The sequence below is a fragment of the Muscardinus avellanarius genome (genome assembly GCF_963383645.1).
Source record: "Muscardinus avellanarius genome assembly, chromosome: 1".
Lineage (NCBI taxonomy): Eukaryota > Metazoa > Chordata > Mammalia > Rodentia > Gliridae > Muscardinus > Muscardinus avellanarius.
The window spans coordinates 122,335,568-122,474,613 of NC_137786.1; the positions used below are offsets into that span (position 1 = coordinate 122,335,568).

General features: G+C 50.1%; 9 protein-coding genes and 1 pseudogene across 17 annotated transcripts in view; 4 read left to right on the top strand and 6 right to left on the bottom strand.

The window, feature by feature from the left end:
• Positions 1-734: 734 nt before the first annotated feature.
• HYOU1 (hypoxia up-regulated 1) lies at positions 735-13,173 on the top strand (the record flags this gene model as incomplete). The annotated part of the gene is made up of 26 exons (XM_080700691.1): positions 735-785; positions 1,323-1,419; positions 1,622-1,715; positions 1,885-1,963; positions 2,087-2,241; positions 2,351-2,427; positions 2,689-2,870; positions 3,069-3,184; positions 6,505-6,697; positions 6,833-6,967; positions 7,086-7,168; positions 7,245-7,377; positions 7,507-7,694; positions 7,966-8,104; positions 8,819-8,879; positions 9,041-9,120; positions 9,515-9,700; positions 9,799-9,971; positions 10,088-10,175; positions 10,269-10,391; positions 11,159-11,292; positions 11,377-11,461; positions 11,632-11,872; positions 11,963-12,013; positions 12,936-12,986; positions 13,115-13,173. Exons 2-26 carry the CDS (start codon positions 1,329-1,331, stop codon positions 13,171-13,173), a joined length of 2,997 nt encoding a protein of 998 aa, XP_080556817.1. The 5' UTR covers positions 735-785; positions 1,323-1,328.
• Positions 13,174-20,332: 7,159 nt separating this feature from the next.
• SLC37A4 (solute carrier family 37 member 4) lies at positions 20,333-24,501 on the top strand (the record flags this gene model as incomplete). Of its 4 annotated transcripts, none has more annotated exons than XM_080718625.1 (9): positions 20,333-20,480; positions 21,220-21,452; positions 21,730-21,973; positions 22,416-22,574; positions 22,802-22,887; positions 23,389-23,502; positions 23,692-23,757; positions 24,072-24,210; positions 24,335-24,501. In XM_080718625.1, 9 exons carry the CDS (start codon positions 20,333-20,335, stop codon positions 24,499-24,501), a joined length of 1,356 nt encoding a protein of 451 aa, XP_080574751.1. The 4 variants fall into 4 exon arrangements, with proteins under 4 accessions (XP_080574751.1, XP_080574752.1, XP_080574753.1 ...); XM_080718627.1 differs by having other exon boundaries at positions 20,460-20,480; positions 21,189-21,452; XM_080718626.1 differs by lacking the exon at positions 23,692-23,757.
• A 2,473-nt stretch (positions 24,502-26,974) lies between these two features.
• Positions 26,975-33,771, bottom strand: TRAPPC4 (trafficking protein particle complex subunit 4; the record flags this gene model as incomplete). Of its 5 annotated transcripts, none has more annotated exons than XM_080719746.1 (5): positions 26,975-27,053; positions 27,982-28,108; positions 30,784-30,887; positions 33,326-33,500; positions 33,566-33,771. In XM_080719746.1, the coding sequence occupies 5 exons, from the start codon at positions 33,738-33,740 to the stop codon at positions 26,975-26,977; spliced, it is 660 nt and encodes a 219-aa protein (XP_080575872.1). The 5 variants fall into 5 exon arrangements, with proteins under 5 accessions (XP_080575872.1, XP_080575868.1, XP_080575870.1 ...); XM_080719742.1 differs by having other exon boundaries at positions 33,455-33,500; positions 33,566-33,740; XM_080719744.1 differs by having other exon boundaries at positions 30,784-30,832; positions 33,433-33,500; positions 33,566-33,740.
• Positions 33,772-34,222: 451 nt separating this feature from the next.
• On the top strand, positions 34,223-38,587 carry RPS25 (ribosomal protein S25). Its single transcript, XM_080697448.1, has 5 exons — positions 34,223-34,263; positions 34,459-34,554; positions 35,151-35,334; positions 38,365-38,460; positions 38,557-38,587. The coding sequence occupies exons 1-4, from the start codon at positions 34,261-34,263 to the stop codon at positions 38,454-38,456; spliced, it is 375 nt and encodes a 124-aa protein (XP_080553574.1). The 5' UTR covers positions 34,223-34,260; the 3' UTR covers positions 38,457-38,460; positions 38,557-38,587.
• A 117-nt stretch (positions 38,588-38,704) lies between these two features.
• Positions 38,705-49,028, bottom strand: CENATAC (centrosomal AT-AC splicing factor; the record flags this gene model as incomplete). The annotated part of the gene is made up of 11 exons (XM_080716557.1): positions 48,880-49,028; positions 48,628-48,791; positions 48,185-48,283; positions 44,447-44,513; positions 44,109-44,171; positions 43,737-43,801; positions 43,487-43,592; positions 42,223-42,253; positions 39,047-39,136; positions 38,843-38,975; positions 38,705-38,759 (listed from the first exon to the last, which is right to left on the bottom strand). The coding sequence occupies exons 1-11, from the start codon at positions 48,997-48,999 to the stop codon at positions 38,705-38,707; spliced, it is 993 nt and encodes a 330-aa protein (XP_080572683.1). The 5' UTR covers positions 49,000-49,028.
• Positions 49,029-56,462: 7,434 nt separating this feature from the next.
• On the bottom strand, positions 56,463-66,933 carry FOXR1 (forkhead box R1; the record flags this gene model as incomplete). The annotated part of the gene is made up of 6 exons (XM_080716673.1): positions 56,463-56,491; positions 56,793-57,031; positions 59,250-59,476; positions 59,670-59,896; positions 59,997-60,071; positions 66,873-66,933. The coding sequence occupies 6 exons, from the start codon at positions 66,931-66,933 to the stop codon at positions 56,463-56,465; spliced, it is 858 nt and encodes a 285-aa protein (XP_080572799.1).
• Positions 66,934-70,320: 3,387 nt separating this feature from the next.
• On the bottom strand, positions 70,321-77,050 carry LOC308277566 (large ribosomal subunit protein eL43-like; the record flags this gene model as incomplete). Its single annotated transcript, XM_080716803.1, has 2 exons — positions 70,321-70,610; positions 77,038-77,050. The coding sequence occupies 2 exons, from the start codon at positions 77,048-77,050 to the stop codon at positions 70,321-70,323; spliced, it is 303 nt and encodes a 100-aa protein (XP_080572929.1).
• A 4,635-nt stretch (positions 77,051-81,685) lies between these two features.
• UPK2 (uroplakin 2) lies at positions 81,686-86,944 on the bottom strand (the record flags this gene model as incomplete). Its single annotated transcript, XM_080710769.1, has 5 exons — positions 81,686-81,822; positions 82,140-82,210; positions 86,027-86,165; positions 86,338-86,469; positions 86,869-86,944. 5 exons carry the CDS (start codon positions 86,942-86,944, stop codon positions 81,686-81,688), a joined length of 555 nt encoding a protein of 184 aa, XP_080566895.1.
• A 10,303-nt stretch (positions 86,945-97,247) lies between these two features.
• LOC308277640 (complex III assembly factor LYRM7-like) lies at positions 97,248-97,734 on the bottom strand (annotated as a pseudogene). The gene is made up of 2 exons: positions 97,708-97,734; positions 97,248-97,526 (listed from the first exon to the last, which is right to left on the bottom strand). The product of its transcript is annotated as a complex III assembly factor LYRM7-like (transcript).
• Positions 97,735-131,157: 33,423 nt separating this feature from the next.
• Positions 131,158-139,046, top strand: part of BCL9L (BCL9 like) — a gene marked incomplete at its 3' end in the record, with an annotated part of 13,149 nt that continues 5,260 nt past the window's right edge. The window contains exons 1-4 of the mRNA XM_080691982.1: positions 131,158-131,204; positions 132,053-132,154; positions 133,350-133,735; positions 134,356-134,475. Of these exons, the coding sequence (XP_080548108.1) occupies positions 132,129-132,154; positions 133,350-133,735; positions 134,356-134,475 (532 nt within the window). The 5' untranslated portion in view covers positions 131,158-131,204; positions 132,053-132,128. The remainder of the gene's footprint in view (positions 131,205-132,052; positions 132,155-133,349; positions 133,736-134,355; positions 134,476-139,046) is intronic.

The window sequence follows — 139,046 nt, forward strand, 5'->3', positions numbered from 1 at the left end:
GGTGACTGCGCCCCATTTTCTGATTTCCAGCCAAAGCCTAGGGCAGTTCAGAATCAACACGCAGGCCGGAGGCGCCGCGGGTCACTCCCACTGCTCGCCCGGGCGCCCAGGTAACCGGAAGAGGCCTGACCGCGACGGCCCCGCGCCGAGCCGCCCGGAGCGGGTCACTCCTGGGTCTCCACAGTGGCGCAGCCCGCGCCGGCGGGGACGGGGTGGGGGGGCGGGGGAGGCGGCGCCACGCGCCGGCCCATGACGTGGTCCAATCGGAGCCGGCAGTTTCGCCCCAACCGGTGGACTGGCCCCTCGACCGCTTCGGGGCACTGCCGGAGACCGCGGCGGGGGCGGGTCCAGGACGTGGCCCAATAGGAGCGCGCGTCGGGGCGTTTAGGGCGGGGCGAGGAGGCGGTGTGGCCAATGAGCGCGCGCCGCGTCCGGGGCGGCCGGTGCGCGAGACGCGGTGGAGAGGTGGGTGGCCGCTGTAACAGTTTGCTAACCCGGGGAGTTGTGAAGGGCGCGGGCTGGGGGCGCACAGCAGCCGCGTGGTACGTCTGCGCCGCGTCTGTCCCGAACCGGGCGCAGCAGCCGCGGTCGGAGGTACCGGGGTGGGAACGGAGGGAGGCCGGGCCGCCGCGCCCGGGGCGCAGCGTGCTGCACGGGGGCGGGTCGAGAGCGCGGGCTAGGGCCTCGCGGAAGCCGGTGCGTTGGGCCCAGAGGCCGGGCCGGCCCCACGCGCTCGAGGTGGGCCAGGGTCCGTTTTCGGGAGTGGGAGCCGCCGCCTCCGTCAGGTGAGGCTCAGGTGAATCCCTGTGCGTGCTATCCGCCCGGCAGGTGACCCTACGCTGCCGGGCACAGCGACTGCGTGGGCAGCGGGGCCGGGGTGGCCTGGGGAAGGGACGGGACACCCAGCGGGGATGCCGACGAGGAGACAGGCCTTTCTTCTCCCCAGTGTCATCACCTCTCAGTTCCTGGCCAGGCCTAGTGTGGCAGGGAAGCGCCGGGTGTGAGGAGCTGGTTGAACCTGGCCCAAAGATCCCCAGCCCCACCCGGTGTCTGACAGCCAGAGTGCTGTGTGACTGCCTGCCTGCCTGCCTGTGCCGTGGCCGGAAAGCTCTGCTCTTCCCAGTTCAGGGATGTGGTGGAGCCGAGGACCACACTGTTGCCTGAGCTTTTTCTGTGGATACTTCTAGGGATGGTTAGAGTGGTTAAACCTCATCGGGATAAGGGGAGGGGATGCTGTAGGTATGAATCGCGCAGCTTCTCTGTTTTGGGAGAGTTTTGTTTTAGGGCACCCAGTTGCAAGTGTTTTTACCTTCTCCCCCTAGGGTATAATGGCAGCTACAGACAGGAGGCAGAGGCCAAGGAGGCTACCATGTTGGGCTTTGATGACCATCCTCTTGGCAGACCTGTGGGCGCTGAGCGGTATGTGACACAGGGTTCAAAGAATAAATGAGTATGTTGGGGGGCAGGATGAGACTTTGGGCCAGAAGTCTTTCTAGTTGTTGGATCCAGGGCTTTTTGTCTTTTGCTATTTTCTTCATAGAAAGCGGTGTGCTTTAAAGGGCCCTCAGCAACGTGGGGAAAACTCGGCTGATTGACACGCTATTTTCCCTCTTCCCTTCAGATACGCTGGCAGTGATGTCTGTGGACCTGGGCAGTGAATCCATGAAGGTGGCCATCGTCAAACCTGGAGTGCCCATGGAGATTGTCTTGAACAAGTGAGGGTGGAACTGGTGTCCCTGGCGGGCAGCATGGGCCCCAGGCTCCAAGCAGTGTGTGTTCTCCACAGTGCCCACACAGACTCTGGCGTCTGAGGGAGCAACTGTGGAATAGCAAGGCCCCTGGGCTCACACCCTGCTGCAGGCAGCTGGTTTCTCTTTTCCTCAGGGAATCTAGGAGGAAAACCCCAGTAACTGTGACCCTGAAGGAAAACGAAAGGCTCTTTGGAGACAGTGCAGCAGGCATGGTGAGTCCACAAACCCCCTTCCCAGGGGAGTGGACCCAAGTGTCCCCTTAAGGATGTCTATGGTGTGAGCAGCAGCTGTGCTGGGCCTCGGCACCTAACACTCAGTTCCTTTCCATCTCCCAGGCCATCAAGAATCCAAAGGCCACCCTTCGTTACTTCCAGCACCTCCTAGGGAAGCAGTCAGATAACCCCCATGTGGCCCTCTATCAGGCCCGTTTCCCAGAGCACGAGCTCAGCTTTGATCCACAGAGGCAAACTGTGCACTTCCAGATTAGCCCGTGAGTATTCTGTTGGGGAAGGAGCCTGCCAGATTTCAGTGCTATGTGTTCATTATTGTCCCGCCTTTATGCTTGGCTCTTTGCCTCCATCTATACCTTTTCCCCACAGGCAGCTGAAGTTCTCTCCTGAGGAGGTGCTGGGCATGCTTCTCAATTACTCCCGTTCCCTGGCTGAAGATTTTGCAGGTGAGTGCTAAGGTGGGGGCAGCAGCAGCCAAGATTCTTAAATGGGAAATGGGGGAGGTTTTGCTCCCCAGGAATACTGTGCAATGGCTGAAGGAACATTTGGTTGTCATACCTGGGAACATGTTACTGGCCTCTAGTGTGTAGAGGCCAGAGACGTTGCTAAATTCCCTGAGTGCATGGGATGGCATCTGACAGCAGAGCATTATGAAGCATACATCTAGGGTGTGGAGTAGGTGGGACCTGTTCTGTTGTCCTCTGTAGAGCAGCCCGTCAAGGATGCAGTCATCACTGTTCCGGCCTTCTTCAATCAGGCTGAGCGCCGAGCTGTGCTGCAGGCGGCTCGGATGGCTGGCCTCAAAGTGCTGCAGCTCATCAACGACAACACCGCTGCTGCCCTCAGCTACGGTGTCTTCCGCCGGAAGGATATCAACACTACTGCACAGGTGAGACAGGAGAGCTCTGCATCAGACATGCAGAGTGGCCAACTCTGAGAATGGAGGGTGCCCAGCTTGTTTTGCATCTAGCTGGCACAGCTGTTCAGCTTTATGCTGAGAGTTGGGCAGCCTCAGAAGTAGGCAACTGGGCAGGTAGGCCCTTGGCATTTGATAGGGTTGCTAACAGTTCTCTTGATGTCTCCACAGAATGTCATGTTCTATGACATGGGCTCAGGCAGTACCGTGTGCACCATCGTGACCTACCAAACTGTGAAAACCAAGGAGGCTGGGATGCAACCGCAGCTACAGATCAGGGGGGTGGGGTAAGTGAGTGCTAGGAGAAGGACTTCTTAGTAAGGCCCGCAGGAAGGGGGCTTCTTCCTAGAAGGGCAGCCACAATTTTCCTGCTCTATGTAGGAATACTTTCTTGGATAAAAGAGCAGTCATTGTAGGTGACCACTCCCAAAAAGTAAGGAAGCTGGAGAGAGTGGAAGGGCAATTTAGGGATGCTCAAAGGGAGCTTCCTGATCTTATTTGGAGGGAGTCCCTAAAGCTGAAGACTTTGTGTAGAGCATAGTCACTCATGTTTGATTTCTTGCCATGACTAGTTTACTGCACCTATCACTGTCTGCCTGCCTTCCATCCATCCACAATATTGAGATTTGAACCCAGGGACACTTTATCAAACCATTTATTATTTTTTATTTTTTAGTGGTACTGGGGCTGGAACCAAGGGCATTTCCACCTCCGAGTGATACCGTCAGTCCTGTTTTTTATTCTTTATTTTGAAACAGGGTCTCACTGAGTTGCAAAGGGCCTCACTAAGTAGTAGCTGAGGCTGTCCGCGAACCATGAACCTCTTATCTCAGTCTCCCAAATGCTGTGATTACAAGCATACACCACCACGCCCGGCTTACCAAACCATTTAATTTTTTTGAGATAGAGTCTCAGTGAGTTGAACTTGTCCTTCTGCCCAAAGTAGTCATTGTGTTTCTTTTTTATATTTTTATTTTTATTTTTTGTGGTACTGGGGTTGGAACCCAGGGGCATTCTGCCTTCGAGCTACAGTACCCCTGCACTTTTTTTTTTTTTTTCTTTTTGCGGGTCTGAGGATGGAACTCAGGGGCATTCGACCTCCGAGCTACACTCCCAGCCCTATTTTTTACTCTTTGTTTTGAAACCAGGTCTCACTGAGTTGCAGAGGGCCTCACTAAGTAGCTGAGGCTGTCTGCGAACTGTGATCATCTGGCCTCAGCCTCCTGAATGCTGGGATTACAAACATGTGCCACCACGCCCAACTCCTATTTTTTATTCCTTATTTTGAAACAGGGCCTCACTAAGTAGCTGAGGCTGTATGTGAACCACGATCCTCCAGTCTCAGCCTCCCTAATGCTGGGATTACAAGTGTGCGCCACCATGCCCGGCTTCAGAGGGTTTTCTTTATGTTTTGTTTTGTTTTGTGATACCAAGGATTGAACCAAGGAGCATTCTACCTATGAGCTGTACTGCCACTTAGTTGTTTTTTTTTTTTTGTCTTGAAATAGGATTTCACTAGGTTGCAGAATCTTCCTACATTGCTGAGGCTGTCCTCAAACAGAGTGTTCTCTTTTTGTGTATGTGTGTGTGGGACTGGGGATTAAACCAGGAGCATGCTACATCCCCAGCCCTTTTTATTATTTGGAAACAGGGTCTCACTAAGTTGCTGATAGCCTCACTAAATTACTGAGGCTAGCTTTGAACCTGTGATCCTCCTTTCTCAGCCTCCTAAGTAGTGGGATTACAAGCATGTGCCACCATGCCTGGCTTGTGGATTCTCATTAAGACACCAATTTAAGCTGGGTGCAGTGGCACACACCTGTAATCCCAACTACTGTAGATGCTCATCGTTCAAGCAGGATGACTGAGAGTTTGGGACTAGTTCAGGAAACCTAGTAGGACTCTCTCTCAAAGAGGGCTGGGAAGCTAGGCACACCTGTAATTTCAGTATTTGGGGGGATGACATGGGCAGGTTGCAGGTTTAAGGCCAGCCTCAGCAACTTAGCAAGACCTTATTTCAAAATGAAAAGGGCTGGGGCTGGGCATGGTGGTGCACACTTGTAATCTCAGTACTTGGGAGGCTGAAACAGGATTGCACAGGTTTAAAGCCAGCCTCAGCTACTTAGTGAGACTCTCAGCAGCTTAGTGAGACTCTATTTCGAAATAAAATATAAAATAGATCTGGGAATGAAAATATAAAATAGGTCTGGGAGTGTAGCCCGGAGGTAGAAAGCCCCTGGGTTCCATCCCCAGTACTACACACACACACACACACACACACACACACACACACACACACACACCAAAAAAAAGAAGAAGAAGAAGAAAAGGAAAGAAAGAAAAAGAAAAGGGCTGGGGATGTAGCTCAGAAGTTCAATCCCTGGTACCCAAAAAAAAAAAAAAAAAAGTGGGTTATAGCTTACTTGTCATGTGCTTGTTGACCATGCATGAGGCCTTCCCTGGGTTTGATCGCCTACTAAATAAATGAATAAAAACAAAACATCACCAGGCATGGTGGCATACGCTTATAATATCAGTGCTTTGGAGGCTGAGACAGGAGGATTGCACAGGTTGAGAGCCAGCCTCAGCTACTTAGTGAGGTTCTCAGCAACTTAGTGAGACCCTGTTTCCAAATAAAGTATATAATAGGTCTGGCAGTATAGCCTGGAGGTAGAAAAGCCCCTGGGTTCCACCCTCAGTACCACAAACAACAACAACAACAAACACCAATTTGATTGCAACCCATTTCGTTAAATTTTTCCTCAGTAGCCGGGCCCCATTTCATTAAATTTTTCCTCAGTAGCCGGGTGTGGTGGTACACGCTTGTTATCCCAGCATTTGGGAGACTGAGACAGGAGGATCTTGGTTCAAGGATAGCCTTAGCTACTTAGGCCCCTTGCAACTCAGACCCTGTTTCAAAATAAAGAATAAAAAATAGGGCTGAGCGTATAGCTCGGAGGTAAAGCGCCCGTGGGTTCCATTCTCAGTACCACAAAAAAAAAAAATCTTCCCTGTGTCTGTCTTAGCTTTGCCTCCAACAAACTGCTGTCTCGCTGAGCCCTCTTGTCCTTTGAGCCTCAGCATTTCACCCTTCTTTGGAGCTTGTCCACTTCCACTTCTAGGCTTTCACTCTGTCTACAGTGTTCTTTTCTCTCCTCATCTCTAGTTAACTCCTTGTCCTTCGGGTTTCGATTTAAGCATGTCTTCAGGGAAGCTTGCCCAGACATCCCAGACAGCACATACCTCTCTGGGTGTATTCTGCCAGTCATGCCTGCTGCTCTTTGCCAGCACCTGGGATAGTGACCATTTCCCATTTAAAGGTTACTCAACTGCCAAGTTAGCAATACCTTGACAGTAGGGACCCTGACTTTCCCCACTTCTCCTGCCACATGTTTCCCCAGAGATCTGGCATAGGCTGTGTCCAGTAAATACTATTGAATGAATGGATGCGCTGCCACTATGAGGTATCAGGTCTTGTGAAGAGTTGAGGGTGGGTCATGTGTCTGAACATGGGGCCCTGGCAGTGAGCAGGGCAGGTGTCCCTGGGGAGGGAAGCCAGAGGAGAGGTCTGTATTCCTCACCTTCCCCTGCTTCTTTTCTTACACAGGTTTGACCGTACCTTGGGGGGCCTAGAGATGGAGCTCCGCCTGCGAGAACACTTGGCTGGGCTCTTTAATGAGCAGCGTAAGGGCCAGAAAGTCAAGGATGTGCGGGAGAATCCACGTGCTATGGCTAAGCTGCTACGGGAGGCCAACCGGCTCAAAACGGTCCTGAGTGCCAATGCTGACCACATGGCCCAGGTGCCCACATGGGGTTGGTGGTGGAGAGCAAAGAGTGCTATCATTCTCCCAAAGCCTGGCCCCTGGTTCTGTCCTGCCTACATTGAGAAGAGCAGGGCCAGGGAAGAACCCCCTGACACTACTTATCTCCCCCAGATTGAGGGCCTGATGGACGATATTGACTTCAAGGCGAAAGTGACTCGTGTGGAATTTGAGGAGCTGTGTGCAGACCTGTTTGAGCGGGTGCCAGGGCCTGTCCAGCAGGCCCTGCAGAGTGCTGAAATGAGCTTGGTGAGGGCCTGGGGGAGGCGGAGTGCTAGCAGGAATGGGGCAGGATGCAGGTGGTTGTCAAGAGGCGGGTGCTGTAGAGCTTAACTGCCATCTCACCGCCCCTCCTCCCCCTCCACAGGATGAGGTCGAGCAGGTCATCCTGGTGGGTGGGGCCACTCGGGTCCCCAAGGTTCAGGAGGTGCTGTTGAAGGCCGTGGGCAAGTGAGTGTGGGGTCAAGGTCTGCCGAGGGCCGGGTGCTCCAGGGTAGGTGGTACTGGAACTTGGTACTCTTCCTAGGGAGGAGCTGGGGAAGAACATCAATGCGGATGAAGCTGCTGCCATGGGGGCTGTGTACCAGGCAGCTGCACTGAGCAAAGCCTTCAAAGTAAAGCCCTTCATCGTCCGGGACGCGGTGGTCTACCCCATCTTGGTGAGTAGCCTGTCTCCACCCTAGCCCATGCCTTGTCCTTCTGCCAAGAGAGACCCCCACACACACATCCCATTGCTACCCAGAACTTGCTCAGGTCTTTCAGCATTGTCCTCTCTGCCTGCTGAGTAGGTGGAGTTCACACGGGAGGTAGAGGATGAGCCCGGGGTTCGCAGCCTGAAGCACAATAAGCGCGTGCTCTTCTCCCGCATGGGGCCCTACCCTCAGCGCAAAGTCATCACCTTTAACCGCTACAGCCACGATTTCAACTTCCACATCAACTACGGTGACCTGGGCTTCCTGGGGCCTGAGGATATTCGGTGAGGGGCGGGGGGACAGGATGGGAGCTGGGGGAGGGGAGGGGTAGTGGCCAGACGGCCTGAGGGTTTGGAGAGGGCTGGGGGCTCGCAGGGCTGAAGTGGGGAGCAGGCTGTGGGGGTGAGGTGAGGTTGGAAGCAGCTCTCTGGAGAGCGCCTCCGTCCTTGTGAGCAAGTCCTTGCCAGGGCCCTGACATCGGGGCCAGGAGGCGTGTGCTCTGGAGTTGGAGATGGGCCAGGCAGGGCTCCTCAAACTTGTTTCTGTCTCTACCAGAGTGTTTGGCTCCCATAATCTGACCACAGTGAAGCTGAAAGGTGTGGGTGAGAGCTTCAAAAAGTACCCAGACTATGAGTCCAAGGGTATCAAGGCACACTTCAACCTGGATGAAAGCGGCGTGCTCAGTCTAGACAGGGTGAGAGCAAGAGGAGGCCCCAAATGCAGGGCAGCAGGGCAGCAGGGCAGGGGCGTGGGCACAGCACTTGTCCCACAGCAGGCTCCACAGGGTAAACAGAGGGTTTGGAATTGGATCAGTCTTGACTCGAAACAGAGCTAAGCAGGATCTGGCACAGGCCTTCTCAAGACCTCTCAATGCCTGTAGGCCCTGAAGTGCTGGGGAGGCAACCCAGGTCCTTGTGCAAGCTAGGTAAGAGCTCCACCACTCAATCCCAGCCCAGGAAACCTGGCTTTTTTTTTGTTTGTTTGTTTGTTTGTGCTACTAGAGGTGGTGGGAACCCAGGGGCTTTTCTACCTCCTGGATGCTGGGATTACAAGTGTGCGCCACCACGCCTGGCTGCCTTTGTTATTAAAGGCAGTGAGATGAGCTGCATGTGGTGATGCACACTTGTAATTCCAGTACTTGGAAAGCTGAGACAGGAGAATTGTGGGTTTGAGATGAACCTTAGCTACTTAATGAGGCCTGTTTTAAAAAAAAATCATGGAGGTAGAATGCCCCTGGGTTCAATTTCTAGCACCCCCCCCCCCAAAAAAAAAAGGGCAGAGGGCAGTGAGAGATGGGGCCAGCATAGCTGCAGGGCACGGAGCACACACAAGCAGGCACTCGTCATGGCGGGTGTTTGTGAGAAATGTGAGCTAGCATGTGGTTCCTTCGTTTTCAACCCGTTTTCAGGTGGAGTCTGTATTTGAGACACTGGTGGAAGACAGCCCAGAGGAGGAATCTACGCTTACCAGTAAGCTGAGCACTTGGGCCTGTGTATGTGCATGCTCACATGCACTCGTGTGAGAGCACATTTGCATGCAGTTTGGGGAGGTGGGCAGCAGGTGTCCTTGGTATAGGGCACAGAGTCACTGCTTGGTCTTTTCTTGATTTTTTGGACTTCCTTCCCCTTAGAACTCGGCAACACCATTTCTAGCTTGTTTGGTGGTGGCACCACACCAGACACCAAGGAAAATGGCACTGATGCTGTCCAGGTAAGCTCAAGATGCAGTCAGGAGTGCAGAGAAGACCATAGGTGTAAGTAGTGGCAGCTTGATGGGGAGCGGGTGGGCTGCCTGACTGCCTGGGGTTCAGCCGACCTGAGTTCTCCCTCAGCCATGCTGGCCTCACCATACACAGCTCTCCTCGCACTCCCAGCCTCCGAGCATTCCCTGTACCAGATTCCAAGGCCCAGCCCCTCACCCCAGGCTCTCACCAGCTGAACTGCTGCAGTGCACACAGACCCTGACCATTTCCCTACACTTGCTACCCATCTCCTTGAAAGCTGTGTGCTGTTCAGTGATGCCCTTCACAGCAGAGGTGTGGGTGTGACAGGGCCAGGTTCCTGCTGGTGACTGTCACCTGTGGGTGCTTGTGATTGTTTCCCAGGAGGAAGAGGAGAGCCCTGCTGAGGGAAGCCGGGATGAGCCTGGGGAGCAGGCAGAGCTCAAGGAGGAAGCCGAAGCCCCAGTGGAGGATACCTCTCAGCGCCCGCCCCCCGAGCCCAAGGGAGACACAATCCCTGAAGAAGAAAAGCCCTCTGAAAAAGAAACTGGGGACAAGTCTGAGGCCAAGGTGAGCACTGGCTGAGGGAGTGGGTGGAGCCTGCTCTATTTCGTGCCCCATGGAAAAGGCTGAAGCCTGTCCTGATGTCCCCCGCTCTCCCCACTCAGAAGCCCAGTGAGAAGGGAGAGGCAGGGTCTGAGGGTGGCCCTCCAGCCTCTGAGGAGGAGAAGAAACAAAAGCCTGCCCGCAAGCAGAGAATGGTGGAAGAGATTGGGGTAGAGCTCGTGGTTCTGGATCTTCCAGACCTGCCTGAGGATGAGCTGGCACGCTCAGTGCAGAAGTGAGTGAGGCGTGCGTGTGCATAAGCATGTGGGTGTGAGGTAGCAAGGTGTGGGGTGCACCGGAGCGGCTGAGTTCTAACCTTCCCCATACCCCTGTGGCCACTTTGTCACACAGACTTGAGGACCTGACCCTCCGAGACCTAGAGAAACAGGAACGGGAAAAAGCTGCAAACAGCTTGGAAGCTTTCATCTTTGAGACCCAGGTTGGTGGCCAGAACAAGGTCTTGGGTATAGGTATCTGGCTCTGAGCCTTGCCCACAGGCTTGCTGCATGCACATGTCTGTATCCCTCCCTAGGACAAGCTGTACCAGCCTGAGTACCAGGAAGTGTCCACCCAGGAGCAGCGCGAGGAGATCTCTGGGAAACTCAGCACTGCATCTGCATGGCTGGAGGATGAAGGCTTTGGGGCCACCACTGCGGTGAGGGCCTCTCAGGACCCCCATTGCAGGCGGAATGGAAGCTCTTGACTACCTCCCCTAGTGTCAGAGAGTCAGAAGAACTGGGTTTAAGGCCACAAGAAACCATGCAGGCTGTGTACAGCCTGTGTACCAGTAGTTCTAGCTACCCCAGAGGCTGTGAGGCAGGAGGATGGCTTGAGCCCAGGAATTCAGAGCCAGCCTCAGCAACAGACCTTGACCCTATCTCAGAAAAGAAAAGGCTAGACATGGTGACACATGACTGTAATCCCAGTTTTTGAAAGGCTAAAACAGGAGGATTACAAGTTCAAGCCCAGCCTCAGCAATTTAGTGAAACCCTGTTTTAAAATAGAAAGGGCTAAGGACACAGTTCAGAGGTAGATTGTCCCTGAGTTCAGTACTCAATACCACAAAAAAGGCCTGGAGATGTGGCTTTATGGGGAGTACCTGCCTAGCTTGAGTGAGGCTCTAGCATGATCATCAACAACCAAAGGCCAGGCATAGTGGCGTACACTTATAATCCCAGCATTCAGGAGGCTGAGACAGGAGGATCATGGTTCGCGGACATCCTCAGCTACTTAGGCCCTTTGTAACTCATTGAGACCCTGTTTCAAAATAAAGAATTAAAAAAAAAAATAGGGCCGGGGGTGTCGCTTGGAGGTAGAATGCTCCTGGGTTCCATCACCAGTACCTCAAAAAAAAAACATCATGCTGACTCTGGAGCTCTCTTATCACCCCCTCAATCCCTCTGCATACCCCCCATCTCTTAGATGTTGAAGGAGAAACTGACAGAGCTGAGGAAGCTGTGCCAAGGGCTGTTTTTTCGGGTGGAAGAGCGCAAGAAGTGGCCAGAACGCCTGTCTGCTCTCGACAATCTCCTCAATCATTCCAGCATGTTCCTCAAGTGAGTGGCCCCATGCCGCTCGTCTCTGTTCAGCCCCACAGGACCTCTGCCATGAGGTCTGATCTTCTCCTCTCTGATTTTCAGGGGTGCCCGGCTTCTCCCAGAGATGGACCAGATCTTTACCGAGGTGGAAATGACAACATTAGAGAAAGTCATCAATGAGACTTGGGTAATCGCTGCATGAGCACAAAACTGGGCGCTTAGCTGGCGCCGTAGGTAGCAGAGTGACTGACAGTCTGTGCGAAAAGCCTGAGGGTGGTTGGGGCTAGGAGTTCACCTGGAATAGAGTCACTTGCTCCCTCCACAGCTAGTTCTGAGCCTATCTGGTCTCATCTACAGGCCTGGAAGAATGCAACTGTGGCCGAGCAGGCCAAGCTTCCTGCCACAGAGAAACCCGTGTTACTTTCAAAAGACATTGAGGCCAAGATGATGGCCTTGGACCGTGAGGTGCAATATCTGCTCAATAAAGCCAAGTTTGCCAAGCCCCGGCCCCGGCCCAAGGACAAGAATGGCACCCGGACAGAGCCTCCTCTCAACTCCAGTGACAGTGACCAGGGGGAGAAGGTCATCCCACCAGCAGGTGAGGGCAGGCCCCTAGCTCTAGACTCTGCCCTGCAGGGGAAAGGTCTTCCCCTCCCAGGACTGCATCTTCCTCCTCGTTTCTCTCCAGGCCAGACTGAAGACGCAAAGCCCATTTCAGAACCTGAGAAAGTAGAGACTCGTGAGTTGGGGAGACTATGGCTGGGAATGGGACTTTTCCCTAGTCCAGGGGGCAGGCGAAATGGAAGGGGACAGCCTGGTTCTGGACAGCCATAAACTGGATGGCTTTTTTTTTTTTTTTTTTTTTTTGTGGTCTGGGGATGGAACTCAGGGGCATTCGACCTCCGAGCTACACCCCCTGCCCTATTTTTTATTCTTTATTTTGAAACGGTCTCACTAAGTTGCGGAGGGCCTCACTAAGTAGCTGAGGCTGTCCGCAAACCACGATCCTCCAGTCTCAGCCGCCCGAATGCTGGGATTACAAGTGTGCGCCACCATGTCGGGCTGCCTTTACTTTTCTAAAGCACTGTTTAAAATAAAAAAGAAAATACAGCTGGGCGTGGTGGCGCATGCTTGTAATCCCCGCGCTTGGGAGGCAGAGACAGGAGGATCGCGCAGGTTCGAAGCCAGCCGCGTGCGCTGGCTTAGGAGACCCTGTTTCCAAATATAAAATGTAAAAATAGGACTGGGACTGTAGCCCGGAGGTAGACGGGCTTCCAGGAAACCCCAGTACCACCAAAAAAAAAAAAAAAAAAAAAAAGAAGAAGAAGAAAATACAGAGCCAAGCATGGTGGCACACCCTGCAATACCAGTACTGGGGAGGCTAAGACAGGAGGATTGCAGGTTTGAGGGCAGTCTCAGTAAACTGTTGAGACCCTGTTTCGAAAAAGATAAGGCTGGGGTGTAGCACAGGTAGAACACCCCTGGGCTCAATCTCCAGTACCACAAAAAAGGAGAGAAAAAGGAGCAGAGGGAGAAGGGAGATAGATGCCACATATCCTAAAATACTTGCTGGCTCTTTTCAGAAACAGTTTGCAATTCTCCCCTCCCCTGTTAGCTGTTCCCTCCCTTCTGCAGAGACTGACCCTTTCCTTCCAACACAGGATCTGAAACAGCAGACACTGAGCCTTTGGAGTTAGGAGGTCCCGGAGTAGGTGAGGAAGGACCTGGTTAAGCTGGGCAGCCTGGCTGGGTTGGAGGGAGAATGCCTGCAGAGACCCAGGGCCACTGGCCTCTGCTTTAATGGCCATCCTTCCCTTGCTCTCACCCCCTGCCTCCCCAGAGTCTAAACAGGAGCGGCCAGCAGGAGAGAAGCGGCCTTTGAAGAATGATGAACTATAACCCCACCTCCAGTCTCCCCACTCACTTCCAGCCCCTTCTACCACCTCTATTTATTACACATTGGGGTGGGGAGAGGGGCTGGTTCTGCCCTCGGAGGCTCAAGCTCCTGCTCTCACCTGGGATCTGAGTGTGGAGGAGGGGCCACTTACCAGTTCCTTCTGGAGTAGGTCTGGTTAAAGCCTGAACTTGTTCTGGTCCCCAGCCTCACCCCCTGATCCCCTACCCACCTGGTCCCGCATTTGGGAAAAAATCACTATTATGTCTTAATTATTGGCCTGTGGGTAAGTGAGAAATGGCTACCGGTGGCTGGTGGGATCCTGCTCTTGGGAAGGATGTCCTGGGACACTGGTGAGCACCTAGTCTTTTCTGGGCATCCTTCCTTCTCTCTTTCCTCTTCCACCATGAAATCAATGTCCCTTTCAGGCCAGTGTCTACAGAGCCTTGGTCACCAGGTTTAGTTTCTGAGTGCCTGTCTCTGCTCTTTTCTCCCTCCAAGGATTTCTTTCCCTAAGCCCCTCCCCCTTTCCCTTGTGTCCCCTCTTTTCATTTGTTTCCTTGGCTTCATGGTTCAGGGCAGTTCTCTGCCCCTTGCCCAAACTTCATCTGGACTGTCCAGAATAAATCTGGAAGGATTTCCACTGGCACGTGCGCCCCCAAGTGGCCAGAGAAGGCAGGGAGGAAGTCAGCGCATCTCCTGCTCTCCTGGGAGTGAGATGTGTCCTGTGGGTTTCTGGGCTCAGGAAAGCCATGCAGTTGTTGACACAGATGCCAGCATCTTGCAGGCACTCAAAGTCCTTATCTTCTCAGAAGCCTGTTATCCCAGGTCCTTGTGACTGCCTGCTCCCTTTCTCCTGCTCCTCAGCCCCCTCCCGCAGGCAGAGCCTTTCCCTCCACCCCTGCCCCCTGGGCTGACCAAAATGTGCTTTCTACTGTGAGTATCCCAAGACTGGGGGCTGGTGAGACCATGGTGTGAATGTAGACTGCTGCCTCGCGCTGAGGTGGGCTTTGTGGACAAAGAAGGGTCCGTCCTTTCCCCCTGTGCTGAGGCCGAAGGAGCCTGGCCTCCAGTATTCCCTCAGTAGCAGGAGCTATAGAAAAAGGGCAAACCTGGTGGTGTCACATTTTCGTTTTTTCTCCCCCCCCCCTTTTTTTTGCCACATTGGCAGAGAGGGAACTAAGGGTTCTACTCCCTATTCTCACCTCTCCTCTTCTGTGTGTTTGAGTTTTTTCATTAGCAGTTGGGACTGGTTGGACAGGTTTGAATCAAATTGTACTTTGCTCCATTGTTAATTGATAAACTTTCAATAAAATATTCTTTTTTACAGATTTTGTGCTTTGCTTTTTAAAAATACATTTGCTGTTTTTTGTTTTTGGTACTGGAGATTGAACTCAGGGCTGCTATTGGGGGGGTTACTGGGGGTGAAACCCCGGGACTTTTCTACCTCCGAGCTATACTCCCAGACCTATTTTATACTTTATTTGGAAGTAAACACCCTACTCTACCCTATTTTACACCCTACCCTATTTTATATTCTTTATTTTGAAACAAGTTCTCACTAAGTTGCAGAGGGCCTCACTAAGTAGCTGAGGCTGTCCACGAACCAGATCCTCCGGTCTCAGCCTCCCAAGCACTGGAATTACAAGTGCGCACCACCATTACCTGCTGCTATTTTTTATTCTTTATTTTGAAACAGGGTCTCACTGAGTTGCAAAGGGCCTCACTCAGTATCTGAGTCTGTCCGTGAACTGCGATCCTCCCGCCTCAGCCTCCAGATGCTGGAATTACAAGCTTATGCTAACATGGCCGAATTATTTCTTATTTTGAAATGGGGTCTTGTTGAGTTGCTGAGGGTCTCTAAATTGTTGAGAGTGGCCTCAAATGTGCAATCCTGTCTCAACCTCCCAAGTACTGGGACTACAGGTATGTACCACTATGCTCAGCTGTTTATTTCTTGATCACAAATAATGCATGTTTAGTATAGAAAATTGGAAGGCTGGGCATGGTGTCACATACTTAATAATCCCAGCATTCGGGAGGCTGAGACCAGAGGATCACAGTTCCTGGACAGCCTCAGCTACTTGGTGAAGCTCTTAGCAACTCAGTGAGACCCTGTTTCAAAAATAAAGAGACTAAAGCCGGGCGTGGTGGCCCACACTTGTAATCCCTGCATTTGGGAGGCTGAGACCAGAGGATCATGATTCGTGGACAGCCTCAGGTACTTAGGCCCTCCGCAACTCAGTGAGACCCTGTTTCAAAATGAATAAAAAAAATAGGGCAGGGGGTGTAGCTTGGAGGTCAAATGCCCCTGGTTCCATCCCCAAACCTGCAAAAAAAAAAAAAAAAAATTGGCAGGAGGTGTAGCTCGGAAGTCAAATGCCTCTGGGTTCCATCCCCAGACCCTCAAAAAAAAAAAAAAAAAGAAAAAAGAAAAAGAAAAGAAAAGCTGAAGCTGGGCATGGTGGCCCACGCTTGTAATCCCAGTATTCAGGAGGCTGAGACTAGAGGATTACAGTTCACGGACAGCCTCAGCTACTTAGTGAGGCTCTCTATAACTTAGTGAGACCCTGTTTCAAAATAAAGAATACAAAATAGAACCAGGGGTTGAATGCCCTTCCATCCTTTGACCCACAAAAAAATAAATAAAAATAAAGCTGGGCATGGTGGCACACAACTGTAATCCCAGTATTTGGGAGGCTGAGACAGGAGGATCCCAGGTTCTTGACTAGCCTCAGCTACTTAGGCCCTCCACTGTTTTTTTTTTTTTTTTTTTTTTTTTTTTTTTTTTTTTGTGGGTCTGGGGATGGAACCCAGGGGCATTTTACCTCTGAGCTACAGCCCCTGCCCTATTTTTTATTCCTTATTTTGAAACCGGGTCTCACTGAGTTGCAGAGGGCCTCACTAAGTAGCTGAGGCTGTCCCTGAACTGCGATTCTCCAGTTTCACGCCTGATACGAATTTTTAAAGAAGAGGGGAAACGGGTTGTGGTGGTACATGCTTGTAATCAATCCCAGTACTTGGGAAGTTGAAACAGGATTTCAGGTTCGAGGCCAGTCAGCAATTTTATGGGACTTCAGAAACCTACAAGACCCTGTTTTCAAATAAAAAGATAAAATAGGGATGGGGGTGTAGAGGTAGAAAGCCTGTGGGTTCAATCCCCAGTAAAACACACAAAAACCAAGAGAAAGCCTGGCGTGGTGGCGCACACTTGTAATCCCCACTTGGGAGGCTGAGACAGGAAGATCACACAGATTCGAAGCCAGCCTCAGCTACTTAGTGAGGCTCTCAGCAACTTACTGAGACCCTGTTTCCAAATAAAATATAAAAATAGGTCTGGGAGTATAGCCTGGAGGCAGAAAGCCTCTGGGTTCCACCCCAGTACCACACACACACACACACACACACACACACACACACACACACACACAAGTATAAAAAGTAGGGCAGGGAGCGTAACTCGGAGATCAAATTCCCGTGGATTCCATCCCCAGACCCACAAAAAATTTAAAAAAAACGAAAAAAAACAAAAAACGAAAAAAGGGGCTGGGAGTGTATCTCAGAGATAGAACGACGCTGGGTTCAATCCCCAGTAAAAAGAACAAACAAGAGCCGGGCGTGGTGGCGCACGCTTGTAATCCCAGCATTGGTGGCAGAGACAGGAGGGTCTCTGTTCCTGGACGGCCTCAGCTACTGGGGCTGGGGGTACAGCTTGGAGATAGACCGCCTCTGGGTTCCCTCTCCAGTACCACAATAAATAAATGAACAAAAAGGCTGAGGTGTAGCTTGAAGGTAGAATGCACCGGGTACAATTCCCAGTACCAAAAAGCACATGCGTCCAGGTCCAGAGAACCGCCGCTGTGCACTAGCAGCCCGCCACACACTGGGCGGCCGCGGGCCCACACTGGCTGTCAAGTGTGGGGGCGGGGCGGGTCCGGCCGGCGCATGCGCAGTGCCCGCTCCTTCGGCGCACGCGCAGGGCCCGCCCCGCCCGGGCACCCGCCTTGTCCAGGTAGGGGCGGTCTGCTGGAGAGGGGTGTCCCCTGGGGCAGGGCTGAGTTCCAGGTGTCGGGCCCTACAGTTGGCAACCCCCAACTTCCGATAGAGCCCGGGCGGTTCCCGCTCGGGGGCGGTCCCGGGTCTGGTCTGGGGTCGTGCTTTTGCAGCGCCGTCCTCCTGGTCCCCGCACCTCTGCCGCTCCCGCCCGGGCCACGCGGCTCCTGGCCGCGGAGTCGGGTGTCTTGGGTGGCTTGAGGACACCAGGCTGGGCAGGTGCAGAGCGCGCCCCGCCTGCACCCCCGGCCCGCCCGCCCGCGCTTCCAGTTGCCATCTCAGCGGAGCGGAAAGCGGGGCTGGTGGTCGGGTCCCGGGAGGCGGGCGCTCCGGCACCCCGAAGCCCAGCCGCGCTCCATCCCACCCGCGGCCCCGCAAGCCCCGCCGGACAGGAGCCCCAGCTGACGTCGCAGGGTAATGGGGACCCAGAGGCAACACTGGGGGCTCCCTCCAGACCTCAGCCCTTAGGGAGGCTTTCTGTGTGACACTCTGGGTAGAAGGGGGGGGAAAGTTCCCTTTCCTGCTTACAATCATGCAACTACTGGAGTCCCTCTTTTTTTTTGGTACTGGGGATTGAACCCAGGGACATTATATCTACGAGCTACACCCCCAGCGCTATTTTTTTTAATTTATTTTTATTTTTATTTTTTTGAAACAGGGTCTCACTGAGTTGCAAAGGGCCTAAATGGCTGAGGCTGGCCATGAACCTGCAATCCTTATATCTCAGCCTCCCAAGTACTGGGATTACAACATGTGCCACCACCGGGCTCAGCAGTCCCTTCTTATCCATGGCTTTCTCTCTACATTTCAATGAGATCAGCTGCAGTGGGAAAATATATTTATTTATTTATTTATTTATGTATTTATTAATTTTTGCAGTACTGGGGATTGAACTCAGGCATTCTACCTACAAGCTATACCTAGCTTTTTTTATTATTATTTTTTTATTTTGCGGGTCTGGGGATGGAACCCAGAGGCATTTGACCTCCGAGCTACAGCCCCTGCCCTATTTTTTATTCTTTATTTTGAAACAGGGTCTCACTGAGTTGCAGAGGGGCCTAAGTAGCTTAGGCTGTCCGCGGATCATGATCTTCTGGTCTCAGCCTCCCAAATGCTGGGATTACAAGCTTGCGCCACCACGCCTGGCTCCAATTTTTTTATTCTTTATTTTGAAACAGGGTCTCACTGAGTAGCTGAGGCTGTCTGCGAATCGCAATCCTCCTGTCTCAGCCTCCCAAATGCTGGGATTACAAGCGTGCGCCACCACACACAGACATATATATTTTTTTTTCGGAATTTGGGATTGAGCCCAGGGGCATTCTACCTCTGAGCTATACCCCCAGCCCGATTTTTTTTTTTTTTTTAAGGTACTGGGATGGAACCCAGGGACGTTCTACCTCCGAGCTACACTACCCTAGCCTTATTTTTTTATTATTATTATTATTTTTTTTTAGGTATTGGGGGTGGAACCCAGAGGCTTTCTACCTCCGGGCTATACTCCCAGACCTATTTTATATTTTATTTGGAAATGGGCTCACTAAGTTGCTGAGAGCCTCACTAAGTAGCTGAGGCTGGCTTCGAACCTATGTGATCCTCCTGTCTCAGCCTCCCAAGCGTGGGGATTACAAGTGTGTGTCACCACGTCCGGGCCTAGCCCTATTTTTTTTCTTTATTTTGAAACAGGGTCTCACTGAGTTGCAAAGGCCTCACTAAGTAGCTAAGGCTGTCCAGGAACCACGATCCTCCTGTGTCAGCCTCCCAAATGCTAGCATTACAAGTGTGCACCACCATGCCTGCCTCCATTTTTTTATTCTTTATTTTGAAACAGAGTCTCACTAAATTGTGGAGGGCCTCACTAAGTAACTGAGAGTGGCTGCGAACTTGTGATTCTCCTGTCTCAACTTCCCAAGTACTGGGATTACAAGTGCAGTCGGAAAATATTAAATGGGAAATAAAAGAAGTAAACAATAAGTTTTAAGTAGCTTTGTTTTTGTGTGGTACTGGGGATTGAACCCAGGGGTGTTCTACTTCTGAGCTACACCCCCAGCCCTATTTTATTTATTTATTGGTGGTACTGAGGTTTCTGGAAACCCTTCTACCTCCGGGATATACTCCCAGACCTATTTTTAAATATTTTATTTGGAAACAGGGTCTCTTAAGCCAGGGAGGCTGTTCGAACCTGTGCTATCCTCCTGTCTCCCCTCCTGTCTCCGCCTCCCAAGCACGGGGATTACAAGCATGTGCCACCACACCGGCTATATATTTTGAAACAGTTTTTCACTAAGTTGTAGAAAGCCTCACTAAGTTGCTGAGACTATTAAATAACTATTTAAGTGGTTTATGGTATAGTGTTAGAATTACTTTATTATTGTTGTTAATCTCTTAATGTTCCTAGTTTATAAATTAAACTTTTTCATAGGAATATATGAGAAAAAGTATATATAGGGTTCAGTTTTATCCCCTGGGGTACATGGAACCTGTCTTAAGGATAAGGGGACCATTCTATCAGGAAACAGTTACGCCCAGGTGAGGCCAGCTCTAGGAGGGTTGGAGGTAGATTGTTGAGAGGGTCGATCTGATAGAGACAGTGTGTGCAGTAACTAACGTAGCACCAATTGTAATGCCTGGCAACCAGCAGCCCTCACTAAACCTTCATGAGTGAAAGAAGATGCCATGAGGGAGGGCTAGAACAGACAGCCCTGCTCATCCTGTCCCTGCTTCCCCTGGGCTCCTGCAGACAGGAGTAATTAGGTTGAGCCTTTAATCACAGATGATAGCACTGGCAGGCCGACAAGGAAAAGGAGGGAAAGTCAGGAATCCTGGGGACAAAGAATACGTAGCTGGCTCACAGGCTTGCCTCTCTCTGGGGGCCCCCCACCCCCACAGTTTGGCTCTCAGTAATCTCCTGTTTTCTTGTCTCCCTCAGGACACTGGGTTCCCTAGGAGCCGCCCCGGGCTTAATGATTGTCCAGAAGGCAGCTATAAAGGGAGCCTAGGAGGCTGGGTGGAGGAGGGAGCAGAAAACCCCAACTCAGCAGATCTGGGCACTGAGAGCAGGAGCCGTGGTCAGAGGCTCTGTATTCTGGCCAGCGGGGCCTGCTCCTTTCTACCATGGCAGCCCAAGGCTATGGCTATTATCGCACTGTGATCTTCTCTGCCATGTTTGGGGGCTACAGCCTCTACTACTTCAATCGCAAGACCTTCTCCTTTGTCATGCCTTCGCTGGTGGAAGAGATCCCTCTGGACAAGGATGATTTGGGTGAGCCCTGGAAGATCAGGGTGGCGGGCCAGGGGACATGTTGAGTATTTGCAGCAGTGCAGGGTGTACAGGCATGTAGTTGCCTGGAGGGTCTGCATAGCAGGACTGGAGCAGCATGTGCAGGATGAGACGCTGAGGTCTGAAACGGTGTGTGGGCAAAAAGGCTGAGGAGGGCTGCTTATCTGGTATGTGCACCTGTGACCCACAGATGTCCTTGGAGGCACTGTTGGTGCTACATGTTCAGGGGTTCTAAGCAAGATTTCCATACATATGTGGGTGTATGCTGAGGCTGCAGCTGACATGAGCTGGCATGAGTGGCACAATGATTTCCTGCAGCCTGGCGGACTGTCTTCCTGGGAGTTCAGTGGGGCAACAGAACTGCTAGAGGCTTTGGGTTGGCATCCAGGATGAGGTGAGAAGTTGGCAAAAGCAAATCCCATTAAGGGGAGCAGTTCCCTCATTGCCCCTGACAGCTATAGCTGGAATGCTCCAAGAGGCTGAGAAGTCACAGGTCAGCCTGGGGCTAGCAGCCATGATGGAGCAGGCAGGAGAGGTAGCAGAGGCAGCTGACCCCCTGAGAGTGAAGTGCAGCGCAGGCCCCTCCTGTTCCTCCGGGAAGGAACCTGTCACCTGCTGAGCGCCTCTACACACCTGACCCCACACCTTCCTCCATCCCTCCCGTGCCTCTGCTCTGCCCTAACCCCCCAGGTGTCCTGCTCCCTGCTCCCCTCCACTGCAGGGCTCATCACCAGCAGCCAGTCGGCAGCCTATGCCATCAGCAAGTTTGTGAGCGGGGTGCTGTCCGACCAGATGAGTGCCCGCTGGCTCTTCTCTTCTGGGCTTCTCATGGTTGGCCTGGTCAATGTGCTGTTTTCCTGGAGCGCCACAGTACCTGTCTTCGCTGCACTCTGGTTCCTTAATGGCCTGGCACAGGGACTGGGCTGGCCCCCCTGTGGGAAGATCCTGCGGAAGGTGAGTGCTTCCAGAAAGCAGGTTTGGATCGGCAGAGAACCCCCATAACCCTGCCCCCAGCAGGTTCCTTGGGACTTCCCTGTCAGCTCCTGTTGCTTGTTGAGATATTTTAGGAGCCTGGGAGTGTTGAGATCAGATAGCAGATGCAGGGATTGGCCCTGCCAAGTAGATCCACCCTCATCCCTGTAATGTGAGCTTCTGGTTCTGTCCCACCTGAGTCCCACCCTCAACCTGAGTTGTAGATCAGGCACCTACTCTGCCCTCCTCTGCCTCACAGTGGTTCGAGCCATCTCAGTTTGGCACTTGGTGGGCCATCCTGTCAACCAGCATGAACCTGGCTGGAGGGCTGGGCCCTATCCTGGCAACCATCCTCGCTCAGAGCTACAGCTGGCGCACCACACTGGCCTTATCTGGGCTGCTGTGTGTGGTTGTCTCCTTCCTCTGTCTCCTGCTCATCCACAATGAACCTGCCGATGTCGGACTCCGTAACCTGGACCCGACCCCTGCCAAGAGCAAGAAGGGTGAGTCCCACCTAAGCTGACCACTGGGGCACTTGATTTGGTAGAATTTTGTTGAGGACTGGTCTTGTGCCTCATCCTGTGTGGACCAATGGGTCCTGGGTTAGGGGTGGCAGTGGAGGTGTCTGGGGAATGACTATACTCCATCCAGAGAGGCAGAGCGAGCAGGTCTGTGGCTCTTGTATCCTGGCCCTTCCTCACAGTTGCACAGACTTCCCTGTCCTGCGTGGTGTCTTTAGTGGTTTGGGTGACTTCCTTCATGTGTAGTCCTCAGTTTCTCTTTCATTCACTGAGGCTTGGAATGGACTGGGGGAGAAAAGAGCAGGGGTTTCACTCCCGTGTGCCCATGGACTCTGCTCCAGTGGTGGGTTAATGAGTGGTGGGGGTGCCGTGGGGGCAGGTCAGCAAGAGCAGAGCCTGAGGCCTGGCCTCTTCCCACCTCCAGGCTCCCCGAAGGAGGAGAGCACGCTGCAGGAGCTGCTGCTGTCCCCTTACCTGTGGGTGCTGTCCACTGGCTACCTTGTGGTGTTCGGAGTAAAGACCTGTTGTACCGACTGGGGCCAGTTCTTCCTCATCCAGGAGAAAGGACAGTCCGCACTCGTGGGTAAAGTGCTGGGATGGGATGGACATGAGCAGTGCAGAGAATGGGAAGCCTAGGCCGGCCTGCCTTTGTCTTCCTTACTCTCCCAGAGGCTGGGCACCACTCAGGCATCTGTGGCAGGTTTACCTTCTGAGACTGTATCTCCCTGGGCTTATGCCACTAAGGGACAACCCCACTGTGTAACATACTTCCTCTCTTCCTTTCCCTCTTCCTGCAACTCCTCTGTGCAGGTAGCTCCTACATGAGTGCTCTGGAGGTCGGGGGCCTTGTAGGCAGCATTGCAGCTGGCTACCTGTCAGACCGGGCCATGGCAAAGGTGAGTGGGTGGAAGGGACAGGAGGAGGCCTTTTGAGTCTTTCCTGCATGGGCGGGCAGGCAAGAGAGAGATGGCTGTATCAGGACACTGGCCAGTTAGCATATGCCAGTTTAGGAAGCAGTATGATCCCAGGTGACTCTTTTTTCCAGGGATAGAGATGAGGCTGTTGGGGAAAGGGTCTTAATTGGTGTAAGGGACAACTAGAATTTCTCAGTTTAGCCATAGGCTTCTCCACTGCCCTGGGAAGACTGGGGTTGGAAATGGACTGGGTGCAGCTCCCTAGCACGTGCCCCATGCCTGCCCCAGGTGGAGGAAGGGATATTGTGGAATTTGGCCTCAGAACATTAACAAGCAGGTCCCAGAGCCTCCAGTGCTGCCTGTAGGCCCGGACTGTGATGGGATTGCCAAAGAGCTGTCAGCAGAAGCCCTGCTGTGTCAGAGTCCAGGGGTGGGGGTGCTCTGCCCTCCGAGGTCCCAACACTGCTGGGACTGTTTCTGCAGGCGGGGCCAGCTGTCTACGGAAACCCACGCCACGGTCTGTTGTTGTTCATGATGGTTGGTATGACAGTGTCCATGTACCTCTTTCGGGTAACGGTGACCAGCGACTCCCCCAAGGTAAATAGAGAGAGCCTGGCTCATGGCAGGGCATGAAGAGAGAGAGCAAGAGCCCCTGATCCCTGTCCTCCTCCCTGGCTCCAGCCCAGGCCACTCTTCCTCCCCCTCTGACTTCCCTTTCCAGTTGCTTCCGCCTCATTTCCCTTCCACTCTGGGTCTGGTTTTCTTCTTTTTTCTCTGTTCCTCTAGGATGGTGCTTTCTGGACTCCAGCTCTCCACCCTCTTGCTGAGCTCACAGGCTTTACGGAGCATGAGGTGCCTTACGCGTGCCTGGTTCCCTCTTGGTCTGTCTCACCTTTGCCCTAAACTCTGCCTTGCCCAGCCAATGCAGCTTGCGTCAATCTGAAACAGAGCACACCCAGCCAAGAGGGATGACTCCCGTATTGCCCTCCTCTGCCCACTGAGGCCCTTGGGTTGGCTCCGGGTGCTCTGGCTCTGTAGCTAGATGGGGTGAGGAGGGTCTCTTCTGTCCCCTTCCTCCTGTTTGTTGCTGGAAGCAGCAACTCTCTTGTCTGCTGGCAGGCAGGCAGGCTTCCTGAATTTGCATGCCTCTCCGTGCGCCCTTGCAGGTCTGGATCCTGGTGCTGGGGGCTGTGTTTGGCTTCTCCTCTTATGGCCCCATTGCCTTGTTTGGAGTCATAGCCAATGAGAGTGCTCCTCCCAACTTATGTGGTACCTCTCATGCCATTGTGGGACTCATGGCTAATGGTAAGCGCTTCCTTCCTTAGACTGCTTTGCCCCCACTATGTCTGAACACAGGCCTGCTGGAGGCAGAAGGGGCCTCCAGGCTCAGCTCTCACACATGGCTCAGGCTCTCCCCCTTCCCTCACAGTGGGCGGCTTCCTGGCTGGGCTACCCTTCAGCACCATCGCCAAGTACCACAGCTGGAGCACAGCCTTCTGGGTGGCTGAGGTGATCTGTGCAGCCAGTACAGCCACTTTCTTTCTGCTCCGGAACATCCGCACCAAGATGGGCCGAGTGCCCAAGAAGGCCGAGTGAAGAGCACCCTCACCGCCCTGCACATGACGTGTGTGAATGGGAGGGGGCTTCTCCGACTAGCACTGAGCCTTTGCCCTTCTGTATCTGCACCTTCCCCTTGTCCAGGTGGCACTGGAGGCTGTCAGTGGCTGTCAGCTTCCCATCCTGAGCCGTATTTAAAAGATTTGGACTTTTAGCTCCTATTTCCTGCCTTCAGATGAACAGGAAACTTCCACAGCAGCCAGGGTATCTTATGTACTCTTCTCCTGGGCCCTGTCCTACACCCAGCTACCCACCCCCACCAGAGGCGAGGCTGTCCCTACAGCTGCAGGGCACTAACGACCTGTGTTCTGCTCGGCCCTAAGTTCTCTTGGTAGTGGGCAATAGCTATTATCAGTACCTCAGTGCCTGGTGGAAGAGAGGAGGCTACCATTCTCACCAATACTCTGGGTACAATAGGAGGTCTGGATGGGAGGATAAGAAGACTGGTAATAAATTAAAACTAGATTTGATAATAAACCAGTCAGTGATTCATTCTTTCAAAAGAGGTAACATTAGCTGGCTGTAGTAGCCCACACATGTAATCCCAGCATTTGGGAGGCTGAGACATGAGGATCGCTGTTCAAGGCCAGTCTCAGTTACTTAATGAAGCCCTTTGCAACTCAGTGAGACCCTGTTTCAAAATAAAGAATAAACCGGGTGTGGTGGCACACACTTGTAATCCCAGTACTTGGGAGGCTGAGTCAGGAGGATCGCTCAGGTTTGAAGCTAGCCTTATCTACTTAGTAAGGCTCTCAGCAAATTAGTGAGATCCTGTTTCCAAATAAAACATAAAATAGGTCTGGGAGTACAGCCCAGAGATAGAAAGCCCCTGGGTTCCACCACTAGTACCACGCATACACACACACACACACACACACACATACACACACACACACACAAAAAAAAAAAAAAAAAAAAAAAGAATAAAAAATAGGGGTGGGGGTATCACTCAGGAGGTAGGATGCCTCTGGGTTCATCCCTAATACACACACACAAAAACAGTTGGGGAGGTAGTGTTGCAATGTATAGTGGTACATGCCTGTAATCCCAGTACTTGGGAGGCTAAGACAAGAGGATCACAGGTTCAAAACCAGTCTCAGCAACTTAGACTGTCAGCAACCTAGTGAGACCTGTTTCAAAATAAAAAGTAAAGCTGGGCGTGGTGGCGCATGCTTATCCCAGTACTTGGGAGGCTGAGACAGGAGGATCGTGCAAGTTCAAAGCCAGCCTCAGCTACTTAGGCTCTCAGCAACTTAGTGAGGCCCTGTTTCCAAATAAAATATAAAATAGTTCTGGGAGTATAGCCTGGAGGTAGAAGGCCCCTGGGTTTCATCCCCAGTACCACAAAACAAAACAAAAAAGTAGCCGGACATGGTGGCATACACTTGTAATCCCAGTATTTGGGAAGCTGAGACAGGAGGACAACAGGGTCACTGCCAGCCTCAGCTACTTAGGCCCTCCACAACTTAAAGAATAAAATTAGGGACTGGAGCTGGGCGTGGTGGCGCACGCTTGTAATCCCTGCGCTTGGGAGGCGGAGACAGGAGGATCGCGCAGGTTCGAAGCCAGCCACACTGGCGTAAGAGACCCTGTTTCAAAAATATAAAATAGGTCTGGGAGTGTAGGCCGGAGGTAAAAGGGCTTCCAGGAACCCCAGTACCACACACACACACACACACACACACACACACACACACACACACAAAAGGACTACAGCCAGGCGTAGTGGTGCACACTTATAATCCCAGTATTCGGGAGGCTGAGATTGGAGGATCGTGGTTCGTAGACAGCCTCAGCTACTTAGGCCCTCTGCAACTCAGTGAGACCGGTTTCAAAATAAAGAATAAAAAATAGGGCAGAGGGTGTAGCTCGGAGGTCAAATGCCCCTGGGTTCCATCCCCAACCCTGCAAAATAAATAAATAAATAAATAAATAAATAAATAGATAGATAGATAGGTCTGGGAGTGTAGCCCAGAGGTAGAAGAGTTACCAGGAAACCCAGTACCACCAAAAAAAAAAAAAAATAGGGGGCTGGAGGTGTAGCTTGGAGGTAGAATGCCCCTGAGTTCAACCCCCAGTACCAAAATATAAATAAATAAATAAATAAATAAATAAATAAATAAATGGCTTGGGGTATAGTTGGGAGGTAGACTGTACCCAAGTACATTCCTTAGCACCACATATACCCACACCCAACATAATAGCAAACACTGGAGAAAGGAAAGTTTATTATAGCACATATAGCCTACCTTCTCCATAAATATATCTGTACAGAGTCAGGAAGTAGGACCATGATATATACAGTAGGGAAGAGGACATGCATCAAGATGCAGGGATCAGACAGTCACCAGGCTCAGCATTTCAAGTATGCTAACAAGGCTGCTGTTGGAGTGGCGGCAGTAGAACCTCTGCTGAAGGATCTCAGAATGTTGGGGCTCACTCAAGGTTCAGCCTATGACCCAGGTCCAAAAGTCCCAGCCTTCTCAGCCACCTCCAGAGCCAGCTTCAGGTTCTGGTCAAACAGCTCACACCTAGGCCAGACCCAGGAGACACAAATAAGAAAGGGTGAGGCCCAAGGCAGTCAATAGACTCTCTACAGAAAGACCATGAAAACCAAGGGAAGTCTTTGGATTTTCAAGATAAGTAAAGGGAAATCAGTCATCTTACTTAAAAGTAACACTGTGGCCGGGCGTGGTGGCGCATGCTTGTAATCCCTGCGCTTGGGAGGCAGAGATAGGAGGATCGTGCAGGTTCGAAGCCAGCAGCACACGCTGGCTTAGGAGACCCTGTTTCCAAATTTAAAAAATGTAAAAATAGGTCTGAGAGTGTAGCCCGGAGGTAGAAGGGCTTCCAGGAACCCCAGTACCACCAAAAAAAAAAAAAAAAAAAAAGTAACACTGTGAGCTAGGCATGGTGGCTCACCCATGTAATCCCAGCATTTGGGAGGCTGAGACAGGAGGATCAGGGTTCGTGGCCAGCCTCAGCTGCTTAGTGAGCCCCTTTGCAACTCAGTGAGACCCTGTTTAAAAATAAAGAATAAGAGCCAGGCGTGATGGTGCACACTTGTAATCCCAGCATTTGGGAGGCTGAGACCTGGAGGACTGCGGTTCGCAGACAGCCTCAGCTACTTAGTGAGGCCCTCTGCAACTCAGTCAGACCTGGTTTCAAAATAAAAAAGAATAAAAATTAGGGCAGGGGGTATAGCTCGGAGGTCAAATGCCCCTGGGTTCTATCCTCAGACCTGCAAAAAAAAAAAAAAAAAAAAAAAAAAAAAAAAAAAAAAAAAAAAGAATAAAAAGCAGGGCTGGGGGTATGGCTCACAGGGAGAATGTCCCTGGGTTCCATCCCCAGTACCACATAAAAAAAAAAAAAAAAAAAAAAAAAGTAACACTGTTCCACACTGCAAATGACTGTGGAGTACACAGGCTCTGACTAGTATCTGGGGAGTGGTCCACCTACCTTATGGGCATTTCCAGGGAGTAGAATGGATTCTTGAGGGCAAAGTCTGAGTAAATTTCATATATTTTTCGGAGAAGAGAATCTATTCCAGCTTGCCTAGGATCTGCTAGCACCACAAACTTGATCCCTGAAGAAAGGCCAAGAATGGTTTCCAAAAGGCAGAGAATGCAACTGATGTCATCCTGTATTTTTCCAGCACATTCAGTCTTTGTCATAAGCCCATTTTCATTTTATCCTTATTGCTACATAAAGTAGAAAAATCAAAATTGTAAATCTAAAGCTAGGTGGGGTGGCAGAGGCTTGTAATTCCAGTACTTGGGGGGCTAAGACAGGAAGGACTGCAGGTTCGAAGACCACCTCAGCAAGTAGGAGACTCTCATTAACCTAAAGACCCTGTTTCAAAATATATAGAGAGCCAAGTGTGGTGGTGCATGCTTGTAATTCTAGCATTTGGGAGGCTGAGACAGGAGGACCACGGTTTGCAGACCACCTCAGCTACTTAGTGAGGCCCTTCGCAACTCAGTGAGACCCTGTTTCAAAATAATAATAATTAGCCGGGCATGGTGGCGCACACTTGCAATCCCAGCATTCGGGAGGCTGAGACCTGGAGGATCACGGTTTGCAGACAGCCTCAGCTACTTAGTGAGGCCCTCTGCAACTCAATGAGACCCTGTTTCAAAATAAAGAATAAAAAATAAGCCGGGCGTGGTGGCGCACGCTTGTAATCCCAGCATTCGGGAGGCTGAGACCTGGAGGATCGCGGTTCGCGGACAGCCTCAGCTACTTAGTGAGGCCCTCTGCAACTCAGTGAGACCCAGTTTCAAAATAAAGAATAAAAAAATAGGGCAGGGGGTATAGCTCGGGGGTCCAAAGCCCCTGGGTTCCATCCCCAGACCCGCAAAAAGAAAGAAAGAAAGAAAGAAAGAAAGAAAAAGAATAAAAATAGGGCAGGGGTGTAACTCGGAGGTCAAATGCCCCTGGGTTCCATCCCCAGACCTGCAAAAAAACAAACAAACAAACAAAAAACACACACAAAAAATGATAACAATAATAACAATAATAATAACAATAATAGGGTTAGGGGTGTAGCTTGGAGGAGGGGTGTAGTTTGGAGGTAGAATGTCCCTAGGTTCCATCCCCAGTACCGCCAAAAAAAAATGTGTGTGTGTGTGTGTGTGTGTGTGTGTGTGTGTGTAAATAAAATATAGGGTTGGGGATATAGGTCAGAGGTAGAATGCATTTGGGTTCAATCTCCAGTACCATAAATAAATAAAGATTTGAATCTAGCGAACAGAACAGAGAGCCGAACTGGTGGGCAGAGAGGAATGAATGGGGATTGAACCCATGGTGTTCTACCTCTGAGCCCTATTTTATTTTTTATTTTAAAAGAGGGTCTCATTAAGTTGTGGAGGACCTCACTAAGTTGCTAAGGCTGGCCGAGAACTTTCGATTCTCCTGCCTTACCTTCCCAAATACTGGAATTACAAGTGTGCACCACCAGGCCTGGCTTCAATTTTATTTATATTTTTGGTACTGGAGATGGAACCCAGGGGCATTCTACCTCCAAGCCACACCCCCAGCCTTATTTTATTTTTATTTGGAAACAGGGCCTCATTAGGTTGATGAAAGTCTCATTACTTGCTGAGGCTGTCCTTGAACCTGCGATCCTCCTGTCTCAGCCTCCCAAATACTGATATTACGAGTGCACTCAGCTTCCAATTTGTTTTATTTTATTTTATTTTATCTTATTTTATTTTTTGCGGGTCTGGGGATGGAACCCAGAGGCATTTGACCTCTGAGCTATACTCCCTGCCCAATTTTTTTCTTCTTTATTTTGAAACAGGCTCTCACTGATTTGCGAAGGGCCTCACTAAGTAGCTGAGGCTGTCCGTGAACCACGATCCTCCAGTCTCAGCCTCCCAAATGCTGGGATTGCAAGCGTGTGCCACGAAGCCCGGCTCAGCTTCCAATTTAAATGTTTATTTTGAAATAGGTTTTAAGTTGCTGAGGCTATCCTCAAACCCACCATTTTCCAGTTTCTGCCTCCCAAGTACTAGGATTACAGGCATGTGCCACGAAGCCTGCCTCTGAATTAACTTTACTGTCACCTTGTGACTGAGCAATCAGGCTTTAAGTTCTACTTTTTGGCGGGCGGGAGGGGGGGAGGCACTGGGAATTGAATCTAGAAGGACTCTACCTCTGAGCTACACCCCCAGCCTGATTTTATTTCTTACTTGGAAATAGGGTCTCAATAAGTTGTGAAGGGCCTCACTAAGTTGCTGAGGCTGGCTTCAAACCTGTGATTCTCCTGTTTCGGCCTCCCAAGTACTGGGATTACAAGTGTGCACCACCATGCACAGCTCAAGCTGAGTTCTAGATCTGCCACTTCCTTCCAATCTTGGAAGTGGTCAGCAGAAACAGTGCCACGCAGAGGACAAATTCAGGCAGTTTCAATAACCTTCATCAAGGAAGCGAGGCAATGGCACTTATGCTTGAAATGCCATCTCCATTTCCTTTCAGTTTTCATTTTTGAATACTCCTTCCAAAATGTGCACAACCTAATAAACATCAGGGTGAATTTTATCTGAACCCAGGTTAATCACGACTGAGCGTGCTAGGTGATGTGGACAAGATCAGCTGAAGGTTAAATACTGGCTTTGAATTCTCAAAACAAGTAGATATTTCTGTACAACTGTCCCAAGAAAACCAGACACCACCCCCATCCTGCTGACCAAACCAAGGCCAACCAATCCCTTTGCTGGATCTGCCCCATCTATTGCTCTGGCCTATCTGGAGACATACCTGTCAGTGTCTGGAAGCAGTGCAGTTTGAATGTGTCTGTTTCCAGCATCTCGATGCCTGAGCTTCCCTGTTCAGGAGACAGCTGGGAGCCAATGGCAAAGAGCCTGCATGCAAGAGGCAAAGCTGGGAACGTCCCTCAAGGATATAAAGAGGGAGTACTTCTCAAACTTTTCTACTGAAATCTCCTTACCTGCTTGGGACAGTCAGAAGAGGTAACATAAACTGCATGGCAGCGGTGACAATCTTTTCTGTGGTACTGGGAATTGAACCCAGGGGCATTCTACCTCTGAGCCACACCCTCAGCCCTATTTTATTTTATTTTGAAACAGGGTCTCGCTAGGTGGATGAGAGTCTCACTACTTGCTGAGGCTGTCCTCTAACCTGCAATACTCCCTCAGCCTCCTAAGTACTGAGATTACAGATGTGTGCCACCATACCCAGCCTGAATTTTCTTTTAAAGTTGTTTGATTCCTGCATATACTGCATTACTTTTATTTGCTTATTTATTGTGGTTTTGGGATTGAACCCACGGGCACTCTACCACTGAGCTATATACACCCCTTTTTACTTTTCTTTGGGGTACTGGGGGATTGAACCTAGGGGCATTCTACCTCTGAGCCAAACCCCCAGCCCTATTTTATTTTGTTTTAATTTTAAAGTAGGGCTTCAAGCCAGGTGTGGTGGCATACATATGTAATCCCAGCATCTGGGAGGCTGAAACAATAGGATCATAATTCGCAGACAGCCTCAGCTACTTAGGCCCTTTGCAACTCAGTGAGACTCTGTTTCAAAATAAAGAATAAAAAAATCAAGCTGGGGGTGTAGCTTGGAGGTAGAATGTTCCCTGGGTTAGTACCACAAAAAAAGTAAATAAATACATAAATAAATAAATAAATAAATAAATAAAGTAGGGCTTCACTAAGTTACTGAGGCTGGCTTCAAACCTCTCATCCTAGGGTGCACCATCACGCCTGACTCTTTATTTTTTTGGAAACGGTCTTGCTAAGCTGCTGAAGCTGGTTGTGAATCTGCAATCCTTCTGTCTCAGCCTCTATGTATTGGGATTATAAGTGTGCACCACCATGCTTGACAATGGCTTTTTATTTTGAAAGAGTGTCTAAGTGGTCCAGACTGGTCTTCAGTTTAGCTAGGATTATAAGTGCATGCCACCATGTCTGGCTTAAATCACATATTTTACTATAAAGCATTGATGCTGAAAACTCATTGTGTAAAATTAACAATGGGGTATATGCACATACTTGCTTAGTTCATGGTTAGGTATGGGACAGCACATTTCATGCCACAGTTGACAGCAAAAAAGGTTTTTAAAGGTTATTTAGTTCAATTGTAATTTATTTATTTATTTTTGGTGCTGGGGTTGAACCCAGGAGCATTCTACCTCTGAGCTACCTACTCAGTCCTATTTTACTTTTTGAAACAAGGTCTCACTAAGTTGCTGAGGCTGCTCAGGAACCTGCAATTCTCCTATCTCAGTTTTCCAAGTACTGGAATTAAAAGCATGTGCCACTACACAGAGCTGATAAATTGCTTTATTTTTTGTGGTGCCCCTGGAGATGGAACCCAGGGGCATTCCACCTCCAGGCTACACCTCCAGCCCTATTTTATTATTTTATTTTATTGTATTGTATTTTTTGTGGTACTGGGAATGGAACCCAGGGGCATTCTACCTTTGAGCTATACCCCCAGAACTATTTTTTATTCTTTATTTTAAAACAGGGTCTCACTGAATTGCAAGGGTCTCACTAAGTACCTGAGACTGTCCTCTTGATCCTCTTGTCTCAGCCTTCCAAATGCTGGGATTAAAAGCATGCACCACCACACCCGGATTCTATTTTATAATTTTGAAACAGTCTAAGTTCCAAATGGCCTCACTAAGTTGCTGAGGCTGGCCACAAACCTGTGATCCTCCTGTCTCAGCCTCCCAAGTATTGTGATTACAAGAGTAGGCCAACACACCCAGCTCAATTGCTTTATTTATTAAATTAGCGGTACTGGGGATGGAACCCAGGGACATTCTACCTCCGAGCTACACCCCCAGCTCTATTTTTTATTCTTTATTTTGAAAAAGGGTCTCACTGAGTTGTAAAAGGCCTCACTAAATAGCTGAGGCTGTCCTCGAACCGCGATCCAAGTACAAAAATAAATAGGGCTTAAAGTGTAGCTTAGAGATATAATACCCCATGGGTTGCATCTCCAGCACCTACCTACCTACCTACCTTCTCTCTCTCTCTCTCTCTCTCTCTCTCTCTCTCTCTCTCTCTCTCTCAACACACACACACACACACACACACACACACACACACACCAGCAGCAACTAGGACTCAGTGGAGAGACTTGGGTAAGATCACACACACTGTATGTAAAGGATCTTGTTTTTTCCCCCCTATAATGGAAGCACCGACCACTTAATAAGAAATATAAAAATATTAACACAGCCACCTGGGGTGCCCACAGGGCCACACTAGCCAGTCTAGAGCCAGGTGCAGGCCAAAAGGCACTAGGAAGGGTTGGGAGGACTTACGAGTGGAACATGGAGGCCAGCATGAGCTTCTCATTGGAGGTGAGGCGGGGTCGGCCGAATCGAATGGACACCGGATAGTTAGCAGGGTTACCCAGATACTCCAGCACCTCCTTCCCGTCGGCCGTGTACCTGCCGTTCACGTCCATGCCGTTGATGGCCAGCACGGCGTGTCCCACTGCAGAGGTGAGGCCGAGGGTCAGCGAAGCCGCCGCCGCCGCCGCCCGCCCGCGCCCGACTCACCGCGGATGCCGTCCCGCTGGCCGAAGGCCACCAGCACGCGCTCGTCGTGCAGCTTGAGCAGCAGATCCAGAGGGTAGCTGAAAGTCTTCTCGGCCTCAGCCCGCGGCGCGTAGCTGTCCAACTGGTAAATCAGGCCGCCAGCTTTGTTCACCACGTACACGCTAAAAATCGCCATAGCTGCCACCTCCCCGCCGCCCAGGCCCGGAACCGCGGTCCCGGGAGCGCCGGCCCGCCGCCACCCGGCCGCGCCTGCGCACTGGGCCGCCCGGCCTAGCCGCGCTGGGTGGACAGGCGCCGGCCGGTACACTGCTGCCGGCTTCTCAGATATGGAGGAGCACCCGGCTCCGTGACAGCGGCCGCCCAGCGACGAGGGGGGCGGTCGGCGGGCGCCTGAAAGGCCGAGGCCACGCCCCACCTCCCTCCGGCAGCGGGCGCGCGCCCCCCGGCCCCGGCCCGCCCCTGACCCGGCCCCGCCTCTCGGTCTCCGCCCCCGCCCCCAGGCCCCGCCCCGCCCCTCGGTCTCAGGCTCCGCCCCTCGGTCCCCGCCCCGCCCCCCTCGGCCACCGGCCCCGCCCCTTGCCCCGGAAGTACTCGTCGCGCCCGGAGGTTTCGGGGCCTGTCTGTGAGCGGCGCTTCCTTTTCGTCCGACATCTTGGTGGGGCTGCAGTGGGTGCAGCTGCTGTCCGAGCTTCGCGATGGTGAGCCTCGGATGCGCGGCGGGCGGGGGCCGGGGCGGGGGCCGAGGCGCGGGGCCGGCGGGCGGGAGGGCCCCGGGGCCGGCGAGCGGGCGGGCGGGCGGGTTGCGGGGCCTCGCCCATGTGCTCCGGTGCGGCGTCCGGGAGCACGGGGCCGGCCTCAGTCGGGCCTGCCTCACGCCCGCTTCCCTCCTGCAGCCGCCCAAGGACGACAAGAAGAAGAAAGACGCCGGAAAGTCGGCCAAGAAAGACAAAGACCCAGTGAACAAGTCTGGGGGCAAGGCCAAAAAGAAGGTGGGAGCCGGCCCGCCTCCTGAGGGAGCGCGCGGCGTTTTGGGATGTGGGTTTTAGAGTCGGCGGTAGAGTATGCTTCTTCGCCCATAAAGCGTTCGCTCCAGCGACTTAGCACGTGTCTTTTTGTGTGTGTGGTACTGGGGATGGAACCCGGAACGCAGGGGCATTCTACCTCCGAGCTACATCCCCAGCTCTATTTTTTATTCTTTATTTTGAAACATCAAGTTGCAGAAGGCCTCAGTAAGCTGAGGCTATCCGCGAACCAAGATTTGGGATTAGGAGGGAGCATCACCACTTCCGGCATGTTTTTTTTTTTTTATTAAGTTTCCGTGGGGGCTCTGCCCATGTTCCAACACCCCCAAAACGTCATTTATTTTTACGATCAGTAACTTGATCTTTGGGCCGGGCGTCGTGGCACATGCCTGGATTTCCAGCTGCCTAGGAGTCTGAGGGGCAATATAGCAAGACTGCCTGAAAAAACTAATGAGTCTTCAGGGTAGCAACAGGAGAGATTTCTCTGGCATGTGATGCTTAAGAGGGAAAGAGTGCTTCTGCCCAGAACACTGACTGGTTTTACTTTTTGTGTTTGTGAGCAGAAGTGGTCCAAAGGCAAAGTTCGGGACAAACTCAACAATCTGGTATTGTTTGACAAAGCTACTTACGACAAACTCTGTAAGGAAGTTCCCAACTACAAGCTTATAACTCCAGCAGTGGTCTCTGAGAGACTGAAGATTCGTGGCTCCCTGGCCAGGGCAGCTCTTCAGGAACTCCTCAGTAAAGGTGAGTTATAATGGTATGCTTTTATAGGGTGAGTTGTCTTAACTGGTAGCCATCCTATGTGCATTTTTTTTTTTTTAATTTTTGCGGGTCTGGGGATGAAACCCAGGGGCATTCAACCTGAGCTACAGCCCCTGCCCAATTTTTTATTCTTTATTTTGAAACCGGGTCTCAGTTGCAGAGGGCCTCACTAAGTAGCTGAGGCTGTCTGCGAACTGCCATCCTCTGGTCTCCCAAAAGCTCGGATTACAAGCGTGCGCCACCACGCCCAGCTCATCCTGTGTGCTTTTACTGGAAAAGCAGTTGGAGTTGAAGTAGGCATGGAGAGTTCAGTACCTGGCCATTGCCTGTGACTTCCATGTCATGAATCCATAGGAAAGGGTGAGGAATCCAAAGAACTATTTGTTTCAAGTGAATATGTAGAATTACAGAGGAAATTGTGTGTGTACCTCTACGTGACACCCACAGCCCTATTTTTTAATTTTATTTTTTTTCTGTGGGTCTGGAGATGGAACCCAGAGGCATTTGGCCTCCGAGCTACACCCCCTCCCCTATTTTTTATTCTTTATTTTGAAACTGAGTCTCACTGAGTTGCAGAGGGCCTCACTAAGTAGCTCAGGCTGTCCGCAAACCACGATTCTCCAGGTCTCAGCCTCCCAAATGCTGGGATTACAGGCGTGTGTCACCCCGCCCAGCTCCTATTTTTTTGTTTTGAAACAGGTCTCACTAAGTAGCTGAGGCTGTCCTCCAACTGCAATGCTCCTGTCTCAGCCACCCAAATGCTGAGGTTACAAACATGTGATATCATGCCCAGCTTTATTTATTTTGAAACAGACACTAAGTTGCTGAGGCTGGCCAAGAACCTGTGATCCTCTTAGCCTCCCAAGTATGGGGATTACAAGCATGTGCTACCATGCCTGGCTTATAGTACTGGGGATAGAATCCAGAGGCATTCTACCTATGAGCTACACCCTTAACCCTATTTTTTTATTCTTTTGAAACACTGAGTTGCAAAGGACCTCACTAATTATAGCTGAGGCTATCTACAAAACATGATCCTCCTGGCAACTCTTCAAGAATAAAGTTAAAGGCTGGGTATGGTGGCACATACTTGTAATCCCAGTACTTGGGGGACTAAGTAGGATCTTGGTTTTCTGCCAGCCTCCGCTACTTAAGTGAGGCCTTCCACAATTTAGTGAGACCCTGTTTCAAAATAAAGAATTGTATTCAGGCGTGGTGGCGCACACTTGTAATCCCAGCGCTTGGGAGGCTGAGACAGGATTGCACAGGTTTGAAGCCGATTTAAGATACCCTGTTTCCAAATAAAATATAAAATAGGTCTGGGGGTGTAGCCTGGAGGTAGAAGGCCCCTGGGTCCCATCCCTGGTACCACCAGAAAATTTTAAAAAATAAAGAATTTTAAAGAGTAGGACTGCCGGGCATGGTGGCGCACGCTTGTAATCCCAGCATTTGGGAGGCGGAGACCTGGAGAATCGTGGTTCGCGGACAGCCTCAGCTACTTAGTGAGGCCCTCTGCAACTCAGTGAGATCCGGTTTCAAAATAAATAATAAAAAATAGGGCAGGAGGTGTAGCTTGGAGGTCAAATGTACCTGGGTTCCATCCCCCGACCCAAAAAAAAAAAAAATAGGACTGGAGGCATAAGCTTCCCAAATGCTGGGATTATAAACATCTACCACCACACCCAGGGAGTTAAAAGAATTCTGATAAGTCTGTTATGAATGCATTAGATTTAAAAATCCAGTAGTGGGTCTTGTTATTTTGTTTTGTTTGGGTACTAGGGATGGAGCCCAGGGACATTACCTCTTAGCTACACCTCCAGCCCTATTTTTATTTCTTTTTATTTTGAAACAGGGGGGAGCAGGTCTGGAGGTGGAATCCATGGCATTCAACCTCTGAGCTACACCCCCAGCCTTATTTTCTATTCTTTATTTTGAAACAGGGTCTCACCAAGTAGCTGAGGCTGTCCGTGAACCACGATCCTCCAGTCTCAGCCTGGGATTACAAGCATGTGCCACCACACCCAGCTGCAATTCCAACATTTGGGAGGGTGAGATAGGAGGATCACAGTTCTCTGACAGCCTCAACTACTACTGAGGCCCTTTGGAACTCAGTGAGACCCTGTTTCAAAAAAATAAAGAATAGCCAGGTGTGGCAGTGCCTGTTTGTAATCCCAGCATTCCGGAGGCTGAGAGGAGGATCGCACAGGTTTGAAGCCAGCCTCAGCTACCTAGTGTGGAATTTGTGATTTCTTCCCCCTCCTTTTGAGTACAATTCTGAGGATTGAACCTAGATACTAAAGCACTATACCACTGATTTATGCCCCCACTCCAGAAATAGTGGCCTATTGCTGTTAAGAGTGTTTTTTTTTTAAATAAGGAAAAATGAAATTTTAGTAACTCGCAGTTAGTGGGTTCCTAGATTAAAAGATAAATGGTCAGCCGGGCGTGGTGGCGCACGCTTGTAATCCCAGCATTCGGGAGGCTGAGACCTGGAGGATCGCGGTTCGCGGACAGCCTCAGCTACTTAGTGAGGCCCTCTGCAACTCAGTGAGACCCGGTTTCAAAATAAAAGAATAAAAAATAGGGCAGGAGGGGGTATAGCTCGGGGGTCAAAAGTCCCTGGGTTCCATCCCCAGACCCACCAAAAAAAAGAAAGAAAAGATAAATGGTTATCAAGAACTAAAGGTGAAGCCTGGTGTGGTTGTACACACATATAATCATAGTATTTCTTATAATTGTACTTGGGAGGCTGAAAGATTGTAGGTTGGAGGACAGCCTCAGCAATTAGTGAAGTGGTGAGACTAATCTAGTGAGACCCTGTTTCAAAATAAAAATAGGTTTAGGGGTATAACTTTGAGGTAGAATGCCCCTGGCTCGATCCCCAGTACCATTAAGGGGGGAAAAAAAACATGGATATACCTGTCTGCTACCAGATCCTCCCAAATTAAGCAATTATTTTGTGAAGGGACAGAAAAACTGTCATTGGTACTATGTGAAAATTATTCTTTTTAGGACTTATCAAACTGGTCTCAAAGCACAGAGCTCAAGTAATTTACACCAGGAACACCAAGGGCGGAGATGCCCCAGCTGCTGAAGATGCATGAACAGGTAAGCAAGAACACAGGCAGGTGGAAGAGGTAAACATCTCTTTCCTTTACAAAGCTCTGTAATTCTGATCTCTCTTTTTTTTTTTTTTTTTTACAGGTCCAACCAGTTGTATATTTGGAAAAATAAAACTTTATTAAATCAAATGAATGGTGTGTCTTTTTATAAGAAAGGCAGTTAGGAAAGGACTTGATGGAACGAAGGATAGTGGATATGGGTTTGTGATCAGAAGGGTATTTGGGAACAGTCAGTGTTTTTCTTTATGTTTGTTCCTTGCTGCAGCTTCACTTCTGAATTGATGCCTGAAAGGAAAAGGGTTGGTTACAGGATGAAGGGTAATCCCGCCAGAGAAGGGTTGGGTTGGAGTCCTGGTGGTGGGTCATACCTAGACTGCCAGCGGCGTCCATTATTCCAGACTCTGCCAAAAGAGGGTAGCCAGCCTGCACTGGTGCTGGAGCAGTGATCAAAATTGGCCCCAACTCTCTCTGGGGGAAGTTTCTTCAGTTTCTGTTTTTCTTCTGTTAACAAGGAAATGGTTGTTTGTGTGAACATTTGAAGAAACAGCTGTTTCTTCAGTTACTGTACTCACTCTCTTTTAGAAATTCTTCATAGGAAGGGCCTATTTCCTTGTTTCCAGAGCTGCAGTCTTCATCTGGGATCATCCAGGGAGGTGTTGCACCTGGCAGGGGGAGTAACTTTCATTAAGTTTTTTGTTTTTTGTTTGCAGTACTGGGAATGGAACCAAGGGGCATTCTACCTCCAGGTTTTTGAAACAGGGTCTGAGTTGTAAAGGGCCTCACAAAGTAGCTATAGCTGGCCAGGAACCACAATCCTGTCTCAGCCTTCTGAATGCTGGGATTACAAGTGTGTGTGCCATGCCTGGCATTTTTTTTTTTTTTTAAATCTTCCAGCTATAATGTGCTTCCACCAGTTGAGAACTAGAGATACTCAAAAATAGAACCCATAAATTTTGGAGTTAGGGAGGTTGAACAACCTAGGCTAACAAAGCAACTATACATTTTATGTGATGTGCTTTTTCAATCTCTCTTTTTGTGAAGATTTAAAGAACTATTAAAAAGATAGAAATACAGAAAATAGTTACAGCCCCATGCCAAAATGGCATGAGGGGGGAGGGTGGCCCGGGCCAACTCACCGCTCCCCTTGATACAAGATCTTAACTAAATTGTTTCTACTTCCAGGATGTACCCCTTGCCCTTTTTATTTCCTATGTTGAAACAGGAGATCACTAAGTTGGTGAGGCTGTCCATGAACCTGTGACCTTGGCATCTCATCCTCCCAAATAGGATTACAGGCTCCCTGGTCATTTTTTAAAACTTACTTTGGGCTGGGCATGCTGGCACACACTTGTAATCCCCATGCTTGGGAGGCCAAAATAGGATCACACAGGTTCAAAGCCAGCCTCAACAATTTAGTGAAGTTCTCAGCAACTTAGACCCTATTTCCAAATAAAATGTAAAAAAATAGGTCTGGAGCTGGGTGTGGTGGCACATGCTTGTAATCCCCACGCTTGGGAGGCTGAGACAGGAGGATCGCATAAGTTCGAAGCCAGTCTCAGCAACTTAGTGAGACCCTGTTTCCAAATAAAGTATAAAATAGGTCTGGGAATATAGCCTGGAGGCAGAAAAGCCCCTGGGTTCCACCCCCAGCACCACTAAAAAAAAAGTAGGTCTGGGAGTATAGCCCAGCGTAGAAAGCCTCTGGGTTCCACCCCTAGTACCACCAAAAGGGGAAAAAACAACTTTGGTTCCACTGGCTGGGTGTGGTGGCCCATGCCTGTAATCCAGTACCTGGAAAGCTGAGACAGGTTCAACACTAGGCTCAGTACCTTAGACTCTGCAAACTAGTGAGACCCTATTTTAAAAAAAAAAAAAAAAAAAAAAACCTGGCATGGTTGGGACACTTGTAATCCCAGTACTTGGGAGGTTGAGACCATAGGATTGCAGGTTCAAAACCAGGCTCAGTGACTCAGTGAGGCGTGCATTTAGACTGTTTTCAAATAAAAATAAAATAGGGCCAGGCATGGTGATGCACACTTGTAATCGGGATGGGATGTAACTTGAAGGTAGAATGCCCCTAGGTTCAATCCCCAGCACCATACACACACACACATATAATGCACTTTGAGGTTATGGGTGTATGGCATCACATCCACCTAATTTTTTTTTTTTTTATGGTACAGGGGATTGAACCCAGGGATGTTCTAGGTCTGAGCTACTACCCCCTGCCCTAATTTTTTATTCTTTTATTTTGAAACAGGGTCTCACTGAGTTGCAAAAGGCGTAAATAGCTGAGGCTGTCCTCAAACCACGATCCTCTTGTCTCAGCCTCCCAATGCTGGGATTACAAGCTTGTGCCACCATACCTGACCTCTAACTTTATTCTTGAAATAACAGTTGCCAGGGGTTGTAGTGGCTTACACTTGTAATCCCAGTACTAGGAAGAATGCAAGTTTGCAGCCTGCCTCAGCTACTTACGCCCTTCACAACTTAGACCCTGTTTCAAAAATAACAGCTAAGAATAACAGCTGGGCCTGGTGGCGCACGCTTGTAATCGCAGCATTTGGAAGGCTGAGGCCAGAGGATTACGGTTCCTGGACAGCCTCAGCTACTTAGGCCCTCCGCAACTTAGACCGTGTTTCAAATCAAAGAGTAAAAAACTAGGGCAGGGGGTATAGCTCAGAGGCCAAATGTCCCTAGGTTCCATCCCCAGACCCACAAAAATAAATAAAGCCGTGTGTGGTGATGCCAAATAAAGAATAAGAACAGGGATGGAGATACAGCTCAGAAGTAGAATGCCCCTGCATAATACATTATATAATATATACACACACACACACACACACATATATTAGGGCTGAGGTATAGCTCAGAGGTAGAATTCTCCTGAATTTAAGTCTCTAGTACCACACACACACAAAAAAAAAAGAATTGTCTCTTACAGTATTAGAAACACTTCTACTCAGCTGGCCATAGTGGCTCAAATTTGTAATCCCAGAATTTGGAGGCTCAGACAGGAGGATCACGCTTTGTAGACAGCCTCAGCTACTTAGGCCATTTGGAACACAGTGAGACCCTGTTTCAAAATAAAGAATAAAAAGTTGGCCGGGCGTGGTGGCACATGCTTGTAATCCCCACGCTTGGGAGGCAGAGACAGGAGGATTACGCAGGTTCGAAGCCAGTCTTGTTGGTTAAGAGACCCTGTTTCCAAATAAAAAAATATAAAATAGGTCTGGGAGTGTAGCCCGGAAGTAAAAGGGCTTCCAGGAACTCCAATACCACCAAAAAAAAAAAAACAAAAAAAAAAAACAAAAAAACTTGGGCTGGGGGTATATCCCTGGGTTCAATCCCAAGTACCACAGGAAAAAAAAAAGGAAACACTTCCACTCGGCTACCTAGGGAGACCCTGTTTTTTTTTTTTTTTTTTTTTTTTTTTTTTTTTTTTGTGGTCTGGAGATAGAACCAGAACCCAGGAGCATTCGACCTCCGAGCTACACCCCCTGCCCTAGTTTTTATTCTTTATTTTGAAAACAGAGTCTCATTGAGTTGCCAAGGGCCTCACTAAGTAGCTGAGGCTGTTGTCCGCAAACCATGATCCTCTGGTCTCAGCCTCCTGAATGCTGGGATTACAAGCGTGTGCCACCACACCCAGCCGGGAGACCCTGTTTCTGAATGGGGCTGGGATGTACCTTGGAGGTAGAATGCCCAGGGCAAAACAAAAACAAAAAAGAAACTTCCAGCACCTTACCTGAGTGGATGTTACCAACTCCCAGTGTATCCTGTAGGGGAAATAGAGAAGAAAAGAAATTCTAGATAAGAAAGCCTAGAGATAGTAGAATACTCATAGCTAGAGACAAAAAGCAACTTAGTGAGACCCTGTTTCCAAATAATAAGAAATAGAGCTGGGGGTGTAACTCGGAGGTAGAATGGCCCTGGGTTCCATCCCTATTCCCCACCACCACCACCAAAAAAAGAAAGAGCTTGAGGTCAGCCGGGCAGGCGTGGTGGCTGGTGGCGCACACTTGGGAGCATTTCAGAGGCTGAGACAGGAGGATTATGGTTCTAGGACAGCCTCAGCTAGTTAGTGAGGCCCTTTGCAACTCAGTGAGACCCGGTTTCAATGGGAGGCTGAGACAGGAGGATCACACAGGTTCGAAGCCAGCCTCAGCTTCTTAGTGAGGCTCTCAGCAACTTAGTGAGACCCTGTTTGCAAATAAAGTATAAAATAGGTCTGGGAGTATAGTATAGCCCAGAGGTAGAAAAGCCCCTGGGTTCTACCCCCAGTACCACCAAAATAAATAAATAAATAAAAATCGGGCTCGGGGTGTAAGTTGAAGGTAGAATGCTCCTGGGTTCTATCCCCAGTACTGTTTAAAAAGAAAAAAAATAGAGGCCCATGGTCTTAATAGTGAATTACCTCCAAAAGCATTGTGCTGACCATCAGCCCTCCCAACACACATGCAGTTGAGGAGAATTAAGCATATTGTACACGTTTATACTTGAGGCTTTGTGATGCTGTACCATTTTTAATAGAAATGACCTGTTCCAATAAGCTTTCTACAAGAGTGGCATGAGGGCTGAGTGCTGGTGGAAGGAGGGAGGGAAGGCGATGACAAGCAGGTGCACACAACTGCAGCAGTGAGGCGAAGGCTGCAGGTAAGGCTGGGCCGCAGGGGGAGTAGGAGTTGTCCCAAGGGTCAACGGGTAGGTGGGAGGTAAAACTGATAAATTCATCAACAGTGGATGGGAAATGAAAGGAGGAGGGATAAGACTGCCTCTACAGTGATGGGAAACACAGGTGAGGTGGAGTTAGATTTCTGTAGGGTACTGGAGTATAAGTGCACTCCTGAGTGGTAAGAGTGGCTGCAGGTGTGGTCAGAGCGCCCTGGAAAGTGAGAAGAGGTCAGAGCAACACTAGGAACAGTGCAGAGTAGGTAGAAAAGCCTAAAGAGAGGGCTGTGCTGAGACCCGAGGGAACACTGGCCCTCTGCTGGCTTCTGTCTTCACTGTACCTGATGGCCAATGAATGTCAGAGGCTGTCCTGTTTGCATCCTGTCAAGTGTTGGAGTGGGTGGCAGGTCCAAGTATGAGGGCTGCCGTGAGCTGGAGGCTATTCCGCTGAAAGATAAAACAGGAGCCTGGCTGGCAGATAGGCCCTAGAGCCAGGAGATGGCAAGATTAGATCTGTCCCCATTTCCCAGCCACAAGAATGTAGATTGCGCTGAGATGAGGAACTCAACAGGAGGTTCCTGACAATCTTACCTATTTGTTCCTTTCCAGCTTCCAGGTGCTGAAGAACCCTCTTCTGGGTCTGGCTCTGCCTGAGGCTGAGTTTGATTCAGGAAAAATAAATGTGTCTAAGGTGCTTAGGCGCCTGCCTAGGCCATGCCCCCATGCTCCAGACCCCCTATCGTGGAGGTTACTGAGCAAACTACAAACTCCCTCCCAGCCCTGCCAATCTTTTCCATAGGCCAGGCCTGCCCCTTGGTGGACAGGTAAGGAATTCAAGCCATGAGGATGAGGGATGGAGTCCAGGAGTTTTATTAGAAGAGCTGACTGCTGAAATGCTGGACCTGGGAAAGCCAGGGATCAGTGGATTTGGATACTGCTCTGGATCCTCCGAGAGAAACCAACCTCTAAGACAGAGCTGACCACTTCCTTCCGGGTCTGCTCCACCTCGCGGATCTGAGCAGCCATCTGTGGGAAAGAGGCTCCAATTCAGATTCAGAACCATGAGGCAGCCGGGCGTGGTGGCGCACGCTTGTAATCCCCACGCTTGGGAGGCAGAGACAGGAGGATCGAGCAGGTTCGAAGCCAGCCGCGCGCTGGCTTAGGAGACCCTGTTTCCAAATATAAAATGTAAAAAGAGGTCTGGGAGTGTAGCCCGGAGGTAGAAGGGCTTCCAGGAACCCCAGTACCACCAAAAAAAAGAACCATGAGGCAGCCCTTCAGAGGCCTTTCCTGTAACTTACCTCTTTGATCACCTCGTCCTCTTTTTCCTCATAGGAATCTAAACCTTTGACCACAGACTTCTTAAATCTAAAAGGAAAGAAATGAAAAACAAAGGGACAAATAAGTGCAGACTCCAGCACCTACCAGGGGTTTGCCACCCTGCCTAGCTTTTTTATTTATTTTGAGATAGGGTCTCACTAAGTTGCCCAGGCTGATCTCCAACTTGCAATCCTCCTGCCTCAGCCTTCTGAGCTGAAAAAAAATTTTTTTTCCAGTACTGAGGACAGAACCCAGGGGCATTCTACTTCCAAGCCACACCCTCAGCCCTATCTTTTTTTTTTTTATTCTTTATTTTGAAAAATGGTCTCACTGAATTGCAAAGGGCCTAAGTAGCTGAGGCGGTCTGTGAACTGCGATTCTCCCGTCTCAGCCTCCAAATGCTGGGATTACAAACAAGTGTGCGCTACCATGCCTGGCTAAGAAAAAAAAAAATTGGGGGGGGGGGTCTTGGGACAGAACCCAGGGGCATTCTACTTTTTTTTTTTAATTTTTATTCTTTATTTTGAAGCAGGGTCTCACTGAGTTGCAAAGGGCCTCACTAAGTAGCCAAGGCTTTCCACAAACAGTGATCCTCTGGTCTCAGCCTCCCCAATGCTGGGATTACAAGCGTGTGCCACCATGCCTGGCTTTTTTTTTTTTTTTTTTTTTTTTTAAATATTGAGAATTTTCAAGTGGCTGAGTCTCACAACTTGCTGAAGCTGTCGTTAAACTGGTGATCCTCCTGCTTCAGCGTCCCAAGTACTGGGATTACAGGCCTATGCCACCATGCCCAGCTAGACATGAATCTTAACTCTAAATATTTCAGAATACATCTCCCAAGAACAGGAACATTCTATTGAACCACATACCATCACCACACTTAAGAAAATCAATTATTCTTTTGTATGTGTGTATGTGTGTGTGGTACTAGGGATTGATTCCAGAGTTTTTCTGCCTCTGAGCTATACACCCAACTCTATTTTATTTTTTACTTTTTTTTTGCAGGTCTGGGGATGAAACCCAGGGGCAGGGCATTCAACTTCCAAGCTACACCCCCTGCCCTGTTTTTTACTCTTTATTTTGAAATAGGGTTTCACTAAGTTACAGAGGGCCTCACTAAGTAGCTGAGGCTGTCCGCAAACCGAGATCCTCCAGTCTCAGCCTCCCAAATGCAGGGATTATAAGCATACACCACCATGCCCAGCCTTTATTTTTTACTTTGAAACAGGGTTTCACTAAATTTTGGAGGTCCTCACTCAATTGTAGAGGCTGGCCACAAACCTGCAATCCTCATGTCTCAGCCTCCCAAGTACTAGGATTATAGTCCTGTGCCACCAAACCCAGCTTCAGTTATTCTTTTTTTCCCCCCTGTTGTACAGAGAATTGGACGCTGGGGCATTCTACCTCTGAGCTACACCAACAGCCTATTTTTATTTATTTTTTATTTTGAAACAGGGTCTCACTAAGTAGCTGAGGCTGGCCGCACACCTGCAGTCCTCCAATCTCGGCCTCCCAAGAACTGAGATTACAAATGTCCCATCATGCATGAAATTTGGCTGCTGGGTCTCTGATCTTTGCCAGTCTACTTTAGTTTGTCTACTTCGCCATCTTTATTATTTCAAATCCTTTGAAGGATCCAGGCCAGATACTGCGCAGTACCCCAAATTCTAAATTCCTTAGTTTCCTTGTAATGAGATTAAGGTTAACTATTTCTGGCACGGTGACACTACACTGCCTCACATCAGGAGGCACATAAAGTGTCAAGACTTCTGCTATTACCAGTGCCACACGTGACTACTTAGCCTCTAAGCCTTAAGAACTTGTACCAATACCTCCCTATTCAAATCCCTCCCCTCCTTACTGTATTCTTTCTTTTTTTCTCGGGTCTGGGGATGGAACGCAGGTGTATTCTACCTCTGAGCTACATCCCCTGCCCTATTTTTTACTCTTTATCTTGAAACAGGGTCTCACTGAGTTGCAAAGGGCCTCACTAAGTAGCTGAGGCTGGCCGTGAACCTCGATCCTCCCAAATGCTGGGATTACAAGCGTGCGCCACCACGCCCAGCTGTATTCTTCCTTCTGTCATAGTGAAAACCTTGGTTCCCAACAACATCAACATATTTGCAATTGTTTTATCCTACAATACACAGTTTTCACGATAATACCAATAGCACTACCAAAGTGCCTTGGACGCCTTGCACTTAACTATACCAGCAATGGTTTGAACAAGAGCTTCTTCAGAGATCTGGCTGAAGGCCTGAATGACTCTCTGAGTATGTCAAAGGATAAGAAACCTATAAGAAGCTGCTATAAGGCCATCTCCCCTGCAAAGCTGACATGAGACATTTCTCAACTCCTCAACAGTGACAAGGCATGGGGTATTCTCAACTGAGTTGCAAAGGGCCTCACAAAGTAGCTGAGATTGGCTTTAAACTTGGGCAATCCTCCTGTCTCAGCCTCCCACATGCTGGGATTACTAGCATGTGCCACCACGCCCGGCTTAAAACCACTCAGCTTTGGTAAAGACTTGTTTAACACGAATAAGGCCCTAGCTAGGTATGACCCCAGCATCAAAAAATTTAAAAATCAGCTGGGTATGATGGCACACACTTGTAATCCTAGTACTTGGGATGCTGCAACAGGAGGCTTGCAGGTTCAAAGCCAGTCAAAGCAACTTAGTAAGGCTCTCAGCAAACTAGTGAGACCAAGACATAAAATCAAGCCGGGGGTGTGGCTTGAAGGTAGAATGCCTCTCTGGGTGCCATCCCTAGTGCCAAAATATTTTTTTTAATTAAAAAATCACTTAGCTGGGTGTAGTGGTGCATGTTTGTAATCCCAGTATTTAGAAGGCTGAGACAGGAGGATTGAAGGTTTGTGGATAGCCTCAGCTACTTAGTGATGCCCTCTGCAACTTAGTGAGACCCTGCTTCAAAATAAAGAATAATAAAAATTCAGGCTAGGGGTATAGGTCAGAAGTAGAATGCCCCTCTGTTCTATCCCTGGTTACAGCAAAATAAGAAAAAAAAAAAGTTACTGTAAACAAGCTTTTAAAACAAAAACACCACGCTGGCCATGGTAGTATTCCTATATTCCCAGTAGGAGAATTGCAAGCCTGAGGACTGCCTCAGCAACTAGTAAGACTCGCATTAACCTAGCAAGACTCTGTTTGAAAATAAAAATAAAAGCTGGGTGTGGTGTTGCACACTTGTAATACTAGTACTTGGGAGGCTGAAACAGGAGGATTGCAGGTTCAAGGACAGCCTCAGTAAGTAGTGAGACTCTCATCAACCTAGTATGACCCTGTTTCAAAATAAAAATAAAATAGGGTTGGGGGTGTAGCTTGGAGGTAGAATGCCCTTAGGCTCAATCCCCAGTGCCAGTAAATAAATAAATAAATAAATAAATAAATAAATAAACAAACAAACACACAATTTAGTGAGACCCTGTTTCAAAACAAAGAATAAAAATAGGGCTGGGGGTGTAGCTCAGAAGTTGAATGACCCTGGGTTCAATTCCCTAGCATCACGCATGCGTACACACACACACACACACACACACACACACACACACACTAATAATAATAATAATAAAGGGTTTGGATACAGCTCACAAGTAGAATGCTCCTGGATTTTATCCCTAGTATCCCACACACACATTTTCATATTTGACAAAGATCCAGAGAATTCACTTTATTTTTTCTTTAATAACCAATGGCTTACCGTGCATAATCTTGGGGGGAAATCAGAAACTTTTCCTTCATCTGGATCTCAGCCTTGTTCTCCCACCAGAATTTGTTGGTCGCTTTCTTGTGCTCTGGGCTGAGAAAGGAAGGGATGTGTAAATGGAAGGGATGTGTAATCTTAGCTATAGCTCACAAAATAGTACTTAGGTATCAAAGTGGTCCTTACATCCCTGACATTTGGGTTTCTTCCTTGGGCAAGGCAGAGAGGAATGATGTTACCACTCTAAAACTCTCAGCCTCCTTTCCTCGGATAAAGTTGTGAACTGATGGGCGGCGAGCACGCTGGTCTTCCCGTCTGGACCCCCCGCATCTGGACCCTGGCGGCTGGCCCTAAGACCCCAATTCCCCAGCGTGGCAATGCCTGTGAGGTGGCGCGATCCGCCCTGCCTCTTCCCCAGGTGCGTCCCAGCCCGCGGTCACCTGGCCAGGTGCTCCAGCAGCCCCCCGTGCAGCAGCGTCAGGTTCCCGTGGCTCAGGTGTTTCCGCACCTCGCGGCCGCAGCAGGGGCACCAGCAGCGCCCCTCGTGTTCCGGCACGTAGCGCTCCACCTGCGCGGCGCGCACGGCCCTGCGCGCGGCCTCCACCTGCGGGGAGAGGCCGGTTGGACCTCGCGCGGGACCCCCAAGGCCCGGGCCCTCGCGGATCTGCTCGGACCCCGGCCTCGCTCCGCACCTGGGGCAGAAGCCGCTCCAGAGCTTCCTTCAGCTGCCGCTGGTGCTTGCGGCTGTAGACGTGTCCACGGCCGCAGAAGTGAGTCTGGCGGCACAGGGGACAGCGCTGCGGCGGTGCCATGGCCCGGAACCCGAGGTCTCCACCACCGGCAGCCGTTCCTGCACCACCCCGACCCCTGACCCTTGACCCCGGGCGGGGCGGGGCGAGCCGAGGCGTCTGGGTTCCCAGCAGCCGGCAGGCGCCCCTGCAGGTCGTTCTGCGACTGCGCGGGCCGCCGCCCGCCCCGCCCTCCCGGCGCAGCCCCCCCACCCCCCCGAGTCGCTGTGCGCGTGCGCGGAAGAGGCCGCGGAGCTCAGCCACCCGACGTGACATTACAGGGCGCGCACTGTGGGTTCTGAGCTCTGCATCAGTGACCTCATGGAATTCTCGCGCTAGTGCCGTGTGCTATGTCTATATCAGCATTTTACATTTTACAAGCCGGAAAGCTAAGGCACAGGAGGAAAGAAACTATGAAAGAAAGGTTGACCAGGAGCGGAGTCAGCACCTGCACCGTGGGCGCTCACCGGTACCGGCAGATTACCCGGGAACTTGTGTTGGAGTTTGTCCTGGACCAGTGCCTAATTACAACCGCCCCACAAGGGTGTTCTGAGCGCTACTCATAGAAAGGAGAAAGGAGAAACTTCTTTGTCTTTCTTTTTTGGGGGGGGTGTGCTAGGAATGAAACCCAGAGGTATTGTACCTCCGAGCTATACCCCAGCCCTATTTTTTATTCTTTATTTTGAAACAAGGTCTCACTAAGTAGCTGAGGCTGGCTGCAAACCTGCCATCCTCCGATCTCAGCCTCACAAGTACTTGGATTACAAGTGTGTGTGACCATGTCCCGCAAAGAAAAGGGAAATTTAAACATGCCGGCTAGCAAACATGTTAAATCTGTTAAAGTGCCATAATCGTGAAATTTTATCCGTGTTTTGCAAGCCATTTCTCCTCAGAATCAGCAATCTCCCTGTCTGCCATGTTTCTCTGAACCTTAGGGCCTAGAGTGACTTGTTCCTTCACAGGGCTGAAATCCCCACCCCATAGATTCTCCCACAAACCCAGGCTTATCCCAGACCTTACTTAGAGGACCAGCAGCCTGAGCTGGCCCATTGTCCCAGACTTTCTCTTAAATTTTGTTACTGGTTCTTGTTACTGTTGAGGGAACTGTTCCGGGGACCCTGTTGGGCTCCCAGAAACTGTTCCAGTTAAGGTGAGAGAGAGATGTAACCTTGGGTTCTTTGTTCTGAACTAAGTATAGAAAACTCTAGTCCGAACTTTGCAAGCTTAAGCCAATTTATTATTACAAAGATGGAAAGACAGAATATAGATTAATACAACCCTATACCCAGGGTAGTATGGTGGGGGGTGACTGGAAAAGGAATTATCAGAGGCTTCTGGACCCAGAGCATTTTATTTTATTTTATTTTATTTTATTTTATTTTATTTTATTTTTTGGTGGTACTGGGGGGTGGAACCCAGAGGCTTCCTACCTCCGGGCTATACTCCCAGACCTATTTTATATTTTATTTGGAAACAGGGTCTCACTACGTTGCTGAGAGCCTCACTAAGTAGCTGAGGCTGGCTTCGAACCTGTGCGATCCTCCTGTCTCAGCCTCCCAAGCGCGGGGGATTACAAGCGTGTGCCACCACACCCAGCTAGACCCAGAGCATTTTATACTAATAATCTTCTGACCCAACTAGATCCACCCCCTCTGGGGCAAGTCTTTTGATGTGGGGATTCCTTCCTGTAGGTCTGCCCCAAAATGTGTTAATTGATCATCAAAGCCCAATATCTCTTGAAGGCTTATGGCATCCTCCCACTTGGAGTCTGGGATCTCTCCCAAGTCCTTGGGAAATTTTATCTTTACAATGAAAAAGGGCCCTGGGTTTATCTCTGTTGTCGTGCTAATCACCCTTGGTGCCTGGAATTCTTCAGCCCTTTCCCTGAAGCTCCTGGCTTTTTTTTTTTTTTTACTACCGAAGATATATTTTGAAAATTGAAAATATTTCCCAATACTGATACATTAATACATTTTGAAACCTCTTCCCAATACTGGTACAGTTCTGATGTACCAACTTGGCTGGACTACCAGGTCTGTGGTGCTGAACATGGTCAGCTCTACAGAAGTCAGGTCCAGTAAGTCCAGCCATTCTACCCTATAGACCATGACCCTTTGGTGGAACTCTCGCCCTCTGGAGTCCAGTTTCTGCCAATTTTTTTTCCTTCCTTTCATTCCCTTTCCTTTCTCTCCCCCCCCCTTCCTTCCTTCCTTCCTTCCTAGTTAGGTATTGAACCCAGAACCCTGCACATGTTTCCATGTGCCCTACCACTGAGCTGCACCTTCAGCTCCAGATGTGATTCATTTTCATGACTTTTGTAATGAATTTCTTGAGCTCCCATCATTTGCTTGGACGTTTCCTGGATCTTGTCCTCCAAAATTGCTCCTACTCTGAATTCAGACTCAGAAGTTTGTACCCTCAGTACCACCTTCTAACCTCCCATGTGGTCCAACTTCAGCCTGGACTTTAACTGCAGGGAAACCTGCATTCCAGAAGACAACTCCTCTTCTTCCACTCAACTACTCACACTACCTGCCTGCGGCTTGGTGCCCTACTGTGGGAGGGGGTGTTTGTTTCCTTCCTTCCTATTGAACCCATAGGTATTCTATCTCCAAGCTACATGCCAGCCCTATTTTATTTTATTTTGGTACTGGGGATTGAAACCAGGAACATTCAACCTCTGACCTACACTCCCAGCCCTATTTTATTTTTATCTTGAAACAGGGTCTCACTCGGTTAATGATAGTCTCACTATTGCTGAGGCTGGCTGTAAACGTGCAATCCTCCTTTCTTAGCCTCCCAAGTACTGGGATTATAGGTGTGTCCCAGAATGCCTCTTTTTTCTCTTTTATTATTTATTATTTATTTATTTATTTTTAATTTTGGTGGTACTGGGGTTCCTGGAAACCCTTCTACCTCTGGGCTACACTCCCAGACCTATTTTATATTTTTATTTGGAAACAGGTTCTCTTAAGCTAGCGTGGCTGGTTTGGAACCTGTGCGATCCTCCTGTCTCTGCCTCCCAAGCATGGTGATTACAAACGTGCACCGCCACGCCTGGCCTTTTTTCTCTTTTAAATTTTTGTTTATAAGCCGGGCGTGGCGGCGCACACTTGTAATCCTAGCATTTGGGAGGCTGAGACGTGAGGATTGCGGTTCACGGACAGCCTCAGCTAATTAGTGAGGCCCTTTGCAGTGCAACTCAGTGAGACCCAGTTTCATAATAAAGAATAAAAAAATATAGGGCAGGGAGTGTAGCTCAGAGGTTGAATGCCCCTGGGTTCCATCCCCAGACCTGCCAAAAAAAAAAAAATTTTTTTTTTTTTTTGTTTATGGCCGGGCGTGGTGACACACACTTGTAATCCCAGCGCTTGGGAGGCTGAGTTAGGAGGAACACACAGGTTCGAAGCCAGCCTCAGCTACTTAGGCTTTCTGCAACTTAGTGAGACCCTGTTTCCAAATAAAATATAAAATAGGTCTGGGAGTATAGCCTGGGGGTAGAAAACCCCTGGGTTCCATCCCCAGTACCACACACACACACACACAAAAAAAAAAAACTGTTTATAGAGTCAGGTATAGGTAGTACATACCTGTAATCCCGGTACTTGGGAGGCTGAGACAGGAGGATCACAGCTTCAAAGACAGCTTCAGCAAGTAGTGAGACTCTCAGCAACCCAATGAGACCGTTTCCAAATAAATAAAGTCAGGTGGGGGTATATAACTCAATGGTAGAATGCCTCCAAATTCAATTTCCAATACCACACTTACACACACACACACACACACGATGTGTTTATTAGGCGGATGTGGTGGTGCATGCTTGTAATCCCAGGACTTGGGAGGCTGAGACAGGATTGCAGATTCACAGCCAGCCTCAACAATTTGTGAGGCCTTCAGCAACTTAATGAGATCTGTCTCAAAATAAAGAATAAAATAGCCAAGCGTGGTGGCGCACACTTGTAATCCCAGCATTCAGGAGGCTGAGACAGGAGGATTGTGGTTCGTGGACAGCCTCAGCTACTTAGTGAGGACCTCTGCAACTTAGTGAGACCCCGTTTCAAATTAAAAAGAATAAAAAATGGGGCAGGGGGTATAGCCCGGAGGTCGAATGCCCCTGGGTTCCATCCCCGGACCCGCAAAAAATAAATAAATAAATAAAATAGGGCTGGGGGTATAGCTTGTAGGAGAATGCCCTGGGTTCTGGGTTCAATCCCCATTCCACACATACATTCACAAAAAAATTTATTTTTGCAGTACTGGGGATGGAACCCAGGGGCATTTTACCTCTGAGCTACACCCTCAGCCCTATTTTTAAATTCTTTTTATTTTGAAACAGGGTGTCACTGAGTTGCAAAGGACCTAAGTAGTAGCTGAGGCTGTCCTTGAACCACAATCCTCCTGTCCCAGCCTCCCAAATGCTGGGATTACAAGTGTGTGCCACCACACCCGATTCAAAATTTTATTTTGAGACAGTCTTGTTAAGTTGTCCAGGTTGGTCTGGAACTTGTGATCTTCCTACTGCAGTCTCTCAAATAGCTGGGATCACAAGTGAGCACCACTGGTCAGGTGTCTGTCTGTCTCTCTTGATTCTGGGCACTGGCAGCAAGCCATAGCTTCTAGTTAGCTCAGGGAACAGGAAAGGAAACAACTGATTTTCTGTACTGTGCTACGTTGCTAAACCAAGGCGTTCCACCGGTTAGGTATATGCAATGCATTCTCAGCTTACAATGTTTATCATCATCTCTTTTTCTTCCCATCCCAAACCTGCTTTTCCTCACCTCCCAACTTTCACACTGCCTCCTCAGAGCATCCGTAGGCACCTGCAGTACAAGGCTGGCTTAAGGCACTTGCTATTTTCCAAACTCAGAAAACTCCGCACCAACATCTTCTCCAGTGAGAAGCTTTCCCAGCTCCTCCAGCTAGAGCTAATTACTCTTTCCTCTGCGCTTCCAGGGAATATTAAATCTGCCCGTTACAGAAGTGACTATTCATAACTAACAGTGCAGCCTTATTACCTAAGAGGCCCCATGATAGGCTCCGGGGCTTTGGATCTGAACATCACGTATTCCTTTGTGTTGTCCTCCCCAGTGGCCAAGAGCGCTGAAAAGGAGCCCCTGTGGGTGGAGGTGTGCTTTGTATGATGATTGGCCCAGTGGTTATTTACCTCATCAGTTTTAGCACCCCAGGAATAGAGCAAATACTTTACCTCCCTGAAATGAATCTTACCAATAAAAATAACATATCTACACATGCAACTTCTAAAAGCTCATTAGAATGCACTACCCAAAATAGAACAGAAAAGGGAGAAAATTTTACAATAAATTTATTGCAATGGACAGTATACTTAAAAAACATGTTAGAAATCTGCACATACTTATAACAAATAGTATAAAACAAAGTTGATATTTAAATATATACTGAAGCCAGCCTCAGCTACACAGGCCCTCTGCAACTTGGTGAGATTTGTTTTATTTTATTGTACTGGGGGGGGGGAACCCAGGAGGTTTTTTTTTTTTTTTTTTTTTTTTTTTTTCGGGTCTGGAGATGGAACCCAGGGGCATTTGATCTCCGAGCTACACCTCCTGCCCTATTTTTTATTCTTTATTTTGAAACCAGGTCTCACTGAGTTGCAGAGGGCCTCACTAAGTAGCTAGGCTGTCCACGAACCATGATCCTCCAGGTCTCAGCCTCCCGAATGCTGGGATTACAAGCGTGTACCACCACGTCCAGCTAAACCCAGGAGTTTTCTACCTCCCAGACTATTTTATACTTTACTTGGAAACAGGGTCTCACTAAGTTGCTGAGAACCTCACTCAGTAGCTGAAGCTGGCTTCGAATCTGTGCAATCTCCTGTCTCAGCCAAGCGCTGGGATTACACATGTGGGCCACCACGTCCAGTGAGATGGGTTTAAACAATAAACCAGGTGTGGTGGCGCACGCTTGTAATCCCAGCATTCCAGAGGCTGAGACCAGAGGATCACAGTTTGCCGACAGCCTCCACTTAGCGAGGCCCTCTGCAACTTAGTGAGACCCTGTTTCAAAATAAAGAATAAAAAGCAGAGGGTACAGCTCAGAGGTTGAATGCCCTGGGTTCCATCTGCAGAAAAAAACAAAACAAAATCAATAAGCTGCGTGTGGTGGCGTACTTTTTTACGGGTCTGGGGATGGAACGCAGGGGCATTTGGCCTCTAAACTACACCCCCTGGCCTATTTTTTATTCTTTATTTTGAAATAGGGTCTAAGTTGCGGAAGGCCTAAGTAGCTGAGGCTGTCTGTGAACCACAATCCTCCTGTCTCAGCCTCCAGAATGCATGTGCCACCACGCCTGATGTGGCGCAGCATGTGTGTGTGTGGTCCTGGGGGTGGAACCCAGGGGCTTTTTCTACTTCCGAGCTATGCCCCCCAGCCCTATTTTTTTTGGGGGGGGTACTGGGGTTCCTGGAAACCCTTCTGCCTCCAGGCTACACTCCCAGACATCTATTTTTTATATTTTTATTTTGGAAATAATCTCTTAAACCAGCGAGGCTGGCTTCAAACCTGCACAATCCTCCTGTCTCCGCCTCCCAAGTGCGGGGATTACAAGCATGCGCCACCTCGCCTGGTTCCTCCCAGATCTATTTTATACTTTATTTGGAAACAGGGTCTCACTAAGTTGCTGAGAGCCTAAGTAGCTTGAGGCTGGCTTCGAACCTGTGCGATCCTCCTGTTTTAGCCTCCCTAGCGTGGGATTACAAGTGTGAGCCACCACAGGATAGCAGTTCCCGGCCTGCCTCAGTTACCAAGGCCCTTTGCAACTCAGTGTTTGTTTTGTGGTACTGGGGATGGAACCCAGAGGAATTCTACCTCAGAGCTACATCCCCAGCCCTATTTTTTATTCTTAAACAGGGTCTTACTGAGTTCCCGAGAAGGGCTGCACTCACAGTAGCCGAGGCACCCTGCTTCCATCCTAGAGCCAGACTCTGTGCCCCCTTGTCCCCATCCTCAGAGACCACACAGGAGCTGGGCATGGTGGCATACCCTTGTAATCCCAGTAATTGGGAGACTGAGAAAGGAGGATTGCAGGTTTGAAGTCAGCCTCAGCTACTTAGTGAGGCCCTCCACAACTTAGTGAGACCCTATTTCAAAATAAATTAAAAACTAGGGGCCAGGCATGGTGGTACACCCTTGTAATCCCAGCATTCAGGAGGCTGAGACAGAAGGATTACGGTTTACAGACAGCCTCAGCTACTTAGTGAAATCCTATGCAACACAGTGAGACCCTGTTTCAAAATAAATAAAAAATAGGGCTGGGGGTGTAGCTTGGCAGTAGAATGCCCTGAATTCAATCCCCAGGGCAAACTAATAAATTAATAAATAAGTTAATAAGATAATAAAATAGCTCGGAGGTAGAAGGCCCTTGGTTTCAATCCCTAGTACTGAAAATAAAAGACCACGAAGACACAGGCTGCTAAAGGAAACTTTATTGAGGAATGGCTGAATCTTGCTTCTTAAAGGTCAAAGAGGAAGGGCATCATGTCTGAAAAAAAAGGAGCCAGGTCAGAGTAACCTGTGCTTTGCAGCTGCTGGCCCCATGGTCAGAGTGAACTCATCATGGGCCACTAAGTCCTTGCTCAAGGCTCAAAGGCCTTCCTTTCTCTCTGGGGCTTCCCTGAACGGCTCCAGGAAAAGCCAAGACCCCCCCCCTGCCCTTTGCACGTGACCCTGTCACTGGGTCAATTTGCCCAGAACGGTTCCCTGCTTCCTATGGCTCCCCCCAGCATGACCCAGGCCGCACACCCGGGTTGTCCTTGGCGGCCACTCATGGCAGGACTTCGCACCTGGCTGGCTCATGCACTGACGGATGCTCTCCAGCCGCGTGGAAGCTAGGGTGCGGGCCTCCTCTGCAAAGCGGCGGCGGCCCTCTTCCGTCAACTTCCAGAGGCAGGAGCGAGGCCGTGGGCTGACCTCTCCCTGCATATTGACAGGTACTTTTTCAAAGCTGTCTCGGAAACAGAGATTGTGACGGACGGTATTCTTCCAGCCTTCTGGAGCCGTCCGGAAGAAAGGGAAGTGCTGTCTGTGGACAGGGAGGACAGGTGAGGGAAGGGATAGGTTCTTGGGGGAAGCCCTACGCTGGAACCTGCTTTCCCCAGGCCAGGAGCCTCCCGCTTCTCTCAAGGTGGAGAATGGTCAGCTGTCCTAGAGCCGCCCTCTGTGGATTGTGGCAAGACCTGGTGTACTACCTAGGAGAGCGGTCCTCCTGAGCCCAGCCCCAGGCCTCTACCCCAGGCTCATTTTCCTTCTGCCCCCACCCTCCAAAGAATTAGGGCTTTGTCCAAAGGAGGAACTCAGCTAAATCAGGCCCTGGTCAAGGGGACATACCATTAGAGGGTTAATATTCTGAGACATTAGGCTCTTCATACTGGAAAAAGGGTCTGAGAAAACCCCTTACACTCAGGTGTACATGACCATCAAAGCTGAATGCAGGGCTGAGTGCAGCAGAAGAGTACAGCAAGTGCTTAGCATGTGTGAGGTCCTGGATCCAATCGCAACTTGTGTGCAGGCTTGCACACACACACACACACACACACACACACACACACACACACACACACTACTACTACTAAATAAAAGCAAATCCTTCCTCAGTCAGGCACCCCTACTGGGTGTGGTAATGCATACTTGTCATCCCAGTACTTGGGAGTCAGGACAGGAGGATTTCAGGTTCGTGGCCAGCCTCAACTACTTAGTGAGGCCCTCTGCAACTTAGTAAGACCCTGTTGGAAAATAAAGAATACAAAATAGAGCTGGGGTGTAGCTCAGAGATGGCATGCTCCTGGGTTCATTCCCTGGTATGGCAAAAGTAGAAGGCACCCCTGGGGGTCCTGGGAATTGTAACAGGCACTTCAGTCCTAGAAAAAGCAAGCTGGAAACTGTTGGAGAAAACAGATTTTTATACCGACTAGCCTTTTTTGGTGTTTGTGGTAACTGGGATTGAACTGGGGCATTCTACCACTGAGCTACATCCTCAGCCCTATTTATTTTTGTGGTACAAGGGATTGAACCCAGGGGCATTCTACCTCTGAGCCATAGCCCCACCCCTATTTTATTTTTATTTTGAAGCACAGTCTTGCTAGGTTGGTGAGAGTCTCACTACTTGATGAGGCTGTCCTCAAACCTGTGATCCTCCTGTTTTAGCCTCTCAAATACTGGGATTACAGGTGTGCACCTCCATGCCTGGTGAATTAGTGTTTTAAGAGGGAACTAAAGCTGGGTGTGGTGGCACATGCTTGTAATCCCACCATTTGGGAGGCTGAGACAAAGGATTGCACAGGTTCAAAGCCAGCCTCAGCTACTTAGTAAAGAGCCCCCCCCCCCCTTTTTGTGGCTCTGGGAATGGAACCTAGGGGCATTTTACCTCCGAGCTATAGCCCCTGCCCTATTTTTTATTCTTTATTTTGAAACTGGGTCTCACTGAGTTGCAGAGGGCCTCACTAAGTAGCTGAGGCTGTCTGCGAACCGGGATACTCTGGTCTCAGCCTCCCCGAATGCTGGGATGCTGGGATTACAGGCGTGTGCCACCACACCCAGCTATTGTGAGGAGGCCCTTTGCAACTCAGTGAGACCCTGTTTCAAAAGAAAGAATAAAAAACAGGGCTGGGGGTGTTGCTTGGAGGTAGAATGTCCCTGGGTTCCATCCTCAGACCAGCAAAAAATAAAAAATTTAAAAAAAAGAGGGAACTAAAGAGCCAGGTGTGGTGGCAGATGCTTGTAATCCCAGTACTTGGGAGGCTGAGACAGAGACAGGAGGATTGCACGTTCGTGGCTAGCCTGGGCAATTTAGTGAGACCCTGTTTCAAAATAAAAAATGAAGTTGGGTGTGGTGGTGCATGCTTATAATCCCAGCAATTTGGGAGGTTGAGACAGGAGGATTGTGGTTCACGGACAGCCTCAGCTACTTAGCGAGGCCCTCTGCAACTTAGTGAGACCCTGTTTCAAAATAAAGAATAAAAAATAGGACAGGGAGGTATAGCTTGGAGGTAGAATGCCCCTGGGTTCCATCCCCAGTGCCACAAAAAAAGAAAAAAAAAAGAGGGGGAACTTAGACGTAAAAGGCTGGACTATTTAGACATCAAAGGGCGTGGGAGCGATTATGTGTCTGTACATGGGTGGCAGGTATTCAGCCTGGAAAAGAGAACTGGGAAGGCGCTCCTCCTCAGACCCAGATGGGGACACTGAGTTGGCACCCAGGGCCCTGCCCCCCTCTCCCCCTCGCAGGCCCCGGTGGCACGTACCGAGTGAAACTGTAGATCTGCTGCACGTTGAGGCCGCAGGGGGGACTGTTTCTTAGTGCCAGGGCAATTAGGTGGAAGTAATTGAGAGGGGGCCGGGACCAGAGCCTCCCCTCCGGGCTGCTGGCTTGCCGAAGCCTCCGACTCTGGAGGGGGACCCTTGTGTGAGGGGACGGGAGGGCCACAGAGGAGCTGTCATCCTGGTCCTCAGCCTCCTCCTCTTCTGGGAGCTAGGAGAGCACAGAGTAGGAACTGGTCCTCACTCCTCGGCCTCCACTCCAGGGCTCAGCAGTTTAAGGTTTCCAGCTGGGCTTCTCCCCAACCCAAGAGTGCTGCTCACACTGAACCCCTTCACCTTCTGCTGTCCCTAAGAAATCCCTGTGCCCACCGCCACTGCCCACGGCTGACTTGGAGCAATCGTACCTCCCTTCTGCCGGGGGAAGAGGTGCCCTGCTTCCCACAAGGAGGCTGCGGCTCTGCCCCTGAGGCGTCCGAGCGGTGGGCATGTTCCTCTTTCCGGGGTGGCCGGGGGGAGGGGGCTGTGTTCCTCTGATCCTCCCCCTTCTTAGGTTCTGCCATCTCCAGCTTGCCAGGAGGGTACACGACATTTGGGTTTACCCACATCCACAGATTGGGTTCAATATCCGGACCTGGGTGGAGCAAAAGGAGACCGTGTGCCACCGCCGTGGCTTCTGGCATCCTGGGCATCCAGCCCATGGCGCAGCCCCGTGCCAGGAGCTCACTACTCACCGTCCTTGTCGGGGTTGCGTTTTTTCTCTAAAGGCAGTCTCGGTGGTTCCACTATTCGAAGTCTGTATCTGGCTACTACCAAAAGAAAAAAAGAGTAAGACATCCTGGCATTTCCACTGAACCACAGGGTGCTGGGCTTTGCCATTTCCTGGGGAAAGGTTGTGGGCTCGACCTGAGGTGGTGTGACACTGCACTCTACCGGCTTTCTCTCTGCATCTTGTTGACTTTTGGTACTGTGGATTGAGTCCAGGGATGTTCTGCCTCTGGGCTACAGCTCACTAAGTTGCCTCACTAAGTGGTGGAGGCCGTCTTCGAGACTGCAATCCTTCTGTCTCAGCCTCCCAAGCACTGACATTACAAGCGTGTGCTACCACACCTTGGCTCTATTTTTTTGTGGTAGAGGATAAAACTCAGAGGCATTCTAGCTTTGAGCCTGATTTTTAAAGTTTGTTTTTTTTTTGTTGTTGTTTTTGGTTTTTTGCAGGTCTCGGATGGAACACAGAGGCATTTGACCTCTGAGCTACATCCCCTGCCCAATTTATTTTTTATTTTGAAACAGGGTCTCACTGAGTTGCAGAGGGCCTCACTAAGTAGCTGAGGCTGTCCATGAACCGCGATCCTCCGGTCTCAGCCTCCCAAATGCTGGGATTACAAGCATGTGCCACCACGCCCGGCTTAAGTTTTTATTATATTTTCAGTACTAGGGATGGAACCCAGGGGCATTCTACCTCCAAGCTATACCCCCAGCCCTATTTTTTATTCTTTATTTTGAAACAGGGGTCTCACTGAGTTACAAAGGGCCTCATTAAATTGCTGAGGCTATCTGGGAACTTGATCCTCCTGTCTCAGCCTCCTAAGTACTGGGATTACAAGCATGCACCACCATGCCTGGCTTCTATTTTTTTATTTTTTTTTTATTTTATTTTTTTGAGATACTGGGGATGAAACCTAGGGGCATTTTATCTTCAAGCTACACCTCCAGCCCTATTTTTTATTCTTTATTTTGAAATAGTCTCACTGAGTTGCAAAGGGCCTCACTAACTAGCTGAAGCTGTCCGTGAACCGTGAACCTCTTGTCTCAGCCTCCCAAATGCTGGGGTTACAAGTGCGCCACCATGCCCAGCTTATTTTTTTATTTTTTATTTTTATGCCATACTGGGGATGGAACCCAGGGGCACTGTACCTCTAAGCTACACGCCCAACCCTATTTTTTAGTGTGTTTTTGTAAAAGGTCTTACTGAGTTGAAAAGGGCCTTACTAAGTAGCTGAGGCTGGCTACAAACCATGACCCTCCTTTCTCAGCCTCCCAAATGCTGGGATTACAAGCATGTGCTACCATGCCTGGCCAATTTTTTATTCATTTTAAAAAAGGGTCTCACTGCCAGGTGAGGTGGCACATGCTTGTAATCCCTGCGCTTGGGAGGCTGAGAAAGGAGGATCGCAAAGGTTCGAAGCCAGTCTCAGCTACTTAATGAGGCTCCCAGCAACTTAGTGAGACCCTATTTCCAAATAAAATACAAAATAGGTCTGGGATTATAGACCAGAGGTAGAAATCCCCTGGGTTCCACCCCCTAGTACCACCAAAAATAAATAAAAAAGGGTCTCACCAAGTTTCAGAGGGCCTAAGTTACTGAGGCTGGCCTCAAACCCAGATCCTCCTGTCTCAGCCTCCCAAGTACTGGGATTACAAGTGTGTGTCACCATGCCCAGCTTTTTATTATTTTTTTGGTACAAGGGATTGACCCCTGAGATATATCCCCCAGCCCTACTTTATTTTTATTTTGAAATAGGGACTCACTAGGTTGAAGAAGAACCTATTTGGTGAGGCTGTCCTAGAACCTGTGATCTCCTGCCTCAGCCTTCCTAGTACTGGGATTATAAGCATATGCCACTATGCCCAGCTTTAAAAGAAATTTTTTTTTTTTTTTTTTGCAGTACTAGGGATGGAACTCAGGGTTCTACCTCCAAGATATACCCCAGCCAATTTTTTTTTTTTTTTTTTGCGGGTTCGGGGATAGAACCCAAGGTCATTTGACCTCCAAGCTACACCCCCTGCCCTATTTTTTATTCTTTATTTTGAAACTGGGTCTCATTGAGTTGCAGAGGGCCTAAGTAGCTGAGGCTGTCTGCGAACCACGATCCTCCAGTCTCAGCCTCCCAAATGCTGGGATTACAAGCGTGCACCACCACACCGGGCTCAAATTTTTTATTCTTCTATTTGAAACAGGGTCTCACTGAATCGCAAAAGACCTCACTAAGTAGCTGAGGCTGGCTACGAATATGTGATCCTCCTGTCTCAGCCTCCCAAGTACTAGGATTAAAAGCACGTGCCACCATGCCTTTTTTTTTTTTTTTTTTTTGGTGGTTCTAGGAGTGGAACGCAGGGGCTTTCTATCCCCGGGCTACACTCCCAGAACTATTTTTTATATTTTATTTGGAAACAGGGTCTCACTAAGTTGCTTGAGAGCCTCACTAAGTAGCTGAGGCTGGCTTTGAACCTGTGCGATCCTCCTGTCTCAGCCTCCCAAGTACTGGGATTACAAGTGTGTGTCACCATGCCCGGCTTTATTTATTTTTTTGAAACAAGGTCTTTCTAGGTTGCTAAAGCTAGTCTTGAACCTGGGATCTTCCTGTCAAACCCTCTGAAGTACTGAGATTACAGGCAAACCCAAAAGTTGCTATTTTATTTTATTATTTATTTATTTTTTTGGTGGTACAGGGGATGGAACCCTTCTACCTCTGGGCTACACTCTCAGACCTATTTTATATTTTGTTTAGAAACAGGGTCTCTTGCTGAGCGTGGTGGTGCACGCTTGTAATCCCTGTGCTTGGGAGGCAGAGACAGGAGGATCGCGCTGGTTTGGAGCCAGCCTTGCTGGCTTAAGAGACCCTGTTTCTAAATTAAAAAAATATATAAAATAGGTCTGGGAGTGTAGCCCAGAGGTAAAAGGGCTTCCAGGAACCCCAGTACCACCAAAAAAAAAAAAAAAGAAAAGAAAAAGAAAAGAAACAGGGTCTCTTAAGCCAGCAAGGCTGGCTTCGAACCTGCACAATCCTTCTGTCTCTGCCTCCCGAACACTGGGATTACAAGTGTGCGCTGAGACAGGAGGATCACATAGGTTCAAAGCCAGCCTCAGCTACTTTGTGAGGTTCTCAGCAACTGAGACCCTGGTTCCAAATTAAGTATAAAATAGGTCTGGGAGTATAGCCCGAAAATAGAAAACCCCTGGGTTCTATCCTCAGTACAATAAATAAATAAATAATAAATAAATAAACAAATAAATAGTCTCATTAAGTTGCAGAGGGCCTCACCAAATAGCTGAGGCTGGCCTCGAACTGGTATCCTCCTGTCTCAGCCTACCATGTACTCGGATTATAAGCATGCACCACCATACCCAGCTCAGAGTAACTTTTTTTTTTTTTTTTTGGTGGTACTGGGGGTGGAACCCAGAGGCTTTCTACCTCTGGGCTATACTCCCAGACCTTTTTTATATTTTATTTGGAAACAGGGTCTCACTAAGTTGCTGAAAGCCTCACTAAGTAGCTGAGGCTGGCTTTGAACCCGTGCGATCCTCCTGTCTCAGCCTCCCAAGCACGGGGATTACAAGCGTGCGCCACCACGCCCAGAGTAACTTTTGACTGGATTCCAAGTTAATTGCAGAAAGAGGATACCAAGTGCCCAAGAGCAGTGAACCTGTGGTCACCCAGGGTCAATGGACTGGTCTCAGAGGGGTCAAACGGCGGTGGCTCCGCAGTGTGTCTCTGTGGGGCAGACTCCTCAAAGATGATGGTCCCCAGTCCTCCCCTCTCTGCTGGTCATCTACTGGATCACTCTCATCAATGTTCACACATGCTGCTGCTTCTCCCATTCTATGAAAGCAAGAACTAACTTGTCCCCGTTTTCTTATGCCAGGTAAGTACACCCTATTTTTGCTTTTCTTTGAGGCAAAACTCCATAAGAAAACTGCCTATAATAACCATAGCCATCTATCTATCCTTCCTTCCTTCCTTCCTTCGCAGTACTGGGGATGGAACCCAGGGGCATTCTGCCTCCGAGCTACATCCCCAGCTCTATTTTATAATCTTTATTTTGAAACAGGGTTTCACTGAGTTGCAAAGGGCCTCACTAAGTAGCTGAGGCTGGCCGCGAACCGCAATCCTCCTTTCTCAGCCTCCAGAATGCTGGATTACAAGCGTGCGCCACCACGCCTGGTTATTTTTACCTTTTGAGATAGGTCTCACTATGTCATCTAGGCTGAACTCAAACACCTGGACTCAAATAATCCTCTCGCCTGAGACTCCGGACAGCTGGGACCACAGGTGTGCACCACTGTGTCTGGCATTCCTCATATCTTTACCCCTCTGCAGACAGGTCTTTAATTCCATCACTCACTAAAACCTCTTATCAAGGGCACTAAAGACTTCCACCTTGCTAACTCCAATAATCACTCTCAGTTTCTAGAACACAAGAGTCCCACAGTTTTGCTTCTCAATTTTTCTTTTAAGTACTGGGGATGGAACCTAGGGGCATTCCACCTCCAAGCTATACCCCCAGCCCTATTTTTTATTCTTTATTTTTTGAAACAGGGTCTCACTAAGGAGCTGAACCGCGATCCTCCAGTCTCAGCCTCCTGAATGCTGGGATTACAAGCATGTGCCACCACACCCAGCTCCTAAACAGTCTTGCAAGTTGCTGAGGCTGGCCTCAAGCCTGCCATCTCACTGCCTTAGCCTCCCAAACACTGATTACAGACAAGTGCTACCACGCCGGCTTATATTTTACTTTTCAAACAGGGTCTCATTAGGTTGCTGAGAGTCTTGCTATTTTGCTGAGGCTGTCTCTGAACCTTCAATCCCCCAGTCTCAGCCTCCCAAGTACTAAGATCACAGGCGTGTACCACCACACCCAGCTTTTATTTTTATGTTTTTGCGGGTCTGGGGATGGAACCCAGGGGCATTCGACCTCTGGGCTACATCCCCTGCCCTATTTTTAATTCTTTATTTTGAAACCGAGTCTCACTGAGTTGCAGAGGGCCTCACTAAGTAGCTGAGGCTGTCCATGAACTGTGACCCTCCGGTCTCACCCTCCCGAATGCTGGGATTACAAGCGTGCGCCACCACGCCCGGCTATTTTTATTTTGAAATGGTCTTGCTAAATTGCTGGGGCTGGCCTCTAAACCTGCAATCCTCCAGTCTCAGGCTCCCAAATACTGGGATTACAGGTGTGCCCCATCACAGCAGGCTCTGCAATACTCTTTGAATGAATGAACACAGAGGAATGTTCAATGACATCAGCGAGGTGATGAAGAGCTGGAGGCAATTTAGATCTAAGGAGAATTAAAATGTAGAAATATAGCCAGATAAAATACTACTCAAAACCCAGAAATAACCAACCAGACAGCCCTTAGCAATAGAAACAACTCTCAAAAGCAAAGTGAGAAGCGGGGAGTGGTGGGCCACGCCTCTAATCCCAGTACTTAGGAGGCTGAGATAAGAGGATCAGAGATTCAAGGACGGTGTCAGCAAGGAGTGAGACTCTTCAACCCAGCCAGACCCTGTCTCAGAATAAAAATAAAACATGGGGCTGGGGTGTAATTTAGAGGTAGAATGCCCCCGGGCTCAATCCCCAGTAACACACACACAGAGTGAGAGGGAAAATAGGTATTAAGTGGAATGGAGTTTGTGCGTGGAAGTGGAGATGGACCTGGGGTGAAGACTGAAGGGGGTCGAGGCGGGGATTAACAGACCTTGCCCCCAGCAGCTGGCAGAAGGTACCTCAGTGCACTACAATTAAGGTACAAAGGGGAAAAACTAACAAAGACCAGATGGCCAATCATCCTCTCCACAAGGGTTCGGGATTGACAGGTGTCAGGAAACAAAGAGGTAAGGGTGAGAGGCTGGGGCCTTGGTGGTGCATAACAGTAATCCCAGTACTTGAGAGGCTGAGATGGGAGGATCGCAGGTTCAAGGCCAGCCTCAGGAATTTAGGGATACCTCCTTTACCAAATAAAGAATGAAACAGCTGTGAGTGTAGCTCAGAGGTAGAATGCTCCTGGGTTCAATCCCTAGTATCAAGTTAATTAATCAATCAAGAATTAAAAGAGTTGAGGTGTAGCTTGGATGTAGAACGCCCTTGGGTTTAATCCCCCCACAAAAGAAAAAAAAGAGGTGGGGGTGACCTGGGTGTGGTGGTGCATACTTGTAATCTGGGTACTTGAGAGGCTGAGACAGGAGGGTCACAAGTTCAAGCCAGTCTCAGCAACTCAGTGAGGCCCTCAGTAACTTAGACCCTGTTGAAGAGAGAGAAAGGAAGGGAGGGAGAGAGGGAGGAAGGAAGGAAGGAAGGGACGGACTGGGTTATGGTGCCCGAGTTCAATCTCCAGTACCAAAACAAAGGTAGAGTGCCCCTGGGTTCATTTCCCGGTACCAAAACCAAAACAAGAGGTCAAGGTATAGCCTGGAACAAAACTAATAATCGATCCTCAGGACTCGGGAGACTGATAGATCCTAGGGAGTGGGTTGGCTGAGGCAGGAGGATCCCAAGTTCGAGGCCAGCGTAGACAACTTAGCAAGACCCGGTCTCCAAATAAAATACCACAGCTGTAACTCGGCGGCAGAGCTCCCCTGGGTTCACTCTCCAATGCCATAAAACTTTTTAAAAATTTAAATGATCTTTAAAGTAGAAAAACAAGTAAAGCCTACGGCAGTGCTGCTGGCGGGGGCGAGCGCCGGAGTTCTGTGGAGGCCTAGAACGTTCTGCGGGCGCAGGCGCGGCCGGGGTCGGGGTCGGGGCCGGGGTCTCGGGGTCGGGGCCGGGGTCGGGGTCGGGGCCGGGGTCTCGGGGTCGGGGTCGGGGTCGCGGCGGCGGGCACTCACGGTTCTGCTCGGCCTGCGACAGGTGCGACGTGGTGGAGGCCAGGTAGCACTCGTTCCCCATGTCCCAGTCCAGCAGCCCCGGGACCTGGCCATGGAGGCTGTCCCAGAAGTCGAGGTCCTGCAGCCGGAGGTCCACCTTGGGGGAGCGGCGAGGCCAGGCGAGGCCAGGCGAGGCTGCGCTGCCCGCAGGGGGCTTCCTCCCTCCGTGGGCGCCGCGGGGCGGGGCGGGCGCAGGCCCCTCCTCCAGGCGTCGGCGGTCCTGGGGTGTGTGTGTGTGTGTGTGTGTGTGTGTGTGTGTGTGTGTGTGTGTGTGTGTGTGTGTGTACACACACCCAGGGGCATTCTGATTCCGACCTACACCCCTCTCCCAGCCCAATTTTTATTTTCAAACAATTGAAGCTCCATTGCAGAGGGCCTCACTAAGTAGCAGAGGCTGGCCGCGATCCTCCCGCCTCGGCCTCCCAAGTACTGGGATTACAAGCGTGCGCCACCGCGCCCAGTTTATTTTATTTATTTATTTATTTTTATTTTTTGGTGGTACTGGGGGTGGAACCCAGGGGGTTTTCTATACTCCCAGACCACGCCCAGTTTAAAAGGTACAGGACCCCGGGATGGCGCGAAGAGCCACTTTCTAGAAATGCTGAGAGGTTTTACAGGTTATCTAAAATCGCATCTGTAAGAGTTGTCGAAAATGGGATTAGATAGAATGGTGATGTGATTGTGTGAATCGTGTTTTTGAACCTTTCGAATTTATAGAAAACCGAAAGAATGCCATAAAGTTTTACTGTATACACTCTCATCCAGATTCATCAATAATTATCATTTTATCTTTTAAGTTTTTCCTCCGTACATTTACATATACCTATGTATTTATTTATTTTCTGCAGTATTGCAGATTGATGCTAGGGCTTCGCAAATACTAGAGAAGCACTCTATTGTTGAACTATACCCCCAGGCCATATAACTATATATATTGTGTGTGGAGGGGTATTGGGGGGGTGGAAGCCAGGAAGGAGCCTTTTACCCCCGGGCTGTACCCCCAGCCCTATTTTATTTTTCCTTTTGAAAAAAGGTCTTGCTAAATTACTGAGGTTGCCCTCAATCCTGTAATCCCTCAGTTTCGGCCTTCTACTTACAGAGATTACACGTGTGCACCACCATGCCCAGCTAATTATTTATTTATTAATTTTGCCGTACCGGGGATAGAACCCAGGGTCAGCTTACTGCTGAGCTACATCCCCAGCCCTTTTTATTTTATTTTAGTTAGTCTATTTATTTTGTGATACTGGGGATTGAATACAGGTGCATTCTAGCTCCAAGCTATACCCTTAACCCTTTTTTTACTTTTTTTTTTTTTTTTTGGTGGTACTGGGGGTGGAACCCAGAGGCTTTCTACCTCTGGGCTATACTCCCAGACCCATTTATATTTTATTTGGGAACAGGGTCTCACTAAGTTGCTGAGAGCCTCACTAAGCAGCTGAGGCTGGCTTCGAACCTGTGCGATCCTCCTGTCTCAGCCTCCCAAGCGCGGGGATTACAAGCGCGCACCACCACGCCTGGCTACTTTTTGTTTTAAAACAGGATCTTGCAAGCTGGTGTAGTGGCACACTCTTGTAATCCCAGTACTTCATAGGCCGAGACAGAAGGAGCACACAGGTTCAAAGCCAGCCTCAGCTACTGAGTGAGGCTCTTAGCAACTTAGTGAGACCCTGTTTCCAAACAAAATATAAAATAGGTCTGGGAGTGTAGCCAGGATGTAGAAAGCCCCTGGGTTCAATCCCTAGTACCACACATAAACAAACAAGGTCTTACTAGGTTGCTGAGACTCTCACCAAAGCTGCTGAGGCTAGTCTTGAACCTGCAATCCTCCTGTCTCAGCTTCCCAAGTACTGGGATCACAGGCATGCACCACTGTGCCTGGCTCCTTTTTGCTTTTCATTTTGAAACAGGTTTTCACTGAATTGCCCAAGCTGGCCTAGAACTTGTGATCCTCTTGCCTTGGCCTCTCCAGTCACACCTGCCCTACAGTAGTTTATTTGTTTATTTATTTAATTAAACCTGGCGTGGTGGCGCAGGTTTGTAACCCCTGCCCTTGGGAGGCTGAGACAGGAGGATTGCACAGGTTCAAAGCCAGCCTCAGCTACTTAGTGAGGCTCTCAGCAACTTAGTGAGACCCTGTTTCCAAGTAAAATATAAAATAGGTGTGGGAGTACAGCCCGGAGGTAGAAAGCCCCTGGGTTCCACCCCCAGTACCACCAAAAAAAACTATCTGTTTATTTATTTATTTGCCGTACTGGGGATGGAACCCAGGGGCACTCTACCTCCGAGGTACACCCCCAGCCCTATTTTTTATTCTTTTTTTTTATATTTTGCAGGTCTGGGGATGGAATCCAGAGCATTCAACCTCCGAGCTACACCCTCTGCCCTATTTTTTATTCTTTATTTTGAAACAAGGTGTCACTAAATTGCAGGGAACCTCACTAAATAGCTAAGGCTGTCTACAAACTGTGATCCTCTAGTCTTAGCCTCCTGAATGTTGATTATAAGCATGCATCACCATGCCTGGTTTTATTTATTTATTTATTTATTTATTTATTTATTTATTATTGTGGTACTGGAGTTGGAACCCAGGGGCATTCTACCTCTGGGCTACACTTCCAGGCCTATTTTATATTTTATTTGGAAACAGGGTCTCACTGAGTTTCTGAGAGCATTACTAAGTGGCTGAGGGTGGCTTGGAACCTGCGCAATCCTCCTGTCTCAGCCTCTTAAGTATGGGAATTACAAGGGAGCGATACCACGCCCGGCTTACTTTATTTTATTTATTTATTACTTTTTTGTGTGGTACCAGGGATGGAACCCAGGGGCATTCTACCTCTGAGTGACACCCCCAGCCCTATTTTTATTTTTTTATTTTTTGGTACCGGCGATGGAATCTAGGAGCATTCTACCTCTGGGCACACCACCAACCTATTATATTTATTTTTTTAATTTTTTATTATTTATTTATTTATTTATTTATTTATTTATTTATTTTGCGGGTCTGAGGATGGAACCCAGGGGCATTCGACCTCTGAGCTATACCCCCTGCCCTATTTATTCTTTATTTTGAAATTGGGTCTCACCGAGTTACAGAGGGCCTCACTAAGTAACTGAGGCTGTCCGCAAACCACGATCCTCTGGTCTCAGCTTCCCGAATGCTGGGATTACAAGCGTGCACCACTACACCCGGCTTATTTTATATTTTATTTGGAAACAGGATCTCGCTAAGTTGCTGAGAGCCTCACCGAGTAGCTGAGGTTGGCTTTGAACCTGCGCGATCCTCCTCTCTCAGCCTCTCAAGTGCTGGGATTACAAGTGTATGCCACCACATCTGGCTCCTATTTTTTTTTTTAATATAAATTAACCCACTTATTATAGGCTAAGGATGTCTCAAATGGTAGAGCTTCTACTGGTCTTTCAGTTCCTTCAGCCTTCTGATGGCAGACTTGACTGTGACGGCAGAAGTTGTGTTGTAGGTCCAAGAACCACCAGCCACAGTTTTCATGCAAGAACCACAGTGCCAGATCCCTACCGCCTGTCTCTTCATCTTGGTTTTGCCCCAGAAGAAACAGGTGTACTTGGTGTGCTGGCTGATTTCAATTTTCTTCACCGTCTTCCGGAGGGAGGCACCATAGCGGGTCCCGTATTTACTGACAATGCCGACCTTCTTGGTGCGGTTAGCCAGTTTGTCGCCACCTAGGCTGGGACCCAGAGAGCCATTATTTATTTATTTATTTATTTATTTATTTATTTATTTATTTATTTATTTTAGTACTGGGGCTGGAACCCAGGGGATTTTACCTCCAAGCTACGCCCCCAGCCCCATTTTTAATTTATTTTGAAACAGAGTGTCACTGAGTTGCAAAGGGCCTAAGTAGTAGCTCAGGCTGTCTGCAAACCATGATTCTCCTGTCTCAGTTTCCCAAATGCTGGGATTACAAGAATGCACCACCACGCTCGGCTCCAGCACCTATTTTTTTATTCTTTTTGTTTGTTTGTTTGTTTGTTTGTTTGTTTGTTTTGTGGTACTGAGGATGGAACCCAGGGACATTCTACCTCTGAGCTACACCCCCAACCCTATTTTAAATTCTTTTTTTTTTTTTTTTTTTTGGTGGTACTGGGGATGGAACTCAGAGGCTTTCTACCTCCGGGCTATACTCCCACACCTGTTTTATACTTTATTTGGAAACAGGGTCTCACTAAGTTGCTGAAAGCCTCACTAAGTAGCTGAAAGCCTCACTAAGTAGCTGAGGCTGGCTTTGAACCTGTGCGATCCTTCTGTCTCAGCCTCCCAAGCGTGGAGATTACAAGTGTGTGCCACCATGCCTTCCCTGCTTAAATTCTTTATTTTGAAACAGTATCTCACTAAATTGCAGAGGGCCTCACTAAGTAGCTGAGGCTGTCCACAAACCCATGACCCTCCTCCTGTCACAGCCTCCCAAATTTTGGGATTGCAAACTGTGTGCCACCACATCTGGATTGTTCTTTTTTTTTTTTTTTTCATGTCTGGGAATGGAACTTAGGGGCATTCGACCTCTGAGCTATTTGACCCTGCCCTATTTTTTTTTTTTTTTTGGAACAGGATCTCACTGAATTGCAGAGGGTCTCACTAAGTAGCTGAGGCTGTCCCTGAACCACGGTCTTCCAGTCTCAGCCTCCCGAATGCTGGGATTACAAGGGTGCACCACTATGCCTGGCTCCGGATTATTCTTTCTTTCTTTCTTTCTTTCTTTCTTTCTTTCTTTCTTTCTTTCTTTCTTTCGGTGGTACTGGGGGTGGAACCCAGAGGCTTTCTATCTCCGGGCTATACTCCCAGACCTTTTTTAATATTTTATTTGGAAACAGAGTCTCACTAGGTTGCTGAGAGCCTCACTAAGTAGCTGAGGCTGGCTTTGAACCTGTGTGATCCTCCTGTCTCAGCCTCCCAAGCACGGGGATTACAAGCGTGTGCCACCACACCCGGCTTATTCTTTATTTTTAAAACAGGGTCTCACTGAGTTGCAAAGGGCTTCACTAAGTAGCTGAGGCTGTCTGTGAACCCAGATCCTCCTGTTTCAGCCTACCAAATGCTGGGATTACAAACGTGGGCCACCACGCCCAACAGTACTTTATTTTTTTAGTTACTTTTGTAGTATTGAGGATATAATCTAGAAGTCTTCTCTTTCTGGGCTAAATTCCCAAACCTATTTTATTTTTTACTTGAAAAGAGAGTCTCCTTAAGTTACTGAGAGGCTCACTAAATTGCTGAGGCTGGCTTCGAACTTGTGATCCTCCCGCTTCAAGTTGTGTGCCACCACTACCAGAAATTTCTTTCTTTCTTTTTTTTTCTTCCGGTACTGAAGATGGAACCCAGCAGCATTCTACCTCCAAGCTACACCCCTGACCCTATTTCTTATTCTTTATTTTGAAAGAGGGTCTCACAGAGTTGCAAAGGGCCTCACTAAGTAGCTGAGGCTGTCCTCAAACCGTGATCCTCCTGTCTTAGCCTCCCAAATGCTGGGATTACAAGCGTCTTGCTGTGTTAAGCAGTGTGGTGTTAAGTTCCTGGGCTCAAGTGACATTGACTTTTTTTATGTTGTGCTGAGGATCAAATCAGGAGCCTCATACTTGCTGGGCAAGTACTATACCACTGAATTACATCCCCAATTGCACAATGGCATTTTGTGATTGAACACAGGGACATTCTAGCTCTGAGCTACACCTCCAGCTCCAATAATTTCTTTTATAAAATGACCCTTGGAAGCTGGGCATGGTGGTGCACACTTGTAATTCCAGCATTTGGGAGGCTGAGACCAGAGTATTGAGGTTTGCGGACAGCCTCAGCTACTTGGTGAGGCCCTCTGCAACTCAGTGAGACCTGGTTCCAAAATAAAGAATAAAAAACAGGGCAGGGGGTATAGCTTGGAGATCGATTGCCCCTGGGTTCCATCCCCAGACCCACAAAAAAAAAAAAAAAAAAAAAGTGCAGGGGTTGTACTCAGAGGTCTAATGCCTCTGGGTTTCATCCCCAGACCCGCAAAATTAATAAAATAAAATAACCCTTGGTATGGGTTTGGCTGCTTTTCCCCAGGACTAGAGTGTGGGCTTTTTGGCAAGAATATCTCGAGTTAATGCTTCAAAAGACACATGTCAAGCCGGGAGTGGTGGCACACGCTTGTAATCCCAGCATTCAAGAGGCTGAGACAGGAGGATCACGTTTGCGGTTCCTGGCCACCCTCAGTACTTAGGCTCTTTGCAACTCAGTGAGACCTTGTTTCACAATAAAGAATTAAAAATAGGGCTGGAGCCGGGCGTGGTGGCGCGAGCTTGTAATCCCAGCATTCGGGAGGCTGAGACCTGGAGGATCGCTGTTCGCAGACAGCCTCAGCTACTTAGTGAGGCCTTCTGCAACTCAGTGAGACCCGGTTTCAAAATAAAGAATAAAAAGTAGGGCAGGGGGTGTAGCTCGGAGATCAAATGCCCCTGGGTTCCATCCCCAGACCCGCAAATAAATAAATAAATAAATAAATAAATAAATAAATAAATAAATAAAAAAAAATAGGGCTCTCGAGGTGTAGCTCAGAGCTAAAACCCTGAGTCCTGGGATCCATCCACAGTACCACAAAAACAAAATTAAAAAAAAAGACACATATCAGTTTTCTTAATGTCAATGCTGTTAACTTCAATCACTTGGCTTAGTGTAGCCACCAGGTTTTTGTTTTGTTTTTACTATAAAGTTATCTCCTAAGTCGGGCGTGGTGGCACACGCTTGTAATCCCAGCATTTGGGAGGCTGAGACCAGAGGATCGTGGTTTTTGGACAGAAAAATAAATAAATAAAATCCTGCTTATAAAAAAAAATTTTTTTTTGCAGTATTAGGGATGAGACCCAGGGGCATTCTACCTCCAAGCTACACCCAGTACCACAAAAATAAATAAATAAATATAAATAAAATCATGCTCATCAAAAATTAAAAAAAATATATATATACATATATATATATATATATATTTTTTTTTTTCCCCAGTACTGGGGATGGGACCCAGGGACATTCTACCTCTGAGCTATACCCTGGGCCCTATTTTTCAGTAGTGGGGATGGAATTCAGGGACATTCTTCTACCTCTGAGCCACACCCCCAGTCCTATTTTTTTAGTCCTTTTTGTGTGTGTGTGTGTGGTACTGCGGTGAAACCCAGGGGCTTTTCTACCTCCAGGCTATACTGTCAGACCTATTTTATACTTTATTTGGAAATAGGGTCTCACTAAGTTGCTGAGAGCCTCAATAAGTAGCTGAGGCTGGCTTCGAACCTGTGCGATCCTCCTGTCTCAGCCTCCCAAGCACTGGCATTACAAGCCTTTGCCACCACACCCACTGTGTTTTATTTATTTATTTATTTATTTTATTTATTTATTTTTGCAGGTTTGGTAATGGAACTCAGGGCATTCGACCACCAAGCTACACCCCCTGCCCTTTTTTTTTTTTTTCTTGTCTGGGGATGGAACCCAGAGGCATTTGACCACTGAGCTACATTCCCTGCCTTATTTTTTATTCTTTATTTTGAAACAGGGTCTCACCAAATTGCAGAGAGCCTCACTAAGGCTTGCTTCGAACCTGTGCGATCCTCCTGTCTCAGCCTCCCAGACACTGGGATTACAAGCGTGTGCCACCACACTCACTGTATTTTATTTATTTAGTTATTTAATTTATTTATTTTTGCAGGTTTGGGAATGGAACCCAGGGCATTCGACCGCTGAGCTACATTCCCTGCCCTATTTTTTATTCTTTATTTTGAAACAGGGTCTCACCAAGTTGTAGAGAGCCTCACTAAGTAGCTGAAGCTGTCCACGAACCGTTATCCTCCAGTCTCAGCCTCCTGAATGCTGGGATTACAAGTGTACGCCACCACACCCGGTTCCCTGCCCTATTTTTTATTCTTTATTTTGAAAGAGGGTCTCACTGAGTTGCAGAGGGCCTCACTAAGTAGCTGAGACTGTCCTCGAACTGGGATCCTCCATTCTCAGCCTCCGAATGCTGGGATTACAAGTGTGTGCCAAGACATCCAGCATATTTTTATTTATTTTTTATTTTTTATTTTTTTGGTGGTACTGGGGTTCCTGGAAACCCTTCTACCTCTGGGCTATACTCCCAGACCTATTTTATATTTTATTTGGAAACAGGGGCTCACTAAGTTGCTGAGAGCCTCACTAAGTAGCTGAGGCTGGCCATGAACCACGATCCTTCTGTGTCAGCTTCCCAAATGCTGGGATTACAAGTGTGCACCACCACACCTGGCTAGAAAAAAAAACAATCTAGGCCAGGTGTGGTGGTGCATGCTTGTAATCCCCACACTTGGGAGGCTGAGACAGGATGATTGTACAACTTCAAACCCAGCCTCAGCTACTGAGTGAGGCCCTCAGCAATGTAGTGAGACTCTGTTTCCAAATAAAATATAAAGTAGGTCTGGGAGTGTAGCTCAGAGGTAGAAAGCCTCTGGATCCTACCCCCAGGACCACCAATAAATAAATAAATAAATAAATAAACAAACAAAAAATAACAAAACAAAACAATCGGAACCACAAGCATGTATTTATGATTTTGCTTGAAGCAGTCTGATGGTTATACAATGATTTTCTAAGTCTATGGTTCTTTCCCATTTACTTAGTAGGCATTCTGTGGGTTTGGTAAGAGTTTGTCGGAGACCATTGTTCCAGCTCCTGCACCTAGCCTAACTGATCAAACCGAGAGCTTCATCACAGTAGCTGAGCATTAGTGAAGTGCTGGCGGCTTGGTACCCCTTTAGCCAATTAAGCTGTGACTAATTAAGCTGTCTCTATGCTTCATTTCTCAGTATAAGTGCTGTCATGTCATATTGTTGACTGGAGTTCTTAGAACCTGTTTTACTTATGGGAGCTACCAGGTTTTCCAGCTTCTCTCTTTTTTTGTGACACTAGGATTAGACACGGGGACACTCTACCTCTGAGCTACAACCACAGCCATATTTTATTTTTTATTTTGAAACGGTGTCTTACTAGCTTTCTAAGAAGCGGTCTAAATTGCTAAGGCTGGTCTTGAACCTTTAATTCTCCTCTTTCAGCCTCTCAAGGACTGGGATTACAAGCGTGCACCACCACGCCCAGCTCTTAAATTTTTTTATTGGTGCCTTGTACATCTTAAGGGAGTACCCAGCCCTATTTTTTTATTCTTTTTTGAAATAGGGTCTCACTAAATTCTGTAGGGCTTCACTAAATAGCTAAGGCTTTCTATGAACCCAGTTTGTCCTGTCTCAGCCTCCCAAATACTGGGATTACAGTGTGAGCCATCACACCAGTTTTTTCCTGCTTTTTAAAAAACAACAACAACAACAAAAAACAAGGACTTGCTGAATTGCTTAAAGGCCGGCCTATAATTTGAGACCCTGTTTTAGCCTCCAAAATGCTGGAATTACAAGTATGTGCCACCATACCCACCTACAAATCATCTTTTTTCTTTGCTAAAAAAAAAAAAAAAACCCAGTTCTTGGGAGGCTGAGACAGGAGGATCACAGATTCAAGACCAGCCTCAGCAATTTAGCAAGACTATCAACAGTGAGACCCTGTTTTAAAACAAAAATAATCCGGGCGTGGTGGCGCACGCTTGTAATCCCTGCGCTTGGGAGGCAGAGACAGGAGGATCGTACAGGTTCGAAGCCAGGGTTCGAAGCCAGCCGCGCTGGCTTAAGAGACCCTGTTTCAAATAAATATATATAAAAATAGGTCTGGGAGTGTAGCCCGGAGGTAGAAGGGTTTCCAGGAACCCCAGTACCACCACCAAAAAAAAGCTAGAGCCGGGCGTGGTGGTGCACGCTTGTAATCCCAGCATTCAGAAGGCTGAGACCGGAGGATCGCGGTTCGTGGACAGCCTCAGCTACTTAGTGAGGCCCTCCGCAACTTAGTGAGACCCATTTCAAATTAAAGAATTAAAAAAAAAAAAAAAACTAGGGCAAGGGGTGTAGCTCGGAGGTCAAATGCTCCCAGGTTCTATCCCCAGACCCGCAAAAAAAAAAAAACAAAAAAAAAAGTTAAAAAAAAAAATAAAAAGGACTGAGGGTATAGCTCAGTGGTAGAATGCCCCTGGGCACAATCTCTAGTACTACAAAACTCTACTAGTGCCAGGCATGATGATGCACATTTGTAATCCCAGTACCTGGGAGGCTGACACCGGGGGATTGCAGGTTCAAAGATTCAAGGACAACGTCAGCAATTTAGTGAGACTGTTTTTGTTGTTGTTGTTTTATTTGGTGGTACTGGGGTTCCTGGAAACCCTTCTACCTCCGTGCTACACTCCCAGACCTATTTTTATATTTTTATTTGGAAACAGGGTCTCTTAAACCAGCACAGCTGGCTTCGAACCTCTGCAATCCTCCTGTCTCCACCTCCCAAGCAAGCGTGGGTCACCACTCCTGGCTTGGTTTTTTTTTGCAGGTCTAGAGATGGAACCCAGGGGCATTCGACCTCTGAGCCACATCCCCTGCCCTATTTTTTATTCTTTATTTTGAAACTGGGTCTCACTAAGTTGCAGAGGGCCTCACTAAGTAGCTGAGGCTGTCCGCGAACCGCGATTCTCCGGTCTCAGCCTCCTGAATGCTGGGATTACAAGCCTGTGCCACTACGCCTGGCAAGACCTTGTTTCAAATAAAAAAATAAATTGGGTGTGGTAGCACATGCTTATAATCCCAGTATTTGGGAGGCTGAGACAGGAGGATCATAGGTTCAAAGATAACTTCAGTAAGTAGTGACACTCTGATCAACCTAGTGAGACCCTGTTTCAATAAAAATAAAACAATAAATATGACTGGGGTGTGGCTTTGAGATAGAATGTCTCTGAGTTCAATCCCCAGCACCACATACAAAATAATGATAATACTAAATAAAAAATAAAAATAAGATGGGTGTGGTGGCACACACCTGGATTCCCAGTACTTGTAAGGCTGAGACAGTTCAAGACCAGCCTTAGCAATTTAGTAAGACTCTGCAACCCAGTGAGATCCTGTCTCAAAACAGAAAATGAAGCTGGGCATGGTGGCTCACACTTATAATCCCAGCATTCAGGAGGCTGAGACAGAAGGATTGTGCAGGTTCAAAGCCAGCCTCAGCTACTCAGTGAGGTCTTTGCAACTCAGTGAAACCCTGTTTCAAAATAAAGAATAAAATATAGGGTTGGTGGTGTCCTGCAGAGGTAGAATGCCCCTGGGTTCCATCCCCAGTACCGCAAAAAAAAAAAAAAAAAAAAAAAAGAAAAAGAAAAAAGAAAAAAAAAAACATCTGGGGTATGTAGTTAGGAGGTGGAACGTACCAGAACCAAAACAAAATAAAAACCTTTACTAATTTTTTTTTAACCTTTACTAAATTTAGTTGGCCTAAAATTTTTTTCCTTTTAACAATTGTAGGAGCCGGGCATGGTGGCACACGCTTGTAACGCTTGTAATCCCCGCGCTTGGGAGGCTGAGACAGGAGGATCTGGGAGGCTGAGACAGGAGGATCGCGCAGGTCCGAAGCCAGCCTCAGCTGGTTTAAGAGACCCTGTTTCCAAATAAAATATAAAATAGGTCTAGGAGTGTAGCCCAGAGGTAGAAGGCCCCTGAGTTCCATTCCCAGTACCACAAAAAAAAATTTTTTTAAATAACAATCGTAGGGAAAACCTTTTCCTTCTTTCATTTTTCTTTGTTATCAAAATGAATTTAGTAGATTATTATGTTTTAGAATAGAGAGTGGATTATAGTCTATTAATTTTTTTCTTTTGGATTCAAGGACAACATCAGCAATTTAGTAGTATTTTGATAGTATTGGAGATTGAACCCAGGGATGTTCTACCTCCAAGCTATACCTTCAACTCTATTTTATTTATTTATTTATTTATTTATTTATTTATTTATTATTTATAGTACTAGGGATGGAACCCAGGGACATTCTACCTCTGATCTACACCCCTAGCCCTATTTTTATTATTTTATTTTGAAACAGGGTCGCACTGAGTTGCAAAGGGCCTCACTAAGTAGCTGAGGCTATCTGTAAACTGCAATCCTCCTGTCTCAGCCTCCCAAATGATGGTATTACAACCAATTTTATTTCTTATTTGTAAACAGGGTTTGTTAGGTTGATGAGAATCTTACTACTTGCTGAGACTGTCCTTGAACCTGCGATCCTCCTGTCTCAGCCTCCAAGCACAAGAGTTACAGGCATGTGCTAGCACACCTGGCTTTATTTATTTATTTATTTATTTATTTATTATTTTTTACGGTTCTGTGGATGGAACCCAGGGGCATTCTACTTCCGAGTTATACCCGTAGTCCTATTTATTCTTTATTTTGAAACAGGGTATCACTTAGTTTTGGAGGGCATTGCTAAGTAGCCAAGGCTGGCTGTGAACCAGGATCCTTCTGTTTCAGCCTCCCAACTACTGGGATTACAAACATGAGCCACCATCCCTGGCTTCGGCCCTATTTTTTATTCTTTATTTTGAAACAGTGTCTAACTGAGTTGCAGAGGGCCTCACTAAGTAGCTGAGGCTGTCTGAGAACCGTGATCCTCCAGTCTCAGCCTCCTGAATGCTGGGATTACAAGTGTGCACCACCACGCCTGGCTTTTCTTTCTTCCTTCCTTCCTTCCTTCTTTCCTTCCTTCCTTCCTTCCTTTCTTCCTTCCTTCCTTCCTTCCTTCTTTCAGGTGGTACTGGGATTCCTGGAAATCCTTCTACCTCCAGGCTACACTCCCAGACCTATTTTTTATATTTTTTTATTTGGAAACAGGGTCTCTTAAGCCAGTGCAGCTGGCTTCGAACCTGTGCGATCCTCCTGTTTCTGCCTCCCAAGTGCAGGGATTACAAGCATGTGCCACCACGCCCGGCTTATTCATTATTTTGAAACAGGGTCTCACTAAGTTACAGAGAGCCTCACTAAGTAGCTGAGGCTGGCCTCGAACCCAGATCCTCCTGTCTCAGCCTCCAAGTACTGGGATTAGAGATGTGCACCACCACACCCAGCTCTGGCTCTTATTTTTTTTTTTTCTTTTTGCGTCCTGGGGTTGAACCCAGGGGCATTCTATCTCTTAGCTACACCCCTAACCCTGCTTTGTATTCTTATTTTAAAACAAGGTCTCACTAAATTGCGGGGGTGGGGGGCTCACTAGGTAGCTGAGGCTGGCTGCGAACCTGTGATCCTCCCAAGTACTGGGATTATGAGCAAGTGCCACCACCGCCTGGCTACTTTTTTTTTTTTTGGTGGTACTGGAGGTGGAGCCCGGAGGCTTTCTACCTCCAGGCTATACTCCCAGACCTTTTTTATATTTTATTTGGAAACAGGGTCTCACTGAGTTGCTGAGAGCCTCACTAAGTAGCTGAGGCTGGCTTCGAACCCGTGCGATCCTCCTGTCTCAGCCTCCCAAGCACGGGGATTACAAGTGTGCACCACCACGCCCGGCCCTGGCTACTTATTTTTTATTTTGAAACTGGGTCTTGCTAAGTTGCTGAGAGACCTCAATAAATTGCTGAGGCTAGCCAGGCGTGGTGGCGCACGCTTGTAATCCCCGCGCTTAGGAGGCGGAAACAGGAGGATCGCGCAGGTTCGAAGCCAGCCGTGCTGGTTTATGAGACCCTGTTTCCAAATAAAAATATAAAAAATAGGTCTGGGATTGTAGCCCGGAGGTCGAAGGGCTCCCAGGAACCCCAGTACCACACACCACACACACACACACACACACACACACACACACACACACACAAAATTGCTGAGGCTAGTCTCAATTCTTTGATCTTCCTGCTCAGTCCCCCAAGAATGTGATTAAAGGCATTGCCATGGCAGCTCTATTTTTTATTTTTCAGTACTGAGGATCGAACCCAGGGGCATTCTGTCTGCGAGCTACACCCCCAGCCCTATTGTTTATTCTTTATTTTGGAAACAGGGTCTCACTGAGTTGCAGGTGGCCTCACCAGCTGAGGCTGGCAGTGAACCTGCAATTCTCCTGTCTCAGCCTCCAAGTACTGGGATTACAGGCATGGACCACCATGTCTGGTTCTGTTTTTTTGTTGTTTTTTTTTAATTTTGAAACAGGATCTTGTCTCACTAAGTTGCTGAGTTTCTCGCAAATTTGTTGAGGCTGGCCATGAACCTGCAATTCTCCTGTCATGGCCTCCCAAGTACTGGGGTTACACAAGTGTGTGCCAAAACGCCTGGCTGCCACCTGCACCATTCTTGCCTGTCTAATCAGGGTTCTTCTTCTGATCTCATCTTCTGGAGCCCGTTAGCCTGTTCTAGTGCCCTGTCCTCCGGTCTCAGTCTGTGTCTTCCCAGCATAGCTCGTCTCTTCCTGAGGTGTTCCTCCTTGTCCTGGCAGCCCCAGTCCAGGCTCCGCACTCAACGCCCAGCCCCCTTCCTGCCCCTGGTGGGCAGGAAATAGAACGCACAGCCCAGGTCTGGGCTTTTCTCTTGTGCGGCCCTTGCATGCTCTCATGGCACTCTCTGGGGGTTGGGTAGGGTGGGTAGGTGTGCCAGCAGCCTAGACAGAGACTCCACGCAGGGAAGCCCATCAAAGGACACGCAGCAGATGCGGGTCCATCTTTATTGGGGACATGGAGGGAGGGGCGGGTAGCTATGAGGTCAGGGTGGTGAAGTGGGGATACTGCCAGGACGGGGAGGGCAGTGACAGGCACGCTTGGTGGTGAGGCACTGAGGGAGCCTGAGGCTGGGGGCCAAGGCCCGGGAGGAGGCAGGCTGGGGACATGGATAGCATCCGGGCTTCAGGCACAGGCTAGGCCTCCTTACTTTCGGGTGCCCAGTGCCAGGGCGACGATGAACCCCACAACCAGCAAGAACATGGCGACGGACAGCAGCACTGTGATGACCACCATGCCCCCTGTTCGGGCCATTCCCAGCCCAATAGACTCCATATTCTTCCCTGTTAGAAGAGAAAAAGGGAGGCTTTGAGGGCAAGGAGAGGCCTGCAGACTCCCGAGTTCACAGCTCTGCCCCTCAGCCAGCCAGAGGGCCAGCCAGCCCACGGAGCAGCCAGCGACGGACACCTGTGGACCCTCTCCTGCAGCCGCTCCTAGGGGAGTGTCAGAAGGAGCAGCATGGGGCACACACCATGCTTGCCCAGAGGGGACAGCAGGAGGTTCTCACACCAAGGGATAAGTAGTAGGATGGGGGAGAGCAAAGGCCCTCCCACCCAGACTGCAGAGTGGGTGGCAAGCGCAAGCCAGGAGCAGTACTCACGTGGAAGTGTGGACATTGGGGTCTCTCTGCTGGACTCTGTGGAGGTCCCCTTCTGTACTTTGTAGGATATGCTTTGAGGTGGGGTTGGGGAGACAGAGGAAAGGACCCCTAGTAAGTATCTGGGGCTTAGGGGAGGGGAGCTCTGGCCTCAGCCATGCCTCCTGTCTGTGCCTTTCAGGAGAGGCCTGCCTTTCATGCCCTTTTTTACTTTTTTTTTTTTTTTTTGGTGGTACTGGGGGTGGAACCCAGAGGCTTTCTATCTCTGGGCTATACTCCCAGACCTATTTTATATTTTATTGGGGAACAGGGTCTCACTAAGTTGCTGAGAGCCTCACTAACTAAATAGCTAAAGCTGCCTTTGAACTTGTGTGATCCTCCTGTCTCAGTCTCCCAAGTGCAGGGATTATAACCTGCACTCCCCCCCCCCCCGGCTTTTACTTTCTTTTTACAAAGTTTTTTTTTGGTGGTGATGGTGGTGGTGGTGGTACTGGGGATTGAATTCAGGGGCATTCTACTACTGAACTACACTCCCAGGCCTATTTATTTATTTATTTATTTTTAATTTTTTGCAGTACTGGGGATAGCAACCAGGAGCGTTCTATCTCCTAGCTACACGCCTAACCCTTTGTGTGTGTGTGTGGGGGGGGGGTCTGGGGATGGGATGGAACCCAGGGGCATTCAACCTCCAAGCTATACCCCCTGTCCTATTTTTTTTTATTCTTTATTTTAAAACATGGTCTCACTAAGTTGCATAGGGCATCGCTAAATAGATGAGGCTGTCTGCGAAAAGCGATCATACGGTCTCAGCCTCTCGAATGCTGGGATTACAAGTATGTACCACCATGCCCAGCTTCTAACCCTATTTTCTTTTTTTTTATTGTTTATTTTGAAACAAGTTCTTACTAAGTTGCAGAGGGCCTCACTAAATAGCTGAGGCTGGCCTTGAACCTGGGATCCCCCTATCTCTGCCTCCCAAGTACTGGGATTACAGGTGTGTGCCACCCCACACAGGGCCCCAGCCTTTTATTTATTTATTTTTATCTTTTTTTTTTGGTGGTACTAGGGTTCCTGGAAGCCCTTCTACCTCCAGGCTACACTCCCAGACCTATTTTTACAGTTTTATTTGGAAACAGGGTCTCCTAAGCCAGCACATGCCGCTGGCTTCGAACCTGTGTGATCCTCCTGTCTCTGCCTCCCAAGCGCGGGGATTACAAGCGTGCGCCACCACACCCGGCCTATTTTTATCTTTTTTGTTTTTGGTACTAGGGATTGAATCTAGAGGCATTATACCTCTGAACCTTACCCCCACCCCTATTTTGTTTTTCAGTTTAAAATAGTCTCAGCCACCCAGGCATGGTGGCACACGCTTGTAATCCCAGCATTCGGGAGGCTGAAACCGGAGGATCGCAGTTCACAGACAGCCTCAGCTACTTAGTGAGACCCTCCGCAATTAAGACCCTGTTTCAAAATAAAGAATAAAAATAGGGCAGGGGATGTGGCTCGGAGGTCCAATGCTCCTGAGTTCCATCCCCAGACCCGCAAAAATAAAATAAAAATAAAATAAAAATAAAATAAAAATAAAATAAAATAAACAAAATAGTCTCAGCCGGGCGTGGTGACCCACACTTGTAATCCCAGCATTTTAGGAGGCTGAGACAGGAGGATCACAGTTCCCAGACAGCCTCAGGTACTTAGTGAGGCCCTCCACAACTTAGACCCTGTTACAAAATTAAGAATAAAAAATAGAGCAGGGAATGTAGCTCAGAGGTCGAATGCCCCTGGGTTCCATTCCCAAACCCGCAATAAATATATAAGTAAATAAATAAAAACAGAGTCTCACTAAGTTGCTGATGCTTGTCTCAAACCTGTAATCCTCCTGTCTCAGCCTCCCAAGTACTAGAATTACAGGCATGTACCACCATGCCTGGCTGCCTTTTTATTTTTCATTACTTATTTATGGTACTGGGGATTGAACCCAGGGGCATTCTACTTCTGAGCTACATCCCAGTCATTATTTATTTATTTATTTATTTATTTATTTATACTTAGTATTCAACCTAGGGGTGCTCTACTTTGGAGCTATACCCCCAGCCCTCTGTGTGTGTGTGTGTGTGTGTGTGTGTGTGTGGTTTTGTTTGTGTGTGTGTGTAGTTTTTTTTTTTGTGTGTGTGTGTGTGTGTGTGAAAGAAAGAGAGAGAGACAGAGAGAGAGAGAGAGATAAATTGAGAGAGGAAAAGATAGAGAGGGAGAGAGGGAGGGAAAAAGGTAGATAGATAGATACTGGGGATTGAACCCAGGGCCATTCTACCTCTGAGGTATACCTCAGCCCTTTTTTTGTGTGTGTGTGGTACTGGGGATGGAACCCAGGGGCTTTCTACCTCCAGGCTATACGGCTATACTCCCAGACCTATTTTACACTTTTTTTTGAAACTGGGTCTCACTAAGGCTGGCTTTGAACCTGTTGGATCCTTCTGTTTCAGCCTCCCAAGTGCTGGGAGTACAAGCATGTGCCACCACGCCCGGCTCTTTTTTTTTTTTTTTTTTTTTTTTGGTGCTGGGGATTGAACCTAGGGGTGTTCTACTTCTAAGCTATACCACCAGGCCTATTTTATTTATTTATTTATTTATTTATTTATTTATTTATTTATTTATTTATTTATTTTTGCGGGGCTGGGGATGGAACCCAGAGGCATTTGACCTCCGAGCTACACCCTTTATTCTGAAACAGGGTCTCACTAAGTAGTTGAGGCTGTCCGCGTACCGTGATCCTCCAGTCTCAGCCTCCCAAATGCTGGGATTACAAGCATGCGCCACCATGTCTGGCTCCTACTTTCTTTCTTTCTTTCTTTCTTTCTTTCTTTCTTTCTTTCTTTCTTCTTTCTTTCTTTTGTGGTACTGGGGGTGGAACCCAGAGGCTTTCTACCTCTGGGCTATACTCCCAGACTTATTTTATATTTTTTTAATTTGGTAACAGGGTCTCACTAAGTTGCTGAGAGCCTCACTAAGTAGCTGAGGCTGGCTTTGAACCTGTGCAATCCTCCTGTCTCAGCCTCTCAAGCGCAGGGATTACAAACGTGCGCCACCATGCCCATCTTATTTTTTATTTTGAAACAGAATCTCAATAAGTTACAGAGGGCCTCACTAAGTTGCTGATACTGGCCTTGAACCTGAAAACCTCCTGTCTCAGCCTCCCAAGTATTGGGATTACAGGCATGTGCCACCATGCCTGGCTCTTTTTTTTTTCAGTACTGGGGATTGAACCCAGGGGCATTCTATTTTTTATTCTTTATTTTGAAACAGGGTCTCACTAAGTTGTGGAGGACCTAAGTACCTGAAGCTGGCTTGGCTGCAAACCTGAGATTCTCCTGTCTCAGCTCCCAAGTACTGGGATTACAAGATGTACCACCATGCCTGGCTTTTTTTTTTTTTTTTTCCCAGTACTGGGAATGGAACCCAGGGGCATTCTGCCTCCAAGCTACACCCCCAGCCCTAATTTTTATTCTTTATTTTGAAACAGGGTCTTACTGAGTTACAAAGGGCCTCACTAAGTAGTGGCTGGGGCTGGCTGCAAACCTGGATCCTTCTATTTCAGCCTCCCAAATGCTGGGATTACAAGCGTGCGCCACCATGCCTGGCTTTCCACCCATGGCTTTTTAAAAATTGTTGAGACAAAGTCTTGCTGAGTTGCTGAGGGAAGGTCTCAGGCCTGTGATCTTTCTGATTCAGCCTCTCAAACACAGGGTTTACAGGCCCAAAGCACCATGCCCAGCTATTTTCATGCCCTTTAGCGGTACCCTCTCTTTCCCCCACAACACTGACCACATCCCTCCCAGTCACTCTTCTTGCACCCAATCCCACAGGTTCCCCAGGTATGGACCAGTACCTACTAGTATTTGGTTCCTGGTGCAAGGTCTGTCACCTGGTATGCGCGAAGCCGTGTGACTGTGAAGCCAGCCCCGCTTTCCACCACACTCACCAGCTCCCTGCGCCCGCGGCAGGGAGGCACCACAAAGTCAGACTTTACCACTGAGCAGAAGATGGGGAGGGAAAGGCCAGTCAAGTGTTTGCAGTTCCCTCGGAAAAGGGGCAGCTCGTTGGGTGTGGATTTCCCGGGAGAGGGGTGATGGAGGTGTGAATGGGATGCTGGGGTGCCATGGGTCTCTAGGAGCCAAGGGGATTCTGGGCTGGGGTGGCAGACCTTTGCTGTCATTGGCTCTCCGGACCATCAGTGTGGCGTTACCTCCTGTGAGGTGACAGGGAGGCAAAGCCACCAGCAGGCTCTCCGTTAGCGCCGGGGACAGTAGACCAGAGAGGCTCGAGATGTTGAAGTCTGCTGGGAGGCCAGAAGGAGCTCAGGCTGGGACTAGTCCTCTCCCAGAGTTTCCCCTTTGCAGTCTGAGTAGACTGGGCAGGCCTGTGTACATCCGACCACCAGGTGGCAGCCTTGGGCCACACAAGCTGGATACAATGTCCTGCTGCCCCTGGAGCCAGATTGGATGCCAGGAGCCAGGCAGCTCCAGCTCTCTCTCTCTCTCTAAGGCAGCCTTGGACCCTTTCCCACACTGCTCGGCATCCTGGGTCTAGAAAAGGCTCAGAGATGTGCCCTGGCTCAGTCTAATGCCTGGTCATTGCCATTACCATCCTCTTCCCCTAACCAACCTACTTTGAGAGTCTGTCTAGACCTCTGACCCCTTCCCCAACCCCCCCCCCCCCCAGAGGTGGCAAAGACCTGCAGCTCCCTGGGTCAGAGTGGCCAGTAGAATCAGCATCCAAGGCAAGGTCTGGACAGGTAGCGGTGCTGCCATGCTGGGCTGGATCTGGAGCTCAGAACAGGAGCTGGCAGGCTGGGGCTCCCTCAGCCAACTGAGGGCCTGCCCTCTGGGTGGCTGGTTTTGTCCTGGGGGTGGGAGGGACTCAAGGGAATCCAGTCCAACCTGCCCCTGGGGCCATGTAGCCTGGGGAGGGTTGGGAGCAGACAGGTTTTTCTGGATGGGCAGCTGGCCTCAGGCCAGAAGGGGGATCCTCTAGCTGGATCAGAGGGCAAGGCAAATCAGCCCTTCTGTGCAGCTATGTTCAACCTGTATGTCTTGAGCCTGGCCTGGAGGGGGCCATTCCTCCAGGAGAGTCTCCCAGGAGGGCCCAAGTTCTGAAGGTGCACTGGTGTGTGGAAAGAGGAAAGCAACCTCAAGGGCTCCAGAAAGAGGAGAGAAAGAGACTGGCAGTGAGGGTGAGGAACAGAGTTGACTGAGGCCAGGTCTGCTGCTCTGGGAGGGCGGGGTGGTGACTGGTGTAGGCCTTCAGAGTCTCTGGGGACTAGAGACAAAGGAGGCCAGGGAAGACTTCTAGAGAGACCAGAGAGGTGGACACTGGTCCAGTTCATCAGGGGTGGGGGTGGGCAGTTAGCCTTGGGCAGCAAACATTTGTTGAAGTGATTGAGAATGCAATTTTTATTTTTTCAGCACTGGGGATCAAACCCAGGGGCACCCTACCACTAAGCTACATCTCCTTTTGTGGTATTGGGGATTGAACGTAGGGGCATTCTACCTCCAAGTTATACCCCCAGCCCCATTTTTTATTCTTTATTTTGAAACAAGGTCTCACTAAATTGCAGAAGGCCTCACTAAGTAGCTGAGGCTGTTGGAGAACCTTCACTCTTCCTGTCTCAGCCTCTCAAGTACTAGGATTACAAGTGTGTACCACCATGCCCAGCTCCCAGCCCCCACCCCTTTTTTCCTTGTGTTTATTACTGTGGAGTGTTACTGTGGATTGAACCCAGGGACGTTCTGCCTCTGAGATATACCCCAAGCCCTTTTTTTTTTTTTTTTTACCCAGAGGCTCCCTACTTCTGGCTATACTCCCAGACTTATTTTCTATTTTATTTGGAAACAGGGTCTCGATAATTTGCTGAGCCTCACTAAGTAGCTGAGGCTGGCTTCGAACCTGCGTGATCCTTCTGTCTCAGCTTCCCAAGCACGGGGATTACATGCGTGCGCCACCACGTCCAGCTAGTGTTTTGTTTGTTTTGATACCGGGTCTCTCGAAGTTGCAGTCTCACTAAATTGCTGAGGCTGGCTTTGAACCTGCTATCCTCCTGTCTCAGCCTCCCAAGTACTGGGAGTCTAGGTTTACACTACCTTAGGGCTGGGGGTGCAGGTCAGGGGTAGAGAGCATGATTAGCTTGCACAGGCCACTGGGTTTGATACCACAAAACAAAGAGAAGAGCCAAATGTGGTGCATTTCTATAATCCCAGTCTTTGGGAGGCTGAGACAGGAGGATCATAGGTTCAAGAAGAGGTTCAGCAACATAGAGAGACCATGGTTCAAACCCCAGGAGCACAAAAGCAGCAGCACAGCAAAAGCAAAGGAGAAGCCGAGAGCAGAAGGAAGGGGAGATGAGGGAGAAGACAAGGCGCCCTACTCTGGGCACCGGGCAGGGGTTCCCTATGTGCCCACACACTTAACCTATAGTCATCCTGAGTGTGAACTTTTATAGATGGGGAAACTGAGGTTAGACCCATAGTCACCTGTGGGAAGTAGAACACTTTGGCGAGAAAGAGTGTAGATTTCTTCCTCTTCCTCCTCCTCCTCTTCCTCCTCCTCTCCCTCCTCCTCTTCCTCTTCCTCTTCCTCTTCTTCCTTCTTTTTTCTATTGGGGATTGAACCCACGGGCATTCTGCCTTTGAGCTATCCCTAGCCCTGTTTTTATTTGTTATTTGTTTGTTTTTATTTTGTGGTACTGGGGATTGAGTTCAGGGGCATTCTTCCTCTGAGCTATACCCCTAACCCTATTTTCCTTCCTTCCTTCCTTCCTTCCTTCCTTCCTTCCTTCCTTCCTTCCTCCCTCCCTCCCTCCCTCCCTCCCTCCCTCCCTCCCTCTTTCTTTCTTTCTTTCTTTCTTTCTTTCTTTCTTTCTTTCTTTCTTTCTTTCTTTCTGTGGTACTGGGGATTGAACCCAGGGGCATTCTACCGTGTTTCTATTTTTTATTTTGAAATAGGGTCTTGCTAAATTGCTGAGGCTAGAGCCGGGCATGGTGGTGCACGTTTGTAATTCCAGCATTTGGGAGGCTGAGACAAAAGGAGGATCTGGGTTTGCAGACAGCCTCAGCTCCTTAGTGAAGCCCTTTGCCACTCCGTGAGATCCTGTTTCAAAAATAAAAATAGGGCTGGGGGTGTAGCTCGGAGGTAGAACGCCCCTGGGTTCCATCCCCAGTACCACAAAACAAAACAAAAACTTGCAGTCTTCCTGTCTCAGCCTAGGTACTAGGATTACAAGCATGTACCCTTCCTGGCCCCCCATCTCCCTTTTTATTCATTTATTTTATTTTGAAACACGATTTCCCTAAATTGCTGAGGCTGTCCTGGAACCTGAGATCCTCCTGTCTCAGCCTCTCAGGTACTGGAATGACAGGTGTGCCCCATAATGCTCTGTGAGGTTGTAGAATTAAAGAGGCCTCTGCCCTTCAGAGAGTGTTGCTATAGGTTTCTTTGCTTTGCAAACCATCCTCCTGTCTTCTCCAGCCCAAGAGAGGGTCAGGGTCCTAGTAGGAAAGCGAGGCGTCTTGTATCCTTACCCTCAGTGTGGGAAGGCTGAGTTCAAAGCCTGGGGTGCATGTGGGGATAACAATGAAGATGAAGCTCATGGGCCAATATAAACCATATTGTTTATATGACAATAAAGATAGACTCCAGGCAGAGGGCAGGAGGATCTTAGGCCAGAGCGAACAGGTATTTCATTAAGATACAGTTTCTGGTTCGGGGGGTATAAACTGAAGCCTGAAATCCTGAATTTCTAATGAGCTTCCAGGTAACAGGACGGCGCTGATCTGAGACCCACACTTGGAGTGGCAGCGGTTGGTATCAGTCCCTACACACGTGCACATACACTGGCTCCTGCGGTGAAGGCTGGGGCAGGCCTTCTCCCTCAGCCAGCCAGGACAGGACAGGCTGCCTTTGGGTAGAGAATTGAACTCTTTTCCTCCTGTTCCTTGGCTTTTGTCCCCTTTAGCTCAGATCCTACCCCTCCTCTAGAAACTGAAAAAGACCTTTTGCATGTGAAGGACAACCAGGGAGAGGGACAACCGACTCAGACGTGGACCTCCACGACAAGGAGATCTTCCTTAGCTTTTCAAATCCCATCACCCACCAGCAGGATGTATGCAGTGGGGCTTGGGGTCGAGTTTATTGCAAGGCAGGTTGTATCCAGTCCACCCTGAAGCCTCTATCCCCATCTGAAATCATGAGGGAGAAGGAGTGGGGTGGGGAGCGCATGAAGGATTTTAAAGGAAAATGAGGGCCCTGTGCCTTTAAGCCCTCCCTTCTCCTGCCAATCCCCCCACCTTCCTCATCCCAACCCTCCCCAGGTTTCTGGAGGAGCAGAGTTGCGTCTTCTCCCTGCCCTGCCGAGCTGCTCACTGGCTGCTCTGGAGGCTATGCTTTGCGGTCTCCATGGAAACCATTAGTTGCTAAGCAACTGGAGCATCATCTGTGCTGAGCTCTCGCATCTAATTATCCCATCACAGCGGCTGAGAACGGTTTGGGGAGCTGAGAGGAGGGGGAGGCCAAGCACAGGAGCAAGAGGATAACTCTTTTAGCAGAGCAGATTCATTGACGATGCTGAAGTCATTTAAAGTCATAGCACCCTGTTCCTCTGAAGGATTTCCCAATGGCTTGGAGTAAGGGAACCAAGGCCTCATGTCTGGAGTTTTACTCCTGATCTCTCTCACACATGCGTGCGTGCACTCTCTCTCTCTCTGTCTGTCTGTCTCTCTGTCTGTGTCTGTCTGTCTGTCTCTCTCTTGCTCTCGTAGCTGTCTTCCCCTTGTTTGTTGATTCTAAACTCTCTCAAGTTTCCTCCCCTGCCTCTTTGCTTCCAAATCTCTGATTCAAGTCAACAAACATTATCAAGTGTGTTCTCGGCACTGGGCATGTAAGGGTGAGATGAGCTTCTGCCCTTAAGAAGCTCCTAATTTCTCTGTTCTGTCCAGACTAGATTGCCTCCTAGTTCTGGATGGTGGTGGTGGTGGTGGTGGTGGTGGTGGTGGTGGTGGTGGTGGTGGTGGTGGTGTGTGTGTGTGTGTGTGTGTGTGTGTTTGGTCTTGGGGATTGAACCTAGAGGCATTTTACCTCCGAGCCTCACTCCAAGTCCTACTTTATTTTTTGTTTAAAAACAGGGTCTTAGCTGGGCATGGTGGTGCACACTTGTAAACCCAGCATTTGTGAGGCTGTGACAGGAGGATCCAGTTCTCAGCCAGCCTCGGCTACTTAGTGCGAGGCCCTTGCAACTCAGTGAGACCCTGTTCCAAGATAAGGAATAAAAAAATGGGGCTGGGGGTGTAGCTCAGAGGTAGTATGCCCCTGGGTTCAATTCCAGTACCAAAAAATACAAACAAACAAACAAAAAACAGGGTCTTTCTGAGAGCCTCACTAAATTGCTGAAGCTAGCTTCCAACATGTGATCCTCCTGTCTCAGCCTCAAATTACAGGTATGGGCCACCATGCCTGACTCTTCTTTTATTCCTCTTGAATTATAGTAATTCTGCAACCAGAGAGCTGGGATCTGAATCCAGGTCTGACATTCTCTCCCACAGTGCCATTCTACCTCTCAGCTAAACCCCCTGCCTTTTTTTTTTTTATTCTTTATTTTGAAAGAAGATCTCACTAAGTAGCTGAGGTTGGCTGCAAACCTGCTATCTTCCTGTCTCAGCCTCCCAAGTTCTAGGATCACAGGCATGCAGCACCATGCCCAGCTGGGCATATGGTTTTCTGATGGGCACTTTTGTTTTCCTGATAATATGTGATGCCGTATCTCTTTGAATCTCTCCTCTCTCTCTCTCTCCCTCTCTCTGGTACTGGGGATGGAACTCAAGGGCCTTCTACTTCTAGGCCTATTTTATATTTTATTTGGAAGCAGCGTCTCACTAAGTTGCAGAGGCCATACTAAGTTGCTGAGACTAGCTGTGAACCTGTGATCTGCCTGTCTCAGCCTCCCCAATACTGGGATTACAAGCATGGGCCACCACGCCCGCCCGGTGAACCTCATTTTTTTTTTTTACCTCATTCCTTTCCTACTCCGGAGATCTATCAAGATCTGACAGGTGTAAACTGGACGGGGTGGCGCACGCCTGTAATCCCAGCATTCGGGAGGCTGAGACCCAAGGATCACGGTTCACGGACAGCTTCAGCTACTTAGTGAGGCCCTCTGCAACTCAGTGAGACCCTGTTTCAAAATAAAGAATAAAAAATAGCGCAGGAGTGTAGCTTGGAGGTCGACTGCCTCTGGGTTTCATCCCCAGACCTGCAAAAATAAATAAATAATAAATAAATAAATAATAAACAAACAAACAAACAAAGGTGCAGAAGGAATGCCAGAGACCATTGTCCAAATCCATTAGCATACACAGGGAACTCTGAGGACTTGGGTCTGGAGGTCAGATGCAATGCTCAGTATATGTGAGTCTACTGGGAAGAGGTGGTGCCTCTCCTTGAAAGCTGAGGCTAGGGAAGGCTGTAACAGTAAGAAAATCCTCATTGTTCAGGTTTGAAGAGACCTGGACACCCTATTCATTCATTCATTCATTCATTCATTCATTCATTCATTCATTCATTCATTTTGTTTCTTCCTTTTTCTTCTCTCTCTCTCTCTTCCTCCCTCCCTCTCTCTCTTTCTCTCTCTGGGGTAATGGATATTGAACCTAGGGGTATTCTACTTCCAAGGTACACTTCAGCTCTATTTATTATTGATTGATTGATTGATTGATTGCAGGTCTGGGGATAGAACCCAGGGCCATTTGACCGCTGAACTACACCTCCTGCCCTAATTTTTATTCTTTTTTTTTTTGGTGGTACTGGGGTTCCTGGAAGCCCTTCTACCTCCAGGCTACACTCCCAGACCTATTTTTATATTTTTATTTGGAAACAGGGTCTCTTAAGCCAGCAAGACTGGCTTCGAACCTGCGCGATCCTCCTGTCTCTGCCTCCCAAGCGCAAGGATTACAAACATGCGCCACCACACCCGGCTATTCTTTATTTTGAAACAGGGTTTCACTAAGTTCTGGGGGGCCTCCCTAAGTAGCTGAGGTTGTGTGGGAACCGCGATCATCCGGTCTCAGCCTTCCAAATGCTGGGATTACAAGCGTGTGCCAACACGCCCGGCTTCTATTTTATTTTTGATATTGAGACAGGGTCTTACTAAGTTGCTGAGGTCTACGCTCTGTTACTAAGGCTGGCCTTGAACTTGCAATTCTCCTGTCTCAGCCTCCCAACTACTGGGATTACAGGCATGAGTCACTGTGCCCAGCTTCCATTTTTGTTTTCTAATATAACCTATGATATAACAACATACTCCAAATCTTCCAGCTTTGTGGACTTGGCCAAGTTACCTACCTAATTCCTCTGAGCTGCAGTTTTCTCTTCTGTAAAAAGGTTATAAAATCTGTCTCATGGGCATACTCTGACTATCACTCAAGCTACTTTATTTAGGAGTACCTAGCACAGTATCTGGTTCAATAAATAATCATTCAAGCTGGGCTTGGTGGCATATACCTGTCATTTTATTTTATTTTATTTTTTGCGGGTCTGGGGATGGAACCCAGGGGCATTTGACCTCCGACCTACACCCCCTGCCCTATTTTTTATTCTTTATTTTGAAACCGGGTCTCACTGAGTTGCAGAGAGCCTCACTAAGTAGCTGAGGCTGTCCGCGAACTGCGATCCTCCAGGTCTCAGCCTCCCGAATGCTGGGATTACAAATGTACGCCACCACGCCCGGCTACCTGTCATTTTAGTACTTAGGAGACTGAGAAAAGAGGATCACAAGCTTGTGGCCAGCTTCAGCAACTTAGTGAGGACCTGTTTCAAAGTAAAGAGGCTTAGACAGGAGAGTCAAAGGTTTGAGGACAGCCTCAGCAAGTAGTGAAACTTGCATTAACCTAGCAAGACCCTGATTTCCAAATACATAAAATTGGACTGGGGTTGTAGCTTGAAGGTAGAATGCCTCAGGGTTTAATCCCCAGTACCACACCAAAAAAAAAAAAAAAAAAAAATCAGACTGGGGGTGTAGCTTGAGGCTAGAACGCCCCTGGGTTTAATCCCCAGTACCAAAATCAAACAAAGAAAACAATGAATTTAGCAGGGTGTGGGGGCGCAAGCTTAAATCTCAGTAGGCTGAGACGGGATTGTGAGTTTGAGGCCAATTTAGTAAAGCTCTCTGCAACTTAGTGGGATCTTGTTTCAAAATAAAAAATATAATAGGGCTGGGGGTATAGCTCAGGGGTAGAATGCCTCTGGGTTCCAAACTCCAGTAACACACACACACACACACACACACACACACACACACACACACGCACGCACATGCACACACACACGCACACCTACTTTAAGCAATTCATTGTATCCTCTCCTCTTTACTAACCCTATTGCAGATAAAAACTTGAGGCCCAGAGGCAGTAAATGAGTTTCCCAAGGTCCAAGAGTAAATATGGAATTAGGTGGAAATAACTCAGAACCTGTTTTCTGTTTTCCCAGCCATGTTTTGATGTAAGGGGAGATGTTGGGGGTGGTCACAGGGGGAAGCGGAGGAGAGACGGACCAGTCATTGTGCGCCAAGTGTTTCATTTGGACTTTTTGTTGCTGTGACCAAAGTACCTGAGAAAAACAACATAGGAGGAAAGGTTTGTTTGTGTTTATTTTGCGGCACTGGAGATGGAACCCAGGGGCATTCTACTTCTGAGCTGCATCCCCAGCCCTAATTTGTATGTATGTATGTATGTATGTATGTATGTATGTGTTTGTTTGTTTGTTTATTTATTTATTTATTTATTTTGGTGGTACTGAGGTTCCTGGAAGCCCTTCTACCTCCGGTCTACACTCCCAGACCTATTTTTACGTTTTTATTTGGAAACAGGATCTCCTAAGCCAGCAGGCTGGCTTCGAACCTGCGTGATCCTCCTGTCTCCGCCACCCAAGCGCGGGGATTACAAGCGTGCGCCACCACGCCCGGCCTAATTTGTATTCTTTATTTTGAAACAGGGTCTAAGTTGTGGAGGGCCTCACTAAGTAGCTGAGGCTGGCCTCAAACCTGCGATCCTCCTGTCTCAGTCTCCAAATGCTGGGATTAAAAGTGTGAGCCACCGCGCCCAGCTTGGGAAGGTTTATTTTGCCTCAGTTTCAGAAGTGTCAGTCCCTTGGCTGGCTGACTTCAAGGCAAAAACATGGCAGAAAAGCTTGGCAGAGGAAAGTGTTTACCTCCCTTGGGGGAGGGGGGTTACTCGTGGGAACATGCGATTCTCCCAAGATAGTTCTTGGGAGGCAGACTCTTTCAGTCCCCAGGGTTCTGCACCCCTTGCCCGCGCAGGACCTCGACTTATCAGCTTTGAACTTGTGCCATCCTCCTATCTCAGTCTCCCAAGTGCCGGGATTACAAATGTGCGCCACCACGCCTGGCTCAGGTTAATCCTTTGAGGGGGGTCAGAGGCTTCAGAATCCAATCACCTCACCTTTTTTTTTTTTTTTTTTTTTTTTTTTTTGCAGTACTGGGGATAGAACTAGGGGCATTCTACCTCCGAGCTACACCACCAGCTTTATATTTTATTTTGAAACAGGGTCTCACTGAGTTGTAAAGGCCCTCACTAAGTAGCTGAGGCTGTCCTCAAACCGTGATCCTCCTGTCTCAGCCTCTCAAATGCTGGCATTACAAGTGTGCGTCACCACGCCTGGCTAGGATTCTTTATTTCATAGTGACCTTAGGTGATTCTGACATTTCATCTATCTTCAGAAGACTGCTTTAAAATGTCTTTTTTAGAACACAGAGACACTCTCTACCTCTAGAAAGAAATTGTATAACTATTTATTAGCCACAGAAATCATTCCAGTGCTTTGAGAAACAAAGGCTACCTTCTGTGGAGAACTAGCAGATGCTGTGATTGTTGTTGTTGTTGTTGTTGTTGTTGTTGATGATGTAATAATTTTGTTACAAAAAATCAATTTAATCTAAAAATTTATACCTAATAATTGCATTTCCCATGCAATTGGAAAACAACTTGTTAAAACACTGAATTCTCACCGGGCGTGGTGGCGCACACTTGTAATCCCCGCACTTGGGAGGCTGAGACCGGAGGATCGCGGTTCGCGGACAGCCTCAGCTACTTAGTGAGGCTTTCAGCAACTTAGTGAGACCCTGTTTCAAAATAAAATATTAAAAAAAAAAGGTCTGGGAGTATAGCCCAGAGGTAGAAAGCCTCTGGGTTCCACTCCCAGTACCACCAAAAAAAAAAAAAACAAAAAAAAACAAACAAACACTGAATTCTCAAATAGCTATGGCAAGACTGGGATACTCCTCAAAGTCAGAGGAGAATATGAAATCCCTCCCTAAGCATTTATTTCACTTTATAAAGTTGGATTTTCAATGAAAATGAATTGTCTTATCTAATTTCCGCTAATAAAACTTAACAATGAGGCTGAGTATGATGTAGCTCAGTGGTAGAGCCCTTAGCCTGTCCCCAGCACTGCGACACACTCACACAAACACTCACACACACTCACTCTCACACTCACACGCTCTCACACCCTCACACACCCTCACTCACACACACTCACACACTCGCTCTCACACTCACACGCTCTCACACACTCACACCCTCACACACACACGCTCTCACACACTCACACACTCACACACACTCTCACACTCACACACACACACGCTCTCACACACGCTCTCACACACTCACTCTCACACTCACACGCTTTCACACACTCACACACACACGCTCTCACACACTCACACACTCACACACACTCACACACTCACACACACTCACACACTCGCTCTCACACACTCACACACACGCTCTCACACTCACACGCTCTCACACACTCTCACACCCTCACAACACACTCACACACACACTCACAAGCTCTTCTGCATATATGTTGGGCAGTTGTTAGCAATGTCCTTTTGCTATAAAGTTAATTGTGAAGCTATTCTTTAATTCAATCATTTTCGACCTGCTAGTTCAGAAGGAAAAAAAATCTGCATTTCTAGAATGTGTCTCAGTTGTATATTTTAAAATTATAAAGTACAAAGTCTTGTGTTTTTTTCTAGAAAGTTCAGTGCTTCTGAGTTGGTGTATCACAATATGGTGCATTCTCTATAAGAAGATCTCTCCTAGGGACCACTTTCAGTGTATTGTGGTATGAATACCTTGTATAACACATGTTCTGAGTAACGGTTCAACATCAGAACTTAATTTTCATTAGCTCTTCTGTTTTTTTAGGAGAAGTCTCACTCTTGTTGCTTTTGAATTTTTCATTTATCTTAATTATGGCTTCTAATGCTCTGTAATCATTTTTTAAAACTTGTCTGGTTCTATGTAATGTTTTAAAGAGCTGGAAGCTGGGCGTAGTGGCACACACTTGTAATCCCAACGTTTGGGAGGCTGAGTCTGGCTCTCAGCAACTTAGTGAGACCCTGTTTCCAAATACGTATAAAATAGGTCTGGGAGTATAGCCCAGAGGTAGAAAAGCCCCTGGGTTCCACCCCCAGTAACCCTCCCCACACACACACAAGCTGTAAAACCTTGGCTGTCTGGCCCATGTCTGTCTCCGTGGCAGCTGCCACCCCTCCAGGCAAAACGAGTTTCTTCTTGCTGGGTGTAGTGCCACATGCCTGTAATCCCAGTACTTGGGAGGCTGAGACAGGAGGATCTCAGATTCGAGGCCAGCCTTGGCAATTTAGCAAGACATCGTCTCAAAGTAAAAAAATAAAAAGGGCTGGGGAAGCTGGGTGTGGTGGGGCAAGCTTGTAAACCCAGTATTTGGGAGGCTGAGACAGGAGGATCTGAAGGTTTGCAGCCAGCCTCAGCCACTTAGTGAGGTCCTCCTCAACTTAGTGAGACCCTGTTTCAAAATAAAGAATAAAGAGCCAGGTGTGGTGGCGCAGGCTTGTAATTCCAGTATTTGGGAGGCTGAGACAGGAGTATCATGGTTTGTGGACAGCCTCATCTATTTAGTAAGGCCCTTTGCAACTCAATGACACCCTGTTTCAAAATAAAAAAATAAAGGGCTGGGTGTGTAGCTCAGAGGTAGAATGCCCCTGGGTTCAATCCCCGAAACTGCAAAACAAAACAAAACAAAACAAACAAAAAAAAACAAAACAAACAAAAACAAAACAAACAAAAAAAGCCAGTAACAAAACAACCCAGTAACAACAACAACAACAACAACAACAACAACAACAACAAATCCTAGTTTTGTCTTGCTGGGTGAGGTGCTATATACCTTAATCCCAGTACTTGGGAGGCTGAGACAGGAGGATCTCAGGTTGAGGCCAGCCTTGGCAATTTAGCAAGACATTGTCTCAAAGTAAAAAATAAAAAGGTCCTGGGAAGCCAGGCGTGTTGTTCCACTTATAATCCCAGTATTTAGGAGGCTGAGCACGATTGCAGGTTCATGGCCAACCCCAGCTACTCAGTGAGGCCCTCCTCAACTTAGTGAGACCCTGTTTCAAAATAAAGAATAAAAAGCCGGGCGTGGTGGCGTACATTTGTAATCCCAGCATTTGGGAGGCTGAGACCAGAGGATCTTGGTTTGCGGACAGCCTCAGCTACTTAGTGAGGTTCTCTGCAACTCAGTGAGACCCTGTTTCAAAATAAAGAATAAAAAAAATAGGGCAGGGGGTGTAGCTCAGAGATCAAATGCCCCTGGGTTCCATCCTCACACCCACAAAATAAATAAATAAATAAATAAATAAATAATTAATTAATTAAAAATAGGGCTGGGGGTGTAGCTCAGAGGTAGAATGCCCCTGGCATTTTATATCCAGTACTGAAAAAAAAGGGGGGGGGGGCTGGGAGTGTAGCTCAGCTCAGCAGTAGCTGCCCGGGTTCAGTCTCTAGTGCTATAACAAACAAACCAAGCTCCTCCTTTCTCCTCTTTGGGCCTCTGAAGAGGTGGGATGAGAGTAGCCAGAGCTCAGGAAAGAGCTCTTCCAGGGGCAGCAGCTGCTTGGGGAACAGGGGGACAGGCCTGTTCTGTTCCACTGCAGCGAGAAAGGAGGGAAGAACGTGCCTTTCTGGGAGCCTGGCCTCGCCTGGCCTGCGGGGACCCCTGGGAAAGGTATTCCTCGTGGTGGAGGGAGTTTTGGTGGGGAGGACCTGGTGTGGTAGGACTGCCTCTGGGCCTTCAACGCTCCCTCACACATACCCAAGACACAGAGTCCCCCAACTCCTAATCCAATTTCCTTCCTCCTCCCGCCTCTGAACCTGTTACCATGGCAACAGTTTTCTCAGTTGCATTTTGTCAGCTCCTAAGCAAATCTTTTTCTCTGCCCCTCCTTCAGTCTCGCTTTCTCCTCCTCTGTCAGTCTGCTTTTCCATGGGCTCCGGGGTGCTCACCTGTCTTCTCTTCTGGCCTCCCCTTAGGGCCTCCAGGCCGCCTCTGTCCAAATTGCTCTTTCTGTACCTCTCTCCTATAGCTCTTCTCAAGTCCACAATTGTAGCAACCAGTTGGGGCTTGATGATTTGACAAGAACTTGTGTTCCTTTTAACATTGGGACAGAGAAGGGAGAGCCCTGGAAGGATGGGGTTCAGGTCCCAGGGGATCTAGACTCTAGGTCTATGGTGGGTGGGTGTCAGCTCCAGCTGTTCCTCTCTGACCAGGATGGGAGAGATGGCAGTATTGGGCAGTTTCTTCTCTGGTCCTCAGTCAGGATCAGTGTGGTGCTGAAGGTGTCCTGCAGCTGGCCACTGCCCTTGGCTCGCTCCCCTTTTACCCTCAGAGACTTGGCCAATGTCTCCAAGTACCATTGACATGGGGTATGTCTTCCAAACTTCTTCTGACCCCCAATTCCTTGCTGGTAATGTGCACCAGGGTGTCCTGCTACCGTGCCTCATTCAATGACCCTACACCATCATCCCTCTCTGTCCTTCCCTTTTACTTCCTGCATGCTTCCTGTTGGTATTTGGGCTGTGGGGAACCAGAAACGTGGTTCCAAGGTCCCAGGGTACAGGTGCACCTCTCTGTCATCCTCTGTATCTGCGTAGAGCCCAAGGTGTATCAGTTCTCCTTGTGAAATGTCATTCATGTGTGCCTCTGTCCCTCTGCCATTCCAGATACACCACCCTAGCCCCAACGGCCAGCACGTCACTCTGGGGCCTCACTATAGTCTCAGAGGTGGACTTCGACAACTTCTCCTCCTTCTCCTTCTCCTTCTCCTTCTCCTTCCTTTTTTTCTTTTTTCTTTTTATGGTATTGAGGATTGAACCAGGAGCATTCTACCTCTAAGCTATACCCCCAGCCCTATTTTTATTCCTGATTTTGAAATGGTCTCGCTAAGTTGCAGAGGGCCTCGCTGAGTAGCTGAGGCTGGCTGTGAATCTTTGATCTTTCTGTCTCAACCCCCTAGATACAGGGATTACAAGTGTGCACCACCATGCCTGGCTCCCAGAGCTGTACTTCTTGCTTGGGCTCGCTCAGAAACCAGGCCTAACTTAAACCCAAGTTTCTTCCCCTCCTCCTCACCCACTTCTTACTTCTCTTATTCAATTATTGAGTACCTTCTGTGTTTGGGCTCTTTATATGTGGCACCTCAATCTTCATAATTCGTGTGTGTGTGTGTGTGTGTGTGTGTGGTACTGGGGGTGGATCCCAGGGACCTTTCTACCTCCAGACTATACTCCCAGACCTATTTTATACTTTATTTGGAAACAGGGTCTCACTAAGTTGCTGAGAGCCTCACTCAGTAGCTGAGGCTGGCTTCGAACCTGTGCGATCCTCTTATCTCAGCCTCCTAAGCACGGGGATTACAAGTGTGCACCACCACGCATGGCTAACAACAAAACACATTTGAGGTCAGAGGATGGTAAGTTTGAGGCCAACCCAGGAAACCCGGTCTCAAAATAAAATAAAAAAAAAAGGGCTGTGGATAAATTAAAAATTTCATAGCCGGGTGTGGTGGTGCACGCTTGTAATCCCCGCGCTTGGGAGGCAGAGGCAGGAGGATTGCGCAGGTTCGAAGCCAGCCTCAGCTACTTAGTGAGGCTTTCAAGCAACTTAGTGAGACCCTGTTTCCAAATAAAATATAAAAAAGGTCTGGGAGTATAAGCCGGAGGTAGAAAGCCTTTGGGTTCCACCCCCAGTACCACCAAAAAAAAAAAAAAAAAAAAAATTTTAAATTTCATAGTGTTCCATTAAGCTTTTGAGGCTTCTTATGAAAAGACTCCATCCCACCTACAAACACACCTATATGCATCTTGCTACTTCTCAGTGGGACATGAACTGGTATTGACCAGAAGAACATGTGGGGACTTGATGGTTTTATCTTCATTTTCATCCTTTTAATTGGGGGGGGGGGTTTACCAGAGATTGAACTCAGGGGCATTCTACCTCTGAGCTATACCCCAGCCCTATTTTATTTTTATTTTGAAACAGGGTCTCCCTATGTTGAGGAGAGTCTCACTACTTGCTGAGGCTGTCCTTGAGCCTGTGATCCTCCTGTCTTAGATTCCCAAGTACTGCCGGTCTTGGTGGCGCACGCTTGTAATCCCCATGCTTGGGAGGCTGAGATAGGAGGATCGCACAGGTTCAAAGCCAGCCTCAGCTACTTAGTGAGGCTCTAAGCAATTTAGTGAGACCCTGTTTCCAAATAAAATATAAAATGGGTCTGGGATACAGTATAGGCCGGAGGTAGAAAGCCTCTGGGTTCCACCCCCAGTACCGCCAAAAGAAAAAAAAAAAAAGATTCCCAAGTACTGAGATTATATGCATGCACCACCATGCCCAGCTGTTAAAATTTTTTTTGTGTGTGGGTGGGTCTGGGGATGGAACCCGGGGAATTCGACCTCCGAGCTACACCCCCTGCCCTATTTTTTATTCTTTATTTTGAAACTGGGTCTCACTAAGTTGCAAAGAGCCTCACTAAGTAACTGAGGCTGTCCGCAAACCGCAATCCTCCGGTCTCAGCCTCCCGAATGCTGGGATTACAAACATGCGCCACCATGCCCGGCTTAAATATTTTTATTAACGACTTATATGAAGATCTAATACCACAATTCACAGATACAAGCCTGGAGGGACAGTAAGCACTGAAAGACAGGATAAGGACCCACAGATCAGCTCCAGGTATAGAATCATAGGTCAAGCTAACAAGATGAACTAATCAGGGGTCTTTGTAAGACCCACAGAGCACATAACGGGCTAGGCAAGGGCTAAGCATATCTGGTGAAAAAGAATCAGGGCTTTTAGTAAGCTCGGTTTGAGTCATCAGCAAAAAGTGGTTGCCAAAAGGAAATTTAACTTTAAGTTATATACTAGATATAAAGTATTTGGAATAAAGGAGAAGGCAGATACTTCTGCTCTGCTCTGAGTTGGCCAGGTGTTATGGGAGTAACTGCTGAGTGAGCTCTGGATATGCTCAAGCTAGAGGAGGATTACTAAAGCTCCAACATGTGAAGAACTACACTTGCACTGCTGACCCCCAGGATGTAGGGCATGGACCGCCAAGAGCTCAAAATCGAGTTCACTCAGTGGACAGCACCGGGAGAAAGAGTTCAGCTCAGAGGAAGAAAAAGGAGCTGTCATGAACGAGCTGCCTTGGGAGGCAGTGAGCTCCCTGACACTGGAAGGTTGGGGCTCTGCTTGCCGGAGATGTTGGCATGAAGAAATAATAAGATGTGGGCAGCATAAGAAAGAATCTGAACTACACCTGGTATGGTGGAACATGCTTGTAATCTCAGTACTTGGGAGGCTGAGACAGGAGGATGCAGGTTCAAAACCAGCCTCAGCTACTCAGTGGGGCCCTTTGCAACTTAGTAAGGCCTTGTTTCAAAATAAAGGATAAAAAATAGGACTTCCCATTTTTATTCTTTTCTCTTTTTTTGGCGGCACTGGGGATAGAACCCAGGGGCATTCTACCTCCGGGCTAAACTCCCAGACATATTTTATATTTTATTTGGAAACAGGGTCTCTTAAGGGAGCTGAAGCTAGCTTTGAACCTGCACGATGCTCCTGTCTCTGCCTCCCAAGCGTGGGGATTACAAGGGTGCGCCACCACGCCTGGGCCTATTTTTTATTCTTTATTTCGAAACAGGGTCTCACCGAGTTACAAAGGGCCTCACTATGTAGCTGAGGCTGTTTGCGAACCTGGAGTTCTCCTCTCAGCCTCCCAAGTACAGGGATGACAATCATGCACCAGCATGCCCAGCCCTGTTTTATTTTTATTTATTTTTTAATTTCTTTTTTTTTTTTTTTGGTACTGGGAGTGGAACCCAGAGGCTTTTCTACCTCTGGGCTATACTCCCAGACCTATTTTATACTTTATTTGGGAACAGGGTCTCACTAAGTTGCTGAGAGCCTCACTAAGTAGCCGAGGCTGGCTTTGAACCTGTACGATCCTCCTGTCTCAGCCTCCCAAGCACGAGAATTACAAGTGTGCGCCACACGCCCGGCTCAGCCCTATTTTATTTTTAGTTGGAAACAGAGTCTCACTAGGTTGATGAGAGTCTAACTACTTGCCAAAGCTGTCCTTGAGCCTTATATCCTCTTATCTTAGCCTCCCAAGTACTAGGATTGTAAGTGTACTCCACCACACCCAGCTAAATTTTTCATTTTGAATGAGGGTCTTGCTAAATTGTGGGGGGCCCTGCTAAATTGCTAAGGTTGTCCTCAAACCTGCGATCCTCACGTCTCAGCCTTCCTAGTCTGGGATTTCAGGCCTGTGCCACTGTGCCCAGCTCTTTATTATTCTTTCATTGTGCCATCTTATATGTTCCTCGAGGGCAAATGTCTGTATTTTCTATTACAGAATCAAAGGTTTGTTTTTTGTTGTTGTTTTGTTTTGTTTTTTTCTGTGGATCTGGTAATGGAACCCAGTGGCATTCGACCTCTAAGCTATACCCCCTGCTCTTTTTTTAATTCTTTTTAATTTGAAACAGGGTCTCACTAAGTTGTGGAGAGGTCACTAAGCAGCAGAGGCTGTCCGCAAACTGCGATCCTCCCTTTGGTCTCAGCCTCCTGAATGCTGGGATTACAAACCTGTGCCACCACACCCAGCTCAGAATCAAAGTTTACTAATCATTAGCTGAGTGTGGTGGGGAATGCCTGTGATCTCAGTTACTCGGAGGCTGAGGCAGGAGGATCACAAGTTTGAAGCCAGCCTGGGCAACTTAGAGAAATCATGTCTAAAATAAAATGCAAAGGGCAGGGTCTCACTGAGTTGCAGAGGGCCTCACTGAGTAGCTGAGGCTGTTCACAAACTGCAATCCTCCGGTCTCAGTCTCACAAATGCTGGGATGACAAGTGTGCACCACCATGCCTGGCCCCTCTTTATTTTTTTATTTTTTGGTACTTGGGATTGAACCCAGAGGCATTCTATCTCTGAGCTATATCCCTAAGCCTATTTTATTCTTTACTTGGAAACAGGGTCTCACTAAGTTGCTGAGAGCCTCACTAAGTAGCTGAGGCTGGCTTCGAACCTGAGCTATCCTCCTGTCTCAGCCTCCCAAGTGCGGCGATTACAAGCATGCTCACCATGCCCGGCTCCTATTTTTTATTTTTTATTTTGAAATAGGGTCTCACTAAATTGCAAAGTGCCTCACTAAGTAGCTGAGGCTGGCATTGAACCTGTGATCCTCCTGTCTCAGCCTCCCAAGTACTGGGATTACAAGCCTGTGCTACCACCCTGGGCTGGGATACCATTTTAGAGTAAACCAGAGGGCTACACGCATATATAGAGAGTTGTGATGTGAGAGAAAAAGGGGCCTGGGAAACTAGCAGTCCTGATCACCCCTCCAGCTCTAGGGGGTGTCAGATATGGAGGACAAGCTGTCTTCTGGCCTCCCAAGGAAATGAGCCAGACACAGGAAGAAGTCCAAGGGAAAGTGGGAAGCAAATGCCTCAGTGGTGGTATCCTGGGAAGTCCGGACTGGGAATGGAAGGCTTGCGTCCCCTTCCAGACACCACTTGCCAGCTACATGATTTTATGTAAGTCCCTTCACCATCCCTAGCTGGGTGTGGTAGTGCATGACTGCCTGTAATCCCAGTACGTGGGAGGCTGAGATGGGAGGATCACAGGTTTGACGCCAGCCTCAGCAACTTAGTGAGACCCTCAGCAACTATACAAGACCCTATTAAACAAAAGGGGGGGGGGTAGAATTGTAGCTCAGAGGCAGAGTGCCTTTGGCTTCAATCCCCAGTACAAAAGAAGGAAGGAAGGAAGGATGGGAAGGAAGAGAGAAAAGAAAGAAGAAAAGTTTTAACCAGGTATAGTAGTGCGCACTTGTGATCCCAGTACTTGGGAGGCTGAGACAGGAGGATTGCAGGTTCAAGGCTAGTCTCAGCAACTTGGTAAGATCTTAGTAACTCAGTGAGTTACCCCTGTTTGTTTCAAAATAAAGAATAAAAAAGAACTGAGGGTGTGGCTTGGAGGCAGAATGCCTCTGGGTTCAATCTCAGCATCACAAAAATAAATTAAAACACACACACACACACACACACAGCCAAACACAAACAAAACTTCCCCAAACAGTAAACCAAACTAACAAAGAACTCTACTCTTTCCAAGCTGGCCAAAACTAAATGAGTGTTGCTGTCTCTCAACAACTCTTTCATTTAATTTATTTAATTGCTTCCTCAGAATAAAGAAGATCTTGGATCTAAATTCACCCAATCTAGCTGGGCGTGGTGACGCACGCTTGTAATCCCAGCATTTGGGAGGCTGAGACCGGAGGATTGCGGTTCGCGGACAGCCTCAGCTACTTAGTGAGGCCCTGTTTCAAAATAAAGAATAAAAAATTGGGCAGGGACTGAGTCCGCAACTCAGTGAGACCCTGTTTCAATATAAAGAATAAAAAATTGGGCAGGGAGTGTAGCTCGGAGGTAAATGCCTCTGGGTTCCATCCCCAGACTCGCAAAAAAAAAAAAAAAAAAAAAGGAGTCCAGAGTAGGTGCGTCAGCCGTTTCCCTCCCGTCCTTTTTTTTTTTTTTTTTTTTTGTGGTAGTTGGGATTGAACCCAGAGGCATTCTACCTTTGAGTTACACCCCAGCCCGATTTTATTTATTTGGAAACAGGGTTTGATGCGAGTTGATGCGAGTCTCTACTTGCGGAGGATGTCCTCGAACCTGTGATCCTCCTGTCTCAGCCTCTCAAATACTGGGATTACAGGCATGCGCCACCACGCCCGGCTCACTCCCATCCTTTTTCTGACCAGCTCCTCCTACTGACTGATTCAACAAATATTTATCGAGGGCTACTATGTGCCGGGCACTGGACTAGATACCAGGTGTATGTTGGTGACAAGACAGATGAGGTCTTTGCCCTCACACAGCTGACAGCCTAGTTTGAGACAGACACAGTGGGTTTTCATTCAGTGTGTTGAGGGCTTGGGGCGCACTTGGGAGAAAGCCTGCCCTGGACTGGGGTGTCTGGATCACGAGGCACATCTGAACCGAGACTGTATAAGCCCTTCTTCCTCGAACGCCGGGAAAGGATCTCTGCTCGCTAAGGAGAACTCGGCTGCGTTCCTCTCCCGCGAACCACGTGAGCACACGTTTGCGAGCGGTTGCTACGCCAGATGCAACCACCAGGGGGCAAAAATCAGCCCTTAAGGTCAGGGTCCCTCCTCTGCTCCACCCAGCCGCACCTGAGGCCAAGATGGGCGGCGCTCACCTGGCTCCGCGCAGAGTCCGCGGCTTCGTTAACCCCTTCCTGTCTAGTCTGCAGTATTTCGCTTGGGCGGTCCATCGTAGCGGAACTGAGAGGCAAATCTGACAGAGGAGGGGCGTCGCCTCGGGGAGGGGCTAGGGTGGAGGTGATGTCAGGGCTTCCAGTAGCTCTGATCCCTGTCCCAGCAGAGGCCGAGGGAGGTCCGCATTCAGGCGGGTAGCCAGCCTCGAACGGGCGAAGGCACGTCCAGCGGCGAGAGCCCAGGGCCGTGGTCACCTGCGCCGGGGCCTCCAGGCGGGCGGGATTCCGAACCAGATCTCCGGGACGGTCCGCAACCTTCCATCAGCCGGAGGCCGCGGCCTCAACTAGTGGGCAGGGTAGCCAGAGTGGATGGGAGGCCCGGGGGTGGCCGGGGACAGGTGGCTGCCTAGCCCTGGGCAAGAGAGAGAGGGCTGGGTTCCGCCGCGCCCAGGTGCCCGACTTTGCGCGCGGCTCTCCACTTCCAGGCAGCCTTTCTGGGCTCTGAGTTCCGGGATTGCGTTCCGGGCCACAAGGTGTTAAACTGTGGGTGGGAGTGGGGTCTGGAGTCCCTCCCTCCTCCCCTCTCGGCGTCACCTCCTTGGGGTCCAGCCGACTGGCACGTAAGGAGTTAAGTCTGCCTGCAATCTGCGACTGGAGACTGAGCGAGGGAGGAGGGGAGGTGGAGAGAGCCCGAGACGGGGGAAGCGGACCGTGGGGAGACAGCGCCAGGAACCCCCTCCTCAGGGACCTGGCCCCTGGCCCCCAGCCCCCTAAGAGGCCCGCTCTCCCCGGGGTCGCGCTCTCTCCCCCGCCCGGCTCCCGCCCTGCAGCTTTGTGTCCCCAGGAGGGTGGGCTGCAGGATCTCCAGCCAAGCCTTGGCTGCCTGCTCAGTTTTTCCAAACCCTCCAGTCGGGGCAGGCGGGAGCCCTTGTCAGGATAAAAGTCCCTCCCCCTGCCCCGGCCAGCCCCCCTCTCAGCCTCGGGTTTTCTGCCTCTGCACCACTTCCAAACTCCTTTCCCTTTCCGACCCCGGCCCCTGTGTCCCCGGGGCCCACCTCTGTTGGCTCCCGGGTTCCAGGCTGAGGTCTCAGGGGCCAGGTGGCTCCTGTAATCCTAAGTAAAGCCACACTTCACAGGCGGACCCTGAGACTGCGGGCCGCCAGGGGGACTCCAGCCCGCCGTCCGCCCCGTCCCCCAACACGGTCCCAGGGGAAGGTGGCCGCGGGGTCTCCGCCCCGGGATGAAGACGGCGTGCTGGGGGCGCCGGCAGAGCTGGGTGGCAGGCTCTGTGCCGCAGATGCCAGGCTAGGGCAGGCTTCGAGGAGGGGCAAAGTGTTCCGACCGCTGGCACAGTTCTGCCCGACGAGTCTATAATAATCACCGTCTATCAGCAAGCCAGGTAGCTGGAGTAGGGAGGCCAGGAAGCCCGGATCCGCGCCTTCTCCTGGGCCCAGGAAGGTGTTTCTACCAAGATGGGGGAGTGGGCGCAGCCCAGCAGTGAAATGTTGCGAGGGGTCGAGGGGCAAGCTAGGGGCGCCCGGCTACCAACTGCAGCATCGCAAACCCCGCCCCAGAACGCTGACTGACAGTGCGCTGAGCCAATGATTGAAGTCATTGTGGGGCTCCAGATTAACCCTTCCCTGTGTCCCCAGTTGCTTTATGAGATAAATTCCCTTCCCGGAACCGCTCCCACCTTCTCGGGCTAGGGCAGGTGCCGGTGAAGAGTCCTAGCTGGAAGACCTGTGTCTCCCAGCAATCTCGGAAACAAGAAGATGCATAATCTCGCCTAGGGTCGAGCCAGGCGTGGTGGCGCACGCTTGTAATCCCCGCGCTTGGGAGGCTGAGACAGGAGGATCGCACAGGTTCGAAGCCAGCCGCAGCTACTTAGTGAGGCTCTCAGCAACTTAGTGAGACCCCGTTTCCAAATAAAAGTATAAAATAGGTCTGTGATTAGAACCCGGAGGTAGAAAAAAAAAAAAAGCCCTGGGTTCCACCTCCAGTAATTCATTCTCTCTCTCTCTCTCTCTCTCTCTCTCCTCTCTCTCTCTCTCTCTCTCTCTCTCTCTCTCTCTCTCTCTCTCTCTCTCTCTCTCTCTCTCTCTCTCTCTCTGTCTCCTGCACCTCCAGCCCAAAGTAAATTGTATCACAGGACGCGGTCATGTGCACACACCGTTATCTCCATAAAGAGCCCCGCATGGCGCTGGCACAGCCGCGGTGAGCCACGACCAGGCTCCCTCAAACACCCACACCCGAGCCGGCACTGCCACCGATGAGCGCCGACACACCTGTGACATCGCTCGCGACACAGTGACACACAGATTTGCAGAAACGCTCTGCGGTCCCGAGTTCGCCAGTAGAGGGAGCTCTCGATTCCAGCATCCGCCGCCCTCTTTTCCTCCTCTAGGCTCCAGGGTTCCACCCAGAACTCTTAGACTGCGGGAGCCCGGCTCCGAATTCCGACCTGGAATTTACACCGGAGAATGAGTCACCGCCCCACCCAGGGGGAACGCTCCACATGGCTGCTCCACAGGACAAACCGAGCACTGAAACGCTGCTGTGTACATTTGAGACCCCGGGCAACTCAGCCTTCACTAGCTGCCCCTGACTTAACTATGGAAGAATCTTGGGTCAAAGGAATCATAACAAACCCTTGTGGCTTGCTGTACATGTGTCGGGGACTAATCCACATAAACGGAGTGGACCCTTCTAAAAACTACTCTGCTTGAGAGCTGGCCCTGTACCTGGAGGTCCATTTTATATCCTAGGGACCCTCTAGAGAGAAGAAATTAAACCCTTATTTCCATGGGATAGGTACCATCCCAGGAGCTGGGATCTTTCACAGCGGGCTTAGCCTCTCTGGGCTTCCGTTTCTTTTTCTTCAAATGAGTGCACACCTGTAATCCCAGTACAAAGAAGGTTAAGACAGGAGGATTCCAAGTTGGAGGACAGCCTCAGTAACTAGGAAGACTCTTAGCAACCTATCAAGACCCTGCTTCAGTACTTGGGAGGCTGAGTCAGGAGGATTACAGGTTCGAAGCCAACCTCAGCTACTTAGTGAGGCTCTCAACAACTTAGTGAGACCCTGTTTTCAAATAAAAAATATAAAATAGGTCTGGGAGTGTAGCCCAGAGGTAGAAGCCCCTGGATTTCATCCCCAGCCCCCCCCCCCCCCACACGACTGGGAGTATAGCTCAGAGGTAGACTGCTTCTGGGTTCAATCTTCAGTACCACAACACACACAACAATGAGGATAAGACCTAATTAGTCATAGAATTGTAATAGCTGAACCCCTAACCTGGCATATTTCTTGGGTATACAAGTTAGTGGGCACTTTATTTTTTTATTTTTTTATTTTTGGTGGTACTGGGGGTGGAACCCAGAGGCTTTCTACCTCCGGGCTATACTCCCAGACCCATTTTGTATTTTATTTGGAAACAGGGTCTCACTTAGTTACTGAGAGCCTCACTAAGTAGCTGAGTGCTGGCTTCGAACCTGCGCGATCCTCCTGTCTCAGCCTCCCAAGCGCGGGGATTACAAGCGTGCGCCACCACGCCCGGGTAGTGGGCACTTTAAAGTTTTACTGATTGGATTAAAGCATGATCCAGAAAGTGCTTTGTAAACTACAATGTGCTGAGCTGGGTGTGGTGGCACATGCTTGTAATCCCAGTATTTGGGAGGCTGAAACAAGAGGATCGCACAGGTGCAAGTTCAAATCCAGCCTCAGGTACTTAATGAGGCTCTCAGCAACTAAGTGAGACCCTGTTTCCAAATAAAAACTACGATGTGCCTAGGCACCTATAAGGGGTTATGAAGCTATTTTCTATTATCTTTTTTTTTTTTTCAGTACTGGGGATGGAACCCAGGGGCATTCTACCTGCAAGCAACACCCGCAGCCCTATTTTTTATTCTTTATTTTGAAACAGGGTTTCACTGAGTTGCAAAGGGCCCAAGTAGCTGAGGCTGTCCATGGAACCCTGATCCTCCTGTCTTAACCTCCTGAATGCTGGGATTACAAGCATGTGCCACCACGCCCAGTTCTCTATTATGTTATCTTTGTCTCTCCCCCCACCCCGCCCCAATTTGAGCCTCCCCAGAGGTCACTCAGTGCCTAGCTTCTGGCGCTATCAACCTGTCAAGTCAATATTTACTGAAGTCCTACTATGAACCCAGTTGGCACTTAAGTCAACCTTGTGGGGAACCAAGAACATAGGAGGCATGATTTGGCCTCCAGGACTCTGTGTGTGTGTGTGTGTATGTGTGTGTGTGTGTGTGTTACTGGGGATTGAACTCAGGGACATTCCACTACCTACAAGCTATACCCACAGCCCTATTTCATTTTTATTTTGAAACAGGGTCTTGCTAGGTTGATGATAGTCTCACTACTTGCTGAGGCTCCTCCTGTCTCAGCCTCCCAAGGCCGGGGATTATAAGCATGTGCTACTATGCCTGGCTCTCTTCAGGACTATTTAGGGGCCATTCAGACATATATACAGAACAAGACAAAACATACACCTAAGCACTCAGGTAGGTGGTACAGGTGTGACAGGTGGTTAGAAGAGAAGAAGGTCACTGAAGCTAGATCTACCTGGATACTATCTGTGAGAGGACAGAGAAAGGAGCAAAGGGGCTCGCTAGTTCCCCTCCTTCCTGAAGCAGTCACTGCTTATAACTTGGTAATAATTCTTGGTGGGTAGGGGAAGTAGGATAGAGGGAAAGTACCCTGGGATAAGAATAGCTCCAGTCTGGCCCTAGGCTTACCACTTTCTAGGCATAAGTAACCCTGAATAAGTCTTTATTTAATTTTTTTTGGTGGTACTGGGGGTACCCACCAAAAAAAAAAAACCAGGGGCCTTCTACCTCCAGGCTACACTCCCAGACCTATTTCATATTTTATTTGGAAACAGGGTCTCTTAAACCAGCTGAGGCTGGCTTTGAACCTGCGTGATCCTCCTGACTCAGCCTCCCAAACACGGGGATTACAAGTGTGCGCCACCACGCCTGGCTGAGTCTTTAGGTAATGCAAGTCTCGGTTCCCATACCTGTGTAATGGGGTCACAGCACCTCTCCTGCAGATCTGTGGTGAATATTCAGATAATGTTTGAGATGCCCTTTTTTTTTTTTTTTTGGCTAGGGGGTTCAACTCAGGGGCATTCTACCTCCAAATTACATTCCAACCCTACTTTTTATTTGGAAACATGATCTTGATAAATTGCTGAGAGCCTGCTAAGTTGCTGAGGCTGCCCTCAAACCTGCAATCCTTCTCTCTCAGCCTTCCGAGTACTGGGATACTGGCCTTGTCACCACGTCCATCCATGAAATGCTTTTAAAAAGCACTTTACAGGCCATGGGTATGGTGGTGCATTCTTGTAATCCCAGTATCCCAGGACTTGGGAGGCTGAGACAAGAGGATCACAGGTTCGAGGACAGCCTCAGCAAGTAATGAAACCCTGTTTCAAAAATTTTAAAAAGCCTAAGCATGGTGCTACACACCTGTAATCTCACTACTTGAGAGGTTGAGACAGGAGGATTGCAGGTTCTAGGACAGCCTCAGCAAGTAGTGAGACTCTCATTAACATAGTGAGATCCTGTTTCAAGATAAAAATACAAATAGTGCTGAGGGTGTAGCTCAGAGATAGAAGAATGGCTCTGGGTTCAATCCTCAGTGCCATAAAAATAAAATAAATAAAATAGGTTTGGGGGTATAGCTCAGAGGTAGAATGCCCCTGGGTTCAATCCCCAGTAACACACACACACACACACACACACACACACACGCACGCACACACACACACACACACACACACCGTGCATGTACTACCTCATTGGGTTGTATGTACGTGTGCCTGCAGCTTTTTATTTATTTTTTATTTTGGAATAGGATCTTGCTAAGTTTCTGAAGCTGGCCCTGTGATCTTCCTGTTTCAGCCTCTCAAGTACTGAGATTACAGGTACACACCTGTAATCTACCACAATGGACAGTGTGTGTAGCTTTTTAAGGTGAGGAGAAGGTTCTTTGAGGAGACAAAGATTTCAGGTCCATAAACCTTTTCTTAGCATCCACTTTGCAGCTGCTGAGGACCGAGGTGAGAAAAAATTCAGTCCATGTCCTCAAAGACCTCGTGGATGCTAGGAGAGACAGCCAAGGAGGCACTCGGTAGGCTGAGGAGGGGACTTGGTGCTCCGCTGCGTGTGTGTCCAGGCGGCTTCTATTCCTTCCAAGCCGCTCAGACCGGCGGGCAGGTTTGCCAGATCTTTCCCGAGGCTGGGATGCCATTGGCGCGTCCCCTTCCCCGTCGCTGGGAATGGGAGGAGGGACGCCTGGAAGCCCCTCTCCCCGCCCCCGGGCCAGCCTACCTCCCGCTCGCGGGCCGGGCGCCTTACCGAGTCAGACCACTGGGAGGCTGGGGGAGCCGGCTCGGGCGAGGAGTCGAGCGAGATGGGGGAGCTCTTATTTTGACAGGGGCCTCTCCGGGCTCTGGTATGAAGGCAGAAGGAGGCAGCCAGAGAGCCCCGATGCTTATTCAGGCTGGGGAGAGGAGCCGAGCGGAGGGGCGAGCGAGGCTCCGGCTGCGCGAGCGAGCCCGGGGAGGCGGCGGTGCGCGGCGGGGCCGGTGGCCGGACATGCCCCAGAGCCGGGGCCGCTGCACCACCGCCGCCGCCCGGAGCCAGCCGGCCGGACGCCCACGCGCCCGGGCCCCCCGGCGCCGCGCCGCCCGGGGGCTGCGACCCGCACCCTCGGCGCCCGAGCAACAATAAGCCCCAGACAGCCCCCTCCCCGCCCCGGCCGCCGTCCCCGCGGGCCTGGGGAAAGTGAAAGGAGGCGGCGAGAGAAGGAAGGAAGGGAGGGAGGAAGGAAGGAAGCAAAGAAGCAAGGGAGGAAGAAAGGAAGGAAGGAGGGAGGAAGGAGGGAGCAGGAGTCCGAGTGGAGGGTTCGGCCGAGACCCCGGCCCGAGCCGCGGCCGGCGGTGCGCGCTCTCCCGCCGCTGCCCGGCGCCACGACCATGCTCGGCGGAGGGGAGGCAGGCACCCGGGCGCCAGGCGGTCCCCGGATCCCCTCTCCCGGGCCGGGCTGGTACTGAGGTCCAGGCGCCCAGGATCAAAAGATCACCGCCCGCCCGCCCTCTGCGCACCTCCAGCGGGCGAGCCGGAGGACCCCAATCCACCCGCCGACCCTGACCTGGTCATGGCGTCCAGCTCCGGCCTGGCGTGAGGACCCCCGACCCGCGCGAGGTGAGGGGGTGGGCTGGGGGCGAGGGTGAAAGGTATGCCAGGCCAGCGGGGGCGCGAGAAGAGAGATCCAGGTTGAATCGGGGAAGGGAAACGGTCTGATTGTCTCTTGCCCTCTGGCACGCACCCTCGGGCTGCCCAAGGGGCGGGAGACGCCCCCCGGGCCAGCGGAGGCCACTCTCAGGCCCTCAGTCAGGTTGGCAGCCCCAGAGTCCGCGGAGAAGGGCTGAGGAGCAGGCTGGGGACCCTTCCACCCTAGCGTAGAGAACAAGGCCGGCCTTGGGCCAGCTGGAGCGGCGAACCCTGCCCTGGGGGCTTCTGGGAGATGTAGTCCCCCTCCCAGGCTCGCCAGCCCGGAGGATCCTGGCACCCCAGCACTCCTCCCCTGGCTAATGGGGGCCTCCAGAAGGAGGTGGGTTGGGACTGGAGAGAACTGGGGTCGCCCTCTGCCCCCAGGCACTGCCTTTGAACAGCAGGGGCCAGCCTGGAGAAATCTCCCCTGCCAAGTGTTCTCATAGTGTGGGCCTAGCTGGGGGTGGGGCCACCGCAGAGTCCCTTGGAGGTGCCCCGTACTGCCGCTGTGGGAAGGTGGCCCTGCCTCGGTCCAAAGGGGCCTTTAGGAGACTGTGAGAGAGAGAGGCGGGAGACTTAGGCCTCTTGCCCAGCTGGGGCATAGCCTACCCCAGAGCTGCAGGAGTTTGGTTTCAGGAGATAGAGAGGTCCCTTCTCCCCTTCTCCCTCTTGGGGGCTGACATGGGGAATGTCTCTGAAAGTCTGGGAGTCTGGAGGGTGTCTCTGTGGAGCAGTGAAGCCAGGCTCAGCCTCTGTCTGTCTGTCCAGCTTCCTTCCTTCCGGGTTTTTCTGACACCCCTCCCTCCCTCCTCCTCCTGCCTGTCTGCTGCTTAGGGTATGTGTCTGTAGCTGGATGTGTGTCTCAGCCCTGGAAAAGGGGCTCCCCACCTCCCCTGGATCCTTTGCCCCCCTCCAGCCGTGGTGTACTGTTTTACTTGGGAAAGCTGTCTGCACCGTGTCTGCCCAGACCCCACCAAGAACATTGAACATCTTTCTAAATGGGAACTGGGTGGGAGTGTGGGCCTTGCAGTCCCCTTCTTCCCCTCTCCTCAGTCCCTCCAGATAGCAAGCACTTCCTTAGGACAGGGAATTCTTTGCTGCCTGCCACCCCCTCCCTCCTCCACCCCAGCACAGGCTTGGCTGCCTCCTCCAGGTTAGGACCATGATTTCATGGCCCCAGGGGAAGAACATGCTTGGGCCCTGTCTCCCTCTTGTCAGCTCTGAGGCCCTGCTGATAGAAGCCTTAGGGGTGGTGAGAATGGTGGTGGGGGGGGGGGTGAGGGAAAGGGATCTGGTACCTGGAAGAAAGGCACTCCTGCCCTTAGGGGATCTGTCTCTTTGGCCACCTCTCTTCAGGGGGTTCTCTGCCACCCAATGTTGGCTCCTGACTGGGGTGGGATGGGGATTCATGTTGGCAGAGGTGCTGGTGAGGGGTAGAATTCTTATAAACTTGGATCCAGAGTAACTCTTGTGCCCCAGGGTAGCAGGGGCCTCATGTCTAGAGATAGGTTCTAGAGGCCCAAGGAAAGCTCAGATTGAGTCTGTGTTTACTAGGGAGGTGAGTCTAAGGAGGAAGCAGATTATTACAGAGTCCTAGAGAAGGATAGGTAGTCGACAGAAGTCTGGGCTAGTGCATCAGTGCTTGTCTGGGATCTAGTGAATCTTGCTTGCTGAAAGCACCTTGGGTACCCCTAACTCCACTTAAGCTAATTCCCACCTCCAGACCTGGTAGATGGGTTAAGCAGGAGCCTTAGTTTGGGGGCCCAACTTCTGTGACCAGGCTGTAGCCTTCTGGGCAGAGAAGCCTGGCGGGTGGCAGTGTGGATTCAGCAAAGGCTGGAATGCCTGGCACCTGCTTTAGATTAAAGGAGATGCCCTGCAAAGGGGGGCTGCCTGCTTGTGGGGGGAGCGGCTGGGATGGAACTCCAGAGCCCAGAAGAGGTAGGAGGAAAAGCCTGAGTTGCAGGCAGTCACCAGCCCTGCAGCCTCTCCTCCAGGGAGTCTAAGGAGAAGCTGCCCCCCCCTCCCGCCTCTGGCACTGGAGTCCTGTCCCAGCGCCCTGGGGCAGCTCTAGGGAGCCAGGGTGTCTGAGTCTGGCCTTCCCAGGATCAGAAGAGGCCGCAAGGGGGTGGGGGCACTGTGCGGCTCCTGCTGCTGCGCATGCTTAACTGTTCCTGGAGCTCTTTGGTTGTTGATAGTGAGGTACCTCAAGAACCTGGGCACCCAAGGGTGACAGGGAAATGGCATCTCTTGCTTCCTTGTACCAGAGCCCTGGGCACTGCCCAGATGCTGACCTGGGGGGGTGGCGGGGGATGGCACCGTGGGAAAGCGGGCAGCCGTGGGAGCGAAGTCGGTACAGGCTGGGTGCCGCGGGCAGGGAGCCTCTGCCAGCCTGCTCTCCCTGGGGTGGGGCTGGCTGTTCCAGGGACTGGCTCAACCTGTTGAGCACCTGGCTGTGTAGCTTGGCATCTGTGCCCCTGCCTGCCAGCCCCAACAGCTGCCCACCCAGAGCCACCCTGTGGGGCTGCCCCCAGTCATCTGGGGAGGGTGGCTCAGACTGGTCTGGGGGACCCGGCATAAGGCTGGGGCTCTTTTCCACACAGTGCTGTTTTCCCAAGTTTCATTCACCAGGTCTAGAGCTGGGTTTGGAGGGCTAGGTGAAGAAGGCCGCAGCCCTGGAGCTGCTGACCTGCTGCCTGTCACCCTCATGGGCGGCCCTGAAGGCAGCCTGGAGTACAGCCTGGAATTTCCTCTGCGGGTGCCAGGGCCAGGCCTCCAGGGCCCCACCCCCAGCCTGCCCTGACCTCCTGTCTCTTCCCTCCCTGGTGAGCTCTGACGACTTTCCCTGGCGGTTGGAGGAGGGGCGGTGAGGGCATCCTGGCTGCCTTGGGAGGGGTGACTTCCTGGGTTTGGGGTGTGCTGCATTGCCAGGGCTCAGTCTCTCCTAGGGGCTCCCTCCTTGTGGAAGGGAAGGAAGCCCTGGTTTGCTAGGGGAATGCCCCCTTACCCTGTTCTGAGGGCTTTGCTGCCCCCACCCCCCTAAGCCTTAGCTTTCAGCCCACCTGGCTGGCAGGGAGCCTAGTGCTGTTCTGGAGGGGAGAAGGGTACCCACAGTTTCCCTTGCCTCAGTCCCGAGTGGGAACGCAGGCCTAGCTAGCATCCGGTCCAGCAGCCCAGGCCCTCCCTGCCTAGCTCCCCACCCACTGGCTGCCCTTCCTAACCTTGGTATCTCTTCCTGGGCCCCATCCCCATGCCCTGGGCTCCTTCTTTCCAGCCCTCTCCTCCTCCCAGGGTCTGGTAGCCCCTGATGGCCTGTTTTCACCCCTCCCCCCCTCCAGCCTCAACCAGGAATGGCCCTGAATCCAGCATTTCTAGCATTTCGAAACCAAGATTGTTTTGAAATCCCTGAGTACTTCCCCACCCCCTCCCCTCCCCTCCCCAGCCAGGTTGCCCTCTAATCTGCCTTCATACTGTGTACTTGGAGCTGGTGTGCTGAAGTCTGTGCGCTAGCATGTGGCCACTGTGTACTACCTGGTGTGCCCATGGCTATGTGTGTGTTTCAGAGTGGGTATATCGTCTGTCAGTCTCTCTGTGTGACTGGCTGATGTTTGCTGAGCCTTTCTAGGCTGTCTCTGTCTATAGGAGTCTCTGTGGCCTCTTGTGGAGAGTTTGGGGTATATTTTTAGGAGCTACCTTGAATGAGCATCTGTTTGGTTGCACATGTGGAGGTATCCCTGAGGAGTGCGTGCAAGGGGTATATCTCTGATGTGTGCATGTGCATTTTCTTGCACACTCCTGTGCTTTGCATCTCTTTCCTCCTCCTCTTCTTCCTCCTCCTCCTTCCTGGGAACATGTCTGGAGTGTGTAGTCACAGGTCTCCTGCAGCTCCCTGGGACGCAGAGTCCTCTGCCCTTTGATAGGGAGGTTTCCTGGAATGGAGCCGAGAGGCTCTGGCAGCTCTGTGGTCCTTGGAGAGAGTGGCGGAGTGGGGAGGCTTTGGGATCAACTGTTGCCAGGGCTGCAGCCTCTCCCTCTGCCCTTCTGGATGCCCAGCACTGCTAGAGGCCCCATGCACAGTGGTGGCTGATATCGGGAGGCTCTGTGCTCTAAAGGAAAGAGCAGGCTGGGGGAAGGAAAGTGATTCTTCTACCCCTAGACTCACCTGCTTTATTGGGAACAAGGAATAGCTGTCACATCAGATCTGGGAGTGTGGTGGCAAACTTAAGGTTCAGAAAAGTTGACTTCTCCAGTCGGGGGTGAATAATAAACAAGATGAGATGCTGGTGTATTCCACCTGAGCAGAAGCTAGAGGAGCTTGAACTCCAGGCATCTGGGGTGGGGCCAGTTGGGGTTGTGGCCTTGACCCGGGGAGTCCTTGAGGTTTAATATCATTCCTCCTACTGCAGTTAGACAATAGTTTGTGGGACAGGAGGTCCCAGGAGTTTTGGGTTTTATTTCTTTTGGCGGTAGTAAGGGTGGTGATGGTGGGCTTGTGTTGGTGTGGAATACAGGCACTGGAAACCTTCATGCCTCGCTGACTCAGTTTCCCATCCTGGGAGGTCAGGCTAAACTTAAATGCTTTTCTGTAGAAGGAGAGGGCCAGGGCGAGGGCTGTTCATATGATTCCAGGCCTGTGGACACTCGGCAGGCAGGAGGTGGGCATGAGCATGGGCTGTCCCTGCTACTCCCCACTGTCCAGTGCAGTGGGGAGCAGTGAGAGTCACAGGCCAGCACAGGGAAGGCCTTGGCAAGGACTTTTCAGTTTGTTTCTCAGTCTGCCTCTGAGACACACACGTGCACACACACACACACACACACACACACACACACACACCACACGTCACCACAGACACCTCCTTCAGGAGAGGAGCCCAGGTGGCAGCAGGGGAGGGAGGTGCCAGATGGGCCCCATGGAACCAGCTGGGTCCTGATGGACTGCTGCTGGCGCCCTGTGCGGCCTGCACTGGAGGCCCACCAGCAAGAAGGCCCCTCTCAAAACCCATCCAGAGCCTGGGAGTGAAGCAGGCTGTAGGCCGGAGGGGGTTAAGTCTGGTTGGCAGGGACAACCCCCCCCCCAGTACAGCAAGAGAGGGAGGGGTGGTTAGCAGCTTGCTCTAGTTGGCGTCTCTCCCAGAATTCTTCGGAAAAGAACTCCCCTTTGACCCCCAGTACAAACTGAGCCCAGCCACCAGCCTCCCTCCCGCCTGCTCTGGGAGCTTGCCCGCCCCTCCATTGGGCTGCTAAGCCCACTACTTCACCCAGCCCCCCCCCCCCCCCAAGCAGGCCAGGTTCCCAGACTTTGCCTTCAGGAGACCAGGGCTGTAGCCAGAGCACACATGGGGACACACACCCATGTCATCTCCTGCCCTGGCTCCTGTCCTCAGATAAAATGGGGAGGCTGCCTCCTGAAGCTGGGGTCCTCGGGCCTCCATCAGGCCGGGTCACGGGAGTCCTCCTGTGCCTTTGGGGCCAAGCTCTCAGGGAGCTTCTCGCTTCCATGACAAGGAGGGGGAGTGGCAGTGTGGGGTAACTGGGTCAAGCCTGGCTCGCAGCCAGTCCACAGAAGCCCTGGGGTGGGGGCACTCTGAGCAGCTTGGACACTTCCTGGAGCTGCAGGTCCTGTATGAGGTGTTCAAGTTGATGTGGGGGGCTGGGGCTGGGGTTCTGGGAGGAACAGGGCGGGTGATTCCTGGCCCTGGGCGTCCAGCTGTGACCCTCTCTCCACAGGGAGCCCCCTTCCCAGACCACACCCTTGAGCCTGAGGCCCGCACACTGTTCCGGAGGTGGGAGGTGAGAGTCCTTGTGCTGTGTGTCCCTCTTGGCCTCCCTGGTCTCTGTCTGCAGCGCAGCATCATGGCTTAGCGTCCTGCTCAGCTTCTTGCCTCTCAGGCTCCCTTCTCCTGGCTTTCTACCCCCACTCCTCCATGTGTTCCCCTCCCCCAGAAGGGGGGTCTCCTGGTGGGCAAATAGCCTTCACATTTGAATGGGGCAGGGAAGGGGCTGGGTTGGACCTTCTAGGGTGGAGTGGGGAGATGCAGCCCTGTGGCCCTGGATGGCATAGTAGTAGGCTTCCTGCTCCTCCTGCCACCGGCTCCCCTAGCTGACTTCAGCTTCTCATGGCCAAGTCAAAGCCAGGGTGGCTATGAGCCGCCGGAGTGTGGCTTCTGCTGCCTCAGCCTCTTGTAGGTGCAGCTCACACTTGTGCACGTGCGCAGACACACAGGACCCCTCCCTCCCTTCCCTACTTAGCAACAACTCCCTGAATCATAACAAACACTCCTGTGAGCTCCAGGCTGACTGGAGGAAGCTAGGGAGGTCCTCGGGAGGGAAAGGCTCCAGTCCCTTCACCCAGCTCCTCCCCCACCAGGCCACTGCTCCCCAGGACAGGGAGGAAGTGGACCAGCGTCCAACCCAGGCAATGAAAAAAGTAGGGAGCTGCGGACAGGTGTGGCTGAGCAGGTGGGTGGGGATGGGCTTGCGCTCCTCCCCTCCCTGGTGGGTCCCACTTGACCTTTGACCCCCACCTGGCGCTCTGGAGCTACAGACTCCTCTAGCCTAGGGCATCTCTCAGCAGCCTGGTGCTTTGACCCTGGACACTTGCTTTGCTGACTGTTAGGGACCTGGATGGGAGAGGAGGTAACGGGCTGGGGTGGGCGGGGCTGGGGGGAGGCCCAAGAACTTTGCTCTAGGGGAGTTGGGCTGGACACCTGTGTAGAGGGCGGGGTGCTGTTTTCTCTTTGATCTCCTCCCAGGGTGGGAACTGTGGCCTGTAGTGCAGGGCCTGTTACCCATCAGGCATGGAGGAGGCGGTTAGGGTGAGCATGTGAGGCCCAGACAGCTTTCTGTCCTGTCAAGACTGATACTACAGTGGTGCAGTGGTTAAGAACCCAGTTGCTGGAGTGCTGGGGTTCAATTCCTGGCTCTTCTAAATGTGTGCTGTGTGTCTTAGGTGAGCTATGTAAAATCCTGTGTTTCTCCCTTTCCCTTTTCTTTTTTTTTTCCTTTCTTTCTTTCTTTCTTTCTTTCTTTCTTTTTTCTTTTTCTTTTCTTTCTTTCTTTTTTTTTTTTTTTTTTGCAGAACTGGGAATTGAATCCAGGGGCTGACACTCAGCCCTATTCTTTTTTTATTTTTCTTTTCAGTGCTGGGGATGGAACCTAGGGGCATTCTTTTTCTGAGTTACACCCCCAGCTCTATTTTTTTTTGGGGGGGGTACTAGGGAATTGAACCAGGGGGCATTATATTTTATTTTTATTTTTCGGGTCTGGGGATGGAACCAGGGGCATTCTATCTCCAAGCTACACTCCCTGCCCTATTATTTTTTATTCTTTATTTTGAAACAGGGTCTCACTAAGATGCAGAGGGCCTCACTAGGAGTTGAGGCTGTCCGTGAACTGTGATCCTCCTGTCTCAGCCTCCCAAATGCTGGGATTACATGTGTGTGCCACTATGCTTGGCTCCTTTTTTTAAATTTTTGAAACAGGGTCTCACCGAGTTGGGAAGGGCTGCTAAGTAGCTGAGGCTGTCCGTGAACCGCAGTCCTCCCATCTCAGTCTCCCAAATGCTGGGATTACAAATATGTGCCACCACACCCTACTCCTAGTCCAATTTTTTATTCTTTATTTTGAAACAGGGTCTCAGTAAGTTGTGGAGGTCCTCACCAAGTAGCTGCAGCTGGTCTCTAACCTGCCATCCTCCTGTCTCAGTTTCCCAAGTACTGGGATTACATGCATGCGTCCACACTCCCAGCTTCCCTTTTCTTTTTCTTTCTTTCCTTTTTTGTGTTTGTTTGTACTGGGGATGAAACCTAGGGACACTCTACCACTGAGCTACATTCCCCAGCCCTCTTTTTTTTTTTTTTTTGGTGGTACTGGGGTTCCTGGAAACCCTTCTACCTCCGGGCTACACTCCCAGATTTTATATATATATATATAAAATTTTTTTTTTTTTAAATTTGGTCTCCTAAGCCAGCAAGGCTGGCTACGAACCTGCGTGATCCTCCTGTCTCCGCCTCCCAAGCTCGGGGATTACAAGTGTGCACCACCACGCCTGGGCTTGCTCTCTCTCTCTCTCTCTCTCTCTCTCTCTTTTAAAATTATTTTTGTGATACTAAGGACTTAACCTGAGGACGTTCTACCTCCAAGATACATCCTCAGATCTTTTAATTTTTGTTCGGTCTCACCAAGTTGCTGAGGCTGGTCTCAAACCTGTGATCTTCCTGTTTCAGCCTCCCAAGTACAGGTATTACAAGCATGCTCCACTATGCCCTTTATATATATGTGTATATATTTATGGTACTGGGGGTGGAACCCAGAGACTTTCTACCTCCGGGCTATACTCTCAGACCTATTTTATACTTTATTTGGAAACGGGGTCTCACTAAGTTGCTGAGAGCCTCACTAAGTAGCTGAGGCTGGCTTCGAACCTGTGCGATCCTCCTGTCTCAGCCTCCAAAGCCTGGGGATTACAAGCCTGCGCCACCACGCCTGGCTGCCCTTTTTATTTTTAAATTTGAGACAGGGCCTCCCTAAATTGCCTTAGGCTGGCTTTGAATTTACAGTCCTGCCTCAGTCTCCTAAGTACCTGGGATTACAGGTGGGTGTCATCACATAGAGCCTGTAGGCCCCAAGTACTGGGGGACGGAAGCAGGAGAAGTACTTGAGCACAGGGGCTCAAAGTTAGCCTTGGTGACAATAGAAAGACTGTCTCAAATAACAATTACACTTTTTTTTTTTTTTTTTGGTATTGAGATTGAACCCAGGGGCATTCTACCTCTGAGCTATACCCCCAGCCCTATTTTATTTTTATTTTGAAACAGGGTCTCACTAGGTTGACTAGAGTCTTACTACTTGCTGAGGCTGTCCTCGAACCTGTGATCCTCCGGTCTCAGCCTCCCGAATGCTGGGGTTACAAGCGTGCGCCACCACGCCCGGCTTTAATAGTGCCTTCTAGTAGAGTTCTAAGGGTGCACTTGGAGCTGCACTTGAGGAGTCTGAGTAGATGCTCAATAAGTGTCAGGAGTCCTCAATGCTAGTTGTTACAGCTTTTCACAGGAGCTCCTCCTGATCCTCGCAGGGGCTTCAGCAGGGGAAGAGCTCACAGGGAAGGCATGAGTGTGGTCTGGGGAGGACACAGCCTGTCCAGCAACTTCCAGCTCTGGACTCTAATGCCCTTCCGGATTCACCTTCAAGCTTCCTCAGTTTTTCCTCCATTGGTGTCAGGTGACACCTTGATTGCAAGTTTCCCAGCTAGGCCCAGCTCTCCCCACTCTTTGCAGGCCCAGCTCTCCCTCCTAGCTCTTTGCCCTCCAGCCTCAGTGGCCTCCTTCCTGCCCGCCGGGCCATCCCCTGCTGCTCTTTTCTTTCAGCAGGCTGAACAAGACATTCAGTCCTTAAATGGCTTCACTTGCCTCCTGCCTTTCCTGGCCTGGGGGTCTGGGATCTCCCTTGGGGAGGAAAGTGGCGTTCTGCTATGGATAGCAGCTCTGAGGCCTGTCTCAGGGTCCCTGGATTTCCTGCCTGGATATTTTCCTTGAGTATGCAGGGGCAGTCCCTGGACTGTGTGTATAGAGAAGCCTAGGTTTGCCTGGTGCCTGCTGGCCACAGATGGGCAGGAAGGGGCCTTCCTCAAGGCCAGAAGGAGAATAGTGTCATTTCAGCAGCCAAGGTGTCCAGAGGACCCCCACTGTCCTTCCTAGGGCTGCCTGGGTGAGTGTGGACAGTGCTGGAGAAAGTTTGCCTTTGGGCTTGGGGTGTAGCTCAGTGGTAGAACATGTGTGAGGCCCTGGTTCATCCCCAGCATGGAAAAAAAGAAGTTTGCCTTAGGCTTTGGCCTGTGTGCCCTGGGGCAGGGAAGAATGCTGAGTGTCACTGGTGCTAGGGCTCTCGAAGACCCTGGGCTGAGAGTAGGGAGGAAGCAAGGCTTGGGAACTTCTGGGTGAGATGCCCTGGAGTGGACGGCGTGGATGAGGGGAGCTGTGCAGACAGGTGGGTAGGATCTCCTGGGGATTCAGATGTGGCCCAGTGCCTGGGTAATAGGCACCAAGGCTGAGGCATGCCAGCAGGTACCCTTGGGAATGGGATGCCAGAGCTCCTGGCATGCTCCTCACCTCCTTTTGGGACAGAGAACATCCCCCTTTCAGGGGCCCGGGGGGGCAAGTGGCCCATCATTTGCCCGGGCTGTGCATCACTCTTGGGTTGGCCATGCCTCCTGTTCTCAGCCTCTGGGGCCTGTTCCTTGGGCAGGCTGGGGCTATTTTTGGGATTGGGCTGGGGCTCTGGGGCTGGTTTCAGATGTTCCAATGTGAACAAGAGAAAATGGGAACAGATGGCTGGAGGGTTCTGATCAGCGGGTCCTGCTGGGAGCAGGTTATTTTTAGGGCCTCATTAACCCTTTGGGGACTGGTGGGGCGGCCCTGAGAGGACAGCCCTCTGTTGCTGAGAACAGGTCTTCTCCTTGGACTTCCTACTTTCATGACAGCTCATCAGTCTCTCTTCTTTCCCTCCACTTCTTAAAGAAGCCTATGACGAGAGTAGGCACAAGCTTCTCCCAGCCCAACACTGGGGTGACTGCCAAGGAGTCAGGAGAGGGGTGTCCAGTAGAGGGAATGCAGGCCAATGTGGAAGGGAAACCCCCCTTCACTTGCCTCCTAGGGTTTTTATTTATTTTTTAATTTTTTTAATTGGTGCATTGTATTCGTACATCATAATGGGATAACAGACTTGTGTAGACATACATGCACACATCACCCAGTCAGCCCCTACCCAATCCCCACCCTATCCCCTCCCCATCCCTCCTTCCCATGCTTGGCTTAGTGGTTGACATCTAATATTACCTCCTAGGGTTTTAAGACACAGACCAGAAGCTAAGGCAAATGGGTGCTCTCTGGGTTCATGTTCTGGGTCTGTGTGTCATTGAGCCCAGGAGCATGTAGGCAGAGGGAGCTGGCCTCTTCCAAGAAGGCAGAGGAAAAGGCAAGGCTTTGTAGCTGGTAACACCAATATGATGCCACAGGTCCTGCTAACTTGAATACTCAGAGGGCAAATAACTGGACTGTGCCTACCTTCTCCACTTGCCCACACATTTGGGTGCCATGGCAAGAGATAAAAAAGGGGACCTTGGAGCCAGAGGAGATCTTGAGAGTTGGTGTATCTTAGTTTCACTATAGTTTTACTACTATTATCTCTGTATTATCTTTTTTTTTTTTTTAATGTGTGTGTGGTACTGAGGATTGGATCCAGAGGCATTCTACTCCCAACCTATACCTCTAGCCCTATTTTTATTTATTTATTTTGCAGCACTGCAGATTGAACCGAGGGGCATTCTACCTCTGAGCTACATTCCCAGCCCTATTTTTTATTTTCATTTAGAAACAGGGTCTCACTAAGTTGCCGAGGGCCTCATTACGTAGCTGAGGCTGGCCACAAACCTGTGATCCTCCTGTCTCAGCCTTCCGAGAACTGGGATTACAAGCGTGTGCCACCACACCTTGCTCCCAGCCCTATTTAAAAAAATTTTTATTTATAAGCAAGGTCTCACTAAGTTGATGAGAGTCTTACTACTTGCTGAGGCTGCCCTCGAACCTGTGATCCTCCTGTTTCAAGGACTGGAATTACAGGCTTTGCACCACCTTACCTAGCTATTCATTTTGCAGATGAGGAAACTGAGGCTCAGAGGGCTGAAGGGATGGACAAGATTCTGTGTCCTGGAAGGGCAGAGTGTGGGTGGCACCCTGTCTGCCTGACTGCAAAGCCAGTTCTCACTATTGCACCAAGGTGCCTGACAGGGTCCCAAAGTTCAAGCAAGGCTGCCATGGGCACTAGTCTGCCTCTGGGAGCAGGCTTGGGAATAGGTACGAGAATGGAGGCCTGGGGTCCCTGCCTGTCACTGTTCTCCCAATCCCTTAAAGCCCTTCTTGCCTGAGGTTGCCAGGACTGACACCAGAAACCCCACTTGGCCTTCCTGTCTCCCCTGCAGAAGGATCACAGGCACACATCCTGTCTCTCACCCCGCCCCCCCGCCGGTCCTGGCCCACATACCCCTGCTTCCTGGAGGGTCATAGGTCTGGATGACTATGTGGGCCTAGCTTGGTGGCCCTCCAGGTGCTGCTGGTGCCAAGAGTCCTGGCCAGGCAGGGAGGCAAGGGGGCTGGAAGGACGTGTACCTGGGGGAGAGCAGGACAGGCGCTGGGTGAGGTCCCGCCCCAGGGCGCCCTCACTGTGCCAGCGGCCTGCCTGCACTCACTCCTTTCACAATAGCCCCATTGTTCCAGCAGCCAGGCAGTTTGGAGGAGGTTCCTTGGCCACCCCTGCCCTCCTAAATAGGGGCCATGTTAACCCCTTGGAGGACCAAGGCCAGGTGATGGCCACAGGGAAGGCCCTGCCCATCTCTCACTGTTCCCGGAATCCCGGCTGGGGAAGTCACCTCCTACCCACGTGGACCCAGCAACAGGCAGGCACCTCCTGGTCAGGGTGTCCCACAGGGTAGAAGTAGCACCTAGACCCTCTCCCACCCCCACTCTGGTGCAGGTGCCAGGGGGCAGGAAGTGCCAGTGGGGCAGCAGGCGGGAGCAGATATATTTGGGCTGGTGGGGCTAATTCCAGCCACCACCGCCTGGCCTACTGGCTCTCAAGCTCCTTTCCTTCCTGTGAAACCAGAGCTGGGTTGGGCCTAGCTCAGGATTTCGGTGGATTTAAAGAGGCAGCACCATCCCTACCAGCCAGGCTTCCTCTCCCCCCTCCCCAGGTAGGGTCTGGAGCCAGGAGAGGGCTGGAGGGCCTCAGCTCCTCCCTCGCCCTGGGCTAACCCCCCAGCCTGGTGCTGTTGGGGTACCAGGCTTTGACACTCCTCTCTCCCAGAGCTGTGGGCGGGTGGGGTGGGCGGGGGTGGGCTGTGGTTTCCTGTGTTGGCTGTTTGTGCCTGGCCCAGAGTGCCCGCCGCCTGCCTGGGCTTCCTGCCCTGTCTTGTTCCCTGGTGCCCCCCACCCTCTCTCTACCCCTCCCGACTGAGGGAGGGGACAGCCAGGGATTGGGCAGCAGTCTTTGGGGGTACCCCACTGCCAAGGCATGATTACTAACTGAGGCCTGGCCACACTGGGGATGGCTGCAGGAGCCAAGGGAAACTAGGCGACCTCAGGCCTGCCCAGGCTATATGTCACTTGTCCCTGCCAGCTCCAGAAGGGACAGTGGACCACAATACCCAAGCTTGCTCCATCCCAGGCACCCTCATCAAAGATCCCAGACTGGAAGGGTTCAGGACCAGAAGTTTCCATGGTCCTGCAGGGTTGGGGTTGAGCTTCCCCTGGGGCTACAGGTGGAGTGCAGCTGGAAACTCCCCGGCAAAATCTCCCAAGCAAAAATAGTTGCTTTGCATGGTCTCCTTTGGCAGGGGGAAGTGGGAGAGCTGGTAGGAAGCAGGGTCAGGGCAAGGCCCCCCAAAGCCTGGAAGTCCCCACACAGAGGGTCCCAGGGTAGCACCTTGAGCAGGTTTCCTGCTGGGCTATGAATCCTTGACCTCCCCACCCCGCTGAGTCACCACCTCTGAAGAGGAAGTGACCTGAATGGCAGAATAGATTGGCTAAGGACGGGCAGTCCTGATACCAGGAGAAGAGGTCCAGGGACCTGTCTTGTGGGCTGTCTCTGGCTGAGCCAAGAAGGCAAGGGTCTCATCCCTGTTTGCCCCAGCGAGGCCCTGCTCTTTTACCCACCATGGGGATCCTGACTATACATTTTCCTTTCTAGAGGGTTTTTTTTTTTTTTTTTTTTTTAGTATTGGGAATTGGAACCAGGGGCATTCCACCTCTGACCTACACCCCCAGCCCTTTTTATTTTGAAACAGGGTCTTGCTTAATTGTTCAGGGTCTCACTGTGTTGCTGAGGCCCTGACTGCAATGGAACCTGGCCTGGAACCTGCAATCCTCCTGTCTCAGCCTCCCAAGTACTGGGATTACAAGCGTGTACCACTGTGCCCGGCTCCCCTGAAGCACTTTCTCACTGCCTCTTTGGAGTATTGTTTTTTCTGTGGTGCTGGGGATGGAACCCCAGGTCCTGGGGCATGCTGGGCAGGTGTTCCTTTACTGAGCTATACCTCTAGGCCTGGAGTCTTTGAGCAGGGCAATGAGATCAGAGGCCCCTGGCCTCCTGGCCAGCCAAGCAGAGGCTTCCAACATGCAGCTTGCCCTGGCTGTGTGAGTGCCTGCCCTACTTGTGGCAGTTGTGCTGAGCAGAGCTAGTACATCACACCTGGAAGCTCTGGGCACTGAGCTTTCCCGTCTTTGGTCTCCTTCTTCCAGCTGGGGTCAGTCTGCTTTACCCCTTAGGCAGCTGGCTCCCCACCCCCTTATTTATTTATTTATTTTGGTGGTACTGAGGGTGGAACCCAGAGGCTTCTACCTCCAGGCTATACTCCCAGACCTATTTTCTATTTTATTTGGAAACAGGGTCTCACTAAGTTGCTGAGAGCCTCACTAAGCAGCTGAGGCTGGCTTCAAGCCTGTGCTATCCTCCTGTCTCAGCCTCCCAAGTGCGGCTTCTCACCCCCCTATAATACACCCCAGGCAAATGGCCTGAGGCTGGTTTGCAACCACCTTGCCTCCAGGCACACTTTCCTGACCTTTCACTCTGGTGACTGGCACTGCTCGCCACCTACCCACTAAAAGGATATGCTTCTAGTGCCCCATCCTTTCACTCATCTCAGGGGCTCCTGGACTCTTGCTAGGAGGGCCCCTTCACTCTTCCTTTAAAGACCTCCCTACCCCCCACAAGAATCAGCCATCCTGGTCCCATGAGTAGGCCTTCCAGGTGTCTTTTGGGACAGAGTGCATGGAGGGGAGGGGTCTTTGGGAGCTGCCTGAGTCCTGAGGGGTGGGTGGAGGGGGAGGTGTGACATGGGAAAGTCCTGACTCATCCTTACTTGACTCAGCTTGCACCACTGCTGCTGGGTGGGAGCAGGGAGTGGAGTCCTAGAGGGGCTGGCAACTCTGATTCTTCTGGGGAGGAGCCTTGGCCTCTCTGGGGTAACTGAGATGGCTGCTTTTCTACCCTCTCTCCAAATGATTGTAGGTCTTGATTTATATTTTATGGTACTGGGAATAAAACTCAGGGGAATTCTACCTCCTAGCTACAACCCCAGCCCTTATTTATTTATTTACCTATATTGCGATACTGGGGATTGAACTCAAGGGCATTCTACCTCTGAGCTACACCTCTATCCCCATTTTTATTATTTTATTTTTTATTAAAAATTTTTTTTTTTGTGGTACTGAGAGTAGAACCCAGGGGCTTTCTACCTCCAGGCAATACTCCCAGACCTATTTAATTTAATTTATTTATTTATTTTTTTTTTTGGTGGTACTGGGGGTGGAACCCAGAGGCTTTCTACCTCTGGGCTATACTACCAGACCCTTTTTTATATTTTATTTGGAAACAGGGTTTCACTAAGTTGCTGAGAGCCTCACTAAGCAGCTGAGGCTGGCTTCGAACCCATGCGATCCTCCTGTCCCAGCCTCCCAAGCGTGGGGATTACAAGCGTGCATCACCACGCCCGGCTTTCCCAGACCTATTTTATATTTTATTTGGAAACAGGGTCTCAGGCTGAGATCCTCACTAAGTAGCTGAGGCTGTCTTCAACCCTGTGAGATCCTCCTGTCTCAGCCTCCCAAGTGCTGGGATTACCAACATGCGCCACCATGCAGGGCTTTATTCTTTATTTTGAAACAGGGTCTCACTAAGTTGCAGAGGGCCTCACAAGTAGCTGAGGCTGGCTGTGAACCTGTGATCTTCCTATCTCAGCCTCCCAAGTGCTGGGATTACAAGTGTACACCACCATGCCCACCTTTTGTGTGTGTGTGTGTGTGTGTGTGTGTGTGTGTGTGTGTGTGTGTCTGGGGATGGAACCCAGGGACATTTGACCTCCGAGCTACACCTCCTACCCAATTTTTTTATTCTTTATTTTGAAACAGGGTCTCACTGAGTTGCGGAGGGTCTCACTAAGTAGCTGAGACTGTCTGTGAACCACAATCCTTCCGGTATCAGCCTCCTAAATGCTGGGATTACAAGTGTGCGCCACCATGCCTAGCTTCCCAGCTTATTTATTTTGAAATAGGGTCTCGCTAAGTTGCCCTGACTTCGCACCTGCAGTCCTTCTGTCTTATCCTCCCAAGTACCGGGATACCGGCGTGTGGCAGGCTTGGTCTCTGGATTTTAGACATGTAAACAGAAGGCTGTAGGTGGCCTTTGCCTTGTCCTTGACCCTAGGGACTGGGATGTGGGAAGCCCATCTATGGGCTCTGGGTGAAACTCAGATGAGCAGTCCTGGCTGCCAGGTGACCTGCAGGGCCTGGAATGGGGATCTTGGCTCTTGTCTGTGTTGTCACAAAGTCCAAGGGCACAAACTTCCTTCTCCAACCTCAGTTTCCTCATTGTGCACCCGGATAGGGATAGGTTGTTTTGAGAATCAGCCAGGGTGAAGGTGAAAGTCTGAGTGTGCCCTTCAGCCGTAGGCCCACTCCTCAGACCCAGTCAGTGTCTGGTGACTATGCTTCCCTGCAGGAGGCCAGAATGGCAGGCTGCATTCCAGCCTGGACTGGACTTTGGAACCTTCTTCGCAGGGACAGGGCTGGAGTAGGAGAGGCCAGACGCTCTTGAGTGAAGTTAGGGTTAGACTTCCATGGGATGACCCCTTCACCCCTAGTTCCTGCCCAGCCTCCAGCAGCCTGGCAGGGCATTGCAAAGTTGGGCCCGGACTCCTCCCCTCCCTCCCCCACTTTTTACAGTATAAGCTCCTGGGGGGAGGAGACAGGACACAGCAGGGGTCTGTGAGGTGTTTGTGCAAATCAGTTGGTGTATCTCCGGCCTTGCATGTATTTTATTGTGACCATCAGGCTCAACTTTCTAAGGCTCCCTTGTGGCCAGGACGCAGTCTTCTCATCTGCCCCAAGAGCCTGCAGCTCCCACCCAGCCCGCCACGGCCCGGGTGTCTGTGTGCCTGGGGCAGCCCTTGGGAGCCTCCAGCGGGCTGGCCTAGAGAACGCCTCTAGTTTCCTGGGCTCCGCGCGTGTCTTTGTCTCCCTGTCCACGTGTGAGCTGAGTGTGTGAGTCAGAGTCCTTGTGGGTCTCTGAGCCCCAGCCCAGCGGCGCCCGGGCCCGCCGAGCTTTTGCCCAGCCCCTCGCGGGGCCCATCCATCGTCTGTCCCTCGCACAGGCCCGGGAGAGCCACGCCGCTGCCCTGCCCGCCTCCCGCCTCCCGCTGCCTTGCTAGCTGCCTCGCTGGCTCTGCCCTCGCTCGCTAGCTCGCGCTGTCTCTCCGCTCGGGCTCTGCCGAAGGGGGCGGATGGGGGTGCAGGGGGGGAGGGGAGGCTCCTGCATTCTTGCGGTTGGGGAGGAATCTGAGCCAGCGTTACTGGTCTCAAGAAGAGCCCAGCTGCAGCCCCGGGGCCCCGCCAGGCCTCTCACTGCCCGCCTGGGCCTGCTGGGATGGGCACAGGCCAGGCCTGGAGCTGGGGGCGGGGCCAGCCCCCACCCCAGGCCCGCTCCTGGCTGCAGCGCCCCGGGGCCGGGCGGGCGAAGCGCTGGGGCGGGGCATGAGGGATTCCCGAGCCCTGCGTGAGGGGCGTGGCAGGGAGCGGGAGTCCCCCGGGCCGGAGCAGACCTCGCAGCAGCCCCACGCGGCACCTTGGCCGCCCAGCCTACCAGTGAATTCTGCGTGTGCGGTCTGGGGGGAGGGGGCTGGGAGGGGGCTGGCTGTAGACCGCAAGCCCCCTGAGGGCAAGGGACAGGAGGGATGTGCTTAGGGCTGGACTCTAAGGTCCAGCTCCCTTGGAGTAGTCCTCCTTTTCCAGCCCCGCCCTGCTTTCTCCCTTTCCCGAGTCCAAGTGCTGTTGGGGCCTCCCTTCTCCCCTCCCCAAGTCACAAGTTTTCTCTTTGGGGCTTGTTGCTGCAGTCCGTCCTTCAGTACCGAGTACCTGGCTGGGCCCTGGGCACGCACAGGGGCGGTAGCCCCACTGTGTGTGGGAGCCATGAGGATCCTGGCTAACAAGACAAGGTGTGTGGGTGTCCTGGAGGGCGGGCTATGTGTGCTGAGTTCGGGAGAGGGAGGGCCCAGTGGGGTGGCTTGGAGAACAAGCCCCCTGGGCACCTGGCTCCCTGGCCACCGGTGGCCTCAGGAGGGTGGACGGGAAGGACTGGCCCCAGGCAGGAGCTGCAGCCAGCCTTAGCACCCAGGCCCGGGGGCAGAGGGGATTGGCAGCCAGCCCTGCCAGCCACTTCTGGTCCCTTCTAGCTGTCCCTCCTAGGACCCTCACCCGCCCTGCTGTGGGTGTGTAGGCGCCCTCTAGCCTCAGTCTATCTGGGGTGGGAGCTGATGGGGGGTGGTGCCTGCTTCCCTCCCCCTCCCCTGAAGAAGCCGGCAGACAGGGCCAGGCAGCAGCGGCAGGACAGCAGAGCTGAAATAAATCTGAGCTGGTGTGGAATGAGGGGGGATAAATATCCTCTCCCGTGATGTGATCTTTCCAACGGCTATTAATAGGTCTCCGGGGAAGGGGAGGCGGTAGGGGGAGCGGGCTGGAGCTTAAAGGGCCCGCAGCCTAGGCTGCAAGAATCCTTGGCTTCAAGCTGCACTCCCTTGGTGAGACACACGCTCCCCTCCCCCTCGGGCTGCTGCCTTCCGGCCAGGCCTCCCGCCCACCCTCTTCAGTTCTGCCCCTCTAGCCCCCGTCTGGACCCTTGGGTACCACTGTCCTGAGTACTCTCCCCACCTCCCCTGGGGAATAGAGCTGGAGTACCAGCCTTTGCAGGTCCTGTGGCCCTTCTCTGCTGATGTTGGGACACAGGGGAGTTGAGATTTGAACAGTGTGAGGCTGCAGACCCCAGTGAGAGAGTTCTCAGCGGCAGAGCTAGAGCAAAGGGGGTGCTTGGGAGGCTGCAGTCTGATGGATTATAATGGGGGCCAGGCTGGGCACATTCTGTCAACTCAAGATCCTGTTTTCTGTTTGAGTTGTGGGGTCGGGGACAGGGGGATGTTGCCCCATCTTCACTCCCCAAGGTGGACAGGGGCATCAGCTCTGGTCAGAGGGGCTGTGGGGGGAGTGAGAAAAGAGCAGGTGGTCTAGAGACTTACTTACCCACCCCTACCCCCCACCCCCCTTCCCTGTAGGTGAGGCAGGGTGGGGCAGCTGAAGTCCAGGCATGCCTAGCCCCTGGCTAGGTTAACTTTGCACCTCTCTCCTGCCTTTTCCCAGGTTACCCCACCCCCGGAGGAGAGAAGCTCCAGGGAGCCCCCCACTGTCCCCCCGAGGCCACTGCCCCCCTGCCCCAGCCAAGCCAATGCACCCAGAAAATAAATTGACCAATCATGGCAAGACAGGGAATGGCGGGGCCCAATCCCAGCATCAGAATGTGAACCAAGGACCCACCTGCAACCTGGGCTCGAAGGGCGTGGGGGCAGGGAGCCATGGGGCGAAGGCCAGCCAGATCTCACCTAGCAACTCAAGTCTGAAGAACCCCCAGGCAGGGGTGCCCCCTTTCAGCTCACTCAAGGGCAAGGTGAAGCGGGAACGGAGCGTATCTGTGGACTCTGGAGAACAGCGGGAGGCGGGAACCCCATCCCTGGACACGGAAGCCAAAGGTACCCCATTGTCTTATCGGGAGACCTTAGCATGTTCCAGTGCAAGGCTTGGAACTGGCCCAAAGGCCATCTCTCTGTCCCTTTACCTGATTCTCATCCCACGTCCCCTCTAGCATTTACACATGGGCATCTTTCTCTTACCCTATCACACGTGAAAGGGCTACACTGAGGGATGGCTTCTGGTCTCAGCTCCCTGCCTCCCTCCTACAACCTTAGACAGGGACAGGGAGCTACCCTGAGGGGAGGAGCAGACCCACACACCTCCTGGGAGCCTTTGGTAGCCTGGCTGGTGGGAGCAGTTTGGGAACAGGCACTGGGGCCTGGAAGAGTCAGAGCAGCTTCCCCCTCCCCCCCAGCCCTAATTAGAACCAGTTGTGGTTGGGGATTATGCTGTGCTTGGTGTTGGGGGAGGGAGGGGAGACAGGCAGCCAGGGCTGGAGGGAGAAATCAGAAACAAATGGTGGTGTGGTGGGGCTGGGGACTGGCAAAATGCCCACCATGGCCTGGGCAGTGCCATCGGGGGTGGGGCATCCTGGATACCAGGCCTGGGGGGCTCTGGGTGTGGGAGGACCAGGCCTCTGCACTCACCCTTACCGGCTGCTTGCATCCTGCCTGGGCAGAGGTGGCACCCCGGAGCAAACGGCGGTGTGTCCTGGAGAGGAAGCAGCCATACAGCGGGGACGAATGGTGCTCTGGACCTGATAGCGAAGAGGATGACAAGCCCGTTGGGGCCACCCACAGTGAGTGCCCAGTGATGTCAGGATGCTGCCCCAGGAGGCCTCCCCCTCCTCAGCTGAGGTTATGGGGCCCAGGGTAAGCCAGCAGCAGCAGCAGCAGCAGCAGCAGCAGCAGCAGCAGCAGCAGCAGCAGCAGCTGTGTCCAGGAGTCCGAGCTGCTTTCCCCTCACACCTGTCTTCCCTGACCTGTGACACTCAAGCCCCTGCCTCTGGGTGTTCAGTGGCCTTCTGTCTCTAGGGACCCAATGGAGGAGGGTTCTCTTAGGTGGCTCTTTTCCTGGCCGCTCCACCTGCACCTCTACCGTGAATTCCTGGCTTCTACTGCCACCTACTGGTTAACAGAGGGAGGGCGGTGAAGGTCTATCTGCCCTGGGAGCTGGACAGTAGGCAGTAGGCTCTGCTGTTTGTTACAAAGCTGTGCTGAGACTGAGTGTGAGCTGACACTTGGCTGTCTCTGGTGCCCTTCTCTAACCTCTGACTGACTCCTGCCAAGTGCCCGGGGTATGTTCTCAGGATGAAGCTGGGCTGTGGACAGATGTCCACTCTTTTTCTTTTATTGATGGCATGTAATCAGGGCCTTTCATCATGAGGGAGGGGAGAACTGAATGCAGTCCCTGCCGGTGGGAAGCCTTGCACTCTATTTGGTTGCTCCCCTCAGTGCTCGCATCTGTTTTTGGAGGGGAAAGGGGGAGAATTTATGCTAAGAAACTATCCAGAGGATGCTAACTTGTGAACCTCTTGGCATCAAAGAAAGGAGAAAGAAAAAGTATGCTGGCTATGCTATTTAATTCTCACAGGCCCTTTGAGGCACAAGTCATGAGGTGTATGACAGGAGGAAACAGAGAACAGTGGGGTATTGTGGGAAAGGCAATCCCAGTACTTGGAAGGCTGAGACAAGAGGGTCACAGGTTCATGGCCAGCCTCAGCAACCTACTGAGGCTCTCTAAAACTTAATGAGACCCTGTTTCAAAATAAAGAAAAAAGCCGGGCGTGGTGGCGCACGCTTGTAATCCCCGCACTTGGGAGGTGGAGACAGGAGGATCTCGCAGGTTCGAAATCAGCTACGCTGGTTTAAGAGACCCTGTTTCAAAAAAAAAAATATATATATATATATATATATATATATATATATATATATATATATTATATGTCTGGGAGTGTAGCCCGGAGGGGAGGTAGAAGGGCTTCCAGGAACCCCAGTACTACCAAAAAAAAAAAAAAAATAGGGCTGGAGGTGTATTACAGAGGTAGAATACCCCTGGGTTTAGTTCTCACTACTACAAACGAACAAACAAAACAACAACCAATATGGAAGCCTCAGCAGCTGGTCAGGACTCCAAAGACCATCCAGTCCTAGGCCCCCTGCCCCCGCCACCCTGGGGAACTGACCAGTGGTCCATAGCTTCAGAATGAACCCTTCAGGGGTAGACCATGTCACTGCTTCCTGGGATAGGACTCGCCCACATCCCTACTTCACATTTGTAACGTTAGACTACACCATTGTAGAAATGTTGGAAAACCCAGGGAGATACAAAGAAGACATTGCTAAGATCCCATACCCAACCACAGCAAGGGCCAGGAGTTCGGGCTTCTTTCCCATTATGCCTCTCCCTCCCTGTACTGTGACAGCCCAGCACCTGCCTCTGGGTGCTCAGTGGCCAGCTGTCTTTGGGGACAGATGACTATTTTAGTTGTCCTACCATTTGATTCTTGAAGACTTCTTAATAGAAGAACAGGATAATGTAGACCTTAATAGCACAGGCTCAGAGATCAGAGTGCCTTGTTTTGCTTCCTAAGCCTCCACTTGTCATTCATTCATTCATTCATTCATTTATTTATTTTTTGTGGGTCTGGAGATGAACCCAGGGGCATTTGACCCCTGAGCTACACCCCTAACCTTTTTTTTTTTTTTTTTGGTGGTACTGGGGGTGGAACCCAGAGGCTTTCTACCTCTGGGCTATACTCCCAGACCTATTTTATACTTTATTTGGAAACAGGGTCTCACTAAGTTGCTGAGAGCCTCACTAAGTAGCTGAGGCTGGCTTCGAACCCGTTCAATCCTCCTGTCTCAGCCTCCCAGGCGCGGGGATTACAATCGTGCGCCACCACACCCGGCTTCCCAGACCTATTTTTATATTTTATTTGAAAACAGGGTCTCACCAAGTTGCTGAGAGCCTCACTAAGTAGCTGAGGCTGGCTTTGAACCTGTGCAATCCCCTGTTTCAGCCTCCCAAGCGCGGCAATTACAAGTGTGCACCACCACGTCCGGCCCCTATTTTGTGTTCTTTATTTTGAAACAGGGTCTCACAGAGTTCTAAAAGGCCTAGCTGAGGCTGTCTGTGAATCACAATCCTCCGGTTTCAGCCTCCCGCATGCTGGGATAACAAGTGTGTGCCACCATGCCCAGCTCCACTTGTTATTTATGAATTCAGAAAAGGACCTCTGTTTCCTCATCTGTAAAATTCTTTATTTCATAGGGTTGATATAAGGAGTAAACAATCTGATACATTGTAACTCATTTAGAATAGCTTAGCTTGCATGTTACCATTACCTAGAAAGTTCTTTTTTTTTTCTTTCTTTCTATATCAGGATTTTTGTTTGTTTGTGGTACAGGGGATAGAACTCAGAGGCCTTCTACCTCCAGGCTACACCCCCAGACCTATTTTATATTCTATTTGGAAACAGGGTCTCACTAAGTTGCTGAGAGCCTCACTAAGCTGCTGAGGCTGGCTTTGAACCTGCGCAGTCCTCCCATCTCAGCCTCCCAAATACTGGGATTACAAGTGTGCATCACCATGCTCGGCTCACACTGAGGGCTGAACCCAGGAACATTCTACCTCTGAGCTACACCCCTAGCCCCTTTTGTTTGACACAGGATCTTGCTAAGCTGCTGAGTGCCTTGCTAAGTTGCTGGGGCTGTCCTAGAACGTGTCTGTAATCCTTCTGTTTCAGCCTCCCAAGTATGGGGATTACAGGTATGTGCCACCATGCCTGGCTAGAATGTTTCTTATTGGAATAAACCTGGCCCTCCTCCTCATAGCGTGTATTCAGGAGCCTGCTGTGGTACTGTCTTTGGAGGGAGCCTTCACACTGAGGTTGGTTCTCAAGTACCCCCTGGAACTTCTGGAACTTTTTTTTTTAGGTACTGGGGATGGAACCCAGGGGCATTCTACATCTGAGATACACCCCAGCTCTATTTTTTATTCTTTATTTGGAAGCAGAGTCTCACTGAGTTGCAGAGGGCTTCACTAAGTACCCGAGGCTGGCCACAAACCTGCAAGCCTCCCAAATGCTCAGATTACAAGTGTGTGCCACCACGCCTGGTTTCCGCTCTTCTATGGAAAGTTGGGGAAATAAGGTGGAGAGCAGGGCCATTATGAAGTGGGTCATTCCAAAGTATTAAGGAGTAGGATCATTCCAAGGTTTATCCGAGGAGGTAGCCTGACACTGGGCCTGTGGAAAGTGAGTAGCTTCGGGTCGTGGTCTTGCATGGCCTAACAGTGCTGTCTGCAGGCTTGGTGTTTTGACTTACCTTTCTTAGCATGGGAATGGGTCCATCCAATTCACCTGACCACTGATGACCACAGGTGGACCTTTCCAAGGTTGTGGCCATGGGAGAGAACTTCTCTTGATGCCAATGGTGGCTGGTATATTCTAGGAGTGTTTCTGTGTGTCAACCTGTGATATTGTGAAATTTGTATTTGGTCTTGCCCTGTTTCCTGGCATACAACTCCTAACATCCTTGGAATCTGCAGAGGGATGTGTCTTTTTGTATGCTAATGAGTTGGCTGGTGGCTGGCTGCTCTTCTGGATGGGGACTGGTCACTGGACAGACCAATACAGGAACAGAGAGAGGGTCCTACCCCAAAGACTTCTAGTGAAAGGAGGAGGCTGAAGATTGAATTGGTCACTTGTGGCCAGTGATTTAATCAATCATGTTTAATGAGCTTCCATAAAACTCTACAAAGACTGGCCTTAGAGAGTTTCCATGTAGCTGGACATACGGAAGGTCCTAAAGGGTGGCGCTCCCAGAGGGGGTGTGAAAACTCTGTGCCCCTCCCACATAATTTGTCCCATGCCTCTCTTTGTCTGCATCCCTCTTAATAAGCTGGTAGATGTTAGCAAAGTGTTTACCTGAGTTCTATAAATTGTTCTAGTAGGCTAGTGAACTCTGAGGAGTGGATTCTGGGAACCATGATCTGCTGGTCCTTCACAAGTAGAACCAGCTGGTGTTTGCAGTTAGCATTGGAAGTGGGAACAGTGTGGTGGGCCTGAGCCTTTAACTTGTGGGATCGGATGCCCCCGCCAGGTAGATAATGTCTGAATGGAACCAAATCAGAGGATGCCTAGTTGGTGTCTGGTTGTTTGGCTGTTGGCATGCAGAAGTCCCCATGTATTTCTTGGTGAGCAGAGGCCACATAAGTCTGTGTTGATAGAATAGAGGGAAAATGGTTTGATTTTTCTTACATGTCCTCTCTCACCTTCTCTGTTTTTCAAATTGATATTTTCCTTTGTGACATGGCGAATATATCTTCTTGGTCTCTCCCATGTACGGGGCGGTGGATTAGTGTTTC

Coding starts and splice junctions, on each gene's coding strand:
- RPS25 (XM_080697448.1), top strand. Junction 34,555..35,150: donor GGGGCAAGGCCAAAAAGAAG/GTGGGAGCCGGC, acceptor GTTTGTGAGCAG/AAGTGGTCCAAAGGCAAAGT. Junction 35,335..38,364: donor TCAGGAACTCCTCAGTAAAG/GTGAGTTATAAT, acceptor TATTCTTTTTAG/GACTTATCAAACTGGTCTCA.